General features: G+C 42.3%; 13 protein-coding genes and 1 long non-coding RNA gene across 38 annotated transcripts; 4 read left to right on the forward strand and 10 right to left on the reverse strand.

Annotated features, from left to right (window-relative positions):
* Positions 1-637: 637 nt before the first annotated feature.
* On the reverse strand, positions 638-4226 carry LOC4328034 (diphosphomevalonate decarboxylase 2). 2 transcript variants are annotated; one of them, XM_015771206.3, is made up of 11 exons: positions 4107-4226; positions 3791-4023; positions 3121-3319; positions 2869-2932; positions 2713-2776; positions 2535-2615; positions 2243-2329; positions 1929-2086; positions 1793-1841; positions 1106-1227; positions 638-1033 (listed from the first exon to the last, which is right to left on the reverse strand). In XM_015771206.3, exons 2-11 carry the CDS (start codon positions 4007-4009, stop codon positions 811-813), a joined length of 1266 nt encoding a protein of 421 aa, XP_015626692.1. In that variant the 5' UTR covers positions 4010-4023; positions 4107-4226; the 3' UTR covers positions 638-810. The 2 variants fall into 2 exon arrangements, with proteins under 2 accessions (XP_015626692.1, XP_025879028.1); XM_026023243.2 differs by having other exon boundaries at positions 3791-4026.
* Positions 4227-5549: 1323 nt separating this feature from the next.
* On the reverse strand, positions 5550-8021 carry LOC4328035 (protein ROH1A). The gene is made up of 2 exons (XM_015771207.3): positions 6629-8021; positions 5550-6278 (listed from the first exon to the last, which is right to left on the reverse strand). Exon 1 carries the CDS (start codon positions 7911-7913, stop codon positions 6660-6662), a length of 1254 nt encoding a protein of 417 aa, XP_015626693.1. The 5' UTR covers positions 7914-8021; the 3' UTR covers positions 5550-6278; positions 6629-6659.
* A 4663-nt stretch (positions 8022-12684) lies between these two features.
* Positions 12685-21141, reverse strand: LOC4328036 (lysine-specific demethylase JMJ27). The gene is made up of 15 exons (XM_015767632.3): positions 20958-21141; positions 20303-20353; positions 20070-20216; positions 19827-19963; positions 19577-19676; positions 19352-19484; positions 19211-19274; positions 18369-19125; positions 17627-17956; positions 14871-15593; positions 14718-14790; positions 14559-14644; positions 14295-14414; positions 14075-14145; positions 12685-13300 (listed from the first exon to the last, which is right to left on the reverse strand). The coding sequence occupies exons 1-15, from the start codon at positions 21021-21023 to the stop codon at positions 13252-13254; spliced, it is 2907 nt and encodes a 968-aa protein (XP_015623118.1). The 5' UTR covers positions 21024-21141; the 3' UTR covers positions 12685-13251.
* Positions 21142-38859: 17718 nt separating this feature from the next.
* Positions 38860-42134, reverse strand: LOC4328037 (protein KINESIN LIGHT CHAIN-RELATED 1). Its single transcript, XM_015771288.3, has 3 exons — positions 41378-42134; positions 40193-41101; positions 38860-39384 (listed from the first exon to the last, which is right to left on the reverse strand). Exons 1-3 carry the CDS (start codon positions 42031-42033, stop codon positions 39150-39152), a joined length of 1800 nt encoding a protein of 599 aa, XP_015626774.1. The 5' UTR covers positions 42034-42134; the 3' UTR covers positions 38860-39149.
* Positions 42135-43985: 1851 nt separating this feature from the next.
* LOC4328038 (uncharacterized) lies at positions 43986-52002 on the forward strand. Of its 6 annotated transcripts, none has more exons than XM_015767306.3 (11): positions 43986-44458; positions 45141-45350; positions 45432-45893; positions 45987-46097; positions 46184-46363; positions 46958-47242; positions 48456-48576; positions 48677-48803; positions 49160-49438; positions 51029-51216; positions 51296-52002. In XM_015767306.3, the coding sequence occupies exons 1-8, from the start codon at positions 44057-44059 to the stop codon at positions 48796-48798; spliced, it is 1893 nt and encodes a 630-aa protein (XP_015622792.1). In that variant the 5' UTR covers positions 43986-44056; the 3' UTR covers positions 48799-48803; positions 49160-49438; positions 51029-51216; positions 51296-52002. The 6 variants fall into 6 exon arrangements, with proteins under 6 accessions (XP_015622792.1, XP_066164091.1, XP_066164092.1 ...); XM_066307994.1 differs by having other exon boundaries at positions 49163-49438; XM_066307995.1 differs by having other exon boundaries at positions 46964-47242.
* Positions 49671-51883, reverse strand: LOC4328039 (GDSL esterase/lipase At5g45950). The gene is made up of 5 exons (XM_015767312.3): positions 51328-51883; positions 51040-51170; positions 50510-50740; positions 50189-50441; positions 49671-50098 (listed from the first exon to the last, which is right to left on the reverse strand). The coding sequence occupies exons 1-5, from the start codon at positions 51881-51883 to the stop codon at positions 49908-49910; spliced, it is 1362 nt and encodes a 453-aa protein (XP_015622798.1). The 3' UTR covers positions 49671-49907.
* A 1035-nt stretch (positions 52003-53037) lies between the features above and the next one.
* LOC107277121 (putative zinc finger protein CONSTANS-LIKE 11) lies at positions 53038-55540 on the reverse strand. Of its 2 annotated transcripts, none has more exons than XM_066307179.1 (4): positions 54911-55540; positions 54467-54619; positions 53836-54365; positions 53038-53641 (listed from the first exon to the last, which is right to left on the reverse strand). In XM_066307179.1, exons 1-4 carry the CDS (start codon positions 55439-55441, stop codon positions 53500-53502), a joined length of 1356 nt encoding a protein of 451 aa, XP_066163276.1. In that variant the 5' UTR covers positions 55442-55540; the 3' UTR covers positions 53038-53499. The 2 variants fall into 2 exon arrangements, with proteins under 2 accessions (XP_066163276.1, XP_066163275.1); XM_066307178.1 differs by having other exon boundaries at positions 54467-54609; positions 54892-55540.
* A 2838-nt stretch (positions 55541-58378) lies between these two features.
* Positions 58379-60128, forward strand: LOC4328040 (probable inactive linolenate hydroperoxide lyase). Its single transcript, XM_015770930.3, has one exon. The coding sequence runs from the start codon at positions 58510-58512 to the stop codon at positions 59971-59973; it is 1464 nt and encodes a 487-aa protein (XP_015626416.1). The 5' UTR covers positions 58379-58509; the 3' UTR covers positions 59974-60128.
* A 2669-nt stretch (positions 60129-62797) lies between these two features.
* On the forward strand, positions 62798-63981 carry LOC107277670 (mediator of RNA polymerase II transcription subunit 2). Its single transcript, XM_015770933.3, has 2 exons — positions 62798-63084; positions 63519-63981. The coding sequence occupies exons 1-2, from the start codon at positions 62939-62941 to the stop codon at positions 63838-63840; spliced, it is 468 nt and encodes a 155-aa protein (XP_015626419.1). The 5' UTR covers positions 62798-62938; the 3' UTR covers positions 63841-63981.
* A 1699-nt stretch (positions 63982-65680) lies between these two features.
* Positions 65681-68331, reverse strand: LOC4328041 (large ribosomal subunit protein mL102 (rPPR5)). Its single transcript, XM_015770929.3, has one exon. It carries the CDS (start codon positions 68279-68281, stop codon positions 66038-66040), a length of 2244 nt encoding a protein of 747 aa, XP_015626415.1. The 5' UTR covers positions 68282-68331; the 3' UTR covers positions 65681-66037.
* Positions 68332-68590: 259 nt separating this feature from the next.
* LOC4328042 (uncharacterized) lies at positions 68591-69888 on the reverse strand. The gene is made up of 3 exons (XM_066307961.1): positions 69537-69888; positions 69039-69259; positions 68591-68950 (listed from the first exon to the last, which is right to left on the reverse strand). Exons 1-3 carry the CDS (start codon positions 69789-69791, stop codon positions 68821-68823), a joined length of 606 nt encoding a protein of 201 aa, XP_066164058.1. The 5' UTR covers positions 69792-69888; the 3' UTR covers positions 68591-68820.
* Positions 69889-69960: 72 nt separating this feature from the next.
* Positions 69961-76264, reverse strand: LOC4328043 (receptor-like serine/threonine-protein kinase NCRK). 15 transcript variants are annotated; one of them, XM_066307955.1, is made up of 9 exons: positions 76224-76264; positions 73492-73557; positions 72772-72835; positions 72295-72367; positions 72048-72173; positions 71856-71975; positions 71498-71755; positions 71098-71339; positions 69961-71002 (listed from the first exon to the last, which is right to left on the reverse strand). In XM_066307955.1, the coding sequence occupies exons 4-9, from the start codon at positions 72362-72364 to the stop codon at positions 70076-70078; spliced, it is 1743 nt and encodes a 580-aa protein (XP_066164052.1). In that variant the 5' UTR covers positions 72365-72367; positions 72772-72835; positions 73492-73557; positions 76224-76264; the 3' UTR covers positions 69961-70075. The 15 variants fall into 15 exon arrangements, with proteins under 15 accessions (XP_066164052.1, XP_066164051.1, XP_066164057.1 ...); XM_066307954.1 differs by having other exon boundaries at positions 72295-72417; XM_066307960.1 differs by lacking the exon at positions 73492-73557 and having other exon boundaries at positions 71856-71972.
* A 949-nt stretch (positions 76265-77213) lies between these two features.
* On the reverse strand, positions 77214-94173 carry LOC4328044 (uncharacterized). Of its 3 annotated transcripts, XM_015769802.3 has the most exons (22): positions 93965-94173; positions 93135-93623; positions 92462-92670; positions 91996-92093; positions 91847-91904; positions 91603-91742; positions 89502-89674; positions 89270-89415; positions 88883-89164; positions 88105-88245; positions 86868-87122; positions 86594-86731; positions 86216-86518; positions 85905-86078; positions 84329-85298; positions 84119-84207; positions 83141-83245; positions 81928-83049; positions 80996-81121; positions 78872-80908; positions 78580-78775; positions 77214-78180 (listed from the first exon to the last, which is right to left on the reverse strand). In XM_015769802.3, exons 2-22 carry the CDS (start codon positions 93616-93618, stop codon positions 77513-77515), a joined length of 7914 nt encoding a protein of 2637 aa, XP_015625288.1. In that variant the 5' UTR covers positions 93619-93623; positions 93965-94173; the 3' UTR covers positions 77214-77512. The 3 variants fall into 3 exon arrangements, with proteins under 3 accessions (XP_015625288.1, XP_025878910.1, XP_025878909.1); XM_026023125.2 differs by having other exon boundaries at positions 78872-81121; positions 92462-92651; XM_026023124.2 differs by having other exon boundaries at positions 78872-81121.
* A 6295-nt stretch (positions 94174-100468) lies between these two features.
* Positions 100469-113089, forward strand: LOC107277795 (uncharacterized). 2 transcript variants are annotated; one of them, XR_010739726.1, is made up of 4 exons: positions 100469-100767; positions 100875-100951; positions 101034-101316; positions 112712-113089. It is a non-coding gene; the product is annotated as an uncharacterized lncRNA (long non-coding RNA). The 2 variants fall into 2 exon arrangements; XR_001542997.3 differs by lacking the exon at positions 112712-113089 and having other exon boundaries at positions 101034-101452.
* Positions 113090-114438: the final 1349 nt, after the last annotated feature.

The raw sequence follows: 114438 nt of genomic DNA on the forward strand, positions 1-114438 counted from the left end.
AGAGCACAGCCAGCAGCGCAGCGTCGTCGCTGTCTCCATGGATCGAACCCACTCTAGCATCCATGGATTTAATCCAAGTTGGACCCGAAATTTTATACCCAAAACCAAACCAACCCAAACCGTTCTCACATGCAGTCCAAACCGCCCCAGCCCATTAGTCTCGTCAAACCATTTCCATCCAACCAAAGCCAGCCCAAACTTGAAACCAATCCATTTTACCCACTTCAACCCAACCCATTAGCAGGCTTAGGTATAATTAAGGGGAGCTCCATGCTTTTCAGTGTTCTTTTCAAAAGAGTACATGTCCGAATGTGGTATAATTAAGGGGAGCTCCGTGCTTTTCAGAGTTTCAGACGAAACTGAACACCTAAAACTGCCCAATGTGACGGCAACAGCCAAAATATTCTGAGATTTAGAGGTAGCGACCACCGGCCACATCAACGAGGCTCTCGTCTCCATGGGCAACTTACTTTGTTAGTTCTTGCTTTGGAAAAAATATAAAATTAGCAAGTGGTATTTTGAGAAGAAATCGAAATGCTAATGGCACAGGTCAAGCTAGTACTTGCTGACAATAGTTGCAATACTTCTGTCGCTATACATAGCCACGGGCTCACATACTCGTATATAACAACAGGACTTGATCAATTTATTTCATCATTTTTTTATTACCAGTATTGTCCTTGGAGCAGCAATAACAGCCAGTGTCAACGGGAGAAAAATATTACATCATCAAAGCCGAGTTTATGACCCTACAAAAGTTGAATTCGCTTTGCGCTCTCAGTACAAACTCTCCGAATGACATAGTTTCAGCTACACTCCCTTGGGGAGCCCCGTGACCGAATCGATCAATGCTAGGCTTTCGTCAGTGACAACTTTTGGGCCAGCTCCAAGCCTGCTACAGATGAAGTAGCTCACATCTCCCTTGAATTTTTGGCTCGGCATCTTCGTCTCGGCAGGAGCTGGGAGGGCCTCCACATCTTCTATCGATTTCAGTCCAGCATCGCTTAGAATCGACTTGTCGCCAACCATATAGCTGCATCATTTTGTTTGTCAAATAGATTCTTGGATAGATTGGTATGTCATACTCATGACAATATTAACGCACCTGCTGAGATCATTATCTTGAGGAGGGAAATAATACAAGAGCTTCTGAAGGAGAATGGTTGCATTTTTGCGGTTTGGTGCGATTAGGACAGCATTGGGCCCAGCATCGAAGGTGTAAGCAACCTGCCATCAAAAAAAGCTCTTGTAGAATGAGAAGAGTTGATAGCACAACTGTCTACTAGTTCCATACTCGTATAGAAGAAAAATGCATACTAGAAAACATAAACAGTACAAATAAGTCCTAGACAAGGATTTTCAATGAAAGAACTTCCTTATCACGAAGCCATATTATGTACAGCCAGATTATCTTGTGCATTCCTTGGGCTTTTGTTTCCATCATAACAAAGTAATGAATTGGTATATATATCATATCCAATATATGTACTAATTAAATATGATCCTCCATAGCATTAACACCAATGGACTGATGACAATTAGAAAAGGGTGAAAAGGGTGTGGAAAATGAGCTTAGAGTCAAACATTTGCTATTTCTACAAAGATCATTGAGCAATGTGAGTCATACACGTTTTGGCTAGGGCAGTACAAATTGTTTGTGCCACCATATGAGCTTATGGTCCATTATACCCTTGTTATGAACTCAGCATGTAACCAACCCTATTTCATGGTATGGACATCCATAAACCGCAACAGTTTATTGAGAAAAAAAAAGGAGAAAAGAAGAGTATACCTGTGGGGTTCCTTCTGACTGGTTCCACTTCTCCACAAGGCTAATTATCCTGTGATTAATTCAGACAGCAATGTCAAAGCTGATGTGTCATTAGCAACAGAAGCCCAAAACAGAGCACTGATAAATAAAAGATCACCTGTGTGATGTATCGTTCATATAGAAGATGGGAGGGCTCGTGTCCAAACATACAGCATGAAATTGGTTGCTATCTGCACAAGTTAACCTGGCAAAGGACTCAAAATTACGAGACTTGATAGCCTCTTCCATTTTCAACACCCGTTCTGGAACTACAGTCTGCAATACAAGAACAAGCAATTCAAAGGACATAAGAAAAAAGAAGTAACAGCTAAATTGACAGAAAAGCTCAATTAATATTTTACTGCAGTATAAAACTGCCCAACTCTACTTCCTCTATGAATCATGAGAAATTTAAACGGTCAAAACAGTCACCTGGGCCCTATATTGCAAAAGGGGACTTGTTTCAACACTGTCTCGCATCCCACTAGTGCTACTTGTTTCCTTCTGCTTTGAACTGACCTATTTTACACAGGGAAGATTCAATTATTTTGAAGGTGTCAGACATGACATAATTAGTAAATGTTGTTAAAAAGCATGATAAAATACTAGAGTTACCATCCGATTCAAATTTACTGGTTGTGAAGCCACAACACCAGGAGACAGGAGTAGTAATGCTACAACAGATTATACGCAGTAAGAGGTATGTTAAATGCACATCACATACCACCGCTATGATAATAACAAGATCATTCCAGTGTGCCTCATCAGCAAGTTGTACAGCTATGCTGTCGCTTCCATCATTATTCTGTAAGTGTAGTATAAAACTTATCATTACTCGCTAGAAAGGATATGCGATAAATTTCACCAAGGCTGTTCCTCTTTCATAGCATCAGATAACTCACTTTTCCCATACACCATTTCACGAATCCCCCATATATACTGCGGCATGCACTTCCAGACCCTTGCCTGCATTTGAATTTGTCAGTTATACCAGAAGGAGAAAAGGAGCAGTTCCATAGCATATTGATCAGTACAGATGAGTACAAGCAACAAAATACCTTGCTATGGAAGAAAGTTCACCATGATCTTCTTTCACATTCATTAGCTTTCCAAGGGTGAAAACTACAAAAAGCAATCAGGTGATAAATATGTGCTTCCATTCACCCTATTTAGATTTTTTTAAAAATAAAAAAATCACCAATAAGATGATTGAACCATTGTCTGATTTTGGGTGGCATTATCAAATTTGAAAATATTTGAGACAAAATAAGTAGGGAAATATCATTGATATCAGAAGTAAGAGACTTTACCAAAACAAGCCAAGCCAGCAGCCGAAGAGGCCAAACCAGCAGCAGTGGGGAAGTTGTTGAACGATGCTATGTGTACATGTAGCTTCCCCCAGTCCTCTTTCTTGATCCTGATCCCCTTCTTCTCATCCTCGACATCTTGAGCACGCTTCCGGATCTCCCTCAGGCAGCTCTGAAACCTCCCTCCTGACAAGGAGATCTCCTGCACAGTTCAAAACGAAAAGCCAGCTTAAGACATAGTATACCATTAAAAAAAGTAAAGGATCATCCCTTAAGGTCTAGCGTGGTGATAGATCACAGACTTTTAAGTTTCACACAGTGTAAATCTAGGATTTGACAGTTTGTATTTAGATAGGATCAGTGACTGTAACAGAAACAAAGCTAGAAACACATACTAGATGCTAGTGCATATGAAATCAGGAATGTGATTCTTTTTTAAAATAATAAAAGAATGGAAATTAGAGCTCCACTGCCTGTAGAATTTGTAGATGGGAAGAACACTGAAACAGATTGCCATTATTCAGATCTAAGCAGCAGTTGTCATCAGTTTGATGAACAGAGTCCCATTATTCAGAGGGGACAACAAAGCATAAACATCAATGCGAAGCAACAACAAAAAAAAAAAGTAGGAAGCAGCAGAGCAGAGAGATGGAAGAGTAGAGAGGAGGAGGACCTTGCCGTTGAGCCACATGCGGTCGGAGGGGAAGGAAGGGCTGACGGCGACGGTGGTGGTGGCGGAGAGGTGGTCGGGGTCGAGGGTGACGCTGATGCTGTCGTTGACGGGGAGGATGAGCGCCTCGTCCCTCTTCCCCCAGTACTTGATGACGGCGATGTTGGTGGGAGATCGGCCGGTGGCCATGAGCACCCACTGCCCCTCCTCCGCCGCCGCCATGGAAGGAGACCGATCTGCTGCGGCCCAGAAGAGCGAGCAACGCGCGTCAGGGATTCGGACTAGCAACCTCAACTAGATACAGTCCCAGGCAGCTTACCGGAACGGAAGCAACGACGGGGAGCGGGAGCAGTCGCCGGCGGCGGCGGAGGCGGGAGGGCGGGAGATCGGAGACGGCGGGGCGGAGACACCGAGGAAGACGAGAGTGAGACCGAATCTTGATGCTAAATCCAACGGCTGCGATTTATCTATCCCCTCCTTAGTATATGTTTTTTCACAAAAACCCCTCACTCGGGTCGCTATCGCAGCCAGCATCTTTTGTTTTTCTTTCCTTTTTGCACAAAGACCCCTCTGAATAATAATAAATAATAATATGACGGCTCGGTTACTTCCTCCTCCAAGTTCAAGTCCAAGCTAGCGATCGCCGGCGATCAAGCCGGCGACCATGCTTCCCCGGCCACCGCGCCGCGCCGCCACCCCCGTCTATCATGATCATATCTTCTGTGAATGGCTTTTCATAAGCTGTTGATCCTTCCTGCAGCATCTACCAAGTGAAATCTGCATACACAATTTGAGATCAACATCGATAAGATGAGATGAGATGAGATGCACAAGTGAAATCTGAATGCACAAGTTGAGATCAACATCGATAAGATGAGATGAGATGAGATACACAAGTGAGATCTGCATGCACAAGTTGAGATGCAGGATTCCTATTGGATTTTGAAGAGAGACAGATAATTTACAGGGGGTGGATTGACTGATTCTCCTCATACTTCCTGGCTTGAAAACGGGAAAGCTTGGAGCTTTCGGCTCTGATTTGATCCGGTCAGTTCTACTGCTTGACAAACTGTGGAGAATCTATTCCTTCCAGCCATATACATCCAATTTCTTGACAATCTGGACCGGACGATCCATCAGAAAAAATTAATTCAGAATGCAATTTGGAGTGCAGCAGCTTTTTTGGCTGGCACATCGGTGTAGTGCATCTATATGTGACCTTGCAACTGTGCAAGGGTCAAACAGCACGGCCACAAGTACTTTTGTTGATGAATCAGTTATTACCACATGACTTCGTCAATGCTAGCCCAGCAAGTGATGGAAGGAAAGATGGATGAATGATAAGGCTCCAGGGCTCATAAATACCTGAGACTGAACATTGCTCATTACAGTCTTCAGATGTAAAGCAGTGTTGTTCTTCTTCTCTATTCTGCTCAAGGCAGCTGCATCCAGATCACTCTACTGATGAGGACCACGAGGATCATCTGCTGGAAGAAAACAAAGATTTGCACATTGACTATGCACTGCTGTAATTGTATCAATATCGAATTCTAAATGCTGAATGAACAGTTGCTGATATGATCCTGTCAGGAAGCAAAAACAAGATACTAATTGCCCTCAGAGACATATATAGTGGACGTGCACTAGTGTTTTCATACCACAAATCCTTTGGCCACTGGAGTCAACTTTTGATCATCTGGATAACATAAGTAAAGAAGATTCTATTTCCTACAAGAGCAGCAGCAGCTAAGCACACACATCCTTTTTTCCTTTCCAGAAAGGATATAATGATGGATTAGAATATTCAGACAGTAGTACAGCTTCAGGATTGCTGCAAGATTAGTCATAAAATAATACTAGTAGTAGTATCATCTTACTACCATCCATGGGGTTCAGGACAAATTAGTTGAACTAGGAGTACATACAGCTGATACAGTTGTGCAGTGAAGCGGTGACAATTGTCAATTGACAAAGTGCCAAGGTCTCACAGCTAATCCCCAGCTCAGCTGCCTGCTGCCCCCTTGATGGTCTGCACATCTCTGCCCATTGAAATCTTTGGTCAGCACCATCCTCTGGCTGTCAAGAGTTAGGTGCAGCCCGATTTGAGTCAACCCTTTGATTGCATCAAGCAAAGGTATACTAGTATCAATGCCCCTTTATCCAATTCTGCAAAGTTTCTTCCCCAACTTGCTGTGTCCTGAACAACTGGATTTCATTCGGTCATCAGCTTACACGGCTGGTTGAATGGTTGGTCAATTGCAAGCTGTTCATCTGAGAGACTGAAACAAAACCATTTGGATTTGCGGTTGCAGTCTTGCAGAGATCACAGAATGTTGATCTTTCAGGATTAGAAACAAAATGCAGCACAAATATGATATGAGTATATATTCTGATGACCAGAATCAGCACACACGGTTGGTTGAATGATTGGTCAATTGCAAGCTGATCATCTGGGAGACTGAAACAAACTGTTTAGATTGCAGTTGCAGTCCTGCAGAAATCAAAGCAAGTGCAGCACAGTATCAGGCTTCATATGACATGAATATATGATGACGATCAGAGATTCAGAATCGAAATCCTCGTCTGAAATTTACAATTTCTGCATTCCTTCACTAGTTTCAACAACATTTTTTTTTGCTTGCTCTTCAGCACAAAGATTGAACAGCAATACACACTAACCCAACAAAAAGTTAGTTTTTACAAGCAAATGTACACTTCACAGGATCACAAAGGCAGCAGCAGCAGCACATAAAAATCAAAGAATGGTAGAGTACAGAAAGGGGAAAAAGAGAGATTTTTTTTTATCATCCTCCTAATTAAATCAAATCAACAGCCAACTACCATCGTGGGTTTCCCTCCACGGAAGGAAACCTCAGAAGGAATGGTGGTGAGGCGGCGCGCCGGAGCCGGACGCCGCCGCCGCCGCGGCGCTGGCGGTGGCGCTGCTGTTGCTGCGCGTGCTGTGCTCCATGATGCGCACCACCTCGCCGCGGCTGGCCACCACGCGGTGGAACACGGCGCGCACCTGCCGCTCCAGCGGCGCGAGGCCCTCCTCCAGAGCCCGGCACGCGGCGGCGAGCGCCTCGGCGCGCTCGACCACGTCACGCGCGCGCTCATCGGTCGCGCCCATCACCAGCTGCTCTTCCTCCTCCTCCTCCGCGACTTCCTCGAGGAGACTGCTCAGCTCCCGCGCGGCGCGCTCCACAGCCTGCATCTCGGCGAGGAGCCCCGTCGCCGCCGCCGACCCCGACGACGACCCCTTCTTGTCCTTTTTCCTCCACTCGTCGGCGATCCGCTCCTGGAGAGCACACATCGGGGCCGCCCACTGCACCTGCTTCGGCGGCGCCACCGGGGGGTTGGTGGCCGCGGACGACCGGTCCTGGCACGGCACCGCCGCGACCAGCGCCCACATGGAGAAGACGAGCACCGAGCTCATGGTGTAGAGCGCCAGCCCCAGCCCGCAACCCGCGCCGGGGGAGGCGGACGTGGGCGACTGCGGCGGCGGCGCGAGGTGCGCCGCCATGGCGTGGACGTGGCGGCCGGAGGACCAGTTCCTGGAGACGCTGAAGGACAGCGCGCGCGCGGGGCCGGCCCTGCACGAGGGGGACGGCGCGGCGGCGAGCTTGGCGGCGTCGGGGAACAGCCTGGAGATGGCCCGGCGCGCGCGGCCGAAGTGGGCGCGGTGCAGCGGCGGGGCGAGGAGGCACGAGGCGGCGGTGAGCGCGGCGCGGTGCGAGCCCCGGAGCGAGGCGAGCGTGAGGGAGACGGCGTTGAGTATGTCGAGCGTCTTGACGGTGCGGTCGAGGAGGTCAGCGGCGAGGCGGTCGGCGGGCGGCCTGGAGAGCGCGGCGGCGACGGGGCCGATGCCGAGAACCTCGCGGAAGGCGTCGTCGGAGGAGAGCACCGCGTCGAGCAGCTTGGAGAGGAAGGCGAGGGAGAGGAGCGGCGGGTGATGGGAGAGGGCGGCGAGGCGGTCGGCGACGTGGGCCTGGAGGGCGTGGAGGACCTGCAGCTCGTCGTCCTGCGCGGGGTCAAAGGAGGCGACGGCGGTGGCGCTGCGGCGGAAGCTGAGGAGGCCGAGGAAGCCCATCCCGGTGGGCGGCGGCGGCGGGTCGGCGGCGGCCATCGTCGTCGGGGGGCTTCAGCTTCGGGGCTGTGCGTGTGCGTGGGCTTGGGCTTGGGCTTTGGGCCTGGGCCTTGGTGGTGGTCGTCGAGGGAAGCAATGGTGGTGGGTGGAGCGGGCGGTGGTGGCGCGCGCCCTCATATACGCACGCGCGCCGGCTCCGACCACGTCTCGCGCGCAAGAGCTACCTTTGACTGCAAGGTGGGGCCATGGGTGTATAGGGCCCATGTGTCAGTGGGGGTGGAGAGGAAGAGGAGGTGGTGCGCTGCGCGGAGAGGAATGGGAAAGGTGGACTGGTTCTTGGAGCTGACTTGGTTGCCTCCCACTAACTGTGTGGACCTGGTGTACAGCACCCAGTAATCCCTTTTTTTTTTTCATTCGCTCCCATTTTCTAAATACTATTTTGTTGCGTATTAGTTATTTTCACGTATATTCTGTGTGAGTTTTTTTCCCTGGCTAGCTGCCTGAGATTAAGGTGTTTTTTTTCAGAGATGTTTTCGCTTCTTATCAGCGCAGTACTACCTCCGTCACAAAATACTTATCGTTTAGAGTTTTTTTGTAACGTTTAATTATTTATCTTATTCAAAAGATTATGGAATTATTATTTATTTTGTTTGTGACTTGCTTTATTAACAGAAGTACGACTTATTTTTTTATATTTACGCAACTTTTGAAATAAGATAAATAATCAAACGTTTGCAACTGTATTAATAGAAATGTGTAATGTGTAGTACTAGTAGTATTTGTTGTTTTTATTTAGTTGCAGCTGGCAGCTTAGGACAAATTGTACCTTGAAGGCTTGATGGCTGGCAGGGAATGAAAAGTCATGAGGTCTTAAGTCCCTATCATATCGGATGTTTGAAAATTAATTATAAATATTAAATGTAGACTATTAATAAAACCCATCCATAATCTTGGACTAATTTGCGAGACGAATCTAATGAGCCTAATTAATCCATGATTAGCCTATGTGATGCTACCGTAAACATTCTCTAATTATAGATTAATTAGGCTTAAAAAATTTGTCTCGTGAATTAGCTTTTATTTATGTAATTAGTTTTGTAAGTAGTCTATATTTAATACTCTAAATTAGTGTCTAAAGACATGGACTAAAGTTAAGTCCCTGGATCTAAACACCACCTAAAGGCTTAAAGCATGACAGGGCAGGGCAGGCCAGATGGAGTTAAATTAAAGCCAAAACAGATACGGTTGTGATAGAATCATACTAGTAGAAATTAGAAGAGGACGCATGCAAAGCTTGTATCATGTGACAGTGAGAAGCCAAACGCATAGGACACACACCACCAACATAGCACAGGTATGTAAACACAACGACAAATGCTCCATTTTAGTAAGGCGAGCAGGATCTTAATTCATCTTACAAAGAAAAAAAAAGGAATAAGACAGTGTCATGCCACTACAAAACACTAGTACTAAAATAAAACATTAGCACCAATCATCTTCTCTCTCTTTTGATCTCTTCTCTGAAGTAGTACTAGTAGTACTTCCTCCGTCCTAAAATGAAGCTATTTTTGAGGTTGGCACGGATATTAAGAAAGTATGTGAGAATGATTGGAGGAAGTGTGTGATTGGTTGAAAAGAGAAAGTAGGTGAAGAAGAATAGTTGTGATTGGTTGAGAGGAGGAGGTAGGTGAAGAAATAGCTTTATTTTGGGACAAGACACTGTGCTAGAAATAGCTACATTTTGGAACGGAGGGAGTAGTAAATAACTAGTGTAGTTTGACCATGTCTATTTTGACGCGAGAACACATCTCCACCGTCGATCTCTCTGCCCACGTGTCGTCCCAGGATGATCTGCGCCGCTGAATAGTAAGTACTACGTCAGGACAGTGACCCTGCACTTATAATTCACTAAACGAAAAGGAAAATGAAAACCAATAATGATTACTGGAGGACTACTTAGTTTAGAAGATACGAGAAATACTCAAGCTAATTAACCTTGGACTGTTCTCAAAAAAAAAAATTAAGCTTGGACCACGTCAGATGAGAGCCGGCCGAGCGTCGCGTTATGTGCTGCATGCTTGCATAGACCAAGTCTCCTAGCTAGCTAATTCTTCATTTAACTTAAATTTGATGTAATTTTCACAATACATATGCAAACTAACTATCTACTACTAATAATTAAAACGAGCTTGATTGTTACTAGTATATATTCAATTTATAGTACATAGTAATTAGCTCGCGGTTGCACTTTCTGTAATTAAATTAACACTGGGCGATCGGCTTCAGCTAGCTAGCTAGACCAAGTCACCTGCAAGCTATTAGCTCGAGTACTTTCCAGTTTCAATTCAAGTCATGGATATAATTAACAACACATGTAACACGGATTAGAAATCAAGCAAGCTATCTACTCCAGGGAAGGCAGGCTGACTCAGATCATACCAGGTCAGCCAATCAACGGCCATGCATACATACATCAGAATAAATATTCATGTGATCGCCTAGCTTATGGTTTCAAATGACACAAAGAATTTAACTCACGTGTTCATCAAGAGAATGCAGTTTATACATTCCAACAAAATTCATCTTTCACTTCACTCGACGAGCCGGCCGGCTGCTGCTATTTAGATAGTGATGTTTCGAAACAGAGCAACCTCTCATGACTCATCAGATTCATGATATTTTCTTTTTCAATAATACAAGAAGAAGTAATTAAGCTGATGATAAAAAAAGATGAGCACTTACACGTGTCTATGCAGGTATGAACTCAGGTGACTGTCAATCGACCTCCTTGATTCCATCTTATACCATACATACATTAGCTATGATTGAACATATGATGATGAGTTCCATGAATCAATGGATCAATATATATCGATCGCTAACGCGAAAACAACAAGCTAATGACCAGGAGAAAATTAAATTAAATAAGCAAGTGAATAATTAATCGTGATATCCCTAAGTAGCTAGGTAGTAATTAATTGTAATCTTTGTCAATTGAGACAGATGCTGCTGCAGTAATAGACACGTCTTTTACCAAGAACAGCCTTGCGTGCATACACATCACAATACATCACCATCTCCTGGGATGATCGATGTATACGTACGCACTCACCACCACTAAGGGCCCCTTTTATTTGTAGAAAAAATATATGAATTTTAGAGGATTTCAATCCTATGGAAAAAAAAATCCTATGAAAGCCTTTGAAAGGATTGAATTATATCCAATCCTTTAAAATTTCTAAGAAATGGGTAATCCTATGCACATTTTGGAGAAAAGTTAGCCAGAGGTCTAACCACTTGGAACATTTCCTCTGAGCCTATCTCTCTCATCTGATTCTTGCGTTTTTCCTGTGGTCCAATCAAACGGCCATTCATGTGTTTTTCCTATGTTTTACAATCTTCTGTTTTAAAATTGTATTCCTATCCTGTGTTTTTTCTATTACTCTGTTTTTTCATTCCTACGATTCAAATGGACCTAATTTCAGATAGGTAAAGATGGAGTAGTACTTCCTATATATTTATTACTCACTCGGTTTCATATATAAGATGCTTTAATTTTCTCTAAGTTAATTTTTCTAAGTTTAATGAGTTTATAAAAATATAATAATTCTTACAACACCAAATTATATCTATTAAATATAACACTTAATATATTTGATAGTATCTTTGTTTGGTATAAAAATATTATTATGTTTTTATATAAATTTAATTGAATATAAAGAATTTTGACTTAAAAAAGATCAAATCAAAGTGTAGTACAACAAAGAGAGAGATAGAGTAGTATGATCTTATTATGGTTGATTCGCGTGTATGGACGGTCAGGATCGAGTTATATATATCCGGCCGGGTGGCTGCATTCTGGCCATATGGACGTCACAGTCACGGCCGTCGCCTCTGATCCGGGTCAAGCAGAATAATAAGAGGAGAAATGCAGCTGGTCAGCCCCAGATGCAAAACTATACTAGCTGGTTAATTATAATTAGTCAGTCTCCCATGTAACTGGTTAATCAACACGCGCTCTCGCCGTCCATAGTAATTACCGCAGTGATAACAACGGGACGATGGATTGCTACATGTTAGTAGTACTTACTGTACTAGCTAGCTATTAGAGTAAGTCCCAAAATAAGTTTATTTTACACCCATACCAGATATACCAATACAAAACCAAAGAAAACTATAATATCTTATTTTTATCAAATTTAACATTTTATCTTTTCTTAATACAACTATTCGTAAAAAATGAGGGCGAGGCCCGAGCATAGGCACGGCGACAGAGAGGAGACTACTCCCTCCGTCCCACAAAACGTGATTCCTAGAAGCCCGATGTAGCTTTAGCAGCAGTATTAAAAGATTAGCATGTCTTACAAAATACAACCACTAATTAACAGTAAAAAAAAAGACAAGCAAGATGGGTGTTTTGTAGAGAAAATCAACCGATCGACGGGACGGCAACACGACGATCGAGCAAGGAAAGGAATTGGAGGAAGGGTCCGGCCGCAGTCAAGTCGGCGCGCGGGATAAGATGGAGACATTATCTGGACGCTGGCTAATTTGGGATATCTTATCCGGACTCTCACTGAGGCTCAGAATTAAGGTTCATCTATCTATCAATCCCTAATTATATTATGTTATATGCCTAAGTATTATCGTTGTTAATCCCTTCGATTGTCCATGGGCATTTTACAAGAGGCACACGGAGCAAGCGGCAATCTAAGGCATCAAGCAGGAAATAGTCCCGGAACATCACGATGGTTTCAAGCTTTTATTCCTGGGCTTCCACCAAGTAATATACGCATGTAATCATCAGATGAGATGATAAAATATATCATTGTAGTACATTGCATTATCTAAAAAAATCATTGTAGTACATTAGATATTTGTTCTCTGCTAGACATAAGCTTTCTCATCACCATGTACAAATTTCCGAGACATACTTCAACGGCCATCTGACTGACTCCACAATACAATTGCTTTGAGCCCTTAACGACCATGAAATGCCCATTGTACACAAGGTAATACAAAGTTACAAACTACAGTAGCACAAATGATTGTTACTCGTCGGCTAGCAAGCAAAAAAAAGATCAAGGACGCACCCCCATCCATCTCTGCTATCAAATCAAGGGTAAACTCCATACAACTCAATGATGAAGTAACAAAATCAACCGTCCTGTAGTTAAAGCTATCGTCTCCGTATATGATGGTACAGAGCTAAAATGATAACCAGCTCCACAAACCTGCTGCAAAAAAATCACTAGCCATCACCCTATCACGAGAAGAACCGTTTCTAAACTACAAACATGCCTCCGCAGAAATCATGCATATTGGACTCCAGCACATGGCCTTGTGCAGGCTAATTTTGGTGATTTTCCTCTGCAGGTTAACTAACACTTGGGGCAGACGCCTCCTCTTCCCCTTCATCCTTTGTCCTGGTAGAATGCAAGATTATTGTCATTGCAACATCCAATCACATCAAGATAAATATATATCATTTTACCCAACCAAAGGTTTGAATAATCCTAGCCTGATTAATCATGGAAAGAGGGTGTCAGAACCAGGAAATAGTGTTTCGTTTACGTAAAAAATGGTGAATTTTGGAGAGCAAACTTGTCTAATATTTAAGCAGATCCTGCTTTTCAACAGCACCTAGAGGTACAGAACTTGTTCTTTCAGAAGAGCAATCTTATTTTACCAGAAATGTTTTGTGGGCAAACAGTTTTGGCCTGCAGAATGGGACGTTGCATTGAATTTCCCTTGAAACAGTTTTGATACATGGAACCGCAGTACACAGAAATACTAACACAGTACTAACTATATTCAGACAAAAGCAGCCTTGCAACAAAAATCTTGGGTAGCATTGCAGTAGGAAAGCAGAATAGAAAAACACCAGTGCAGCTTGCAGCGTTACTTTATGCCCTTAAGGAAGGTGTGCAAGTGGGCATGTAAAAGTTGGCAAGCTTTGGAAGCTTAAGCAGCACACATAAACCGAGTAAACTAAGAGATGACAGAAAAAAGTATGATACTTGAATACTTCACTCAGCATAATCAAACTGAATCAGTACCCATGGAAAATTGTTACAATCAACAGAAATATGTCTTTTTGGTTCTCTCTCTGTGTGTGCGTGTGGTTTGTGGGGGGTGATAGAAATATATTCTGTAACAAGACCTAAGTTGATACAATATGCAGAGCTGTCCCCACTAACCTTTCATTGCAACTTTTGCCTGTGATATCGTCAATGGCTTGATCAAGTGCATATAGAGCTATCTTCTTAACCTGGTGATGCATATTCACAGGGTTCAATTAGATATGAATGTCAAAAGGGGAGAAACTATAAAACATAGTGCTAGAGCTATCACAGTTGTCAAATTATTCAAATATGTGTGCAGAAGAGTATGGAACTGCGGATAAAAGGATTAGCTAACCTCTAGTTTATCTTCATTCACCCTATGACCCTTCGGAAGCAAGCGAAATTCTTCTGTCAGCCTGATGCACTCTTGCACATTTTCCGGAGAAACAAAGTCAAGTGCAACCTTTATACATGACTGTCCAATAAAAGGGAAAAAAAAAGCAGGTTGGTAAAAAGAATAATACCACAGATAAGATTGGTCCATTTTAATTCAACACATGGTATTAACAGCAATGGTAATGGACAGTTGGAAACTGCTTCCATGTCTGTCATAGCATACCTTCAAATTTCTGACTTGGTGGGGACATCCTGCTGGGATAAACACAGCCTCACCAAGTTTCTGTTCAAATGTCCAAGGCTCAATTCCTGCATATGAAATGAACAATATATATCAGTAAGTGAGAACAAATTACAAAAGACATCAGTATTTTTTACTGACCATGTTCTTCCTTGAGCTTTCTCTTGTGCTCATTTGTTAGATAAAAGCATTGATCGTGAATAGGATGAGAAACCTGACAACATAGGGCAGTTGTGTGAGATGAGAAACATGACAGATGGCATTCCATGGACAAGTGGTAGAATAACTAATTACCTGTTTGACTGTTTCATAATTATAATGTCTAAACTCTTCTGCATGCTTCATCAGATAATCATGCAATTTGCTGACATCTTCACGTCGGAAGATATCCCACAATGCACCACCCTCTGTCTGATTTCCCTCAACAAATGGGTGATCATCTTTGGGCTCAATAGATATGGTAAATTTGTTAGTCTCCATGCTGGTTTCGTTTATTTCCCCTGTTGCACTGGAAGAGCAAGCATCACGTCGCCTACTGCGTCTTTGACAATCAGAAGATTCAGATGATCCTACACCATGAGAAGATTTACATTTATCTTCCCTCCCAAAGCCATTGCCCATCTCCTCTCCCCCATTAATTGTGCAGATAGAATGGTCTGTTTCCCCCTTGGAGAAAGTAATATCCATATTATGTGCATCACTTTGATTGGGTGATTGCCCATTAGACAGACTCAAGTTTCCCTCAGCTTCATCAGCTACCATATCTGTATGAACACCTCCCTGGTCCATTACAGCAACATTTGGTGCTGGCTGCTTAATGCTTGAGCCATTTTCAAGTCCTCGAGATCTTGGCACTTCAGTTGATTCACTGAGAGCTATTGATGTATCATCGTCATGGTCTGGTCGCAGAACATGAAGATTCTTGCCATCTTTACGTAAGCTCTCTTTCTTTTTCTCTATTGCTGTAATCCTTTCAGCTTTGAGTTCTACCTCATCAGTATGCATGAGAATATTAACCTGTTTACGCAATAGGAAACATGTGATTATTACTTTATTAGTCAAAACTGAACAAAGTAAACAGGTGTATAACAAATGGAAAGGCCTGAAATCAGGAAAATAACACGATGATACAGCTTTTTATTAAAAAAAAAGGAAAATCACACGATGATACAGCTTTTTATTAAAAAAACACAATGATACAGCTGGATACTGTATGCATCAGATACATTTTCATAATTAAAATTAACGTTCCATTGGTTTTTTCCCATATAATTCATGACATGGTCAACCAACTATCCAGCATTGTCAGCCACCGTAGCAAGAATTAAACTAAGGAGTGCAGCTTTCAGCAGCAAGTAACAAGACAACACAAGCAAATATCACATAATTCTTTTTATAGATGATTCTATAAATTTATGCTGTGTTTAATAACTAGACTAGATGTTAGCATTGGTAATCAACTATAAAGAGAACTGAAAAATCAAAAATCTAAATAAGCAACTTCCAACATGCCAACAGAAGAATATTTGAAGCCAAAAACATGCAGGTAGAACCCAGTGCCCTGAGGTTGAGCAAGCTTTGTCCTGCTTGGTTCGGTACTAGTACAAAAATTGTCCCTTTATAACAGGGCTCACTCTTAAACTAGGAAGGAGCTAAATATAGTAGAATAACTTGCAGACTTGACATGACTACAATCTAAAGTTAAACTAGGAAATGGCTTCTATATATTCGATGCTCGTACTGTCACTGTAGTTGTCTTCCAGCCACTGTTCAACGGCACGAGCTAGGCTCATGGGGTGCTGAAGGTCTGTAAGATTTTACAACTCCACATCAGTAGGCAATGATTGGCCGAGGCCAGCAGTGAACAAGTTGACTTGCTGTTCTTTCAGAAGAGATGGTGAAACCTGGTACAAGAGAGCAAAGAATTTTTTTGGTACTCTGCCACTATCCTAGTATGGTGTAATAGAGATAATTGGTTCAAGGCATTGCTGTGCATTGGAGAGCCATAGTGCATGTTGACAAAGTCGCAGTTTTTTTTCCACAAGAAAACGCCTTCATATCATTTAAAACTGCATATAGCACTTCTGTGCCTCGCCCATCATGTGGTCTGACACAAGCCATTCCTTCCCTCTTCAAGAGATCACGGTCCTTGAAAAATTGCTCGCAACGATTAAACCATGGGAGTGGGTCTTCTTTGCCATCAAATGCTGAGAAGGTCAATTTGTGGTAGAATAGCGCACCACACGCATCTTCATCCTGCCCTAGCACTGATGCCAAGACATTGCTGCTGCGGCTAGTGCTGGTTGGAATGAGGCCATGAGGGCCAGGGTATCATGCTACAGCCCTTGCATCACTTGTGTTCATGGCATCCTGCCTAGAAATGAGGATATAAATCTTCTTGCCCAGGTCTGTACCCCAGCTGTTTGAAGAGCTCTTCCAGGGCTTTGGAGTTTTATATGGTGGATGGCAGGGATGGGTTGGTCAGAGGGCTAGGGCTGCTGGAGGAGGAGATTGCTATGATACGAAATAATGTAGTAAAGAGGAGGAAGAAGGTCAGGAATAGAAACACAGGCAGGTATGAACCAGCACTCTCAGGTCAAGCAGGGTTGTCCTGCTCAGCTAGATGCTCGGTTGGCAAGGATTTAGAGTTGGGTGAAGACCTTCAGCTTTATTGACTGATTGCTGCTAGTACAAAATTGGTCCCTTCATATAACAGGGATAACTCTTAAACTACGAAGAAGCGAGATATGGACATATGGTAGTACAACATACAAACTTGACCTGAATACTAGGAAATAGCTACTATATTTGATATATAAAGACTAGGAATGTATATCCTCCCAGACTACTGCAGGAGGCCCTGCTAATTTTGAGTTCCCAGCAGCCCCTTCCTTTCCATGTTTACGTCTCCGATACTTTCTATCCATAACATATAATAGCATCCAAGGATAGCAATATGTACAATCAATATGAATTAAAAGGAAACAAGATTTTAATCCATAAATCTACATATACAAATGCCAGAAATCACAAGAAATTCACTTATTTACCGCATCAGACATGTCGCAATGGATCTTCGTAACAGAATCACCTATTCCCAACTCTTGGGCGACACCATAAGCAATGTATGTCTTTGGACCAAGATCTGGCTTTTTAACATGTTTTGGAAGCTTCACTGCCAGATTAAGGGGACCAGATTTTGGATCTGTATACTCACGAAATGGTAGTGCAGACATGAACTCAGCACCATGCCGCGGCAGGCGCTCCTCAAAGGAACTATGTTGTGGCCAATCTTTAAGCTTAAGTAGCACAGGCAAATCCTCCGAACCAACAGCTCCACGGGAATACCCCTCAAAAAACATGTGAATATTTATATCAACCTGCATTATGGTTAAATGAAAGCAATGGTATTAGGAAGTTACCAGTTTGAAATATAAAGTAGTTTCAATGGTGCTGTTGAACCCCAGATATGAAACTGGCACCACCAACACATCCTGGTGGTACATAAACTAATATATTGATATGTGAAGTTCATAAGTTCTACCACTACCAGGCACATAAGCTGAGCTGACATTAGGTAGATATACAGTTCTTTTTCTTTTGTTGTGTGTACATTTTCATGGTATCAGGGATTCCACTGGCACATCTACACACCTCAAGAAATCACGATGATCAATGTTTCAACTCCACACGTTTATAATTGTACTCGTGTAGATTATGTGACTGACAATCCCTAGCATCAGCTCTACAAGAGGCAGCTTATTGCAATTTTATTAACATAATGTTACTTACCTCAAACCATGTCAGACAATCAAGAGCTATAACTGAGAGCCGTTCATGCTCTTTCTTGTCTCTCTTTTCCCGTAAGGCCCGCCACATAACCATTGGCTCCCAGCTCAGTCCAGAAGTTAGCTCAAGCACGTCACGAACAATGACTGGCTGACCATTCAACCAATGCTGCTGAAAATGATCTAAAGCTCCACTTTGAACTTCTCTAGCAGTTGGACAATATATGTAGTTATCATTGGAGTCCTCTCTGCAAGCTGATTTCCGTGATGTTTCATTGTTCACTTCACCGGATTCAGTGAAGCAGGAACATCTAGAGCCTCCCAACTCCTGCTCTGTTTCCTTATTGACCACTGAATTGACTTTATCCAGTAAATCAGAAATAAAGTTCTCCTTAAACAAACACCTAAGTTCGAGAAGACAATCCCCGCAACCACCTGCATTAGGTGGGCATGGTATGCTTCCGTTGCTTTTTGCCCTCCATATCAAACTAGGAGTGCAATCCTCTGAAGGAGCTGCACTACCTATCAACCTGTCATTCTGTTGATCAGAAGCCCCTTGACCTACAGCACTGCTATGACTACTTCCCTCTTGCAAACCTTCCTTGCCTTCTATTTCAGGTACATCAACAGCTGTGTCACAAGTGACAACAGTACCAGTAGTAAGACCTTGACGCAACTCCTGGCAGCAGCTGAGGCAGAGATCATAGTGACCACTTTTACAACTTCTGTGGAAGTCAACAATGGATGTTCTGCAGTTATCACTGTTTCAAATAAACCAAAAAATTAGATAGTTCACACTTGAAAGAACATATAGTCCACATGCTTTACAAATAAAGCAATACCAACCAGTAAATCCGCTCATCATTATTAAACTGAGCTTGAGGAACCTCCAAGTCAGTTACATCGATCCCTGTTGCAGAATTAGGATTAGGAACCAACAAAAGAAACTTAGTGCTAAAAGGGAACCGTGTTAAGCTATGATAATACCTTTAATTGTGGCCTCAACACTTTTCTCTAGCATCTGCTCTTGGTGAAGTTGTTTCAACCAAGGGAGCAAAAAGCGTGCAATACGCAGAGAGTATTTAATTTTGTTCTTACCATCGGCAAACTCCTTGTCACCCTGACAAACGCATAACAGAAAATATCAAACAAAATGAAGCAATGAGGCCAGGTAATAAAATAGAAACGGGACAACAAAAAAAAGAGGTGTACCTTATTTATTACATTTGTCCGCAGACAAGTCTTACAATTGCAGTTATTGTGACAAACTGGACAGCAGTTCTCAAAATCGTCCTCTGTTAGATGCGGGTACCTGCTTAGATCATGCCACAGAAACAAGCAACAGATCCATATTAGTAGCTAAGATATAAATGTAAATTTGTGCATGAACTAACATAATAAGAACTGAAAGGGTGACACAACTAAGGTGATCAACATTGAGTGCTTTTAGAAGGGCACAAACCAGCGTTTGATGCACTTGACACAATATCTGTGCCTCCTGTTTTTTTCAGCACCATTCCGGCACCTCACAACTCTTCCACTGTCCTTCCTTTGGCACTGATGGCACATGGTTGAAGTTCCATCCATCTTTTTTGTGTGCTGCAAATCAAGGAAATCATGATATAAGGACTTAGCAATGAATTACTGACATACAACTGCAAATACACCATAGAGAATATGCTGTATAAAAGATTGCAATTTCCACCTTATTCTCCTTGTAGTCTACCGCTGGAACGTTCCGCCTGTCCCTGAGCTTCCTGGGTGGAAGTTCAGTCGAAGAGGGATCAGCAACAGGACCCTTCCTGCGCTTTCTTGCGGTTCTCGAGGCCTGAGTCTGCCCTGCGCCATTCTCCTGGAACCAAAAAGAGATCCATCACACATTCGGAACATGGTAAATGTTTGCATTTCCAGTCCCCGGCAGGAAAAGAAAACACTAACCTCAGGAGAAGCCTGCGTTTCCTCCTCCTTGTTTGTCTTCTCACCGTTTTCCTGCAACCGCACCCAATAACTGGTCAAGCATTTCGTATGCAAAACTACATATTAAGCTCTTCTTAAAAAGAAGTGGAGGGAAAATTCAGCGCAATTGCAGAGGAACTCTTCAGTGCTGCACATTCCGTGAGCAACCCAGGCTTAGAAATCCAATAGATTGGTAGATATCCAATGAAATTTGACAACTCTGTAGCTTAGACAAGCAAAATCAGGGAAATGGTCGATTATCCAAATAACAGTACACTATGATTGAAGAAAAGGGAGCAAAATCCATTATCCATTGCAAGCGCGAAAAGGAATCCAAGGATATTGCCCACTTCACATCCCCGACCAGAATAACAAATACAGAAAGAAAGGGGAACAACTCAAAGCGGCAAAACTAACACACCGAAAGCAAACATGAAGCAGCCAGTGTTGCTCGGAGATACTAGCACGAATCCATCCGCTAGGGTTTAAACGTCCCAACATCCCCTCGACGACAACGGCGCGAAGAAGACGCAGCACATCATAGCAACTCCCCGGGTTTTCCGAGGCGTTGCCCGAAGGAACGAGAGAGAAAATAAAAAAAAACGAGACCTAATCGAAGCAGCTTCGCTTCGGTTACCTTGGCGGCGGCGTCCTCCGGGGCCTTGCGCGGCCTCCCGCCACCGCGCTTCCTCTTGGGCGGCATCCCCGGCTAGACCCCGCGGCGACCGGCGGCGAGGTCGGCGGCGGAGAAGGAGGAAATCAAATCAAATTGCGGCGCGGGTCGGGTCGGGTCGGGTCGATCTGTGGGCGGAAGGGGATTCGGAGTGGAATGGAAGAGGAAGGATACATATGACACGACGGAGCCCACGATGTGTGCGTTAGGGCCCACTGGTCAGTGACCGTGGAGGGCTCCGGTGGGCCAGGATGGTAAGCTTCTGGGCCCAGTTTCAGCGAGAGCTGGAGTAGGGGATGTATGGCCCACTCATCGGAGAATCGTGGCCGCGCACGTGTGCCGAGGAGTGTACTAGGAATGGTTTGTTTATGTTTTTGGTTTTCGCGGGCTGTGGTGCGACGTGTGAGTTTGAATCGAGCGGCGGTTGGTGAAAAGGAAAATTCGAGGTAAAAAAAAAAGGGACTGTCTATCTGTCTCAGTCGACAGAAAATTTGGTGTCTAATCTGTTGTTTTTTTATCATAAGATTTCGATCAAAGAGTCTCAGATTTTTCACAGAAATACTTTAAAAAATATATATATAATCTTATTCATGACCCATTGGATACAATAAAAGCCCAAAACAAAAAGAAGCCCAAAATTAAAACATGAGCCAAATCCAATATTACAACCACATCAAAACTGACAGAGAGAATTCACGTGACCACATTGCCTATTGAAGAAAACTTGAGAACCAAGAAGATGCTCTGCATAGGCACGTGATCTGATCATTAAAGCAAAAAAAGCAACTTTGCTTCCAAAGAGAAAAATCAGAGCAATAGATCGAACAAGGAAGAAGAAGATGGAGGTGGAGGAGAAGATTGCAAAAAAACGAAGGATTTAGAATCTGCAAACAAAATTCAAGATCTGAGGAATATGAAATCAACAGGTACTGAATCTTGTTCTGAACTTCCTAATTCTTGAAATCAACACTCTTCTAATTCTTGTTCTGAATCTTCTGAACTTCCTTCTTTGAATCTTGAAAAAAATAACTCACAAATGACTCAAGTTCATGGGATTCCTGTGAAGAGGCAAAAAATTGCATTAATCCATCAGTCCTCTATACTGGCGTATGTAAAAGAAGCATAAAATAGCACAACACTATATACACAGTACTTCATAACTCATTTGACAATTGATAGAATCTTCATATGAATCTACAATAGCACAACACTTTAGACTATTGACAAAATCTTCATATGAATCTACAATAGAACTATCAAATAATAGACAGAATTTCATCACTCATTTGACAATCAAATATGTTAGTTACAGGATTGCACTGTTGGTATTTTAACTAAATTCTTGTGGACTTAAGATCTCTATTCATATTGCATATCAATTTATTGGGAACAAATTCAGAAATTAATAGGAAAAGTCAATCATAGCAAATTTTAATTTAATTATAGTTCAACTACCATCAACCTCCTAACTCAAAGCTTTCAAACAAAGGAGCAAAGGTTCACATATAAAATGACTAGGAAAACACAACTACAAAATTCAAAAAAAAAATCGCATGGCCCCTGATACATATCAGCAAGCAACACACAATGACTATAAGAAAACAATCACATGGCCCTGATACATATCAGCAAGCAACATTCAAGGATTTACTGTCCAGACTGTAGACTTAAAAACTTAACATAATCAAAAATTTGAAAACTTATACTCTGCAAAATTCGAATTTACTTCAGACTATTAACATAATCTTCATATGAATCCACAACATAACTTTCACATAATATACAGTACTTCATAACTCATTTGAGAATCAACAGGTTAGATACAGTATTGCACTTTTTTGTTTTCAACTAACTTCTTGTGGACTTAAGATCTCTATTCATATTGCATATCAATTTATTGGAAACAAATTCAGAATTTCATAGGAAAAGAAAATCAGAACAAATTTTAATTATAGTTCAACTACCATCCATCCACTAACTCAAGCTCTCAAATAAATTATTCAGAGATACAATTGTCAATATATTTGTACTACAATAAGATAGACTGTATTTGATGGCCCTGATTCACATCACCAAGCAACACACAAAGACTACTGTATTTAAGGATTATTGTCCAGTTTGAAGACTTAAAACTTTACATAATCAAAAATTTGAAAACTCAAAACAGAAATCATTCAGAGAATTCAGAAAATAGACAATTTATTTCATATGAACTGATTAGAAGGAATTTCAGAATATCATATGAAAACTATATGAGATAAAAAATTACAATACAAGTCAAAATGAAATCATCAAGTGTACTCATCAAGTGTACTGATAATATGTTCTTTGTTTTGATTGCTAAATGTTTGATAATTAAGTGTACTGAAATATACTTATGCTTTGTTTTCACAGGTTTGACAGATGAGAATTTGAAAGGTTTTGTTGGAGGTAAGAACAGACTTATATGTTTATATAATTTAATGAGGTTATGCATACAACTGTTCATTAAAAAAAATTACTAATTTTTGAAAATTCTATGTATACAGAAACAGCGAAAAAACAACAGTTGATTGACTTGGATTTAAACAAAAAAATTTCACAATCAGGTGAAAAAACATAAATTTTTTATGTTGTTTATTTCAATATGAAATCAGAATTATAATCAGAAAATCTCATTCAAACAGGTTTACAATTAATTGAGCAAAATTACAATAGGACAAGATCATTTATAATAGATGCAAAGAAAAGTAGTACACGATCAAGTACTGCACAGTCAGGTAAGAACGGAAAAAAAACATTTGTCCATATAAATTTTTATTTCATTGATATGTTTAAATTAACTTAGAAAGAAAACATATGTTGTGCAGGTATTTTGAAGGATTTAAGAGAGAGAGACAAAAACATTGAGAAGAAGACAATATCAAAAGATGAAGGTAATTGAAAATAAAATTACATAATTTCTTTTGACTAATTGTATTCAGAGTTTGGTTTTAAATTTCATAAGAAACAAACATCAGATTAATTCAATTTTTTTAATAAATAAAGGACTTGGGTTACTGGAGCAAAATTATAATACGATGAGATCATATATGCTTGAAGATGGCAAAGGTGATACAAAAACTGGTAAGAAACATAAATTTAGAACCATTAAATAAATTAGAATTTAACAATAATCTGTCTATTCTATTATAATATGCAGGAAACACTCAAAGAGATTCAGAAATTGACAAGGGAAAGAGAATAGCTGTTATCGAGAATGTAAAAACAATGGAAAATGAAAGAATTCAATTTGAAGAAGATATGTTAGGTATATATATTTTTGACTACACAGAATTTGTTTTTTTGTACATATTTTAGATTGTTTTATTTTTTTTCAGGAGAACAGGATATGAACTATGCAGAAGAAATACATCAAACCAATGTTCTATCACTATTGGATCAAGATTTCATTGATGTAATTATACATTGTCAGATATCGTATATTTGTTTTATTTTGATTTGGTTTTAATTTAATTAATATATTTTAAGCAGGATAAATTTACTTCATACACTAGTCTAATGGAACATATTATATCTTCACAACCTACAAGATGCAATGATTTGGAGGTAATTTAACTTGTACTCTATTGAAAATTAGAATTTCTTCATTTTTTTTGAATTGTTTTTTAAAAACTATTTTTATTCTTTGCAGAATTCGATGTGAGAAAGCAGCAGCACAAATGTTGACTTCAATTATAATTTGGTGAATGAGGTATTAAAAAAATTTATTATTTGAATATATCATTTAGAAAACATTAAGATTAATAAAAAAGATCAAAAAATCATTATGTTGAATTTTACATGAGTGCAGGTTGAACAAAATGGAAATGATTCTATGCAGACTGTCATTGATGCAAAAAAATATGTCTGAGGTGATTCCAGAAATTAATTTTGAAGCTCAAGTTGATTCTGTACAACCTTGGTCTCTAGATTTGTTCAATCTACAAGAATCTATTGAGGTATGAATTTTTCATGAATATGTATGGTTCATATCAATTAAGATTGATATAAAGATAAATTTTCAATAATGTAAATTTATGGTCCAATGTTTAATTACAGCAACAGAGTTCAATTCAGTCTAGTGATAAAGGCGAAAGTACTACTGAAGTTGATCCTGATTTGAATGAAGAATTTCTAACAGAAGAAGATATTGAACAGTTTCTAGATGAAGAACAACAGGAAGCATCAAAAGGAAACAATGCAAGCATAGACAGAAAATATATTCCAGAGTTGAATCAGAAATTCAAATCAATAGATGAGGCACAGAACTACTTCAATTTTTATGCATACATGGCTGGATTTTCTATTGTCAATGCTCACAGTGCTAGAACATTAAGTAAAAAAAGAAATGGAGAAGTTATTAGAGAAACATTCAAATACAACAAGTATGTGAAGTCGGATTGCAATAAGAAGGAAGAAACAATTACTTCTGAAAGGAAAACAAATGAAGTCATAGGGACTGAATGCAAATGTGTTCTTGTAATCAGTGAGAGGAATTCGATTTGGGTTATATCGAGGATAGATTTAGATCACAATCATGAGCTCAGTCCTCCAGATGAGGCTAGATTTCTAAGATCTCACAAATACATGTCGACAGAAGAAAAGATTCTAATCAGGACTTTGAAAGAATGCCATATTCCAACAAGAAATATGATTGTAATATTATCTGTTCTAAGAGGTGGTCTAACTTCTTTGCCTTACACTAAAAAGGATATAAGCAATGTCAGAACATCAATAAACAGAGAAACAAGCAGTAATGATTTGATGCAATGTTTGAATTTTTTGAAGAAAAAGCAGGAAGAAGATCCCAATTTCTTCTATGAGTTTGATCTTGATGAGAATAGAAAAGTGAAGAATTTTTTTTGGACTGATGGAAGATCTAGGGAGTGGTACTACAAATTTGGCGATTGTATAAGTTTTGACACAACTTTTTTGACAAACAGATATAATCTGCCTTTTGCACCATTTGTTAGAGTATCTGGACATGGGAACACAATACTATTTGGTTGTGCTTTTATACATGATGAAACAACTGAAACTTTTGAGTGGCTCTTCAGAGCTTTTTTGAAAGCAATGAATGGAAAGCAACCAAAGACAATAATTACTGATCAGGATGGTGCTATAAGGGCAGCAATCAAAAATATATTCACAGAAGCCAAACATCGAAATTGTTTCTTCCATATAGTCTCAAAAGCTCTGAAGAGATCTGGTTCTCTATTCAAGAAGAGACAAGGTCTTTATGACATATACAATGATATCATACACAACTCATTGACTGAAGAAGAATTTGAGTTTCTTTGGGAGGATATGATTCAAGTTTTTAATTTGCAAGACATCAATTTTCTGAGAAACATGTGGGAAATCAGAAAAAGATTTATTCCAGTGTATTTCAAAACAAATTTCTACCCTTTCATTCAATCAACAGCACTAAGTGAGGGTACACACTTAGTGCTGTTGGCAATTACACAAATCAAAAACTGTAATTACAGAGATAAAAAACTGTAACTGATAGTAGTCTATATACTAATGTAATTAAATATAGATTTGCAAAGTCTAGTCATTCATATCATACAAAACATAAAGTAGAACATCTCAATCATACCATATTACTGCACAATATTTTCATCTGAACAGTCAGGTTAAAAAGCACAAAAACGGTATAATTATCCTTCACTCAACAGCACAAACTGTACTTTACTATACTTATTTCAGTACTCTTCACTATACAACTGACAAATAAAATATTAAACTGTTTGAAAAAAACAGTAACATGCAGTTTCAAACATATACAATATAAACAATAGCTAATTAAAATGAGGAGAAACAATATCAAACCAAAAAAAAAGATTTGAAAAGAAAATTGGTAAGCAAAAATAAAGACATATAATCAAACCTATTATTCTGTTTTGGCACAGGAGGATAAATCACTGAGAATCTGTTGAAATCAATAGAGTGATCTTGAACATAAAGGTTCCAGGCAAGACTAAAATTTGAAATCTACAAAAAAAATATTAATAGAAGTTAAATTTTGTAGATGAATAAAAAAGCTGTTATGAAATATTTACAAATTCATAAATGTATATAAAACTAAGTATACCAGTTTAGGTCTTAATTCAGCATGATAGAAGCTCTCCTCATCATACAATGAATCCAGAAAAACAAATCTTTCAGATTTCAAATCAATGACAAATACGAACCAGTGACGACTCTTGACAATTGGGAAAAAGAGCTGAATGAAAACAAAAAAATACATGAAAAAGAATTTAAGTTATATAATGCAAAATTTAGAGAAAAAAAGTAAGAAAATAAACCAGGTCACATGTGTGAACATGTCTTGCTAGTGAAGCTCCATCAAAACACTTCTTTACAGCCGAGATATTTGTCATAGAACGGTCCTTAAGGAGATCATCCTAACATTAACAAAAGAAAAAAAATGAGACTGATATTATTTGTTAATGTCAATTATTTATAAAGATCAATATAGAAAACAACTACACAACTACAGTTTCTGTCATATTAACTTGCACTACAATGGTATTATTTCATAAGAAAAAAATTAATACTAAATAAAATAAATTACAGTCAATTTCTATTGCAATTACAGAAAACAAAAACTGTAATTACAGAGATAAAAAAATGTAACTGATAGCAGTATATGTACTAATGTAATTAAATATGGATTTGCAAAAGTCTAGTCATTGAGATCATACAAATCATAAAGTAGAAAAACTCAATTGTACCATATAACAGCAAAAAAATATTTTCCTCTGAACAGTCAGGTTAAAAATCATAAAAACAATTTAATTATCCTTCACTAAACAGTACAAAAACTGTACTATACTATACTTATTTTAGTACTCTTTACAATACATCTGACAAATAAAATATGAAAAAAAACAAGAGACAAGCAGACCCTGCATAATCCTAGTAAAATCATACATAACCAGCGAGCAAACAACCAGTAAATCAGAACAAACAGCAAAACAGAAAAGTCATCTCACCAAAAAAAAAATCATAACTTAAAAAAGAAAAAATAATCATAAATTCAAAAAGGATGCCATCAGATATTAAAGAAACACGTCAAAGCTCTGCAACATCATCAGACAAGAATTTTAATTATTCTTTTTAATTAGTATAATTAATATTCTTGCCTGATGACGTGCTGAACTTAGATTTGCTTAATGTAGAAGATATTTATCATCATCTGGCGAAAAGAAAATTAAAATAATGAACCAAAAAAAATACAAAAATTATCTACACTGTAGTACAAAAAGACATTAGAAAAATCAATTGACTATCAATCACCACTAATGTTGTAACAAGAGTGCAGAAAAGGGGTTCAAATGGAAGTTTTTCATTGTGTGATTAGTAAGTAAAAGTCTAAACATCTAATATGATAAGCAATAAAAATTGTAATTCTTGGTTGATGAAGCAGAAGAAGAAGATGGAGAGAAACACATCATATATAATAAATTACAGTCAATTTATATGGAAATTACATAAAGCAAAAACCGTAATTACAGTAATACATTTCGGTAACTGGGAATTAACTATAGATTAATGTATAAAAATGAACTGTTAACAAAATTTGAATATTGATTTGCAATGTCTACTAAATCAGATCATACAACTCAACCAATATAACTACTAAAACAAACATAGAAAATAAGAAGTTATTTTACTTAGAAGGGCATGTTTCCTTGCTTCAAGTTAAGAAATTCTTTCTTTTTGATTTCCATGAGACCAGCAGGGATGTGAGCAGACCTGAATCCCTCACGGAAAATAGTCCAAGTGATTGGCTCGTCAGGAGGAATGAGAGTTTTGTATGTCTCCCACCAAGCAGCTGCTGCACCTTGCAGGTAGTAAGCAGCAAAGGTAGCCTTCTCTACAGGATCACACCGGCAAAGGTTCAGCTTGATTTCAATATCACGAAGCCAATCATCTGCTGCGAGTGGATCAGCCGCAAAGGAGAAATGAGGTGGATGTGTTCGTTGAACATCTGCTAGCTTGGAGGGTGCTTGATTGGCCTGCTGTGCCATGGCAGCCCCCATGTTTTCAGAGTTCGCTACCATCCTTTCAAAAAGTCGGTTTTGATTAGCCAGGAGTTGAGCAAGAGATGGTTCATCATCATGCTGTTCTGCAGTGGCAGCACGGCGACTACCCCCGGCACGTCCAGAAGAATGTAGGCCAGTGCGAGGCTGACTCGCTCCCTCACCATTGGCATCATCAGTAAGAGCAGCCATAGAGCGAGTATGTGTCATCCTGCACTCAAAGTACAAAAGTACATGAGCTGCTTGAGCATAGAATTGGCATATACATTACCCTAAATAGGTAGCATACAGGAATGATTTCTTATAGCCGAATTTACAAGTCATCCATCATATATTTGCATGAAACAAATTTCTGGACAGCAAGCAATCCATTCCAAAAGGAGCATAAGTTCATTCCAGTACATTAGTTTTAAAGGATCTAAGTGATCACAGATACATAGGAGTGGATAATGGTCATAAGAAACCAAGTTCATGCCTTGGTGTTACAAAATTTTGACCGTTAAAAAGATTACATATTAGGGTGTCATCTCATACATCTTAAAGAAAAGAAATGAAAGTTACACCCCATACATATTCTTTTTCCAGTACACCATTCTATGGAACTTCGGAGAATCCGATGGGAGGTTGAGGCACTGTGGTTGACGGAGTGGCCATAGTCAAACGGTATTGTCTCCCATTCCGCTCGAACTCATAGAATGGCCCCAGCAGCACCGGATATTATCAATTAATAATCAAATAGACAAATATTAGATTAAAAAAAGAAACTACACTATTTTTAGATACTTACTCTTGAAAATTACTCTTGCTGATCTTGCAAACAACATTATAAACTTGTCTATCATATTGTGTCACTGGAAAAGAATGTCTCTCAGGGCTGTATGGATCTGTATAGTATCTAGCTGGTTGTAAAATTCTTCTGAGATCATGTTTTGGTTTTTGACTTGTGCTGCACTGTCCAACAGATTTATCAACATTGCACAACAGAATCCTCTCAGGACTGCCTGTAGACATCTTCAACTTCTTGTCTAGTTTAACTACAAATGTGTTGATCTTATTGTACAAAACATTAGTCTTCGAAGTTATGTCAAAACAATTGTCTGGACATTGTTTTTCTCCAAGAAATATGACATCAGGTGAATCCTAAATAAAAATAGAAGAAAAAATGAGAAAAAAATGTATTTATTAATTTTAAACATTGTTCTTGAACCAAAACATAATCCACTACATTTCATTTCAAGGTAAAAACAGAATTACATAGCTTCAAATGGCAGAAACAAAATTTTCAGGAAAGCACTTTTGACAGCACAAATCAAACAGAAAAAAAATTTCAGGAACACACTTTTGACAGGCACAAATCAAGCAAAAAAACAATCTTCAAGAGCGCACATTTGACAGGCACAAATCAAGCAGAAACATAATCTTCAAGAATGCACATTTGACAAAAAAAGATAAATTCATAATATATTAGTAAAACAAAAAAAAATAAAAATAAGAAAACATACCTTTTTCTGTAGTTGTTCAATGTTCAAGTTTTCCTCTTCATTATGTTGAGTCAAGATTTCAGTATCGGTATCCTCCAAAGTTATCATTACTAACTTGTCCTGTGAAATATTAAAAAATAAATTTTAAAAAAGTATTATAAATGTAAAGCTTTGTACAATTTAGAAAGTTACCTCATTAGTTGAATCGTTCAATTGGCTTTGTGAATCATCATCGAAATCTTGTGACAGGTCCTTTGGAATGATCTGGATTAACATAAAAAAAATTTTGAGATGAAAAAAACAGATAAAAAAACATATAAAAACATACAAACAGGACAAAAAAGAATAAGGAACCATTACATTTGAATTGTCTTGATGTTTGGGTGTTACTTGAGTCCTGAAATGTTTTTCTTCATTTGGAAAATCATCATCTGAATCCCAGATTTTAAAGCTAGGCTTCTCATGACCCAAGAATATTGATTTTCTTTCATTGAAACCAACAATGCTTGATATTGCTTTCTTTGGAGAAGTATTACTGAGTCCTGTTTCCAAATTTAGAAGTAATATAACTGAGATTGATAATTTGGGAAAAAAATAATCATCAAGAAATTTAAATTTAAAAACAAAATATATAAAATAGAAAATTGAAGAGAAACTAAAATTTACCTGGCTTGGAAAGCTTTTTCATAATTCCATCAACAACAGCTATTTTATCCTAAAAAAACAAAAAATAAGGCATATTTAATCAATATGCTGACATAAAGAAAATCTAAGGCAGCAACGTATTGAAGTTTATATTATGTTTTGCTTTTCACAAAAATTTAAATAAAGATTATAACTAAATTGGAATGTTCATATCAACTAATTAGGGGCAAAGCTAGAAGTTCATAGGAAAAATTAAATTATATATTCTTAAAGAATTACAATCTAAAATATGTACTAAAAGCATTTTTAAAAGAATCTACAAAATTTCAAAAATCATATTACTTCAACGAGACTAAACTAGCAAACCCATCAAAAGTAGATATTGTACGGTTAGAATTCAGAAATATTGAAAGCAAAATATTATACAGTTAGAATTACCTTTGGAGAAGATGATATTTTCATAGGAGTTTGCTCATTTCCAATTGCATTATCATTACAGGTATTCTGGTCTTTTACCATTGAACTATCATCATTGAATTTACTCTTGTCATCTTCATTCAGATTAACATCTACATAATTTAAAAGACAAATGTATATATTTATGAGTTGTAAGTTAGACAAAATTGAAACTAAAAGTTCTGTTGTTGCTGGTACTAAAAGTAAAAATGCAGCGATTAAGAAGAAAGAATATATAATGATAAATAAATATTGAACAGTAAACAAAATCATATTCAAAATTTAAAAACTTACTAGTGTTTTCAGGAACAATTGGCTTGCTATTAGATAAAAGAACAAAGACATCTACAAGAAGATTCTTTGCTCTTTCATCAATGCAGTTCTCATCAGGACCAAAATGTTGAATAAGCAATTCATTGATCTTGTTTTTCATATCTTGAGTTAAATCAGCACCAACTGAAGAATCAAGCATATCTAGAAAGCTTCTCTCAATAGGTTTAACAGGAACATTTTCTTTTACATCATCACTTCCAATCTAAAAAAAAGAGAGATAACATAAAATTTAAAACATGAAACAATTATATTTTTTAAAAAATAAGAAATAGATTTATAAGTTTACCATTTTGTAACAGCACTCAGAAAAATCTTTAACTGGTCTTTTGCCATAGACACCTTTGCTGATTTTATCAAACTTTGAAATTTTTTTGATCATTGACCCTTTCCATACTTTTATTCTTGGAACATGTTTCAGTACTAATCGCATACCAAAATTCAGAAAATCCAAATAATTCACCTATTACAATAAAAATTAAAATGAATAAGTAACTGGCAGAAAAAATAGTTTTAACAAATAATTGAAAAAAGAGAGAGAAATAATACTAACCACCAGACAATAGAAGCAACCTCCAAAAGTTTTTGACTTGTCAAGCTTGCTCAGATGTTTCATTAACCAATCAAAGACAAGACTGCTCCAATCCAAATTGTCAATACAACTAAGATCTTCAAAAACACTCAGATATTTCGTGCTAGGTTGAAGAGAAGAATTTGGGCACAGGAAGCAATTCAAGGATACAATCATGAAACACATTAAGATTTGTTCATCAGACATTGTTTCATTTTTGATAAGCTTCTCTCCAAAATATTTGACAGAGGGCAAAGAAGAGAGGCCGAAAGAGTCAAGAAGGATCTGTTTGCCAACTTCAAAATCTGAACTAATCGGTAAACCTCCAACATGCAAACCCAAAACAATATGAACTGATTCTTTGGAAAGTGGAATGACTTTATCTCTAACGATGATATCACAAGAGGTGACATCAACTCTTTGTGCCACCCATAAAGCAAATTTATATGGCACGGGACATTTTTCAAAGAGTAAGAGAGTTTTGAAACAGGTTTTGGAAATAATCTCTCTCTAATGTTCAGACAATGAAGCTAGCACATGAGAAAAGTATTTCACAGAAAACCTTGTCAGTTTAGTATCTAAAGTTGCAGCACTCTTCATTGGATTTTTCTGCAAAAGAAAAGATATTTTCATTAAAAAGTTTTTACATAAATTTTGAAAATAATAAAGACAACTAATAACATCAAACTAATTTACCTTGCTTTTATGAGAATAGAGTTTCCTTTTCATTCCATTTAGAACATTATCTCTATATATCTCAAGCAAGGCTGAATCCAACTTATTTTTGAAATCAACATCTACTGTTTCGGTTTATTTTCTCTATCAAAAATAAGAGAATGCAAAATTAATTTTTTAAAAAAGGAGCAAGACAATAAAAGGGGTAATAAAGAAGAGAGAAATACAAAAAAAGTATGAGAAATGCACAAGATCTAATATGATTAAGATTCTACATTATTGGAATTGTTGTATAGAAAATGACATGTTTCAAAGTTCATCAGCAGATATCAAATTCAAAAACTAAAAATAAAATGCTTCTACCTTTAGACAAGCAGATAATGTATCCCAATTAAAACTCTACAAACCACATTTATGTGGAGTGCCCTTTTTACATTATTTTCTCAAAAATCAACAGCAAGACAAGTACTAGAAAAACTGAATGTGAGCACATATTGACAATTAATGACATAATTGCAGCAATGCTCTAAGAATGTAGAATTGATATTGCAAATTTCAAGTATTGAAAAGAATAAGAAAAAAAGTTAAAGGTATAGCTAAGGGATATAAAACAGAAAGCAAAAGCCAAATTACAGTCAATTACAGTGAATTTATATGGCAATTACATAAATCAAAAACTGTAATTACAGAAAAAAAATTATGTAATAGAGAGAAGTCTAAAATTTAATGTATAAAAAAGCAATGATAGGAAATTATAATAGAACATATAACTTAAACTAAACATAGTGTTGTAAACAAAAAATGCAATAATATTTTGTTACCTTGGAAGTGCCTTCATCAGTATTTTTCTTCTTACTCAACTTTCTTTTCAAAGAGTTCAAAAGTTCATCCTTAGAAATTCCAACATAACTAGATTCGGAGTCCTACAAAGAAAATTAATGAAATCTAAGAATATTCTTACAAACAATGTTAAAAAATTATTTCATAAAAACAAACCTCATTGTCACAAAATTCATCATCATTTGGAGAACTTTCATATTCAGAAGAAATAGAATCACCAAAAAGATCTTTAATATCATTAGGATTACCCATCTATTAAAAAACAAAAAAATTGAATTAAAATAAGATAGAGAAATACACAAAGCATGCATATCAGAAATCATATATACAGTCACAGGTTCACATCACAGTTTCACAACTCAAGGTTAAAAAAATGTACAGATTTTAACAGTAACATGCAGTTGCAAATATATCTAATTTGCAAAGTCTAGTCAGAAGCACAACATAAGAGCTAAATCAAAGCCTATATTGCATATAAACTAAAAAAGAGGGTGATTCGTCAACATTCGCACAAAAAATACAGACTACAACACTACAAGACCTTCGCAATCTTGAGCTCAAATCACAATAATGGCACCTCCAATTCGACCACATCCACTTAGTGAATCACCAAAACCACCCCCACGACAAACACCACAAAACGACAGTCACTAGAGGCCAGGATAAATCACTAATGAATCATTGCTGAATAAATCATTCAAATAAATAACTACTGAATCGCTTGCAAGAGCTCAAGAGGGTTATTGAGTGGATTAGTGAGTTAACACAAGAAACAGTATCCATTAACAGATTCAAGCAAAATGCTGCATTTGTTAATTCATAAACAAAATAACATTAGGAACTAGTAGTTTTTGGTCATGAATGCAAATGCAAGTATCTCTGGAAAATATGTATGAAAAACAGATAAACATGCGCTGCAGTTCTTAATGAACATCATAACAAATAGGCTAAAATTCTAAATTAACGGCAGAACAAACAGATTCTGCACAACATATGAGAACACACTAAGAAAAAATCTGGATGACTTGTGAATGACAGGAAGGAATTGGATACTCAAACAAAAAAGGGGAATAATGCCATTGACAAAATGACTTGTAAATGACAGTAGACTAGATCTTATTTTGTATGAACAATTAGATCTACACCTAACAACCTAAAAATATCATTAACATCTAAGCCATAAGTGCAAAATTAGCTTCTGAATATTGGATCAAATGAACCATGTCACTGATTTGGATTAAAAAGTACTTCTCTACCTTAAAACAGAAATAAAACAAACAACAACAATTGTAACTCAATGTCTCATAACACATTCAGTAACTGGATCAATAAACTACATGATTCACAAAATAACAGATCCACTGAATCCAAACACTCAAAACTCACCTAAGATACCAGCTTCAAATCTAAGCCTCAGCCAAAAGTAACCTACAATCCAAAACAAAATAGAGATTAAACCTAAAAACACCACAGAAAAAACAAAAACACAGGGGAAAAACCTAAAACGTTGTAGAGCTGACCAGATCTGAGACTCGAAACAAAAATAAAACGAAATCCTCACGAGACAATCACGAGTTCATCACGAGTTCATCACCTACTGCACATGCTACGACTACACAACTCATGGAGTTCATCACGTACTGCACAAGCTACGCATGTTCCAAACCCTAACCCGTGTTGTCCGATCAAACAACAACAGTGAAATCCTAAAAAACAAAAATAAAACGAACAAATCAAACTAAATCCTCACGAAACAATCACGAGTTCGTCACGAGTTCGTCACCTACTGCAAATGCTACGACTACACAGCTCATGGAGTTCATCACGTACTGCACAACAACAGCAAAAACACGAGAAGGATGGGGAAGGAGACGGTGAAGAGCAAGAGAGAAGAAAGGAAAAACTCACGAATCAAATAGAGGTCAACGAGCAGCTCTACATCAGCAGAAAAAGGACGACGAACTCTCCGGCGAAAATCCTCAACACCGGCTAGATCTACGCCGGCGAAATCGCCGTGGCGGCGAAATCGTCTCATCACAACGGCGACCTTGCCGAAGCCTCTCTGTCTCTGTGTGTCTCTCTCTCCCCCAGCGAGTGAGTGATTAGGGGAGAAATATCAGGACAAAAGTGGGACCCACAAAAATCACGGAGAAAGAAATGCAGGCGCGGAGATCAAAATTTGAAAAGTACAGGTGGGACCCACAAAGACTGAAAATGTTAGGTGCGTCTCTGGAAAAATCAAGTGGGACCCACAACAGCCCAAAAAAAACAGGCCCAACAACCCAGTCAACCCAGACCACGAACGCAAAAAAAAGCCCATATGAAGTAAAGAAGTCCATCTCTCAGCACGAATCTTGAACAGATCAATGGCCCAAAAAACGACAGATTCAGCCCAAAGAAAACTGTCGACAGAGGAATAGCAGTTCCGAATAAAAAAGGGCGAAAATTTACAGCAGCCGACGACGGGGCCTCTCGAAAACAAAGAGAAAAATGTCTCAAATTTGGGTGGAATACGGTCTTGAAAAATATCTCAGATTCACTGTGCTACTACTTACTCCTACAGGAAATTGGATTATTATTGTGATGAAAAGAAGCGAGAAACCTAATTCGCGCGTACGCGTTGCCGCCGCGCACGCCGGCCCACTAAGGCCCATGCACGTAAGCGCTTGTGCTTCTTTCTTTATTTCTCTTTTTTTTACACCGCCGTTTCTTCCTTTTTCTTTATTTTTTCGCTGATTGTTATTCCTACCGTACAGATAGATTAGTCTCCTATTTTTACTAGCGATTAGTTTACTAGTAATTTTTAAATCTTAACTTTAAAATTTTTAAATTTGGATATGAAAGTTTTCAAATCTCGAGTTGAAAGTTTTCAAATCTCAAGTTGAAAGTTTTCAAGATTTTCAAATCTAGACTTGAAAGTTTTTTAATCGAGTTGAAAGTTTTCAAATCTTGAGTTGAAAATTTTTAAATCTTAAGTTGAAATTTTTCAAAATTTTCAAATCTGGACCTGAAAGTTTTCAAATCTCGAGTTGAAAGTTTTCAAATATCAAGTTGAAAGTTTTCAAAACTTTCGAATCTGGACTTGAAAGTTTTCAAATCCGAGTGAAAAGTTTTCAAAATTTGACTTTAAAATTTAAATCTTAAAACAAAAGTTTTCAAATCTAACTTAAAATTTTTTAATCTATTAGTAAAAAAATCTCCGAATTTTTTTTTGAGAATCTTCCCTAATTACTCGTCATTAATGTTAAGTGTATGTTAACTAATACTATAGAGTAGTTAGGAAGGTAATACAGAGTAGTTAGGGAGGTGCTCGCTGCTGGCGCGCACGCGCCAGCTAGCAGCCGCAGAAGATGCAGATTTGGATCGAGCCTGAGAACATATACCACATGGGCCGCAAGATTCCGTGGCCCGTGGGCCTCTGATGATAGCCTACTACTGTAGTACTGTATATTGCCCAATCAAGACAGTAGTGTCGGAATTTTTTTCATTTTTAAATTTTTTTCTTTTAATATTTACAGAAATAATCTATCGGCGCAAAAAATTACAGAAATAGGCCCTGCCGCCCTAGTGGAGGGCGACAAGCTGACGTGGCAGACGGCGGCTCGACAACGCCGTCTGCCGCCGTCTGCGAAAATTGCATTTAGCCTAGGGCGGCAAGGGGCTAAATGCATTTTTCGCAGCCCTAAAGAGCATTTGGCTCATACTTTTTTGCATCTGGGTCCCTTGCCGCCCTAGATGCAAAAAGTACCAGCCAAAAAGTACTAGGCCTAGGCTGGCGGCAAGGGTTTTCGTGCAAAAAAAAACCTCCCTCTCCCGTCTGTCGTCACCGCCCGTCTCTCCCCCGTTTGCCACGTCAGCTTGCCGCCCTAGTGGAGCGCGGCAGGGTCTATTTTTATAATTTTTTGCGCCGATGGATTATTTCTGTAAATATTAAAAGAAAAAAATTTAAAAATGAAAAAAATTCGTAGTGTCGTCGTGCAAAGCCTGTAAGATTTGTCGGTTTGGAAGTTGCAACAACTTTTGCAGTGAGCTGCCAAACAACCTGTCTCAAAACAACATATGCATCCTTCATCCAGTTGCACCACCTATCTCCCAGTTGCCTATACTACTACTGTACTGTATATTCTACTATGACTCTGGTATCTGCTATTCTGTTACACATCGCTAATGCTCAGCACGTATCTACTCTATCGATCTGACAATTATAAAAAAAAAAGATAGGCAGGAAAAAAACCATCGTATCATATAAACAAACAAAAAAAACTCAATCATATCGGTCGAGAAAAGGCAAGAACCCTACCTTTTCACACCGTCACACGAGTACTCATCCCTTAGGCCTAATCGGTTTAGAAGGGATTGAGAGAAAATAATTCCACACCTCAATAGGTGTGGAACAAATCCCATCATATCCCTGCCTAATAATATCGGTCTGTCAACTATCATTGGATAACTGGACCAAAACCGGCCACCGAACAACGTCGATGCGAGACAGATAGCACAGTACTCCTACTATATACATAAACTCCTCTGAAACTGATCAATGGAGCAATAAGGTCATCAGACAGTCATCACCTCACCTCACCCACCCACCCCCACCAGCTGATGAAAGCCACAGCACAAGCAAAATCACAAAGCTGGTATACAGCACAGCAGCTCAGACATACCCTGAATATTCATTGATCATTATTCACTCATGTACCAGAAACATTTCTTACACGACAAGGGAACATGAGAGAGCATATGAACACCAGGGATCAATAAATGAATGAATCTAGTGACAAACAAATCACATCACAGGTGGTAACAGTAGTAGTATTAATTCATCATCAACCACCAGCACAAATCAATACATTATCCAAATACAACACTAAGAACCAGTTAAAACTGTGGGGGAGAAAAAAAAATACTCGAGATAATAGCGAGCTGTAATTCACAACAATGGCATTTTAGAATCTCAAACGGCAAACACAATCATCATCATATTCTTCCTAGTCTACAACACCTTTACACATGTGGTTTTTTCTTCTTCTTCCCTTTATGTTACAAAGGCCACCCTCCATCACCAGGTGAGGTGAGGGTGTGTTCCTCAACTCCTGAAGCCAAAGTTGGACCACCTCCTCCCAGCATCTTTCTTAACACGCTGCGAGTTGGTCACGAAAAGGTTTTCCAGCGATTTCTGCTTCCTGTTCCGGGACCGCCCTGCCTCCTTCAGAAGCTCCGCAAGCCTTAGCTTCTCGTCCTCGACATCCGGGTTTGCTGTGCCGAGCTTCTCTTCCCTCACCTTAAGTACGTGTTCCAGTATTTCAATGGCGTCCTCAACCCTGAAGGCAAAAGGGAAATGCACTTACTCATGTATCAAGTTAAAATATTGGAAATCTAAAAGAACAAATTCTATCTGTTTTCTTTTTGCACAGGGAAAAACAAGTTGTGGCAATTCCTAAATTTATAGATGCAACCTCACAGGTATATAAGCAATCAATACACCCACTCAAAAAAAAGGGGGGAAAACAGCACGCCTGTAAGTTTGGAAATCGACTGAGTTGATGCAAATCACCGCAGGTTAATAGCATTTCAATGAATAGTTTATATCAGGCAACTTTATAAATAATTGGACAGTTGTAATCATACACTGGCATGCAGCAACATGTGGGCAATTTGATGGTGGTCCACTAAACTAAATGATGCCTTCATTTATTTGTTGATTGATTGCAATCTCTTTGTTAATGCCATCGAAATTATGCAACCTTACATAGGATGATAATCTAATTGATCAACCAATCTTGCCTATCCATCCAAATAATACTACACATGAACTAACCGCCTATCCATCCAAATAATACTACACATGAACTAACCAACATTCAACATTTCACGGATTATTAGAGGAGGAAACCCATAAGCTGACACCTTCAGATAGCAAAACAAATTCAGGGGATTACTTCTACAGCTGTGAATGATAAGGGTAGATGCCAACATAACTCAATAAGCATATTCAGGTGCTTGTCAATGGCATTTCTTGGATTTTCCCCATAACCATCAAGGGATTGCTACCAAGATATGATTTGATCCTAATTCTATATGAAACAGCTGTTGGTTGAGGAAAAAAAAGTTTCTGGTATGAACACATACCTGCCCATAGCATCGTAGATTGCAGCCAAATTACTGTAGACGCCGAGAGTATCTGGATGAGAGGCACCACACTCCTGTTCTAGAACTGCCCTTGCCTCTTCAAACAACTGTGCAGCCTCATCAATCTTGAATAGCTGCACACAAGCTAGCCCCATCTGGTTCAACAGAACTCCAAAAAATGCCGACTTCCTCTCCCCGCTAGCTCTCAATTTGGCAACCGCATTTTCAAATGAGTTCCTTGAATCGGCATACCTCCCTACCATGTAGTACAACACACCCATTTGTGCCTCGATGCCAGCAACAGTGCTCCACTGTCCTGGTGAGTCCTCAAGCAACTTTAGTGCCCTTTGCAAAAGCTTCAGTGCCTCATCAAGGTCTCCAAGCGCCTCATAGATGGCAGCAATCTCCATTAGGCCTCCAGCAACCTCATCAGGGGCAGCGCCAGGCGCGGGCTTTGCATAGACACGGAGTGCATTCTCACAGTAGGATTTGGACTCGCGGAGCCTCCCTGTTCGGTGGTAAAGGTCTGCGAGGCGGACAAAGACAGATGCAACCGAAGGGTGGTCATCACCACGGGCAGACTTGAGTACTGTCAACGCCTTCTGGTAGGAGAAGACAGCCTCGTCGAAGCGGGCGAGGGCAAGGTAGGTGTTGCCTATCGCGACATCGATCGTCGCGACCTCAATGTCACGTCCATTGGCGACCATGGTCATGGAGGCAAGCACAAGGTGCTCCAGGGCACCATCATAGTCACCCTTGGCGTCAAGGATGAGTGCCATCAGGCGGCGGTCGGAGGCCTCCTCGAGCGAAGCGGGAGCGCTGTGCTCCCGGTGGATCTCGAGGGCTTTGCGGCACAACTTCTCTGCTTCATCGAACTGCAGGGCTTGCACATGCGCTTCCGCCAAATACCTGCTCATAGTGCAAAATAAATGTTGTGTTGGTCAAGTGCTAGCTCTTGCAGATTATTGTTACTTCTATCTCTACTTTTTTTTTTTTTGCATAATAATGCGATGGACTTGATGAAATTTATGGCGAGATCGGCGGAAATCACAAAATAGCAGAGGGAAATTAAAAAAGATGTCGCTTTTGAAGAGGTAGATTGGAGTTGAAAAGCAAAATGGCGTTTCTAACTTTTAAGAGAGGAGATCTAGATCGAGAAACGGGCGAGAAGGAAGGGTTTTTGACCTGCAGGTCTCGGCGACGCGGGGATCACGCTCGCCGAGCGCGGCCATCTGGATCTCGAGGCCCTTGCCGTAGCAGGCGATGGACTCGTCCATGCGGCCGAGCATGGCGTGGGTGTCGCCGAGCTGCATCCAGCCGGAGAAGGCGGCGAGGGCCCACTCCTCCCCCTTCTGCTGGTCCTCGGGCGGCTGCTCCTCCGCCGAGCTCTCACCCTCAGGCGGCGGCGGAGGCGGAGGCGGCGTGACGACGGCGACGGCGCGCTCGAGGACAGGGATGGCGTCGGCGTGCCTGCCGAGGCCGCAGTGGATGGCGGCGGCGACGTGGAGGCTCATGGCGAGCTCGAGCTCGGCCCCCTCGCCGCGGCGCTCGAGCGCGCGGGCGGCCCTCTCGGCGAACTCGAGCGCGCGCGCGGCGCCCCCGCCCTCCCCCGAGACCATGGCGTCGCGGGCCTGCTTGAGCAGGAAGGGCCCCAGATCCGGGTTGTCGAGCGCCGCCTCGTCCGTCTCCGGCTGCGCCGCCACCTTCCTGGGCTTGGCCCGCGACGAGGTGGAAGGCGACGGCGACGGCGGCGCCCGGCTCCTGGGCAGCGGCGACGACAGCCGCCTCGGCGGCGGGGCCGCCACCGGTGGCGAGTTGTCGGCCGCGGCGAGGCCCGGCATGGTCGGGTGAGGCGAGCGCGAGGTGGGGAGTCAGAGAGGGACACAGCTGCTTGGCCTTGGCCTTGGCCTTGCTTGCAATGGAAGAGAAGAAGAAGAGCGGCGCGGCGCGGGGGTTTGGGTGGCGTCATAATGAGGAGAGCGGCACGAGTAATTAGGCAGCGGTTGATGGCCAAGTTTAGTCATTAATCAATTAATTAAGGTCCTCGAGGTAGGCAATTAAGGTGGCTGGTTCATCTCTCTCTCTCTGTCGCCCAAGTCTTCTCGTGTACCTAGTTGATTCGTGTACTACGGCCTAAGGCTACAATGTACTGTGGCTGTGTGCCTGTGTGATGCGATGGTGAATGGGAATGGGCTTGATTAGGGTTGATTGTGTTGACCTGTCTCAGAATGACAGGTGGGCCATGCGTGGTTAGCTTGTGATTAAGGTGACAAATTGTTGGGGGTCTTCATCCATCTTGATCGCTGACAAATCTGCCTGGTGTTGCAGGCATACAGAGCATAACTGAGAAAAATTATTGTTACAGATTACTGCTCCCTCCGTTTAATGTTTGGACTTTAGAGAAGGCGTCATTTATTGAGAGTATATATTTTGACAAATAAATTTAAATAAGTGGCCTAGATAATACACTAGGAAAATTATATTTTTTTAAGTGTGGAGCAAATATTTCGTTTAAATGGTTCAGTAAATAATCTGAAAATAAATGCTTGACTTAGCTACTCACTTGTCTATTGTAAGTGTATTTTCCGAACCACTAAACGATGTATTTATAAATATTTTTTACATAAATATTTCTTTATAAGTATCAAATATTTTGTTCACGTTTATAATAATTAGTATTTAATTGATTACATGTTAATGTTAATGATTTTCTCGTTTCAAGTATCGTCTTGACAAGCACAGGGCACTACTACCCCCAGCTCAAAGCTCTGAAAGTTCGCTTGGTCGGTATCGACACTGATCCTATGATATCTGCTTCTACGTTCGTATACATTAGCATGTAGTTTAATTAATTATATAGTACGTACAGTACAGTGTATGAGAAACATTATAATTAAGTAGAGTAGGAGGAAGGATTAAGGAAGGAGTGCATTACATTACGCATGCATGCCTACTTGCAAGTTGCAACCACCATCGGAAGAAGAGATACAACGAAAATGATGAAATGGATCATGGAGGATCATCAGAGCTGTAATGCTTCCCTGGCATGCACACCCTGTCATGAACTAATTAGCTCGATCATCACACTGTATATGTTTGTATGTCCTAATCATTGTTTTCGGATCCATCCAAATTATCCTGACAGATCTTAAAACACAGCCCATCACAACGCTGGTTTCGTACATGGATATGTTCTTTTCAGACACCAATTGCTGACAGTACATTAGTGTACTCCATAGGTTCATCTTGCTGCTGCCATTACTTGAGTGTAGACAAAGAAAGGAGAATTATTGCTCGTGCATGCCTCGGTTGGTCCGACATTTTCATTGCCATTCGAGCACCCTATGGATTACAGACTGACAGTTAAATTGGTTCGCTAAGTGTGATCAGTGTTCAGTAACATTTTGCTCTGTTCTTATCTCCAAGTTCCCAACCCATCTCCCTCGTTTTCCGCGCGCACGCTTTTCAAACTGCTAAACGGTGCGTTTTTTGCAAAAAATTTATATATGAAAGTTGCTTAAAAAAAATCAAATTAATCCATTTTTGAAAAAAAAATTAGCAAATACTTAATTAATCATGCGCTAATGGAGCACTCCGTTTTCCGTGCGGGGAGTTTAGTTCCCAACTCCCCCTATCCGAACACAGTACTCCTCCGTGAAACCTGTCGGTGTAAAATCCGAAGAGAAGTTGTCTAACATGTTGGTGGGCCTTGGGCCTCGTCGTGGGCTTTAGATTTAGGTTGAGGCCCACTTATCAACAACAAATAGTACAAAGGCCACAACAAGGGGATGACGAACTGCCGCTGCTACTCGCCGTCGCCGTCGCCGTCGACTCCTCGTCGCCGGCGTCCCCAAACCAAGCAAAATGCCATCTCCGTCTCTCCTCCTCCACCACCACCACCACCGCCTCTCCCCTCGCTTCGCCCCCTCCCGCTCCCCCTCCCCCCGAACCCTATCGCTGCATCCTGCTCCTCGCCTCCGCCTCCGCCTCCGGCTTCGCGCCAGCGCCCGCGGCGGCGGGGGCAGCACACGGGACCACGATGACGGCGCGCGGTCCATCCCGATAGCGCGGTGCTACGAGGCAGCCCTCGCGCGCCTCGACCTCTCGGGAACCGCGCGGCGGGAGCAGGCGGTCGCGGCGGCGGCGGCGGCCGATGGAGGCGCGGCTGCCGAGGCTCACCTCGCCGCTGTCGCCGACGCCATGGTCATGGAGGCCTTCCTCCCTGGACCCGACGGCGCCCGGCGCAGCGCCATGTCCACACGGCTGGTGAGCGTTTCGGGGTTCCACTCCCACCTGTCCCTGTATCTTCCCTTTGCTGATTTGCTCCACACAACCGATTGATGATGAGACCAATGTATTTATTTGTTCCCTTACTTGTTTACTGCTTCTGCCTAGTGTGATGCTCGAAGTTGCGTCCTAAATTCCACCCGGACTCAGCATCCCATCAGAATTAGTGTAACGCACCTATATCTATTTACTCTAAGCTTTGATGCTTTATTTTGCGCTAAATTCGGAGTATTGGTTGCTCTGGATTTCGTCATTTCATACATATTACGTGAAATGTTTGTTGGCATGTACACAGCCTATTCACCACACGGTAGTACATATGATTTTTAAGAACCTGTACAGGGTGAAACAACTAACTGTACATGCTAAGTTCACCATGTAAAATTAATCTCTTGGAACTATTGGTTGGTACTAGGAGTCCAAGTGCATTAGTGACTCAGTGTCTCAGCGCAAGTGGCCGGCTGGGAATTTTATGATACAATAGAGGTGCTTGTACTTGTAGCTTAACAACAAATCAGTATCTGTGCTTTTCTATCATGTTGTGTCTAGGAAGAGAACTTATTGCCAGTTTTGTATATATCGAACATGGTTAGATGCTTTAATTTCGATCGGAATGTCTGTCCTTGTTGGATCATGAGGAAGTTCTGGCATTTCATTGTAGATTTTGCAAGCAAATGAAGTTACAGAGAAGGCCAGTAAGCTAAAGAAAGACCTTGGCACTGAATTTTTCTCTGAAAACGAACCTGATGCAGAGAGTGTTTTGGCAATGGCCTTTAAGCAAGTTGTAATGGATCAGCTCACAAACTTTCGGCTTGAAGTGTTCTCCCCAGGTTCAGAGATAGATCTCCAAGATTTGAGCAAACCCCGAAAGGTGTTCCTCTGTAAAGTTTGGGACTTGTATATTATTTTGTTTCGTTTGTTTGCTTGTTGCTAATTTGTGGATGCACACCAGGTGCCTGCGGATTTTAGTATCAGATCATCAGATGAAAAACTTCTAGCTGCTCTTGCGGAAGCCATTTTCTCCTGTGTCATTGAGGATGCCAGAAATAATTACCTAGGGGGCACTGGTGGTTTGTTTCATAAGTGGAAGTCAAACTGCTCATTGGATTCCTCTGTTTGCATAGACATAATTTCTGAGTCAGAAGTAGTGAACAGTGCTAGGAGGCGCTTAGATAGTTTTGATCTTGTACAGTCTTCTCATGTAGCGGGTAAAGCAAAGAATGGATGGTGGCCAGCTCCAAAGTCTGAAAGGTTAGTGAAGATTGGTGGCCCTGATTTTATGCTTTGGGCCAGTGAGTTTGTGTACACATATAAACTACAAATTGATGCCAAAGCATTCAAGAATACAAAGCTTGGGGGTCATCATGTGTTAGCAAATAATAAGGGGGAAGTTCTCTTATCCCACGCCCAAATGGTACATTATTATTCTCTCCTTGTCCTTGATGTATACATTACTTGTTGCCATTCTTATTTATTGTATGCTATTCTCCATCTCCCAAACCTGTAGGTGGAGTTAGCAAATATTCTGGACATGTATTTTGAAGATCAGTTCACATTACCTGGAAAAACCTTCTATTCCAACTGGAATTCAGAACCATCAAAGATTAAAAAGAACAATGTATGCTGCTATTTTTTATTTCAGAGCTTACTTGTGTTAAATATTTTTTTTTTATTTATGTTCATCAAGCATTTTTTTTGGTGCAGGGTTATTTGAACAACCTTTTTGCTTTGTTGGCTGGTAGCTCTATTGTTTTTCTTGTCGGCGCCATTGCTCAGTTATGCTGGCCTCAGTCTCTTAAAGATAAAAGATTGGCCACTGTTAGTTCATGTGTCTCATCATCACAGAGCTATTGTTCTGATATCCACTCTCTAGATAGTAGTGAGGTATGCTTTCTAGTTCTTGAAATGTTGTTGCTTGCCCAGGGAGAATCCTGTTTGTTTTTAAGTGTGGAAACACTTTGGTATTTTATACTATTTTCTGGATTTTTTTTTACTTGATAACCCATTCACAAGACATTGATCGTCATTGTGTTGTAATTTAGAAATAACTACTCAACTAATTGGAAGTGTCCCAAACCTTTTGATAGTGCAATATTGTTCTCTACGTCCAAATCAAAGAAAAGGAAACAAGCTACCTCGATTTTTAGTTGCTCTGGGATATTTTGATTGTCTGCATTATCCTATGCAACATAGCATGTAAGAGCCGCTGCTTTAAAAATAAAGGATCTCTAAGAAATGGTCTGAAACTCTGCATGATTCATGTAGAAGTCATTTCATCAACTTGTTATGGCTTCATGATGTGTGTTCCCATTAGGAACATCATGTAGCATGTCTCCTTTTTGAACTATTACCCTTTTGCCAGCAAACCTAGTTGCTGTTTAAATTTAATTAAGGGCATATCTGGTGACAAATCTATCATAACTACTTTGTTGATTATCTAACATATCTGTTGTATGCAACCTATTTACCCCTGGGCAGTTGCAGGCTTACTGTGTATCTGTTGTTGAGAAAATTAAAGACTCATTTGGTTGTACTGGTGATCTAATGGTTGATGCAAATATTGGTGCTTGGGTTGGAGAACTGCCTGAATTCTTCAAGGGCATCAACTGTGACAGTCATGATGATTATGTCGATATTCAGAGTACTGGTGCTATTAGCCAAGGAGAGCAACCCTCATTGGTGTCAAGTCCTATTAAGATGTCTTCTCATCTGGAACAAAATGATGACACTCAAGAAACTCTGCAGAATATTGCTAGTTTTCAGGTATGCTCATTTCCTGCATAAAAAATCTCTTTGTATCAGATGAAGAACTTGGTATTTTTGGTAAAATGATGTGCCTACCAACTCAAATGTGTATTTGCCATTAACATAGTTCATGAAGAGGGTTAATCACCATAAAAGAGATTGATGACGATGGTTTGGAAGTAGAACTGAACCTAAGGGGTAGAGGGTTGGCAGGCTGAGGAACTTGGCTAGGGAGGATAGACTGGAACATATGGCTGAGATGGACTTGGTGCTAACTTATATGGTTTCGCTTTTATAGGGACGACATCTAACAATCCATTCAAACCTTTCCTTTAAATATAATAATTCTACCCCATCTGATAAGATCATATCCTATCTCCAATTAAACCTAAGTTGCTAGCTAAGCAATGTGTTGCAGATAAATATTGTAACTGCCATCTCACACCAGCCCTGATGGGCCCGTGACCTACCTTATGGCCATATGCAGTTATGCACATAACAATATCACTGTGTGAGGTTTTTAGTCTGTCTATTTTATATTGCAAATTTCCCCAAAATATTCATGCTAACAGGTTTACCACACATCTGTTTATGATGCACTGTCACTACACATTTTCAGTACTTTTAAGTTACCATGTCATTTCTTTATTTGGTTCCTGTTTTTATTGTTCAATTTCCTTTCATGCTTGGTAGCAAAATGCACTTGTTTTGCCATCTTTATTATTCTAAAACAATTGATTGATTTAAGTTTTGCTGTTCTTTACATTAATTTCCTGGTTTTCTTATTTTCAGCAGCATATATCCAAGATCTAAAGTGGATGTTCTATAAACTATAATACCCTGTTTGGCATATATTCATTTGTTCTTTGGACATAACTCATCAGTCATGACTCAAAAGAAAGAGACTACACTTTCTCTTTTCTATTTCGTTTAATACTATGACCACAATGAAATTAATCGTTTACCTTGAGTGTTACAAGATAGCACAATAAGACTGCAAAATAATAATGTTTTCGTTCTTTTGAATAAGTTGTTTGCAGCATCTGTTAACTTTTCCTGCAAGTTGGGTTGCACGAATCACCCAATGCCATTGTCTTATACTTTTGAAACTATATGATGGTAGAAGATTACACTTGACTTTATGATGGAAACTATTGTTCTATTGTTCATTTCCTTGAGTTAAATAGTTCAGACTTACACTATATCACCCTTTTTTGATACAAACTTGCAGGTGGTCATGTCAGAAAGAGGTAAAGTAGTTGGATTTCAGCCAACAAACCGCCTAGCTGTGAATCATTGGGCAACAAATCCATTAACGAAGCTCCTGTACGAGGGGCGAAAGATCTCTCCAGGTACCATGATTGAAGTATCAAACCATGGAATTTTATTGTTAATACCTGTGCTAAAGCTGTATTTTGTCTTTGCTTAATACTATGGTATGGATATTGTCAGCCTTTCTGGAGCCTAGGCTTAGAATTTCTCGCCCAGCTAAGGTTGTCCCAGTTGAGTTGCTGATGTCGGTGAATCCAGAATCCTTTTTTGCTTTGGTGAGGCCTGTTCAAGATCCATGCTAATGGAGGTACTTTTCATTTCTCCTCCAGTTGTTCTCCATCTACTACCCTCACCCTCTCTTCTCTCTCATGTAATTCTATAATCGCCAGTACTTTATTTACCCAGAGTTCTGTAGTTGCTGTCCTAGTTAAAGCTAATGTCATTTGTTGTCACCCAATCTATGCTTATCTTACCCTTAAAACAGGATTTTACATGCTTTGTCATTACATGGTGCTGTACAGATTCATGAACTTTTTAAACATAGTAGACTGGGCAGTTTTCTTGTTGGTTAGTGGATGCATTTTATAGTAAAGGATATGGAATTATAAACTCTCTAAATAGTAGCTTTACTCTTTGTCTTGCATGCGCTTGCGAATCAAATAGAAGAACTGCAAGTAGGTGTTGCAAGCTATGGACCATGAATCATTGCAGCACAGGCTCTCACGTTGGGGTTCTCTATGTGGTTAAAGCATGGTTGAATCGATCCACATGTAGAAGTTATCAGTTATTACTTCTTAATGACTCCAATCCAGATGACACAATGGAGTCCCTTTGTGGAATATCAGCACCATGCCAGATTGCAATACAGCTATTCGTGACGATATGCTGTCTGTTCTGCTCATGTTGGAGTTTATCATCGGTTTTCTGTTTCTGAAGTCTCAGGTAATTAACCTCGAACCTTCTGGGTAAATTCTTTTTATCAGTAGTAACAATGGTAGCTCTTCATCATCGGTATCAGGATGCTCATTTTGAGTTTTTTTTTTGGGGAAGAATTTGCCTCAAGCCCATTTTCCAGTTTCTACAGAAGGCTGGAAGCAATTTCATTTTGCGTAATCAAGATATCACCTGCTAGACAACTTTGCAAACTAACATACACCCTGTAAGAGTTGTCAAGTGTACAATTATAGATCACAGTGAAAGTAGAATGAATGGTAACCACTTCAGTTGACATCATAGGTCTTGGGCGTCTATGATGTAACACTCTCTTTCGCACACAGCATATTTTGTATGAAAAATATTATATAATCGATCTCTTCTACTGAACTATTGTTCTATGTGCTCGTATGCACCACAGTAAATTAGGATGCTAAATTGATTTGTCGGGCTGCAAATCTGAATTCACAATCGTGAGCTAGGCATAAATTTCTCCAATTGAGTTCATTATCACTTCCTCTGTGATAATTTGGTTCATTCTCTCCGTGTGGTGGGCAGCATCCCAGTATATGTACTTGCTGGGATGTGTGCATGCTCTTCGGCCTCTGCATGTTTGCCCAACTTCAATAACTCCTGTTCCACAACAACCTCTTGAGGTTTCTGTCAGGCCTGTAGTTCAGAAGAAAATATTTTTTTGAGGTTATAATACCAATAAGTGCACACTTTAATAAGGATGCTCTGAAATATAGGACAACTTACCATAGTTATTGGGGCTTATTGTTGCCATGCCGATGGTTGTATAAGTATCAACAAATGTAGCCCTGATATTTGGTTGATTCTTTAGAAGACGCACCACTTCAACTAGCCTCTCATTAAATGAGGTTGCCAGCAAGTTCATGTTTTCATGGCATCTGGTTGTACCTGTGCCTAGCAATGTTCTAGCAATAGGTAAACACCCAATTGGGGGCACTCCAACAAAGACAAATCTCCTTCCTCCAAGTGCTGCCATCACCTGAGTAACATGGCAATGATTAGGTCTTGAGCAAAAGTTGATATAACTCTTTTCTGACAAGTGCTTACCTGGGTGTAGTTAGCAACGCGTGATATCAGCTGGTTTTCGTACTGTGGGCCGCTCTCTGCTGCTGACTGGTTTGAGGCAAGATAGTGAAAAAGCAGATCTGTTGTTCCAGCACTTACGACGAATGTAGCCCTCCTGACTAGTTCTTCTGCTCTTCTTCGTCCAACTAACCTCTGCAGGTTCCTTTTGTAACGCCAAAGGTCCTCTATTTGGTTGGGAAATGACAGTGCATTCTATCATGAAAAAGGAAAGAAAACCTGTCATGACAGTTCATTCTACCATGAAAAAGAAAGAAAACCTGTCTAGTCACTACCCAATGCTGGCCCTCAATAATCAAATTAACTTGGACTACTAAGTAGTCATGATTCACATATCAAACTAGGTTGATCATGCATTATCTGCTTGGTTATCCAATTTTGACTACTAAAAAATATTTGGTAGTAGCTTCTAATTCTGTCCCTGGCAGATTGATTTAATAGCTTTTCCTTACTTTCTGACGGTGAAATATTTGTGCTTTGCAGGTTATGCTTACCGAACTTCTGGCAGTGGCCTCGTCATACCCGGAACCTGCTGATGCAAAACTCACACCCCTCCTGAGCTGTCCTGACCTCAACCTTGGGTCGCGGAATCCTGGAATACTCCTCGCTATACCTAGTTTTTCCGCTGCATAACCACAAAGCTTATCCTCAAATATCCCTACTGAACAATGGTGAACACCACTACTAACTCAGGTCACCTTCTAAATCAAAGCACATCTGCTCAACTCTGAAATACTTGTGTAAATGGAGATGCAAGGCAATGGGTGTATTTGTGTCTGTACCGAGTATGTCCGTGATGAGCCGGCCGTTGCTGAACCGGCCGGTGGGCCTGCCGCCGAGGAAGTCGGCGCCGTACGGCAAGAAGTTGGCCTTCATCGCCGTCTGCAGCCGGTTGTTGTTGCCGGGATCCACCGTCGAGTCACCGAACACCAGCATGGTGGTACACCCGGTGGTGGTGTAGTTGATCACCCTCGCCGGCGGTGGCGGCACTGAAGACCAGCCCGGCTCCTGCGGCGGCACCACCGTCCGCGGCGGCGCCGGCTCCCTCCTTGGTGGCAATGGAGACTGCCACGGCTGCTGCTGCTGCTGGGGCGGCGTTGGTGGTGCTGGCTCCGGCGTGTCAGGCTCCTGTGATGGCGGGGAATCCGGCAGCGGCGGCTCCGGCGAATCGGAATACCCCGGCGACGGTGGTGACACCGGGAGCCCAGGCATGGGCGGGTCGTCGTATTGGTCGTCCGGTGGCTGTGGCGGTGACAGCTGCGCCGCTGCCATTGTTATCAGGGAGAAGTGCCATGCGACGAGGAGCAGCGCCGCCGCAGCCACCGCCAGCCTCCTCATGGACTTGCTGCGTTGCTTTGCTCAGTTCAGTTATGTGCTAGCTTGTCAAGGTCCAAAGACAAGAGTGCATGCATGTATAAATAAATGCTCAGCTAAGTAAAACTGCCGTTGCCTGTCAAGGTGGCTTGGTGCCATGTAGGTAAGGGAGCGACTAAGGGTGTGTTTGAGGATTGGGGAGATTGGGGAGATTGGGGAGATTGGGAAGATACGCAAAACGAGGTGAGCCATTAGCACATGATTAATTGAGTATTAACTATTTTAAACTTCAAAAATGGATTAATATGATTTTTTAAAGCAACTTTCCTATAGAAATTTTTTGCAAAAAACGCACCGTTTAGTAGTTTGAAAAGCGTGCGCGCGGAAAACGAGGGACAATCTCCCCAAACACTCACAAACGAACGGTGCCTAAATTTGCTTAAGAGTTCGAGCTTGCTTTGTGTGACATGACTAAATTTAGAAGACATTTTCAGTGAAATCACCCACTTGTTAGTGGCCAGTGGGAGATTAATCGGGAGAGATTCTTGTAAAAAAAAAAGGAGATCGGAATAACCAAAGAGGCACATACTGCAAAATTGCAAAGAAGAGCAGGTGGTGGTTGGTTCAGTGGTTTGTGTGATCTTTGCGTCTGCCATGCAAATTCGCTCTTCTAGAACAATCTTCTTTTTTTCTTTTTTTTCCAGCGAAAAAGGTACTGTGATTTTGTATTTCCTCCTTCTATAGTCAACAACAGATGTCAAAATATGCATATTCTTCCTCCGGTAAAAGAAATACAGCGTTTCAACATTTTTCAGTTCGATCTTTTAAAATTTTGATCATCAATAATTTTTGAAATGCTTATTTTGAAAATATAAAAATGGTCAATGTAGATTTGTTATGAAAAAAAATACTTTCGTAATCTCATAAAAATGATACATGTGTAGATTTTATAAGTACCTAGCCATGAAATTGATTTTCTTCCTTCACAAGGTAGAACCGAAGGTAAATACTGAAAATAATAGCAGGAGAGTTTTCTTTTAATAACAATTCTCACCATCATGGCATCGTCTGCTTCAAAACTAGTACTCGCAAATCCATATTCCTCTAGAAACAAGTAAACAAATAGACATGTCACACCAATACACCCAATTGTTTACTCATAAGGGATTACTCGCAAATTACTCGCAAGAAAATTCCATTTATTATGCCAAAGGACATGAGTGTCAAAATTTTGACATTAATTAAACAAAAAATGCAAACATTTATTATGCCAAAGGACATGAGTGACAAAATTTTGACATAAATGCAAGAGCCTCAGCTAGACAAAATTGTCATTTACAAAAGAGAGTCCTACATTTATTCTACGACAAAATTCAAAGGAAAAAAAAACTCTTCTAAATGTCTATCCTATCCTAACCTTGGAAATGACTGAAAAACAAAAAACCCAACTTCTTCACGTTGGAATCCGGTCTGCCCACCTATAGGCCTGTAGGGATATAAACCTTCAAAAAATAATTGAATTCTTCATACCTCTAAATTCTAATATGATAATTTTTGTATACTGTATGATCTTTTGGTATCATGTCATGCACTCTAAAACCTAAGAAAGATGATCTAAATAAATAAATAAATAATGAGGATCAATTTCCCTCATGCTTCGGCTGCTTATTGTCATTAGAGCTGGTGCCCTGCTCCAATGAGGCCTTCACAAATCTGCCTCTGACACGCCTTCGCGTGTCTGCTGTTGCCTTGCGGGAGGCGTACATTATCTGCTTGACAAACCTGAAAAATTCAAAAGTGTACCAGCAACTTGTAATTGCAATCTTGTTTCAAAAAGCTCGTACTGAACAAAATATTATTCCTAGGCAACTAAATAATATTTCAGATGCACATTTGAGAATTTTAACTGTTCTTTCTGAAGACTAATCTGCAATGTAAGCTACAAAGTGAGACGAAAAATGCGTATTGATACGTACCTCCTGTTGCTCTTTTTCTCCTTGTATCTCTGCACAGCTCGCTGTCTCTTCTCCGGATCAGGGCAAGATTTCTCGGGCAGCACGATATGCGAGGTCTGTTGATCTTGGCCGTCAAACATGTTTGAGCTCCCACCCAGCAGCGAGCCCGTGTTGGAGCTCTGAAAATTCACACAGGGAAACTCTGAACCTGTGTTGTTGTTGCTACTGTTTGTGTCTATCACCGGTAACTGATCATATGCCGTTTCGTCGTTTATGTTCAGTGGTTGCAGAAGACTATGATCTGAAGATTGCGGTATGAGCTGTGCGAGTTCTGAAGATGAAGTTGCTGCTCCTATCTCGTTGTTGATGTTCGCGTCCATCATCGGTAACTGAACATAAGGTGCGTTGCTCATGTTCAGAGGCTGCAGAAAGCTAGTATCTGATAACAGTGCGATGTCTGAACACGATGAGGATGCCATTTGCTGATGATCAGGGTCCAGATAGGATCCCAAATCGAAATAAGAAGGATCCAAATCCAGATAAGAAGGTTCCTGCGATCAATTGAAGAAAACAAGTTTGTGAGGCGGCATCAAACTGTACGATAATTTTGATGAATTTGAAAGGGGGTGAAATAAGCAGAACCATCGTTTACTTGCAATGCTCCTGGTTCCATTAGTGCGACTGAATCAAACGAGTTTGTCCAGGCTTGAAAGTAATCTTGCTGATTTGCATTGTCAACAAGTAAATCTTCTCCACCTATTGTCGCCATCTCTTTACTAATGTCAGGATTCGCATCTTCAAACATCTCAAATGAGACATGTGTGTATATATATATTAGTATGCTTATGTTAATTGAATGATGGTAATAAGATGATATGTTAGTCATATAATGGAATGCTATATATTAATGGGATTGATCAAGGGATGAATTAGGTAAGGAAAAGAAATGCAACTCACTTTTGTTTAAGAAGGCAGATCACTTAGAGATTTAAGAGTTTACCATTGGCTTCTTTTAATACCAGATCACTTATTTTTAATACCAGATCACTTAGAGATTTAAGGAAAGAATGAGTTTACCATTGGCTTCTTTTAATACCTCGGGATAATAACAATAATTTGTATAGCTCATACTATTGTCGTATGGGACGAATGGGAGTGTGTCGGTGATCCACGGCTCATCCGTCGCCGCCGCCGCCGGCGGCGGCGGCGGTGCCGGCACGTCGATAGAGAAGATGCGGGCCATCTCGGCGGGGCCGGGGATACCGGTGTAGGCGGCGGCGGGGCGGTGGCAGTGGCGCGAGGCGTCGCGCGCGCACGAGGCGCAGAACGCCTCGGCGTGGTGGTCGGAGCGCGCCACGGCGGGCGCGGCGTGGCACGCGTCGCAGAGCGGGGCGCGCCGGTGCGCGCGCGCGGCCGCGGCGTGGTGGGCGGCGAGGTCGCAGACCAGGCAGAGGCGCGCGCCGCCGTGCTGGGCGCAGTGCACGACGGCGCGCTCGCCGCGGCACGAGTCGCATGACGGGACGACGGCGACACCACCACCACCACCATCATCGCCGGCGTCCATCACGACGTGTATCGTGACGACGACGACGACGATGACGACGTACGTTGTCAGTAGCACACGCATCTAGGCGGCGGCGGCCGGTGCGCGCCGCGGTGGCGGCCACCGGCGGCGATCGAGGTGAGCGTAACGTGGCGGACGAGGGTGGCCGCAGGGATCGTTGGATGGGGGATCGATGGACCTATTTATAGCCCTCGATGGATTTAGTGTGTTAAATATAGTACGGAGTAGTTAGCAACAGAACTAACAGACCGACGTACGGATCGGTTCATCATATCCACCGACTCAAACACGTCACAGTGGACGCCGATACTTCGTTTCGTGGTACGTACGTTTAGACACGATCAGTTTCGTTCCCAATTATAGGAAAGGTTTTCCTTTAAAAAAAAATTAGTATAGGAGAGCACGTACCATGCCGTCTTTTAAGGTTCAGTTTTATTTTATTTTTCTGATAAATAATCCCTCTATACAATTATCAATAAAATCAGGTCATATCTTTGTTCGTTGAAAAGATATCTCCTGACTTTGTGTAGTTTACAGTTATACCACGGACCCCACTTTACTATAGTCCACATGTTACGCGCTGGAAAGCGATCTCCTGATTTTGTGTAGTTTACAGTTATACCACCAACCTCACCTACATGTTACTGCAAGTCGGCCGGTCTCTTCATTCGTCTCCGTTCGGTTTTTGGTTTTGTCGCCGTTTTTCTTTTCAATCCTTTTTTTTTTTTGCACGTGGAAGGGTTTTTATGGGTGGACCCGCTTTACTCCCGTTTTTTTTACCATCCGGTAGTTCTTTCGTCGCTGGTTTTTCCTTCGATCTCCAGCCGCCGTGGAGCCGAACCTTACTGCAACTTCGATTTGCCTCTCGATGTTTCTTCCTCCAATTAATTAAAAAATCGATTATCCACTCATTTCTCATTATTTTCTCCATGATTTTGTCTTTCAATTCGACTTAAATTTGGAAAATTATATCCCTATTTAACCGTTAGTGGCCGTCTTTTTCCCGAGTTTTTTCAATTCGGCTTTAAATCTTCCCTGATTTCCCCTTTTAATTCGGGAAATTCAATTCCTATCTAGAGCAAGTACAATAGCAGGTTACAAGTCAACTATAAGCACATATATGAAGTAGAAGAGAGGAGAGTCACGGCTTTAATTCGGGGAATTCAATTCCTATTTAGAGCAAGTACAATAGCAGAATACAAGTCAACAAGTAAACTATAACACCATATGAAAGAGAGAGGAGAGAGAAAGCGTGCTACAGATTGGTAGCGAGCTACTACACGGATTCCAAAAGTTATATGTGTATAAGAGGTGAGACTATATATTAATAATATAGTAAGCAACTATTGTATGAGTTGACTATTAAATTGGTTATAAATGATTTGGATTTAGTAGTTAGCTATACTATTAAACTTTTGCTCTTATAAGTAACTATTTGATAGAATGAGCTATTAGATTGACTATAGATGATTTGGAGCCAGTGGTTGGCTATACTATTAAACTTCCTCTCAACCATTTGGAGCCGGTGGTTAGCTATACTATTAAAACTTGGGAGAATTTGAACCATGCCACACAAAATTTTGTAAAATTTGTGATATGCCACCCTGACCCACATGTCATTGACTCATGTGGGTCCTACATGTCATTGAGATACGGGTGGCATATCTCAAATTTTGCAAATATAGGTTGGCATGGTTCCAACAAACCCAATCCGTGGTAGATGATGTCCGGCAAGCGAGCTTCCTGGCCATCTTTATTCCCGAGTTTTACATATTTTGATTTTGGAAAAAAAAAGGGAAAGAGATGATTGAGTGGATCAAAAGCCCTAAACCAATTTTAAATTTTAATAAATAAAGAAAGATCAGAGGTGATTGAGTGGATAAAAACCCTCAACCAATTTAAAAAGATCAAGAATGATCCAATTTTAAAACATCTTTGCCGAATTTGATGGGAATGATGGCATCGGCATCGGCATCTTATGGACAGTATGTGCGAGCTGAGCCGGCTTCTCTCGTGGACTGGCCGTAAAGAGACTGAAAATCGTGGACTGGGCCGTAAAGAGACTGAAAAGGAAGAAAAGATTGGGCTTTAGTCCAAACCGGGACTGAAAATGAAGAATTTATTAGCTTTCAGTAAAAAAAATATTTTTCAATTTATTTCTCACCTCCCAACAACTATATATTCTATTTCTGAAAAAATATCTTTACTTATTACAACGACTGACATTTTTCATAGCATTAGAGAAAAAAAACCATGCATGATTATGTGTTGCAAATGCTCCTTACTCCCGTAGCACGGATGAATGATTTACGGGATTCAGTTTTATCTAATTTTTCTCATTTTATCTGATTTTTGTATCGAGTTCTTGTTTATCGTAAGAGGATTTAGTATGAATAATTTCACATTATAATAGGTGTGAAATAAATTCTCTAAATCACCCTGAGATTAACTGAACAAAATCACCCCTGGTGTGAAATTACCCTCAATTATTTTTTGTGTGAGAGATTAACCGAGCAAAATCACCCCAATCCTTTTGTGTGAGAGATTAACCGAACTAAAATCACCCCTCGTGTGATAGATTAACCGAACAATGCAAAATAGAAAAATATCCCCAACCATATATACTCCCTCTATTTCAAAATGTTTGACACCGTTGACTTTTTAACACATGATCGTTCGTCTTATTAAAAAAATTTGTGAAATATGTAAAACTATATGTATACATCAAAGTATATTTAACAATAAATCAAATGATATAAAAAGAATAAATAATTACTTAAATTTTTTGAATAAGACGAATGGTCAAATATGTACTTAAAAAATCAACGGTGTCAAACATTTTGAAATGGAAATGGAGGGAGTATGGATTAAGAAAGACACGTTAAGGATACAAGGAACCCTAACAAACATTGTGTCTCAAAACGGCAGCAACCAATCGTAGACGCGATGATGGCCCACGTAATCTGATTTGGTTATACAAACGTGTTGCCACACTGTGGCAGCCTCCTCCTCCGTGTACTTGTGAACGCTCCAGCTAATTTTGTCATACACGCCTAGCACACTAGAGTCAGTGTCATAACGCAAGCTACCACACGTAGCTGATAAGTCCGATCGTCGCCGCGCGCCGCGCCATGGTGCCGTCGTTCCCGCAGCCGGCCAGTGCGGCGGCGGCGACGCGGCCAATACCGGGGAGCTACGGCCCGCCGCTGCTCGGCCCGCTCCGCGACCGCCTCGACTACTTCTGGTTCCAGGGCCCCGACGACTTCTTCCGCCGCCGCGCCGCCGACCACAAGAGCACCGTGTTCCGCGCCAACATCCCGCCCACCTTCCCCTTCTTCCTCGGCGTCGACCCGCGCGTCGTCGCCGTCGTTGATGCCGCCGCCTTCACCGCGCTCTTCGACCCGGCCCTCGTCGACAAGCGCGACGTCCTCATCGGCCCCTACGTCCCCAGCCTCGCCTTCACCCGCGGCACCCGCGTCGGCGTCTACCTCGACACCCAGGACCCCGACCACGCCCGCACCAAGGCCTTCTCCATCGACCTCCTCCGCCGCGCCGCCCGCAACTGGGCCGCCGAGCTCCGCGCCGCCGTCGACGACATGCTCGCCGCCGTCGAGGAAGACCTCAACAGGGCCCCTGACCCCGCCGCCGCCTCCGCCAGCTACCTCATCCCGCTCCAGAAGTGCATCTTCCGCTTCCTCTGCAAGGCGCTCGTCGGCGCCGACCCGGCGGCGGACGGCCTCGTCGACCGCTTCGGCGTGTACATCCTCGACGTGTGGCTGGCGTTGCAGCTGGTGCCGACGCAGAAGGTGGGCGTCATCCCGCAGCCGCTGGAGGAGCTCCTGCTCCACTCCTTCCCGCTGCCGTCGTTCGTCGTCAAGCCCGGGTACGACCTCCTCTACCGCTTCGTGGAGAAGCACGGCGCCGCCGCCGTGTCCATCGCTGAGAAGGAGCACGGCATCAGCAAGGAGGAGGCCATCAACAACATCCTCTTCGTGCTCGGCTTCAACGCGTTCGGCGGCTTCTCGGTGTTCCTGCCGTTCCTGGTCATGGAGGTCGGCAAGCCCGGCCGGGACGACCTGCGGCGGCGGCTGCGGGAGGAGGTGCGCCGCGTGCTGGGCGGCGGCGACGGCGGCGAGGCCGGGTTCGCGGCGGTGAGGGAGATGGCGCTGGTGCGGTCGACGGTGTACGAGGTGCTCCGGATGCAGCCGCCGGTGCCGCTGCAGTTCGGGCGGGCGCGGCGAGACTTCGTGCTGCGGTCGCACGGCGGCGCGGCGTACGAGGTGGGCAAGGGCGAGCTGCTGTGCGGGTACCAGCCGCTGGCCATGCGCGACCCGGCGGTGTTCGACCGGCCGGAGGAGTTCGTGCCGGAGAGGTTCCTCGGCGACGACGGCGAGGCGCTGCTGCAGTACGTGTACTGGTCCAACGGGCCGGAGACCGGCGAGCCGTCGCCGGGGAACAAACAGTGTGCCGCCAAGGAGGTGGTCGTCGCCACCGCGTGCATGCTCGTCGCCGAGCTTTTCCGGCGGTACGACGACTTCGAATGCGACGGCACCTCCTTCACCAAGCTCGACAAGCGGGAGCTCACTCCCAGCTAAGCTTTGCTGCCGCCATTCTCTCACTCGATCTCCATGCACATATGCATGAAGAAATTAATTAAATTCAAGTTGCTAGCTCCATTTTTTCTCTTTGAGCTGCTGATAAAAAAAACATCTCTATTCTTCTGTGCAATAAGCCAATAATTAAGCATTAATCAGAGCGTACAAGTAAAAATTGTTTTCACTGTTTTATGTGGATATATATATGTACAGGGATCCACCAAAATTAATTTGATACTACGTAGTACGACATTTGTTTAGGGATCAACGATTCACGTTTCACTTTTTTTTACAGCGTCAACATATATAAACACATAGATATGAGAGTATTTAATATACTTATTACTGACATACTCGCTTCGTCCCATAAAAAAAAACCAAATCCTATGTATGAATGGAGTATTCTAGTAGTACAGTAGTGTAAAAAACCGCCAATAGATTGATCCTGAATTTCAGGTCAAGGAGACAAAGCAACTACTCCATAGAATCATAGTATTAGGATATGTTTCATCCAGTAAAAAAATATATTTGAAGATGGGGAGTAAGAAACACGAAACGGAAAAACGAGTGAAGAAGAGAAGACATTTCAGGGTCTGCTTGTTTCTGATGCCAAAAGCATTTTTTTAGATAATGCCAAATGCGTGGACAGAATGCTTGTTCTAATACCAAATGCATGGACAGAATGGTTGATAGGTATCTGCTTGTATCTTGCTCGATGGAAACCGCATGGACAGCGACGCATTTCTTCTCCTTTTGCATGTTACTACTGAACGGTTGACACAGGATATATTACTGGCGAAAAAGTACATGTTAACATGGGTTCAAACAGTAACACGCATTTCAATCAAGTGTGCAAGTGCAAACACAAAATGATCGTCTGTAACCGTAGCGCGTAAACAACAAGACGTACAGTTATACTACCTCCATTCCAAAATTTTGACGCCGTTGACTTTTTTAAAAATGTTTGTCCGTTCGTCTTATTCAAAAAATTTAAGTAATTGTTAATTCTTTTTCTATCATTTGATTTATTGTTAAATATACTTTTATGTATACGTATAGTTTTACACATTTTACAAATTTTTTTAAATAAGACGAACGGTTAAATATATTTAAAAAAAGTTAACGGCGTCAAACATTTAGGGAAGGAGGGAGTATATGCCAAACATATCCCTGTATGGCTATATTGATTGGCAACAAATACAGTACTATTGATCCCGTGTTGTGCCAACCACAACAGCGACAAGTATCCTGTCAATTTGTGGTGCTAACAACTTGCCATTGATAAGTCCAGATTAACTAGAATAGACGCACCAAGGCACATACATGTAAATGCTAGCTCCTGGATAGGCAAAATTGATCCAAAGACCAGCTAAACTGCCAAATCGTTGGGAAAGTTTACATAAATGTGTCTCCCTTGCAGGTAAACAAAAACATATAGTGAGCTGAAGAAGGCTAGTTCTTCGTGCAAGAGATCAGCTGTGCAATCCTCATAAAAGGGATCGGCTGATCATAGCTGATGAAGAAAATGAATTTGTTGATTTCATGAATAACAGTGGCACTAAAAGGCATTCTGAATATAAATGAAAAATACAGTGTTAGAAAGACACCAAAAACAAACAAACAAAGACTTGCAAGGAAAACAGTACAAGACAAACAGTCACCATAGTTCTACTTCTTTCACATGTGAAACATGGCTAGGAAAGGAAAATGAAAACCTAGACATGTAGGAATTGAGTATACGAGAATTGCCATGGTTTGTAATTTGTACTCTGTAGTTTGTACCATAGGCATTGCATTTATTCATTTACTATGGCAAGAGAAGAACAGAGAACCAAGAGCAGTTCAAGAATAGATAGCAGTCTGTTAGAGGAGCGAGTTCAATGCAGAAGAGAAGTTATAATCAATTGGTATGGAAACAATGGATGTATCAAATGGCATCGGAAAATGTCGTTGCTGCACTCACATATCTAGCTACAAAAAGGACAGATGGCTTGAAGGAGGAGCTAGCTACGTACATCATGATGGTATTATTCCAAATACAATCTGAAACAGGTTTGTAGCCTGAGTTTAAATGATAAAAAAAGGAGTAACTGAATATAATTTTAAATGGTTGGTTTGCCAAGTCAGTAAGCTATACAAGCACAGCAATGTACAAGGTTATGAATATATTACCAACAATAATCTGTCTCAATGCAGAAAACATGTCGAAATAACAAAGCACGAATGAACAGAGCAACGTCTGTCATACAAAAAACTAAAATTTCTTGTGTGGTCTTAGCAGAGCCACTTATAGCCAACCCAAGTACAGCGAAACGTAGTCATGGCAGCTTAATTTCTCAATGAAATTCATAACAAGCACATGTTCATTGATTATTAATTAAACATGTTTTCTTTTGCTAAGGCAGGTAAATGTACCTGCCCATGTTTGCCTCTATATTGGAATTAATTTGTTTGTTTTCTTTCCATATAAAAAAGTGCTGGGAAGCTTCTATTGCATTTGTATACACTTCTTATATATTCTGTAAATTAGTTAACTTATTATTATTATTATTATCTCTTACTTATGGAAGAAAAGTAATTAACCAATGTTGCGTGTCCTCACAAGGATGTGTTTGTTCTAGTTCTCGTAAAAAGAAAAGAAAAGAAAAGGAAAGGAAAGAGAGGAGGTGGGTTTGGCCCAACTAGAAAGGCATCTCGTACGTAAGCCCACTTAGCCCAACTAGAGAACGTTGTAGGGGTTGCGGGAATCAACAGCCGCCGGGAGAGGTTAATTAGGGTTCCAAACTTGCATGGAGCGAGAGATCGAGATGAGCGAGATGGAGACGGGTAAGGCGATCGAGTTGGTGTTGAAGCGGTTGGATGAGGTGCGTACGCGCATGGATGGGGTGGAGAAGCTGTTGCGTATACTCATCTGCAGGGAGGAGAAGCGAGCGAAGGTTGGGAGGAGGAGGAGGAGGTCGACAAGATGCAGATGGTGACGGCGGCGGCAGGTGGCGGTAGCAGCAGCAGGAGGAGGAAAGCCATCAAGAGAAACTTTAAGGCTAAAGAAGCAGACCGCAAGGAGACGGAAGAGGAGGGCAATCAGGTGAAGAAGATCACCAGCCAGCAGCTGTAAGTGTATTTAAGTACTCCCTCCATATTTTAATGTAGGATGCCGTTGACTTTTTAACACCACTCGTCTTATTTAAAAATTATATGTAAATATAAAAATACTTATGTCAAAAATTTTATGCAAATATAAAAATACTTATGTCATGCTTAAAGAATATTTGATGATAAATTAAGTCGCAATAAAATAAATTATAATTACATAATTTTTTTAATAAGACGAAAGGTTAAACGTTTGTAAAAAAATCAACAGCGTCATACATTAAAATACGGATACGGATAGAGTTTTATCTGTACCGATGGATGATCCGATCCAGCTATTATCCATCATCCATTCTGAGTTTATTGGTAATGATGATACTACTGATATGGTCAATTTAACCCTAACTAGTTAGTATACCAATGTTACTATGTGATATATCTGGGCCTCCCAAAAGGAAGAGGAAGAGGAAGAAGGAAGAAGACGCCAGCGAGAAGAAGAAGAAGAAGAAGCGGCAGACGGAGGAAGCAGAAGCGGAGAAGAAGATTGAGGCGAGGAAAGCCAAAAAAGAGGCGTACGAGCGGTACCTGGCGAATTTCTTTGATTTTGAGCCCTTCCCACGCACACCCGACCACATCCTCAACGAGATGCCCGAGGAAGAGCGTGCCGGAGAAAATCAACTTGCTGCCTTCGCTGATAGTATTATGGAACGTCGCAGGCTCCTATACCAGAGATGCATCAAGGACTACATGGACAAGGACAAGGACGATCACGAATAGCAAGTGTCTTCGTCTGTCTGTGATCAAAGCTACTACTACTGGAGTATCCTATTCTGAGTTGGACTGTATCGTATCGTCTCACTTCATTATATAATAATGACTATGTCATGATCGATGTAATCGGCACTGAGATATATTAATATTAACTACTCCCTCCGTTTCAAAATGTTTGACACCGTTGACTTTTTAGCACATGTTTGGCCGTTCGTCTTATTCAAAAAATTTAAGTAATTATTAATTCTTTTCCTATCATTTGATTCATTATTAAATATATTTTTATGTAGGCATATAATTTTACATATTTAACAAAAGCTTTTGAATAAGACGAACGGTCAAACATGTGCCTAAAAAGTCACGGTGTCAAATATTTCGAAACAGAGGAGTATATATTAGTACTAATATCAGATTCTTCTACTGCTGACTTCCTGAATGAGACGAACATTCGATGCAAAATTAGAGAATGGTTGGTAGTACGACTGAGATAGTCAGATAGATGATCACGTTGGGTGTGTGTGTTTGTCTTGGAGGGCTGAAAACGACAGTTAAGCTTAGACCTGCTGGCCGCCAGCTAGACTCCATTGTTTCGCTTATTTGCAAACAGAAAATAATTTGCAAATAAAACTTTTATATATGTGTTCTTAGTGATAAAATGCAAAGGCTGAAAAAACTACGATTAAAAAAAACCTCAAAATCAACTTAAGGTTGTTCAATTTTGGTTTATAAGCATACGCATAAGTCAAAAGATGAGGCTGTTAGTGTTAATTTCCCAGTGGCCAACAAACTGTTTTTGATCAGTGAAGAAATTAATTCAAATGAATGAATGACGGAGTATTGGAGCTTGCACACTTAAGTATCTTAGTTACATAAATGTACGAGCATCTCCCTCACAGCTAAACAAAAACAACGCAAGGCTAGTCCTTCAGTTCTCATGCAGGAAATCAGCTACGTAATCCTCGTAGAAAGGATCGAGTTTGAACCAACGTAATCCTTATAACCAACGTAATCATAACTAAGAACAGTGGCACTAAATGACCACACTCTGAATATAAATGAAAAAAAAAAGCACCAAAAAAGATCAAGAAGAAGAAGCTGCTGCTTTCAAGGAAAACAATACACGACAAATAGTCACCATAGTTCTTTCACATGTTAGGAAAAAAGAAAATGAAAACCCAAACATGTAGGAATTGAGTATACGGATTGCCATGGTTTGTAATTTGTATTATGTACCATAGACATTACATTTACTATAGCCAGAGAACAGAGAAGCAAGAGCAGTTAAGGAATAGAGAAACTATCAATGGGTAATTCCTACATGTTTTTATATTAGAGGAGCGAGTTCTATGCAGAAGAGAAACTATCAATGGGTAATTCGGTATTGGAAACAAACATGTATAAATTGACATCGAAAAAGCTACAAAGAGGACAGATGGCTTTAAGAAGGAGCTACAAGATGCATTCCAGCCAAACTTGAAACAAGTTTATCACCTGAGTTTAAATGACAAAAAAGCAGTAACTGTTCCTCGAGTTGAATGTTCACACCAAAAGTTGGTTGACTGGATCACGGCAAATGATGGATATGAAAAAAAAAAAAAAGGGTGCAGAAATACCATCAAAATGACTTATCTTTACCATGGAACCTGGAGGCAGGTCGAGCTAAAAAACATACATATCTAACAAAAATAGTACAACAGATACACATCATGTAACTGAATAAAATTTTAAATGGTCAGTTTGCCAAGTCAGTAAGCTATACAGGCACAGCAAAGTACAAGGTTGTGAATATATTACCATCAACAATCTGTCTCAATTCAGAGAACATGTCGAAATAACAAAGCACGAATGAACAGAGCAACATTTGTCATACAAAAACTGAAATTTCTTGTGTGGTCTTAGCAGAGCCACTTATAACCAACCCAAGTACAGGAAATTGTAGTCATGGCAGCTCAATTTCTCAATGAAATTCATAGCAAGTACATCTTCATTGATTATTAAACATGTTTTCTTTTGCTAAGGCATGGTACATAACTAAATGTGGGGTTTCTAAAAAAAGAAAAGGTAAATGTACCTGCCCATGTTGTCTCCCAGGCTAAAAAAGACCACTTGGCCAATAGCTCAGCAAGCAAAAACAAAAGAAATAAAACACTGCTCTTCAATTCAAAAGGAAGATAGTACTATCTTCTCATGAATGGATAAACCGCTACGCACCCATGGCAACCCGTTTGCCCCTCTTGGATGTTGATGATGCATTCTCTGCCAATATCCTAGACAAAATGTCTGCTTGCTTTGAGTACCCTCCAGCTTTTAAGCTGTCCATCAGGGCATCGCAACCCTTTTGATCCACGACACCTCCTTTGTTCTTGATCTTGCAAAGCATGGAGTATGCAGGCAATGTCTTCTCCTCAGTGTACAGGGCCTCCAAGACTCTGTCATAGGTTGAGAAGCTGACATCAAAGTCCCTGTCCAATGCAAAATCAGCCAACTTATGTGCCTCCATCACTTTGTCATTCTCGCAGAGGGCAATCAGCAACTTATCTAGATCAGGCAAGCATCCATTTTCCACCATCAGATTGACACGGCCGATTGCTTCCTCCACATGGCCCCTCATGAAGAGAGCTTCCAGAATCTTATGAGCCATGTCCATGTTCTCTGTAACCCCCTTCTCAATCATACTCTTCATAACCCTGCTAGCAGTCTGAACCCGGCCACTGTTGAAAAGCGCTACCATGACAGACATGAACAGGGATGGGCTCGGTACATGCCCTTGTTCCATCATACTGTCAAGTGCCGTCTTTGCATCAGCTGGCTCATTCTTCTTCAGGAAGCTATCAACAAGCAGTGCATGCGATTCAGGGTCAGTACGGACACCACGGCGTGTCATAATGGCAAGAATCTCCTGTGCTGCTTCTGGCACACCTTCCTTTGCATGCCCACGGATAAGACTGTTAAAAGCAGCCTTGTCATCAACGCCTTTCTTCATCAGCTGCCTGAAGAAAGTCTCAGCCTTGCTGGTGTTCCCATTGCTGCACAAATACTCAATCACTGGATTATAAGCTGGCCCTTCAAGCACAGGGCTCTTTGGGCTCAACAGTGTCCCCTTCTCAAGAAGCTCATCCATCACCTCAACAGCACCATCACACTTTCCACCCGCGCACAAGCTCTCCATCAGCACCCCATACTGTCTTGGATCCACAAGAACATGCTTGAACTGCCCACTCTTCTGGTGCACATCCAACGCACCATCCAAGTCACCCGCTCGGCATAGCGTCGTCACAAGCCTCAAAAACACTGACTTGTCCTTTGGAGTGAGCCGCCGCTCCGCCATGTCATCCATTGCCTTCCGGGCCTCCACAACCCTTCCCTCATCATCACAGAGCCCTGGCATCAGAGCAGCAAACGTCTTCTCGCTCAACCTCAACCCCTTCTCCCCCATTTCCGAGAACAGCCCCACTGCCTCCTCCACCTTACCTGCTTCAACATATCCCTTGATCATGACATTGTACGACACCGAGTTTTGTGCAAAACCAGCTCCTGGCATTTCGTCAAACACTTTGCGGGCACTCTCCAGATCACCCGCCCGAACCCAAGCATTGAGAAGAGTGTTGTACGTCGTCACATCCGGTGTCACCCCGTGATCCTTCATGTCCCCGAACACCCTCAAGGCTGCCTCCATCTTCTTGCACAGGCCGAACCCCCAGATCAATGTGTTGTAGGTGGACAGGTCAGGGGTGACGGCGTCGGCGATCATGGCGTTGTAGATCCGCCTGGCCATGGCCTCTCGGCCGCGGCAGAGGATGGCCTTGAGGACGGCGTTGTAGGAGAGCGCGGTGCGGGCGATGCCGAGGTCGGGCATCAAGCGGAAGAGCTTAACGGATTCCTGCGGGATGTTGGCCTTGCCGTAGGCGGCGATGAGGGCGGCGACGGTGGCCTCCTCGGGGGCGATGGAGAAGGAGGGCATGGTGTCGAGGAGGATGCAGCGGGCGTGGTTGAGCATGCGGTGGGAGGCGAGGATCGGGATGAGGAGGGAGAAGGTGGCTGGCTCGGGGCTGAAGCCGGCGCGACGGTAGGCGAAGCGGAAGAACTGGAGGGCGAGGTCGGCGCGGCCGGCGGCGGCGGCCCCGGAGATGACGCCGTGGACGAGCGGCGCGGCGAGCGTCGGGGAGAGCAGGCGGATGGAGTTCTCGAGGCGGGTGGTCCACGGGCGGCGGCGGATCATGTAGAGGATGGTCTCGTGGAGGGGCTCCTCGCGGCGGGGCGGGTTGGGGGTCGCCGCCGCCGCCTCCGCCGGCGTCACCTCCGGCACAGCCTCGGCCTCGGCCTCGGTCTCCGGGGGAGGTGGTTCCGGCGTGTCGAGGGTGGAGAAGGCATGGCGGAAGAGAGGCGCGGAGGGGTTGTTGCGGGAGAGGAGGCGGAGGGGGAGGTGGAGGTGGTGGCGGCGCGACATGGCTGCGGCGGCGTGGAGGAGTGGAGCTCGGGGAGAAGAGTCGAGGGTTTAGGAGGAGGAGGAAGAGGCTCGACACCACCCACGCTAAAGAGCGTGATGGGCCCATATTTAATTGGGCCATTAAGTGACTTGTGGTTCTGGGCCTTTTAGAACCCAGCCCAACACGGCAGTGTAGAAACAAGGGATTCATACGGGCCGGGCTCAACAGTCAATACGCATGCAAAAGATCGTGATGGGCCTATTTTTCATTGGGCCGCGCGTCATGATAATTTGCTTTGTTGTTCTATTATTGAAAAAGTACACCCAAGGTCTCTCAATTTGTCATCGAATTATAAAATCATCCCTCAACTGTAAAACCGGATACAACGCATCCGGTTTGGGTCTCCGCTCGGTCGGCTACGTTGCTATCATCACATTCTTGTAGCCAAGCTGGAATCAGCATCACATTATGTAACTAGTATACAGCTAAACAGTTTAAACTGGTAAAAGAAAAATCTAGGCCTCTTTTGAAAGACAGGATTGCACCTAGGAGAAGATGCCTAAGTTTCTAGTGTGCGATCGATTCGACCAACGGTGTACTTGTAGAATGCCACCAACTCCACGGCAGCAAATGTAGAGAGCACACATAGCAAGAAGATATTGAGTTTTCTTGCATAGTAATACTTGCACCTGCAGGTCAAATCAAATCGGATACATCAAATAATAATTAATTAGAGATTGTGTAAGTTAATTCGTGAAGAGTTAACTAATTAATTACCAGAGGAGGTCATCTGGGTTGGGCTTGACGTGGCCGATGAGTTTGCAGAGGAGCTCTGCATCAATCTGTGCCTCCTTGCTACGTTTCTTGTATTGCCAATTCAACGTAGCAAGCTTGTAGAACAGCTCTTCCTTCTTCTGCTTGACCTCCAGCTTAAGGGCCTCCACCTCAGCTGTCTCAAGAGCATTCGGAGGAGGCTCTACATGACACCGCCATGAATGCTGTCGTTGCACACACAAATTAATTAGTAATTAGTAGTACTTGAATGAAATTAAGCTTGTTTATGAGCATGGAATTACCTATCCACTTGTTTCTTGTGGGCACAGATGTGCTTGTCTTGATGCAAATGATTATGCACCAAATAATAAGATTGAAATTGACAGAACAACTAAAGTCTGTAATAATTTAGACGAGGAGGGTATTTGAATGTAATAATTTTCAGATGAGAAAATTAAGTAGGGGAAGCATGCAATCGAGGGGGATTTGGACGATGCGAACCTTTGGTGTTGATGGTGGGTGATCGGCAGCAGCATCGGAGCTCATCAACCGCCGAAAAGTAGTTCCATACGAGGACGACGACGACGACACAGGCGAGCCGCCGCCGCCGCCGCCGTAGATAAGGCCTTGCAACAGCCGCCGCCGCTGCCCCTCCGCCTCAGCAGCCACCACCGGTGAGCCGCCTCCAATATTCATCGAAGCGCGGCGTCCACCACCGCCGGCGATCTTCCTCGCCGCAAGCCGAAGCGCCGCCATCGCCGCCGCCAGCTTAGCTAGCTCTCCCTACGTACGTATATGGTATAAAGACTTCTCCTTATAAATATACCAGTAGGTATCGGTATCGTATTAGTCACCGCTTACTCAAATTTTAGATTCCAAAGCTATATATACTCCAAATAAATATGAATTTGGTAAAATTCGTCAATTTGGATTCTCAATAGCGTTTAGTATGGATTTGATTTTTTTCGTTAATTTGTCTGTCTGTACAGCAGCAGCAGCATTACATTACATGCATGCAACTAATTTGGTAGCCTATCTAGCTAATTGAAGAAGATGGCCGGCTCCAGCCGTGGCTCCGTCAAGTCCACCACCGTCTCCTCCTCCATCTCCGGCGATCGCCAACTCTCTCCGACGCTGCACTTCACGGCTAACCTAGTGCTGTGCATCGTGTCGCCGGCGCTGCTGCTTCTCCCGATGCGGGTGACCAAGGTGGCGGCGGCGGCGTGCTTGCGGGAGGAAGGAGCGATGGTGGCGAGGATCTGGACGACCTCGCTCATGGTGGGACGCGACTCGGGCTCCCACTGCAGGCACTCCCGCGCCAGGTGCGCCATGATCTGCATCTCCTCCTGCGGGAACCGCCCCTGCAGCGCCGGGTCCGGCAGCTCCGCCACCACCAGCCGGCTGTCGCGCAGCCGCGGCGCCGCCCACAGGACCAGGCTCTCCCCCGCCGCCGCCGGCGGGCGGTGGTGGTGGATCGGCTGCCGCCCCGTGATGAGCTCCAGGATGACCACGCCGAAGCTGAACACGTCCGACTTGAGCGACGCCTTCCCCACGATGGCGTACTCCGGCGCGAAGTACCCGAACGTGCCCAGCATCCGCGCCGGCGAGCTCGAGCAGCTCGTCACGCCGTCGTTCATCAGGCACTTGGCCATGCCAAGGTCGGTGATCTTCGCCCTGAACTTGTCGTCGAGCAGGATGTTGGTGGACTTGATGTCGCGGTGGAGGATCCGCGGCGCCGCCGCCTCGTGCAGGTACTCCACCCCCCTCGCCGCGCCGAGCGCCACGCCGACGCGCGTCGCCCAGTCCATGGCCTTCCTCCCCTGCTTGAGGTCGAGGCAGTCGCGCAGGTTGCCATTGCCCATGCACTCGAACACCAGCAGCCGCTCCAGCTGCCGGCCCTGGCTCTCCATGCAGTAACCCAGCAATGGCACGACATGGCAGTGGTTCAGCCGAGACAGCAGCTCAACCTGTTCGACCAAATGCAAATCGAACTTCAGATTGCCGCCACTGCAAATGCAAGCAAATTGGATGTTCTTGGGATTTGTCAATGAGATGGTACTACCTCGGATAGGAACTCGAAGTCTTCGTCTGCGCCTCCGAGGGGCCTGAGCTTCTTCACGGCAATGACCTTGGCGTCGCTAAGCTGTCCACGGTACACCTTGCTTGTTCCTCCAACTCCGATCAGATGTTCATCTGAAAATTTCCCGGTTGCTTGCTCCAATTCCGAGTAGGAGAACCTGACGATGACACCGGGAAGCGGACCACCTTCATTGCCACATATTGGATTGCAGCTGCACAGAAACTCTGCGACAGAGAATTGAAAAACAAGCAAGGATCAGTGTGCTGCTCTGAGTCTGAATACACTGTCCTGAATCAAACAGGCTCTGAATATTGGAGCAGATTCAGACAGGCACAACATCTAAGAAAGAAAATTCAGAGATACATGCTTTGCCTTGACTTACCTTTAAGTACACTGATCCTTGGTTTTGGCTTTGGTTGGGGAAGAGGAGAAGATCGATGACTGACGAGGTTTGATCTGCTGCTCCAGCTGGTGTACTTATCAAAGGAGTATGCATGCGAATGTGGAGAGAGCGCATCCTTGCGACGCAGGTAGTACGCCGTGGTGCCAAGGAATGCAATAGTGGTGAGGATCACACATACTAGCAGTGTAACTATCACTGTTTTGTTAGAGACGTGCTTCTTTCCTTCCTGAGAAATTCCTGGACAGCATATGCACATAAACATTCAGACATTCAGTAAGCACAGAGTTCATCTGAACACTCAGTCCACAATATAATTTATGTATCTGAATTGTAATACCGGATGTGCAGTTACAGGAAGTGAAGCAGCCCCTATCATGTACTGCAGTGTGTTCTTTTTTAAGGGCTTTGTCAGAAGCACATGTGCAGTTCCATGATCCTGTGCCACCATCATCATCTGCTGCAGAGATATCCGACTAAGGCGCAATGCAATTGTGGACTGTTCATAGAGTACATGATCAATTGTTCATACCTTGTAGACAATGGCAGGAAGAAGAACAATTCGACGACAAGCTGCTATTTGAGTTTGGTTCACCTAGTGGATGAGCTGTGCATACACATGTCCAGCTTGTTGTTCCAACTCCCTCTGCAGTGCCATCTGTGCAATAACAAGTGTACACATCTTATATCTCATAACTACCCCTTCCAGTTCATAAGCATCAGCATGCAACAAATTAAAAAGATAAATAAATTTTGTTCCATGAGAAAGTGGTGCTTACCACTCGATGCTACTTGGATCAGAAGTACACAGCTGAGGGAGGCCAGGAGAAGTTTCTTGTGTACATCCATCAGCTGGAGAATGGGGAAAAACCATCAGATTGAACCCATCTGATTGCTATGCTCTGAAAAATGACAAAGGCATGTTTGAATACATCATTTGTTTGACTGAAATCGAAGACAAAATTGCCTCGATACATGCAAAGCACTAAGAACAATTCCAGATGCATATTAATATTGTTAGATGGTACATGGTTGACTGGCTATTACTATCAAATTATACCACTACACATCCAGAGGAACATATAAAACACAAAAGAATTAATATGAACAAAAATAAGGTTTACTTCTTATAAAGTAATGCATTACTAGACAGAGGTGCAAACCATTATTACCAATTAAAAATACCTATTAAATGCCAAGCTATGATTAACAAGTAGCAACTTGAAGGAAAATGGAGGCCTCAGAGGTTTACTTACAACTGACTTGACTTGTTAACGCTAATCAAATCCAGACGAAGCGTACGACACAGACATGATCTCTCTAAAGGTTCACAAGAAAGGCTGTGTTTAGTTTACACCAAAATTGGAAGTTTGGTTGAAATTGGAATGATGTGACGGAAAAGTTAGAAGTTTGTGTGTGTAGATAAGTTTTGATGTGACGGAAAATTTGGAAGTTTGAAGAAAAACTTTGGAACTAAACACGGCCAAAGAAACCAGCCAAATGTACAAGAAAGGACTAATTTGAGTTTCTTCAAACTGTGTCCTGGTCCAGGAGTAGAACACGAGAGAGCAAACAGGGAAGGCAGGGAGAGAGCGAGAGATGAAGTTCTAACTTGAGAGTTCAGACTAAAGTCTGGACTAACAAAGAAGGCTGCTTATATGCAGGCAAGGCATTCCAAGAAAGAGACAGAATCTATCAACAATAGTTTTTCAAATGTGTGCTTCCAAAAAAATGGAATTTTTCAATCATAGCATTATTATAACACATTCACTGCAGCACCTTCCAAGACAGGAGACATCTCAACCTACAGCACCACTATGCACAGTAGGAAAAAGAAGTAACAGGCCTGGAACGAGCAAAACAGCAGCCATCTTTTTCCATGCTACAAAGACTCGAGATTGCCTGAACTTAGGTGTGGTGTTTGAATAGAGAGATTCATTTCAAACTATGGATTAAAACTTGAAATGACATCTGACCTAAGATCTCGAATGTGATGGAGGGCAAGTCTGGCGGTGATCGGTGATCAGGAGCCTGAAAGCCACCTGGGCAAAGAAGATTGTTGGGCATTCAGCACAAAAAACACAAAGCCATAGGTTTCTGTCGGCCAAGGACAACGTGGAGACTTCTTGAAGAGATTAATTGTTCATTCAAAGTGTTTCTTAATCTGATGGTTACATCTTAACTCTACCTGCACTCTTATGGATGTGTCTTCTGCAACTACCACTAGAGTCTGATGCTTAAAATATGTTTTCATCTTGGAAGTGCGTAGGAGCTAGCTTCCATTTCCTAGTTCTCTTGGTTGCGTGATTCATCCAAATAATCATTAGAAGGCTAAATTGGTTGCAAGATACACATCGATAGCATTATACCTAGGCATATAATAATATCTATCATGGACAAAATAAAATTATTCGGTTGGTAACTTGACTAACTACCAATAGTGGCAAGAATAGGATTAAATACTACAAGGAAAGAATTGGGAAGTAATAATATAATATGCTCATTTTTTCCCTTTTGAGAGACATTTTTTCAAGCAGCATGAAGACCTGTTCTTCAGATGCCACAAACCAGTTACTTTTTTCTTGACACCGACACTAAATTAACAAACTTAAATTTGCTTCTAATTGATTACATTTTCTCTTAATTGCAGCAGTGACAGTTAAGCTCGGTAGGCAAAGATCCAACAATATGGTAAGTACTAATTAATCCGTAACACCATTGTGTTTAAGGTCATTGACCAAATCAACATGGTTAGCTACTAGCCTACCACGTATCCTTTAACCGGACACAGCTCCTTAGAGGGGCGTGGGTCCCTGACAGGTGGGAGCCAGGGCCACCATCATGGGCCCACAGGTCAGTGGCGCACGTCCCTCTGACGTAGCCTCACCCCCAACCTTTCAGAATTAGTATATCCATAACACATGCAGGTCGCTTGCTAGTATCTCTTTCCTAAGATCGCATCAAATCCTGTGTTAAATTGGAGGAAAACATCATCTTGCTTTCATTGGAGTAACTGCTGGTATAGTAGTACTCCATTAGAGCAGGTACAATAGCAGTTATAAACATATTTTAATGAGATAAAAGATAAGAGAGAAGAGCGGACTACATATCTGTAGCCAGCTGCAGCACGGACTACAAGACGCAGTATGACAGGTAAACAACTATTATATGAATTGACTATTAGATTGGCTATAGATAAATTGAAGCTAGTAGTGGGCTATACTATTAAACTTGCTCTTAGAGTATACTGGTATTAGCTAGAGCTAGCTTGGTCATGGCAGAATTGCATCGCAGAGTGAGAATTCTTCGATCCAGAACCACTGAATTCATCCTAAAATACAGTAAAAAAACTAGTACTACTGCTATCTTGGATGGGGTAAAAAACATGTATTCACCTGAGAGTCTGTGAGACTGTGACCACATTGGAGACCTAAGGGCAAGTTTTATAGTAGATGTGACTACCACATCCAATTTCATGCATTACATAGATAATTAAATTAAGAGGTGATATGTATAATAGGTTACCTCTACCACACAATCCCCAATATCTCTAGTACTCTCACATGTTTATTGAAGTTTGTGTAGGGGCTGCCCCTTGCATGAGAGGTGACTATTTCTCTCTCATCCTTCTTCTCTCCTCCACCTCACTATTTAGTCCTATGTGACATCTTGGAGCTTATACTTGGATGTCCATAGTACTTACCCTAAATTACCCTTCTGTATTCTAACTAATCTTCTTCCTTTTCTTTATATGCTGGCACAGTGCCATTTCCACTAAAGAATGGATCACAGTTCAACACTTCAACTCTCTAGGTGAAAAAAAAAAGTTACCGCCTTTCCTCGAAGAAATTAAACTACTTCACCCTTCAGGACGAATGATTCTTCGACGAGGAAGAGGCGAAGGTAGATCGGCAGCAGGCAGTGGACGGCATCATTCTGTCAGGGAGGAACAGAAGAAACAAAAAGGGAGAGAGAGAGAGAGAGAGAGAGAGAGAGAGTGAGGGAAAAGGCATCCCAATGTTGGTTAGTCTTAATCCAACCCTCGGTTGAGCAGATAAGGAGTCATCTGATCCGTCCATTTTTAGGAATCTGTAAGCGAAGGTTGAACCTTGAAACACAGCATGATTGGAGAAGACGGGCGGTTTGGAATTTCTCAAAGTGAAATTCGAACTCTTCTTTTTAAAAAAGATGTGACATATCGAACTCGAAGCAAAATACTGTGCAATTTCCTCGATGATGAGGCAAGGTCAGCGGAGTGGGTTCTAGAATTGGCGGCTACCAGATGGATCAGGGTTGAGAAGTAGAAGAAGAAGGGAAGAGAGCGGTATGCAGCTTGCCTTGTCTGAAGAACAAATTCAAGGACACAACTCACTAGAACTGTTGTATTGATTTGCTGCAAGAACCTGCATGTTTTGAGTTTCTGCAGGGAATTCTGGAGGTTCAATTCCTACAATGCTGAAACTCCTCAAGATTCAGTTCAAATCCAAAGTGGGGAAGAAGCAAAGCGATTCAAGAAGAGCCGCAATGTGGGTGTTAAATAAACACCAAGATGAGAAAAAAATTTGAAGAACAGAAGCAGAAACCGAAATTCAGGCCAAAAATCATCATCAACACAGTGGGAACTCTTTCCGGCAAGAGAAAGATTTATGCGCATTGACTAATACTAGAGATTAACAGGGAAGGGGGGAGACGATGGTAGGGACCTAACCTCAGACGCTGCTGGTTCCATGGTGATGGAGCTCCATCTCCAAAAAGGTCCAAAGTGGAGAGCCTCTCTCTGTTAAATTGGGAGTTTGGAGTGAGCAGAGCAGAGGCAAGGCAAAGCAGGTGCAGCCTTGAATGCACTGTGGACTCACTCTGCCTGCTGGGAGGGGAGGACAAGTTAATGTGACATGCCTTACATTAAGAGAGAATTATTACTAGTGTGGGAGAGAGTATGAGGCAATGGGGGAAACAAAGTCAGCCGCTCCTCCGCCCTTAATTTTGTCTGAATTCCAGTTCACTCCATTTGCATTTGCAGCGCACTACGTACAACGCCTCGCCTCACGGCTCACGCACGACACCGCCTCCGAATCAAACCTCAATCCATCCATGGCGCCGCATGTGCCTCACCAGTCACCACCTCATCATCCACGTACCCGTCACTCGCATCGCACGTCTCATCCAAACGAAACCGCGCCCAGTCCAAGTGAAGAAGAGAAACACGAACTGCCAAGTCCTATAGACTTGTACTACTACTACTCTCTCTTTGAAACAGTCAGGCAGCCATGGTGTGTCTCTCTTTTCTGTGTTTAGCAGTGGCAAGCCATCTCGTTCAGGGCTTCTTGTGATCATAGGGCAAATCCCCTTGCCTTCCTTCAAGAAAAAGAGGACATTCCTCCTTTCAGTCTCAACAACTCAACAAGGTGGGGGAAAAAAGAAAGAATGAAAAAAAATGAAAGCACTAGCAGAGGCCTCAGTTTCCAAGTTCCAACATCCACAAGTCTTCAAAAATCAAAATAAACGTCGTAACATGCACCAGCATGTGCCACTAAGATTAAGCAATATACAAAATGCACCCACATTTCCAACTAAAAAAACACTCACATTTCTGTAACAACAGGGTTGACAGACTGGATCCAATGCTACAACAGGTCAACTCATTGACAGTAAAGCCCCTTACTGTCAATGAGATAGCAGAGACAATACCCACATGTCAGAACAAAAAAAATATCAGCAGCCCATCATATTATCTTCAGCAGGAAAAGGGGTAACCTCAACATTTCCAGACCCGTATCAACAAGGTTTGATATTTGCAGGAAAGGTAGACTGATTATACAAGATGGATATTCAAATTGATGTTAGCACCCGTCATCCCCCAAAAAAGAAACCCCGACCCACTGTACTTCTATTGATGTCCGTCTCTTGCTATCAGAATACTAAAGGGGTTAGATCGACTATAACTCAAATCAGTTAACTATTGCACTAGTAACCTACAATTTGACTGAACCTTCCTCACTACGATTCATCGTCAGAAAGGCACACAACCTCTGTGCTGGAGACCGTCCCTCTGGCCTCACTAGTCAGCGCAAGCCTAGCTGTTAGCCATGTATTCAGTGATGCTGATGCAGAAGAACCTGAGGGATTGACACCTGAAATTTGAGATCCAGCGTGCTGGCTTCCAGCACCTGCATTCAGTGGACCTGAGGTCCTGTGAACAACCGTGTTCAATGACAGGGGTGCCGTGAGGCTAGGATTTGAACTAGATGGGAGCACAAATGGCAGTAGGGATGCTAGGATAGATGGTCGTTGGTGCTGATTTCCATGACTCGTGGCATAAGGTGACGGCATCCTAAGCTGCTGGAGATGAGGAGAGGGAGCATGCGGTTGTGCCCCAGCAGCTCTGTAGGTGCCATGTGGCATAGGCATTGGTGTACTACTAAAAGGTGATGATGACATTGCTCTATACATATTGCCAGGTAAGATTGACTGCGGTTGGGTAGCCTGTGATGATGGTTGAACCACCAGTGAAGGTTGCACATATGGTCCTGATGAATGAAGCACCTGTGGTCGAACTGCTGATGACAAGGTAACTGGTGATGCTGTGACTTGCTCTGCTACAATCCTTGCAGATGGTTCCTGAGAAGACTGAACCAGCTGCCCAATTGTGGGTCTCGTGGATCCCCCTGCAATAATCAAGGAAGAAATGAAGTGTTACAAGCATGGTCAGAGGATTGCAGAATAAATATCTGAGCCAGCAACATATCCTTAATTAAATTGCCTCAGCTTGCAGATCGATGTAATGCTACCAGCTAAGGCAGAAGGCACATAGCGGTGTTCCAGAACAAGAAGCCACATGTATCAGCAATTGACATTCAAAACAACGAAGTATACAGCATGCAAGGTACATGAACGAGGTAAGAAGAACATGCCCAATACTTTTGGATAAAGTGGAACACAGATACTATGATAAAAAACTATCAAACCATAAACTTGATCTTAGGGTTTCAAGCTGAAAGACTAGTTATGACCAGGACAATATTATGGAATACAATGGGATATAATGGTAATATATTGTTGGATACCTTGAGCTGCAGATAATGGTAGGAATTTCCTTCGAAAATTCTCAGCCAGTGATTGGTTTATAAAGACTTTCCTGTAGATAGTATCAAGTTCTGCCTCCTTCTGAGCGTAAAAAGAATCTTCCTTTTGAAGTAATGAGTCATATTTCTGTTTTAGCTTCTCCATTTCTTGGTTATACTCCACTAGGAGTTGTTTTCTCTATACATAAGAAGATGTGTGGCAGATAAGAAAATTCACACAAATAACACAAATAATTTAAAGAAAAACAGAGGGTGTAGATAAAAAGGTGCAAACCTTTTGTTCATGAACTTTACTAAGAACATTGCTGGTATGTTTTAATCTTTCCAGCTCATTTTTGAGAGGTTCGTCACTAAATCTTTGATAATTAAACACTAATGGTGCCACTGGAAGAGGCTGGGTGGGCTGTTCAGAACTTAGTGCAGAGTTGGACTGAACACCTATCTGATTCATGTCTTCAGAGCGTATTCCTTCAAGTTGGACAGTCTGTATTGTGGATGATAGATCCAGTTGGGGCTGCAAATCACAAGTTTCTGTCGTGCAAGATCGCTGCACTAAGTTTGCTCTTGTTTCTGCAGATCGCTCTTGCATTGAACCTGATGGTAGTTCAGACTGCCTTTCATGTGTTGTTTCCATGCACAAAGCACCCGTTGGTTCTACTCCTGTCTGCAGATCCCATGAAGGCACTACACTTTGATGGGCAGTAGTAATACTTCGTGGCACAGGAATACCAGACAGATCAGTCCTTTCAAATGGAGCATCCTGTGTTGAGGTTAATCTCTGTGTCTCACATTGCAAATTCTGAGCTGCTGCAGCACTCAACATACCTTCTTGATTTGCCTCTGCAAGTTGATTTGGCACTGGGGTTGATGATTGCATTAAAGGCTGCAAATCTTCAGCTGCAGCAATGCACAATACTGCTCCTGGATACTGACCCTGCACTGAGTTTGGAGGTTGCATTTCTGGCTGTAAATCCTGAATTGCTGAGCTCGACATACCTTCTTGTTCCAGCTCTTCAGATTGATCCTGACCTGAGGTTGATGGCTGCATTTCAGGCTGAAATTCCTGAGTTGCCTCTAAACCTACAGGACTTGCAATTGAATGTCGTGAAGTTTCTGGACTTTGTTGGGCAGGGTGGCTTGTATTTTGTTGTATAGGTATATTTGATTGACAAGTCTGAGTTTCAACTTCTGTCGAAACTACCAAGGCAGCTGTTTCGTGAATGATGTAAGTTGGAGATTCTGAGTGTGAAGGCTCTTCGGCAACAATGTCATCAACTACAACTCCGGTATCAAGTAAATGTTGTTGAGTTGTTGCACCTTCCTGCAAGAAAACAACTGCTCGATCTGATTGACAATCTGTTTGACTTATGTTGTTACTTTCAAGTGAAGCATCAAACAATGAGGTTGATGGTTGCAATTCAGGTTGGAAATTCTGAGCTGGCTGTGTGGTAAGCAAACCTGTTCGTTCTGCTTCTGCAGGTGGAAGTGGTGAAGGTGCTAGATTTTGTTGGGCAGACAGATCTGTGCTCTGTTGGGAAGACATATTTGATATATTTCCCTGACTTCCAACCTCACTCAAACCTTGACATATAACCAGGCTTTGTGGAGTAGCAAAGATTGGAGATTCCAAATGGGCTCGAACATCACAAACAGTGTTACTATCATTAGCATCAACTATCTCTCGAGCATCTCCTAAATGGCCACAGGTTTCACCTCTCTGTGACAGAACTGTTTCCAGCTGATGTTTTGTTTGACTGTCGTCATCAGGGTGCATCCTTTGGAGTGAAGTCTCCAGCACTGAGGCTGATTGTTGCCTTTCAGGCTGCACATCTCGGGCTGTCTCCCTGCTCAGGGTACTTGCTGGTTCTGCTTCTGCAGGTGGATTTTGTGAAGATAGTGAACTTTGTACGAGTGGTACACTTATACTCTGCCGTTCAAGCATACTTGATTGATCAGTCTGGGTTTCAACTTCCGTAGACACCAGCAAGGCAGCTGGTTTGTGTGCAGCAGTATAAGATTGTGTCTCTGAGTCAAGTGGATCTGCAGCAGCAGTGTCATCAACTTTTGCTGTAACTCCAGCAGTAGCATCAACTGAGGTTAAATGACAGGAAGTAGAACCTTCCTGCAATGGGCTAGTTGATGTATCTGGTTGATGAACTGTTTGATTATTATTATCTGGGCACATCCTTGCAGATGGAGAATCCAATGTTGAGGTCGTTGTTTGCATTTCAGGTTGCACATCCCAAGCTGTTACTCCCAAATTTTCAGTCAGTTTTGCTTCTGCAGGTGGCTGCTGTGAAGTCTCAACAGTCTGTGAGCCAGGCAAGGTTGATAAATTAGATTGAGTAGCCACTTCCTTAGAAGCTGGGAAAATCGTGAGGTTTTGTGTAGAAGCAACCATTGTTGACTCCAAGTTGGCATAAATTCCAATGGCAGGAGAAGTTGCAACTCCCGGCAATGTACTAGGATTGGCATTGTCCCTCTCAACATTCTCAGTACTTGTATATTCACTGGCCGAAGATTCCTGAGACATTTAAGGGTGATCATTATCATATGTCTAACATTAGTAAAGAACATACAACTACAATGAACACCATAATAAGTCCAGTACCCAATGGTACACGAAACAACAGAGCAAAGCATGAAGCACTGATGAAGCATGGGCAACTAAAAAATGGCCAATATGTTACCAAGTGTTGAAAGCTGCAATGAATTATACAAGCTGCATCAACTGGTACAAGATGGATGTGCTTTCAACAAACAAACAGTCAGTCTATCCTGCATAGACAGCAAATAAGCCCCACTCTTAATGCCTCGTGCACCATGCAGGACAGGTAGGAAGCATGGTGATTGTTAACATGTAACATCAATATGAACTGAATGAGCAAAATAGGTGTATAATCATTTAGTCAAGTGTCATATTAGCTATAGGAGATTAGGAGATAACCAAAACTGAGCAATCTTGCTGCAGCACCCAGCTCAAGCAAGTCATCTGAGTTGTGGCAGCCCCAGTTCAGTACTTCCACAAGGAAGACCAAAACAGTTGCATGTTCCCAAGTGTGAGGTAGAACTGTAGCATATTTGAAAACAGGGGCATATGGGGCATTAAATTAGTAACCATAAAGACTATGGCTCCTAACTATAGGATTTATTGCACTGCAGTTAAATTGTTAATATTACAGAATCATCACTACCAATGATAAGATATGCACACCACATACCACACAAATGTCACATTTGATAGTTCCAGAATCAGAAAACGTTCCAGAGACAGCAAGAATATAAGAAACAAAATCTTGATGTATAAATTGGAAATGACCAATGCAATACCTGATTAATTGAATCATCATTTGAAGGCCTAATACTCGGTGATTTAGCTTTTTGTAAGCCAATGCCATCAGGACTATAGCAGGTGTTGTTTTCTGGAAAATCAACTACTTCTGGTGCTGGTTGGCCAGCGACCATGACCACTTCAACAGAACCATTTCTCACTGTCTGTGCAGAAATGGGTTCTGATGGAACTACATTCCTTACCAGTGTATTTACCATTTTCAATCTATCATGACAAAGCTGCTGACAATCTGAAACAGCGCTTCCACTGACATGGGAATTGCTACTTTGTTCCTTCAAATGGATGAATTCTTGCATAACAAAGTTTGAATCTGGTAGAGCAATCTGCTGATCAAAGGTGTGATCTAATTGGCCTGATTTTGCTTCCAAACAAAGTTTTTCCTTCAGCTGTCGCTCTTCAGCCCATGTATTAGATTGCAGTGACTCAAGTTTGCTGTGCTGGAGTCTCATGTGCTCCAGAAATGCATACATCAGCATAGTGAACCACTGAACAGTTTGTTTTATTGTGTCATTTCGGGTCTCTACATCAGCATGACTTCTACAAATATGTTCCAGAACTAAATTGCACACTGTTTTCAGTCTGGCAGTTTTATTTTGTGTGTATTTCTCTAACTCTGAAATCTGAGACTGTTGTTTATCAAAGATACGGTATTCTCTTACAGAGAAAACATTGTCAATTAAGTTGATTCTTTTCTCCACAATGTCAGGAAGTTCATCAGTTGAAAAATGGCATTCCATGTGAGTTCCTGGAACAGCTATCAGTTCCTGCTCTTCTGAAACCATTTGTGCAGCAACAAATGAGCCTTCTTGAAGTGCACCATTCATGAAATTATCATGAAGATCCATTCTCTGCTTAGGGAAAATGTGGTCATTTCTCAAGATATTAGAGGTCTCCTGCTGTGAAGGTTTGGTCTTTTCTACTGATGTTGATTGACAATTGCTGCCAGTTGCACCTGCTTTCTTTGGAAATTTTCTCTTTAGGCTGTCATAGACCAACCTTGCCAGCTCCTCATTGCACTCGTATTTTAACCTTTTTTCAGCAAGGGCAAGTGACTCTTTATGATCCACCTTAAAGTTATGAATAGAGGCAACTCGCCAACACTGAAGGAAAGTATTTACGAGCATTAGCATTTTTGGTCAATATGAATCTGAAAATTAAAAGAACGACGATATTGGGGGTGGTTATTCGTACCAAAGCTATGTTCAACGCATGAAATATGTACTTTGGCTCCTGAACAACTACATGATTATTCAAAAGATATTCAAAGAACTGCTCAACCAGCAACGTAACATTGTCCTGCAATAGTAATTAATGCGAAAGCATTAGGTGGTGATGACAAGCCAAAGCAACAGAAAAATTACAAATAATGAGATCAGCGTTAACAAAGGTAAGAGTTATATGATAAAACCAAAAAAAAGACTTAACAAGAATTATTTTTTCCCATTAAGAGCAAGTGTGACTGAACTGCGGACAGCTGGAGTGTCAGACACAGCCAGCTTTTCTACTTCAGGTTTTTTCCCCTAATGTCTCATGATTCAAGGTGTTAATAGTTAGAGCTCCTTTACAGTGGACTTTTGCCTCCGTAATCTCTTGACTGAGTTTTGAGGGCTTTTTGTTCACTTATAGCATAAGTGAGCTAAGTCCATGAATAACTGCACCTCTACAAATTTTTCATGGTTGAATATCTTAAGGATTTAGTTGTGGAGAATCGCTGCTTTTAATCTAGGTTGATAGCGCTACTCTTTATATGATTGATGCTACTCTTAAGCTTGGATGAGTGTACCGTCACCATCATGAACTTCAAATTTTTAGTAAAGATCAAAGAAAGATTCCACAACTCATTATTTTCCCACCTTTGGGGAAAATGATAGTTTAGTAGGAAACAACAACATCCACTCACTACTTCAATGAGAACTTGTCCTGCTATTTTCGCTCCATTAAACTGTATTGTATTCTTCAAATATATTTGATATAGTCATTACACCATGTAATAGGATAATGTATGTTATTTTCTGTTTATTTGAAACCCGTAGGCCATAGCAATGCATAAGCACCTAACTAGTACACATCATGCTTGCAAAAGATATGATAGGATAGATATGACTTCAGCGCATGATGCTAAAGTGTATCATAAGGAAAAAAAATTGACAGAGCTTAGGATATCCGTACCGGTAGTTGTAACACCTTAATTAATTTCGACAACTCTTGCTTCATTTGGGCATGAAGATTCTTGGGTGTACTCATCAGGCTTTCCGACCCTTCAGATTGAACTGTGTTAGAAAAGTGCAATGTGCAGCCGCAAAAGAAAAGGAAACAAAAAATGCTATAGGCATATTCACAGCACATGAAAATATTATTATTATTATTAAATAGTGATACCTGATTTTTGCTGCGTGACATCAACTGGTTGAAGAGCAGGGCCAGATGTAGTACAAATATCAGGCAATGCATCATCGTTACTTTTGTCAGATACAACTTTTGAAGATGAACCCATAATCTCACCAACCTTTCTATGCTTCTTTCTGGCTTCATTGATTTCTTCAGCCGGAGCATTGACCTCATCCATGGTCTGGGACTTTGTAACTCTTGATTGCAGTGGCTCAGATATACAGCTCACATGAGGGGATCTTCCATCCAATAAATTTAACCAGAACTCAGCTGGATTATCCTCAAGCACAGAGATTCCCTCCTTTTCACCCATCAGAGTAATATTTCTTGAATATAGTTCCCCACTCATATTAGCTTTGCTTATGGACTTCCTGTGTACTTCAGTGCTGTCTTCAACAGTTGTGGATAACTTTGTTAAGAACTCAACGATTACTTCATCAATAAAGTGTCTCTCCATTTCAGAACTTTTACTTGCATGGTCATCTTGCTGGACCTCATCAAGTCTACTGAAGAGAAATGCAGCACCCCATCTGAGTAAGGAATGTTTTAAACTAGTCCTTAGATCTTGTATGTTGTTATCAATAACAATGCCCTGCCTCGCAAGAACAAGACTCTTCTCCTCAACTGTAAAAGGAGTGTACAAGCGAAAAATGCTCACACGCTCAAATTGTGACTCTATCTTGATCTTTTGAAGAGCCTTCAAGTCGTTTAGTGGGTTGTTGTCAGAACCATATATGATGATGGCATCAATAGATGAAAGCTTAATGCTTGGGAGGCACGCACGATTTTCAATCAGAAAGACAAATCTACCATTAGTCTTGTTGTTGAACTTATCAATTGCTGCCTGTTTCCTTGACAATACTGCACGATATTCAACACGTTCATATGATTCTGGGCCAAATCTGTGATGCATAAGATCTTCCAAAATATTTCCCATTTTGTTTCCACCTGCTCTATCAGACTGCCATAGTGCAAAAAAAGAAGGTTCAAGATATGCTGAAGTAAGAAAATAGGAAATGCTATCAAAGTCACAGGCTCCAAAGAAAATCAAGGGAAAATTGGAAAAGTATAAGAGAAGGGGACACTAACTGACACTTGAGGAAACAAGTTTGAACCAAGATGAAATTATCACATATTGTTCCTTTTTTGCTAGTACTTGTTATGTGAAAAACAATTCAGCATGCCATAGCAACACCATATGCTGCCATGACTTGTTGACTCTGTAGATACTACTTATATAGCCAAGAGCCCAAGACCTGATGGATACACCGTAAGTCCATAGCTAATGAGTATGCAGAGAGGTTCACTACAAGGGACTATTTATGGTGTTCATAGTTCAAAAGCTAATTTCAACAACCCAACTTCTAACTGGTAAGAAGTGTTGTTAAATATCATCAGTTCATCTAACAGATAACTAGACATCTTCTTCGATGATAAATCATTCATAACATAGATTAACTAAGGAGTAGAATACTAAATTGTTTTTGCAAAGCTAATTTCTAGCTAGTAAAACTTATCATTGCATAAGGCAGAAGTAAAAAAAAGGGGGAAGGACATCAGTATTGACCTGGAAAAGAAGAATGACCCTTAAACTCTTCTTCTTGATCTCGTTAAGCATTTTGTCGAGAACCAGTAGCTTGCCACTTGCATGCACCACCGTATCTATATTTTCAGTTACATTGCTATTGTTGCTAAGTGAGCTTCGCAGAAATTCATTAACGATGTAAGGGTGATCGCAGCACTATTAAATGATGACAAGGATCAAAGTCAGAAAACAATGTCGACAACTTTTCAGGAAAAAAAGGTAAATATACATGCAGATTGTATGTAGATTGACTACTTATTATCATGTGGCCATATTTTTTTTTTAAAGTAGACCTTTTTGAGAGACAGATAAATATCATGAAGAGCTCCAACGCTATCAGTTTCCATCTCTGACCGGAGGACGGATGACTTTGAAAGCAATATGGAACAGTACATCTCTAACTGCGGTTGTGAAATGCAAGATGGAACCCAGTACTCCAAAAATTTTGAAGAATCTGTTTTACGCTCATATGCAATATGATGTGTGAATCTTGCTTTTGACATCACAAGCGCATCATCAGCATTGACATAGTCACTATAACCTTTATCTTCTGAATTAAGAAAAGCTAGCAGGTTCATGTACTCAGGAACATTATCCTGCAAAATAGCAAAGAGATTACATGGCTTATTCGTGGTATACAAGCAATCTTACAGGCCAGAGTTGATAAGAACCTTGATTGGGGAGCCCAAAAGCACCATTCTAAAATCAGTAGAAATTTTCTTGAGTTGTTCAAAATATTTGAATGCAGAGTTTTCATAATAATCAACTATAACAGCTTCCCAGCGAATGCGCTCTATAGTTTCAATATCCTGTGTCATGGAAGAGAGATCATGATTAGATGGAAAAAAGGAACATCATTGTGATACAGAGGTGGTTGTTATGCACTCTTGATAGGCAAGCAGCATTTTCTTGTCATGACCAGCAGAAAACCTTGTTAACAATTACCTCTAGGATAGCATCAGGATGGGATAAGAGAACTTGTAACATCATGCAGCGTCTGTTGTCATAGAACTCCAGGTCTTGAATTAATTTGAGAGTATCTTTCTGCCCATCATACACAACAACATTGATAAATGGTGCCAAGTGATTGAACTGAATCTCCCATGCAGAAAGAGAAGCAGGAGTCGTGACGATCAGTAAAGGTTGGCAGACATCAGGTAATACAGTCAACGTGAACAAGATGGTTTTTGTTACGTATTCCTGCATGACACACGAGTTAAATGATATTTCTTTTATGTAGAAAGAAGCATTGAGTTCAAAATATATCAGGCAATCACTAGATAATTTTCCTATACGTAGAAACTACTCTCTCTAGTGAAAAAAATAAAGTAGTGGCAGGATTCTGTGCAGTCAAACTTTTTTAACTTTGGTTATTATCTTCCTATTGACAATCGATTAGAGGTGTGAAAATGGGTATGTACAGGTTTGTCTTGAAAAATACTTTCATAACATTGTAATTTCACTAGGTTCTATAAATGGGTGAGTATTTTGCTGAAACCAAATTAGGTTTAACCTCCATGGGTATCAGGTGTAGAAATGTACAGAAAAATCTCAAAAGTTGTAGATGTAGGGAAGGCGGTATTCTCTGTTGAGTAAATATACTTGGCAAGAAGTGGGATTTATTACTACTTGCATATTAAGCAGCCATGTTGAACAAGTTTGGTGAGTGGGTGCACAAGAACTTTCGAACTGAGCACTCTACAGGATCATGTGAGGCTGCTGTAATTGCTGAGGGTTTGGGATTGCAAATTTCTGCAATGGTGGATCATGCACACCCCATGTGCCCCCTCACCCAGGTGGACACTCACTCGTCAAGGTATGGAAAAAAAACACCCAGATTACTCTTCTATATTTCTATAGAAATGCAAAATCCCAACATAAACTGAAACACATTTCTAAGATATGAAAAAAGAACAGATGAATTTTAACTGGTTTGCACAGAATTTATACTCCATTAAGGTTCAGGAAAATACAGTAGAAATCAGCAATCCTCATTCCTCAATTGAGTTTTGGGGACAGTGGCAATGCCCACATTGCTTGTTTTGTTGGATGGAGAAACAAACCAGAATATGTGGGGTGAAAATAGAACAAGAAGCTGCTTTTCAGCCCAAAATATTAAATATATCACTTTAGGTATAGTAGTGTAATGCTGGTAATAACTTGCATAATTCCTAGCTCCTACCTTATCATCAACAAGGACAGCACCATGAGATTTGCACCAGAACTCAAGAAGTTGATTGATAGAAAACAAATGATCGTTGTCAAAACCAGGAGGCCACTCGTCTGGTAATCTCTGGAGTTTCTGAAATGTCTTATGCTTAACCTGCAAGGGTGATCACTATTACAGTCTGTGTTTGCAAAGAGAAGGTTCATAAAAATATACCCGTGTTTATAAAGAACAGGTATAACCTAGATAGTATTACTAAAATGAAACAAAGAAAAACGAGGTCATAAATGCCCAGTGTTGGATAGGTGAACAGTAAGCAAAAGCAAGCAATGAATGGTGCATGATGCATCAAATCTATATGAAAAATATTTCATTCGAGAAATACCAGGAATAGAACAGGGGGCTGGGGTTCACCAAATAGTTTTTTTTTTACCTAAAAAATAAGAGTGTGGGTGGAACAATTCATATGTGAACGTAACAGTGATCCCAATTTTAAGTTTTCAATGTTTTGATAGCTTAGCATCAAGAATCCAAGATTGATCATCTCAAATAGAACAGGAATCTAAATATCACATGACATAACCTAGGTAATATATAACTTAGAGAACGTACAATACATTTTTGTGATGTTTGTCGTATTCATACAGTGGACTATAAGACTAAAATGTATATGGCACGAATATCAAAACGGTTATGCTATATTGCATTTATTTAAGATGTTATCAACAATTATATTTACTCTAGACAATACTAAGAGTACAACATATAAAACTAAAATTAGTTTCAGCCACACCTTTGTTTCTACGGGAATAGATGATTGCTTAGCAGCTTTACGGCGGTTCTCATACTTCCTTTTAAGTTCATCAGCCTGAGGAGTACGCAAAAAGCATGCAGTTTCCAGTTCCCATGTTGCATGTTCATAGCCAAGATCCCTCCATTTCACTAACCATTCAACATTACAATGCTCAATGTTAGCACGACTTGAACAAAAAAAATCATCAGCTTCTTTTGGGGGCATAAGTGGCCTTTTCCTCAACAGGTGGTGTGGCTCAGTCCATTCCTTCTTCCAATTTGTCTGTGGAATTATGTAATTGAACATAAGCATAGATCTTTTGGCCAAAAAAAAAGTGTCATTCCTTAAAAAATATAAAGAAATCATATTCAACACACTAGTAGCCACCTTTTCTTTATGATCCCTCTTATTAAACAAGGACAGAAGATCACAACCTCCAGGGGTGTCATTGATAACACCTTCCGGAACCCAGCGATTATGGACATGTGCCAGATTCTTATACTTCACAAGGTACTGCTTGCCATTCTGCATTCCTACAAATATGGCAGAAATAGTAGTAAAGTTAGGATATAAATCACTATAAAAGATTATCTTTAATGCCATTGTTTTTTCTTCTTACCCTCCTTGACATTCCACAGAGACTCAATTCCATCAGCAACAGAGTGTATTCCAAACAGCAACCTCTTTTCCGTACAGACAGTACAGAACCACATACCAGGAGACAAATATTCCAGCCAATGATCCAGACAAGAAACATGGTAGCTTCTTTTGCAGCCTTCTCCATCACAGGACCTATAATCAATTGATGGTATGCATTATCATGTATGGTGATATTGTGTATCAGAAACCAAAAGTATATCTGGAAGACCAAAATCATATTCCCTCTGTCACAGAGTAGCCTCTAGCATTTGCCCCAAACTAAGTTCATTTCTGTCCCCTTAACTACCTTACCTACCCACCCACCAATACTACTTTTCTATTAATAAGGGACACTTTGATCTTTTTCCCACCATACTAATTTGAACCCCAATTGCTAGAAATGAACTTATTTTGGGACAGAGGGAGTAGTGCACAGGAGGAGATTTAAAACTTTAACAAACAGTGTTCCTTTTAGTGAAGGGTATTTCTTGTATTCCCACTTTAATACAAGGTTTTGTGGGTATCTCATGTGTGATGTATATATAGCCCCTTGAGGCTTAGCAATACAACAAGATAGCAGAGCCAATGGTTTAGTTCCTGCCGTCATCTTCCACTACGGAGGAGTGAACTCCACTAACCTGAATCACAAACCCGACTAAAGGACAAATACCATAAACAACTAACAGTTTTATCATGCTACACAAGTAGACAGTATAGAAGAAAGGAGATATACATGTACACTTGAGATGTCACGAAGAAAACAAGATGCCTATCAGACTATTGTAAATGTCTATGAACAAGCAAACATTTCATAGATATTCATGAATTTATGATTGCACAATTTTTATAAAATCTCAAATAAATGGGGAACTTGGATACTGGTTGAAGCCACCAGATTTAGGAATCAGCGTGAGAAGAACTTTGGCGATTTGTATTAATACGATGTCATGCCAAACAGCATTGTTCACTCTCTTGTACATATATATATGACGCATAATAAGTTATAACTAACTCTATATTCTTTCAGTTCAGAAATAAAATAGCACACTAAATTAAAACTTATCAGCACCACATTTTAGCATCTCAATGAAATTATCAGATAATTTAAAAGGCAAATTCTTCAAGATGAAAAATTAGTAGATTTAGTAATGTAGTTGCCAAAACAGAATATGGTACTCTCTCCGGTCATAAAATTTTGACGTTTGGACAAAATTTGGTCGAACATTTGAAAACTTTGACCATTAATAATTTTTCAAATGCTTAGTTTAAAAAAAATGTCGTGTATATTTGCCTTAAAAATTACTATCATTGTACCATATACTTATTAAAATTTATAAGTTATTCTAATATAAAATTGTTAGTTAAAGAAGTTCAACCGAATCTTGACTTAAATGTCAAATATTTATGACCGGACAGAGTATTAGGATGAGAAATTTACAACAGGAATACAGAGTATTAGGATGTGAAATTTACAGCAGGAAATGCAACCTCGAGCATAGTACAGAAACATATTCCTATCAGCAAATTATAGATGAACACAGGCACACATAACATGTACAGCCAGATTGCATAGTCGAATGTCAGAAACAGAAATAGATTGACCCACACCTAGAAGTCTAGAACCCATGGGGAACTGTAAGAAAGGGAATGAACATTGTATCTTCCATTTCAAGGGAGAAAAGGAAGCAACATTTCTACTTATTGTTTTGGGCATCAACATGGTCTCCAGTTCATGTGTTTTGCAGCTTTTGCTATTTTACTTATTTCATGCTCCGAAAAGGTACTACAAATACAGTGATATCCAAATACTTAGGAACCTATTAAGATCAGTTTTACGTGACAAATGACAAATCCATATAGTTTTGAATATATCAGTACTCAAAGTTCTAAAACAGTGAACATGCATGCTCTAGGGTTCTAGGATATTAAACAGATGTAGTAACATAAAAGCAGTTTGAATGTTTTATTTTAAAATTCGCAGTTCTGCTTTCTATCCTAAAGGCATAAGTCCATTTTCCCAAACTGATTGTCGTACAGAAGAGTAATAACAACTGATGTAAATCAAGTGTGAATCAACTTACTTAAGATCTCCTGGGGTACCACAAGCAACGCATATGTTGGAATTGCCCTCCATTTCATCAGATGCGGTCACCTTGAACTGACTTGAAGCTACTTCTTTTTGAATGCTAAGGGGTTCACCATCTCCATGTCCACTCTCGGGCTAGCACAACACCAAAATATTATAAGAGAACAATGTATAACCCTAATTCCACTGATTTGTAAAAATGCGAAAGCACATATATTCCAGCTATAGCTTGAGAGTACCTCCTCGTAATGAATAGGAGGGATTGGGGCACTTTGCAATGACGATATAGAATTTTGCCTGCAAAATGGAAATATTATAGCAGGACCAACATTAATTTGAAGTGCATGCCCAGTATAAAAGAAGTATCCATGACTAAGAAATAAAGCACCTTGAATGCCCAGTAGGCCGATCTCTACCTTCAACTTCAAGTCTACTCTCAGCAACTTTGTTTTGTGGGCATGTTTCGATAGATATATGTTGATGTACCTGCCATATTGATTGACGAGAAAAGGTTAGCCCTTTCCAAAGTGGATGGGAACTTCATCCATGGGTCCATCCACATGGTTGGAATGTGATATTGGGACATCCAAGAGAACCATAAGTGGATAAGTTGTCCAGCTAAGATGATTAAAGAAAAGTAATAGATGATAAAAATGAACTATTGCATTGGGTAATTAGAGTATCCAGCTTAAGTGGGTAGCTTGTCCAGCTACGATGATCACAGAAAATTACAAATGGCTTTATCAAATTCTAGACAGAACATACAAATATCATCAGAAAACTCCCATTCAGCAGACAGTCAAAAAATTAGCATCAATATTGATTGCGGTGAACTAGGAAAGCGAAAGGCAAACCTCCGAAAGCGGTCCGGCAGATTTGCCAACTCTTGGTTGAGAAGTTTCATGTAAACCAGAAATAGAACTTCTGGAAACTTTAGTATCGTTTGAGTGCTTCTTGTCTTTTCCAATCAATCCGCCAAATTCACATAACATACCAGTGTTGCTCTCTGCCACATTCCCATTGGAAGTATTTTCCTTGCCCGCTCTGTCAGAAGCAACAACAACTACATCGGAAAAGTTGGAAAATAGCTCAGATATGCGTGTTTGGGTGAAACAAATGCAGGTTAAATGGCCAATAGCATATCCAACGGAATGTCTAATAAACTAGTAGAATACAACTGTATGTTTCACTGGAACTTGATAGGAAACTTGCATGTTGATTTCATGCTAGATAAAGTGGTTTGGTGTGATTGTACGATGGTTTGCTTTAGAAATTCCACCTGATAGGCTTACTTTAAGAACCTAAAACGTCAACTGGTTTGTAGGTTGTAGCATAAAGTTTTGGTAAAATATCCCATCCATCTTGCAACGTAAGAAGCACCATGCAAAAAATTACACTTGCATTGCGTGTCGACCCGTTAATTTGTTCACGTTAAAACCTTCAGCTATTCCTAACCATCTGCTGCCACTTGGCGAAAAAAATACCGAACTCTGAATAATCAGATAAAGCATGAGCTGCAAGAAGTACCTGTGGAGCTTGCTTTTTTGGATCGCTTGAAAAGTGATCTGTAGGATTTTGCGGTCATTCTTTTCCGCTTCTTTGATAAACTGCTAGTGCTTCCAACCCCGCTGCTATGCTCTTCTGCAACATCCTTAGAACTAGCGGTGGTGGTGCTAGAAGATCTGGTGGGAGCTCTTGATGTTGAAGAATTTGAAGCATTGTTACTAGCCCTTTTTAACATTCCGACGCGTGCTACCTCGGCTACTTCGTCTTGTTGTGTGCCGGAAAGCCTTGGGGAACATCTCCTGGAGGTCGGCATGTCTGGCCCTCCACGCAGAGGAGAGCGGAGAGAGGCCATAGCCCTCTGGTTCGCGCCGTTTGTGGGTGCAGAGAATTGTGGATTTCCAGAAGTACGCGAACGGGTTGGGTACCCGGTGCCTGCGTTTGCCCTGGCCGTACTGCCTCCACCCCTTCCATCTCTGGATGTTCCTCCGGGCTGAGTCTTCCACATGTCACCTGTTTAGCACCATTCGTTGAACCAACTCTTGGTCAATCACAGTTTGCACAGCCCCGCAAAGTCAAAACCCGACGACGAACTGACGAACAAGCCAAAGGAAGAAGGAGAAGAAAAACAAAAATTGGTATAAAAAAAACAAGCGGTGGCGCCGATAAATGCAAGCACGGAGGAGACGCGCGCACCCAAAATCCGGCGCGGAGGGGTCCCCCGCGATCCAGGCCAAAAAGCACAAACCCTAACTCCTCATCAGCATTCCATTTCAGGAAAAGTGCAAGGCGGGCGGGAGAAAGACAAGGGGGGGATGGAGGGGTCGGGAAGGGGGGGCGGGAGAAAGCTGTACCTCTGGGGAGCGGGCGGGCGGCGACCGCGACCGGATTGCGGCGGCGGGGGACGGTGCGGGCAGGGGTTTGCGCGATCGAAGTCGAAGGTAGCCGTGGGCCGTGGGTTTTTTTTGGTTTTGGAGCTCCCCCAACCTCCCAAGTCTCAACTCCCGCAACTTCCTCCCAAAGGAGAAGAAGAAGAAGAAGACGCCTGCGGGCCCTCCTTTCCACTCTCGGCAATCCCCTCCGTCTGCGGCTATACTACCGCGCCAGTTGGGATAAACACGGAGTAGCTTCTTCTGTAAGCAGCGTCTCTCCCCCTATATACTACTCTACCTCATACTCCTTATAAAGGCGAAAATTTAATACTCATTTAAATCGCAGGATTAAAAAATATATAAATAAAAAACATAAGATTTTTGATAGGAATGTTCCTTTTGAATTGAAGGAAAAAACATAAAAATTCTAGGATTTTATTCTATAGAAAATAATCCTACAGAGTCCTTTGAAATAAAGGATTGTTTCCTATCAACTTCTTTGAAATTTCTATGGAATGAACCTTCCTAGAGCAATTTTGGAAGAAAATAGGCATGAGGTCTCACCTCATGTTTTCCTCTTTATATTTTTTCCTGTGTACTAATCAAACGATGGAGACTTTCATGTGTTTCAAAATTCCATAGGAATCCAATAAGTGCAGCATTCTATTCCTACGTTTTTCCTATTCCTCTGTTTTCTCAATTCTACGATTCAAAGAGGCTAAGTGTAAAATAGAGGATTACAAGATGTTGGAAAAACACAGGAATGATCATTTTATTGAACCGCAGGAATTGGATGAGAGAGATAGACTTAGGGCCCCTTTGAATTGCAAGATTGAAAAAAACGTAGGAATAGGAAAAACATAGGATTTTGATATGAATGTAAGTGTAAAATAGAGGATTGCAAAACGCAAGAAAAACACAGGAATGACAGTTTGATTGAACCGCGGGAATTGGATAAGAGAGATAGACTCAAAGGAAGGTTACCAAGAGGTTGAAGCTCTTGCTAAATTTCCTCTAAAATCTCTATAGGATTGTACATTTCATAGGAATTTCAAAGAATTGGATATGATTCAATCCTTTGTTTCAAATGGCTTCATAGGAAATTTTCTTATAGAATTGAAATTCTCCAAAATTCCTATATTTTTTCTCCAATTTAAAGGGGCCCTAAAGGAAAGTTACCAAGAGGTTGAAGTTCTTGGTAAATTTTCTCCAAAATCTCTATAGGATTGTCCATTCCATAGGAATTGTCTATCCAATCATTTGTTTTAAAGGGCTTCATAGGAAATTTTCTTATAGGATTGAAATCCTCCAAAATTCCTATATATTTCCTCCAAATCAAAGGGGCCCTTACAATGTGAGAACTGCAAAATATCTGAAATCCAAAGTAAAGATCTTCATGCTCCACCTTGGCTGGGGTGTTTGAGAGGAGAGGAAAAAAGAAGATTGAGAAGATACGCAAAACGAGGTGATCCATTAACGCATGATTAATTGAGTATTAACTATTTTAAATTTAAAAATGGATTAATATGATTTTTAAGCACCTTTCGTATAGAACTTTTTTGCAAAAAAACACACCGTTTAGTAGTTTGGAAAACATGCGCGCGGAAAACGAGAGAAATCTCTCTCTTTCACCTTTTTTTGACGCAAAAGGTATACAGGCTCTACCTTATAGGGCAAGGCCAATGCTTATGATTCCATCAGCCATATATGTGGGACCCGCTTTAGTAAGCATTAGCTATGTCCATATCCACAATGGACGTGCCTATGGGAGAAAATAAGCTGGGTCCCAATGGGTCCCACCGAAGAAAAAAAATATCACTTCTTATCCTCCTGTGAAACTCTTTGCACAATGAAAATTCCCCAAAAGTACTAGTATGAACAACACATCACAAAAGTATTATATTCTATAGTCTTGTTGCCGCACCATAAGGCTAATGCTCACTTTTGATGTCAGATTTTTATGGTCCACTTTCACAATGATTAAGGTGATGTACTGTGGAATTATTTATTGCTTAAGGTCAATTTTAGCACACATTGTGGTTGCCCTAACCATTGTATTAATGGTGAGTCAAAATGGAACAATGTCAAGAAACACACGTTGTTGTGTATGAAAGAAAAATTACAATACGTACAAATACACTTAGGGGTTGTTTAGATTGATGTCATTTCAACCATATTATTTTTTTTAAGTTATCAAAGATGTGCATAGATTTAGTTTTTTACCGAACTTTGGTAAATATATAAGGAATTTGGCAACTACATGATAGTGGCACAATAGTGGCTATCATGCCAAAACTTGGCAATATTGTCAACTACCAAAATTTGGCATTGTCAAATTTGGTAATGTTTATTTTGGCTATAATCTGAACAACCCCTTAGGCTACGTTTTGGAGGTGGAGTTTGTCCATTGGTGCACAATTAGTTAAGTATTATTGGAGCAGAAACTACCAGCATCGAGTCTGGACAAGAAGATTGAGAGTTGGTGTCTACCGCCGGAAGGAGTTGCTAAACTAAGGGTGCGCTCTTTTCAGCTTATAGGATTAGATTCTCCTCATTTTCCATTAGCACGTTTTTCAAACTGCTAAACGATATATTTCGTGCGAAAACTTTCTATAGAGAAGTTGTTTAAAAAAATCCAACAAATTTATTCATAAAAAAATATATTAATACTTAATTAATTATATGCTAATCTTATTTCTCGTTTTACGTGCGGCTAATCAGCCCACCGCACCTGCTGAAACAAGCGCACCCTAAATGTTGACGCTGGAAGAAACAGGGGAAGCCAGCGCCGGTTTATTTTCAGAGACTGCAGGGGTTTGGTGCTACTGGCCAGCCACAAAACCTTGCACTGTTGTGGGTCTGCTGCTCAAGCTGAAGCATTAGCATGTTTAGAGGGTCTCCAGGCAGCGGTTGAATGGATCCACATGCCAATTCTGATGGAGATGGATGATGTAGAAATTGTCATAGATTTACAACAATCCGGGCCATTAAAATCGTCTTGGTCGATGACGATAGCTGAGATTAAAGGTGTGATGCAGTGTCTTCAGAATGTGCAAGTGCACAAAATAAAGAGATAAGCAAATAGGATAGCGCATATACTAGCCTAAATGGCAATGAGTACTGTATCTTTTGCAGAGTGGAGGCTTAGAGCATCACCAACAGTCTATCTATTCCATCCCCAATCCTGATTTTTTAGGATTTTGGTTAAAAAAAATTGGTCCAACAGATTTCCAAAAGAGCTCCGGACGTTTTAGAGTTCCCATCTCCAGTTTTCTCGGTATGTGTATTTGAGGGTGAGAGACCGACTCCAAATCCTCTTTCCCGCGCGTTTCTCCTCTCCTTACCCCGCTCCTTCTGCGCACGGGAAATAAAAAAACTAGAATTTCTGTTGGTAGTTTAACAGAAGGGCCCACTTTTAGTTTTTGGGGAATTGAATTTAGGCTATCTCTTGGAGGGAGAGGTTTTTTCACCACCTATTTTCAGTTTAGGAAACCCAAAAATCAAATTTTGGGGATAGATTATTGGTGGACTGTTGGTGATGCTCTTAGATTTATTAGACCAGGAATGTAATCCCTTGTTCTGACAATAATAAAGTTTCTCTCTTTAGACTCAAAGAAAAACTTGAAAAATCGATTAATATGATTTTTTTAAAGAAAAATATGTTAGAATTTTTTTGAAAAAAAAAATTACCATTTAGTAGTTTGAAAAGCATGCGAGAGGGATAAGTTAGGAAAGTGAACAAAAGAACTCAGCCTTATAAGATACTCTCTTCATTCTATAATATTATATGTTATAAGATATGTTTAGATGGCATCCACACTTCGTCACACTTTACAAACTGTACCACAATGGATAATGTTTGGCTATGAAATGGATTTATGATATGGTTAATATGTGGGGTAAAAGTGTAGCATGAACCAAAATGCTTACTTAAAAACTGTGGCGTGACTAACGTTTGGCATTATAGAGTGCGGCACTAAACCAAATAGACCCTTAGCCTTTTTCACGGATATTATGGCCTGGTTTAGTTCCCAAATTTTTTTTCTAAAAACATCATATCGAATCTTTGGACACATGTATGGAGCATTAAATATAGATTAAAAAACTAATTGCACAGTTAGAGGGGGAATCGTGAGACGAATCTTTTGAGTCTAATTAGTCCATGATTAGCCATAAGTGCTACAGTAACCCACATGTGCTAATGACAGATTAATTAGGCTCAAAAGATTCGTCTTGCGGTTTCCAGGCGAGTTATGAAATTAGTTTTTTTATCCATGTCCAAAAACCCTTTCCGACATCTAGTCAAATATCCGATGTGACACCAGAAAATTCTCTTTTAGCGAACTAAACAGGCCCTATGAAGAAAAGGGAAAAAAGACTAGGCTGCCTACTCGGGATAGGTGAAGGGTTCGCTAGACTTGTTGGGTGCTATAATAAAGCTCATGGGTAGTTTCAAAAGTTAATCTAAACTTTATAAGTTGTGATTATATTTTGAGATGGAGAAAGTAAAGGTTATGGTTGAAAAAAATGAGTTGGAGGGTTGATAATTGAATATATCGGTGAGATAGAAACTCCAAAAATAAAATAGTGTTTAGGTCCTTCCTCCAAAATTTCAATAGGTTTTATAAGAGACTCCATCCCTGAAAAACAACTTGAATGACAGATATTCCAGTTTATTTGCTCCCTCAGCTTAATTACCTTTATTTTTTCCATGTTCAAAGCATATGTGTGTGTAGTACTCCTAGTAGTTTTCTTAACCAGTGACAAATAATCTGACCTCAAAGCTCAATTAACGGGTAGTTTTCTTAAGGAAAAAATACGAATTACCCCCCGAACTATCGCGGTCGTCCGAATTACCCCCCGAACCATAAAACAGGACATTCTTCACCCCCAACTATGAATACTGGACGAATTACCCCCCTCGACCCAATCCGCGGTGGTTTTTGGTCTACATGGCGTACACGTGGCAATCCAGTCAGCATTTTATTTATAAAAAATTGTGGGACCCACCTGTCATATACTACTCTCTTCTCTCTCTCACACACTCTCTCTCTCTCACTCTTCCTCTCTCTCTCTCACCATTTCACAGGGTCAGCGGCGGCGGGGCACACGGAGCGGGCAGCGGCCGCGGCGCGTGACGCAGAGGCGGCAGCGGCTTCCCCCTCCCTCTCGTCGGCGGCGGCGATGGCAGGGGACATGGAGCGGCGGCGTGTGACGTGGAGGCAGCGGCGACGGGGGATGAGGAGCTCGACGCGGCTTCCCCCCTCCCTCTCGGTGGCGTGCGCGCAGGCAGGACGAGGACGCGAGACGAGAAGGCGGTGGAGGAGGCGAGGCGAGGTAGCAGCGGCGGCGACGGCGGATGAGGCGAGCGGTGGCGGGAGCTCGCGCTGCTCGAGGCGGGGCGAGGCGGCGGCGGAGGAGGAGGCGAGCGGCGGCGGGGTGTGGTGGAGGAGGCGAGCGCGGTGGCAGAGGAGGCGAGCGCGGCGGCGGAGGAAGTGAGGCAGCGGCGGCGGCGAGGCGGTTGGCGGGGCGACGACGGCAGAGGAGGCGAGCGCGGTTGACGGCAGAGGCGACGTGGCGAGCGCGGCGGCGGAGGAAGCGAGGAGGCAGCGGCGGCGAGGCGGTTGGCGGGGGGACCACGTTGGCGGTGGGTGGGGCTTCGGCAACCTATGAGACGCGCTCCACGGCGGCCGCTGCCTCCTCGTCGTGGCCTCCGTCCGTCCGTCCCGCAATGCTGCCGCCTCCACGTCCGGCTGTCCCATGCGTCACCCGCCGCCGCCGCCTCCGTGTCCCCGCCACCGCCGCTTCCTCGTTCGGTCGCCGCCGCGTCACCCGTCGCCGCCACCTCCGCGTCCCTCGCCACCGCCACCTCCTCGTCCGGTTGTCCCGCGGTGCTGACCACCGTCGTTTACAGTGAGGGAGAGAGAGGGAGAGAGAGGAAGAGTAAGAGAGAGAAGTGAGAGAGAAAGAGAGTGAGAGAGAGAAGAGAGAGTAGTGTATGACAGGTGGGTCCCACATTTTTTTAAAAATAGAATGCTGACTTGACTGTCACGTGTACGCCACGTAGACCAAAACCACTACGGATTAGGTCAAGGGGGATTCATAGTTGGGGGTGAAGAATGTCCGGTTTTATGGTTCGGGGGGTAATTCGTACTTTTTCCTTTTCTTAACCAACACTGACTTCTAGTAGAAATAAAAAATAAAATAAAAAACTTCTTTTTTCCTCGGAGGTAGAAATATATATATTTAAAAAAAATCTCCTCTTAGTAGAGAAGAAAAGATACAATTATTCTAATTTACCCTTATCATATTAAATCTTTAGTTTTTGTGACCCACTACCAACAGTGAATCGACGATTCTCAGCCCAGAAAGCCTGCTACAGTACTACAGGACCTCACCCTTCATGCACCGTCCGGGACGATGTCCACGGGTTCATCGATCCATCCGTCTACGCCTCATAGCCGCATCACCCCGATCCCCTCCGTCATCGCTCCTAACCAATCAGCGCACCCATCGTCCCAAAATCCCCAAATCTTCATCGCCTCCTCGTGAGGTTCGTCGGCGCCGACACCGCCTTCTTGCGGAGCCTGCGGCCAGCGTCGCCGCTTTCTTGTCGAGCCAGCGAGGGAAATCGCGGCGCCATCTTCGCCGCCCTCGCCGGACCAGCGTCGCCACGGAGCTAGCCGGCGGCATCTGCCTGCTCACGGAGCCATCGGGCAAGCGCCGCAGCCGACCGCCGCCCTCGTCTCTTCGGCGATCCAGCAGCTGCCGCCGCCTTTCGTCTGGTACGCACTCCTTCTCCTCACGGACAGGGAATGCATGCAGGTTACTGCTGTCTCCAAATCCACATACTCTACTTAATTTTCTTACTGAACCGGCCAATTTCACTCAGCTAGCTGCTAACGGTTGTCCAACTAGCTCGATCCCTGTCCGTGCTGCTCCGTATCCTCTTTCATTCGTCAGTTTCAGGTATATATCCATATCACTTGTCACGCTCAGAAATTCACGGACTAGAATTTCTAAGCTGAATGTGCATTAAACCCCTGTCCAGGACCAGCCAGGGTACACAAACGACAATTGTTGACATACAGATCCACGTCTTACAAAAATATAAAAGATTACAAATGCGGCGGAAAAAGATAAAAGCGAGCTAAGCCTGAAGACTTGACTCCTGCAGCGAGCGACTCCATTCCACAGGCATCCTTGACGGCAGCGACGAAACCAACCTCTTCGAGACATCTTCAACTGAGAAGGACTTCAACTCTGGTGTGGGGGAAAAGAGAGCAAGACTGAGTACTACCCACTGTACTCAGCAAGTCATACCGGAAGAGGAGGTATGATGCAAGATATATCCAAGGGAGGATAAAGGTTCTTTTGCATAAAGCCGGCATTTCAAAGCAGTAGTTGAAAACAGTAAAACAGTTGTAGTAATTAATCCATATTAACCAATCACTGTCCAACGTTACACCACGTTGCAACAGGCCCAAACCACCACCTGAACTAATCAGTTCCAAAAGCTAACTAGGGTGAAACTAATCACGGTGAATCTGGTCGACCGCCCATAACCGCGGGCACGGCTATTCGAATAGTTTTACTCTGATCAGAGGTGTACAACTGTACCCACAAGACACAGCCCCACGACACGTTCCTGTGCGCCGACATGCCACCACGACATACCGGAAAGAGGCCGTGACAGGACCCTTCGCATAACCCCCTCTAACCGATCGCACCACACCTTAGGGTTCGCCCCCGTCCCCAGCAGGCAACGGGCAGCCCCCCTTTCGTGCCGCGGTGAATCCGGAAGCCGATCAACCGGACACCCCGGCCGACCCAACTCCATCACGCCCACCCTCGCCTAGGTACGTCGGCTAGAGAAAAGCTACACTACAAGCCCAGCCGTTGCCCACGCTGGCTTGTGGTAAGTACGATAAATTCTTTCAGGGCATCCCGCGAACCGGTCCTTAAATGCCATGGGTGCGACTAGCAAGACCATGCACCCACAGCCCACCATGACGTGTATTTTAATTAACCAACACCATTACGGTGGCACTAAATCAAAGCTATGCCAATAATCAAGTCTATGCTTTAATGTGATCCCCCTTTGTGCACTAGTTGAACTAAGCATGGCTAAGCATCTCCTAAACCAACATCTAGTCATTTTAATACCCACGTTATCAATGGCATAAGGTAAACAATATATGGCTGAGTAATAGGACCCATCCCACATGATATTGTAAAACAATGCAATATTTAATAGAAATGCGGGATATTTGTAAATTGGGTACAATATGATCAATTGTATTGCATGACTTGCCTTGCTCTCGCACTGATGAGACCACAGCAACGTCTTCGAGAAACCACGGATTGACGAACCGACCGAAATCTACGCGACAAACAAAGCACACAAGCAAAACATGCTATAAGACTACTGAAACAGAGAACAAAGCCATTTTTAATGGATTCTACACATTTTTATGAATTTACTGAGACTTGAATGGATTTAATCGGAGCTCGGATGAATTAGATATGATTTTTAGAAGATTCTCTGTGTTTTTACTATTAAAGAAAAGCCTTAATCAATTTATTGCGCAATAGTGCCCCAGGGCTGACGTCAGCAAGGGGTGGGGCGGCGCCGACATGCGGGCCTCACTGGACAGAGGCACAAGAGAGAGGGAGAGGGGGCGGCTGGCAGGCGGGACCCACCGGGCAGCGTCACAAGGGGGGGGAAGCGGCGAGGCGCCCGGTCGGTCCGGCTCGGCTTCAAGCCGGCCGGCCGGTTATGGCGAGGGCGGCGGCGGCAAGCGGCCACCGACGGCGGCGGCCGGCGATGCAGGCGACGGCACTTCACGGCGAAGCGCATGCGGGGAGCGGCAGCGCGCGCGAGAGGAAGAGAAGGGGAGGGAGTTCTCACCGGGGTTCGGCCGGCGTGGGAGGGTACGACGGCAAACGGTGACGGTGAGCGACCGGAGGGCGACGGTGAACGGCGGCCGAGCTCCAGGACACCCTAAGAGAGGAAGTGAGAGAGGTTAGATGGAGAGAAGGTGTCCACGGCGAGTGAGAGCTATGGCCGACGGCGGCAGCTATGGTGGAAGCTCACCGGAGTGCGAGGAGATGCGAGCTCCGGCGATGGAATTGGACGGGAGAACGGCGGACGAGGTGGACCTCGGGATGGCGGACGCGGCGGCGCCGATGGCGGGGTGCGGCGGCGACCCTAGCGGCTGCTAGAGGCGGCCGGAGCGGTGGAGATGGCGGCGGCGGGTGGGTGCACGGTGCTAGGGCGATAGGGAGCTCGGGGGCGGACGGCGAAAGAGGGAAAAAGGTGGAGAGAGGCGCGGTGGTCGGTTATATAGAGGTGGGGAGGCCGGACGTGGCCGGGAGCGGCGGTTCCGCGGCGACGACGTGGAGAGGTGGAGGAGGAGAGAGAGGGGGAGAGGATTCAAATCGAATCCCGTCCGTGCGGACGCGCGCGCGGACGGGAGAGGGCAGGGCGTGGGGCGGCGACGTGGGGACGTGTGGGCGCGGAGTAGGGCGCGGATGCGGAGGAAGCGGCGGCGTGGGCGGCGGTTTCGGCGGCGGATGGTGGCGGCTGCCGGAGGTTAGGGACGACCGACAGGTGGGCCCCACCTGTCGGCACCCGGGAGGAGAGGGGAGGTGGGATGGACTTCGGGGAGGGGAGGTGAAGCGGGCCGGCGCTGGAGGGAATGGGCCGGGCCCAAAAAAAAGGAAAAAGGAGGGAAAAGAAAAGATAAAAAGGAAAAAGGATTTTCCCAGGGATTTATATGTTGCACATGCTCATTTTTAATTGGTTAAAATTATTTCCAATGCTCTGAAAATTCCGCTAAAAATCCTGTTAGCGTATTTTGACATGTAGAATCCAAGAAAAATTCCACATGCCGATTCCGATTATTATTTGCATTTATTAATTAGGGATTCATCTCTAGGTTAAATTAAACAATTTCTTCGGACGATTTATTTTATGAATTTAGAGCAAGGGAGGGGAACTTCAGGGCGAGACAAACCTACCCCCCTTAAACGGAATCTCGACCCCGAGATTCGGAAGAGTTGGCAAAGAGGTGCGGATGAGCGGCTCTTTCCCAGGTGGCCTCTTCTTCCGAGTGGTGGCTCCACTGAACTTTGCAAAACCTGATCACCTTGTTTCTGGTCCTTCTCTCACTGGTCTCGAGGATACGAATCGGCTTCTCCACATAAGTCAGATCTTCCTGGATGTCAATGTGCTCTGAGCTAGCTTGTTCCTTAGGTACCCTCAAACACTTCTTCAATTGAGATACATGAAACACATCGTGGATACCAACCATATTAGATGGAAGCTCTAGCTGGTAAGCGACTTCACCTCTGCGTTCCAAAATCCTGTATGGTCCCACAAAGCGTGGTGCCAATTTGCCTTTCGTCTGGAACCGGTGTACTCCCCGGAGCGGAGTGACACGAAGGTACACATAATCCCCTGCTTCGAAAGTAAGCTCTCTTCGGCGGTTATCAGCATAACTCTTCTGCCGAGACTGGGCGATTCGCAGTCTTTCCCTGACGGTCCTGACTTTCTCCTCTGCTTCGGTTAACACTTCTGTCCCAAACAGTTGGCGCTCACCTGTTTGATCCCAGAAAAGTGGTGTGCAGCACTTTCGTCCGTACAATGCTTCAAACGGTGCCATTTGCAAACTGGACTGATAGCTGTTGTTGTAAGAGAATTCCGCATACGGTAGACTTTTATCCCAGGCTCCACCAAAGTCAAGTGCACAAGCTCTCAACATATCTTCCAAGATTTGATTTACTCGCTCGGTCTGACCATCTGTTTGCGGATGATAAGCCGTGCTGAAATTCAAACGAGTCCCCAATTCTTCTTGCAGTTTCTGCCAGAACTTTGAAGTGAATTGACTTCCTCGATCAGATACAATCTTCTTAGGTACCCCATGCAAACACATGATTCTTGAAAGATAAAGCTCTGCCAACCTTTTTCCAGTATAGGTAGTGTGTACTGGAATGAAATGAGCAACTTTGGTGAGTCGATCCACGACCACCCAGATTGAATCGTGCCCCGACGATGTCCTGGGCAAACCTGTTATGAAATCCATTCCGATTTCTTCCCATTTCCATTCCGGGATCTGAAGGGGTTGTAGCAGTCCTGCGGGCCTCTGATGTTCTGCTTTGACTCGCTGACAAACATCGCAAAGTGCGACGAATTCGGCTATCTCTCTTCTCATGCTGACCCACCAGAATTTCTCTTTGAGGTCCTGGTACATTTTAGTACTGCCGGGATGAATTGAATACTGAGTTTGATGAGCTTCTGTGAGTATGAGATCCTTCAGTTCTTTGTCGTCAGGCACACACAATCTTTCTCCCAACCAGATTGTGCCATGCTCATCCTCATGGAAATCTCGAGCTTTTCCAACCCTCATATTCTTTTTCAGCTCAGCTATTTCAGGATCATTTACTTGAGCTGCTCTGACTTGATCCACGAGCGTAGGCCGTGCCTCTAGGGCAGCTACGTACCCGTGTTCCACGATGCCCAAATTTAGGTGCTCAAGATCTTGCTGCAATTTGCCACACATGTCTTCAGTGCATAAGGCATTGCAATAGCTTTTCCTGCTCAAAGCATCTGCTACCACATTTGCTTTGCCTGGATGATAATGTATCCCCATGTCATAATCTTTAATTAACTCCAGCCATCTTCGCTGTCGGAGATTCAAGTCAGGCTGAGTGAAGATGTACTTCAGACTCTTGTGATCAGTGTATACTTCACAGCGGTTGCCAATAAGATAGTGCCGCCAGATTTTCAGAGCATGAACCACTGCTGCCAACTCAAGGTCATGAGTGGGGTAATTGGTCTCTTGTGGACGCAACTGTCGCGAAGCGTATGCGACCACTCTGCCTTCTTGCATCAACACACATCCCAACCCTTGGCGAGATGCATCACAGTAGACTTGGAAGTCTTTTGTCTGATCTGGCAAAATTAGAACTGGTGCAGAGACTAACCTCTTCTTGAGTTCTTCAAAACTTTGGTTGCACTCAGCTGACCACTTGAATTTTTCATCTTTCTTTAGCAACTGTGTCATGGGCCTGGCAATCTTGGAGAAATTTTCGATGAACCGACGGTAATAGCCCGCAAGTCCAAGAAAACTCCGGATTTGAGAAACTGTCTTTGGTGGGGTCCACTTTGTAACTGATTCCACATTTGATGGATCCACTGCCACGCCTTGAGCAGAAATGACGTGACCCAGAAATTTGACCTCCGATAACCAGAAGTCACACTTGCTAAACTTGGCATATAACTGGTGCTCCTTCAATTTCTCGAGTACCAGACGAAGATGATGCTCATGTTCCTCTTCTGATTTTGAATACACAAGTATGTCGTCAATGAATACCACGACAAACTTGTCAAGAAACTCCATAAACACTTTGTTCATCAAGTTCATGAAGAAAGCCGGTGCATTGGTGAGTCCAAATGACATAACCGTGCACTCAAACAACCCATACCGAGTGATGAAGGCTGTCTTGGGAATATCCTCTTCCCGAATTCTCAACTGATGATAGCCTAATCGCAGGTCTATCTTGGAAAACACCTTAGCTCCTTTTAGCTGATCAAACAGGTCATCAATTCTTGGCAACGGATATTTGTTCTTGATTGTGACCTCATTAAGGGCCCGATAATCAACGCACATCCTCTTAGTCTTGTCTTTCTTCTCCACAAAGATAACCGGAGCACCCCAAGGTGAAGTACTCGGTCGAATGTACCCTTTCTGCAGCTGTTCATCAACTTGCTTTTTGACCTCTGCTAGCTCATTAGCTGCCATTCTGTACGGCCTCTTGTAAATTGGAGCAGTTCCGGGTGCCAGATCAATTCGGAACTCGATTTCTCTCTTCGGTGGCATTGTAGTGAGGTCTTCAGGAAATACCTCAGGATATTCTTGTACTATAGGAATATCCTCCAACTTCCTGGGACTTTTCTCCACTGTTTCTGTCTGACCCTCAATAGCAGCCTGATTCAGACTCGCTACGGACTTCTGTGACACTGGAGAACGGAAGGTGATCTTCTCCCCTTTGTCGTTGGTTAGGGTGATGGTGCGGCCTGCGCAGTCAATCACCCCCTTGTGTCTGGTCAACCAATCCATTCCGAGAATGACATCCAGGTCTTTGGATTCGAGAAGGATGAGGTTGGATAGAAATTGTGACCTCTTGATCTCTATAGTCACTGAGGGGCAATAGTGTGATGTCTTCATGTCATTTCCAGAGGTATGAACCTGCATCGGTATTTTAAGTTCCATTACCGATAATCCATGTGTCCCAGCAAATCTCTTGGAAATGAAAGAATGCGAGGCACCCGAATCAAAAAGAACTGTTGCTGGATATGAGTTCACTGGAAACGTGCCCAGCACGACATCTGATGCTGCCTGTGCTTCCTCTGCAGACACATGATTGGCGCGGGCCTGGATGAACCTGGGTCTAGTGCGATTCAGCTTCGAACACTTGCTAGCAAAGTGGCCGTGCTTGCCACAGTTGAAGCAGGGTCCTGGCTTTCCTACAGCCCCCTTCTTGGGTTGTTCTGACTGAGCTGACACAGCTGGCGGATCTGACTGAGCTGGTGCCATTAGTGGGGGTGGAGTCGAGTTGTGGTTGTGCTGCTTACTGTTGTTGTGACTGCCACCGTTGTAATCGTTGTTGAAGTTACTCGGGTGATAGGGACGGTGCTGACAGACGATCAGGGTGGAAGGCCCACCTAGCTGTCCCGTCATGAAGCGAGGCTTCTGATTGTTCCCCTGAGGAAAGCTGATCTGAGCTGCCTTTCTTTTTCGGTCCATTTTGTTGCGTTGCTCTTCCTGGTGGATAGCCTTGTCCACAAGCTTCTCAAAGTCCTCATAGACTCCGGAGATTAGCTGGTTGGTCAATTCATCGTCGAGCCCAAACAAAAACTTCTCCTGCTTCTCAGCATCGGTGCGCACGTCCTCAGGAGCGTAGTGCGCGAGGCGGTTGAACTCGTGCAGGTACTCTGTAACCGTTCTGGTTCCTTGTTGCAATGCACGGAACTCCCTCTTCTGTTGTGCCATAATCCCTTCAGGAATCTGTGCCTTCCTAAAGTTTTGACAAAACTCTACCCAAGTAACCTTCGTTGCATCTGGACGGGTCACCACGTAGTTATCCCACCAGGCAGAAGCAGGACCTTGCAATTGATGTGTAGCAAAAGCAACCTTCTCTCGGTCGTTGCATTGCAAAAGGTTCAGCTTCTTCTCAACAACACGGAGCCAGTCGTTGGCCTCCATTGGGTTGGTGGTGCTTGAGAAAGTGGGTGGCTGGATACGAAGAAAGTCTAACAGTTTGGACAGGTGTGATGGTGGAGGAGCAAACCGCTGGTTCTGCTGCACCTGTTGCAACACCTGATGGTGATGTTGCTGCATCTGTTGCATCATCATTGTCATCATTTGAGTGACCGTTGGGTTCCCGAGCGGTGGAGATGAACTGCTGTCAGATGCACCACTGACATGAGCTCCATCGGTCTGCTCTTCGCTGCCCCTGGCGTCGCTGGAGTCACGGGGATCATTCCTTGTCTTCACCATCTGGACGAGGATAGGTAGAAATAAGAGAAAGGAAGAAAACAGATGGCTCGGAAGCTAATCTTTGTTATAAGTTTAAGGGCAATTATCTTAATCTTGATTAAAACACTGAAAAAGAGGCACGCAACTCCTAATAAAGGCAGCCATACCACTGACACATGATATCGACTGCTGACTAACCCACAAGCAACAAACCTAAGCACGGAAACTAGCAAGCAAACAAAACTAAGAAGACGATAAAGCTAAGGGCGGCGACTCTGAAGCTTGGAGCAGCGCTTGCGATCGGAGAATAGGTCTGACATCTAAAGAGTACAGAGGGATAGGAACCAACACATGCTCAAAACCAAATTAAATAAAGCAACAAATGACTCAAGTAACTCGCCGAGCATGATGATTTTTATGCATAGAACATTTTTCATGAACCCGGATAAAGACACTAATGCGACTGACTAAACCATAGCTTAATGCATAAACTAGTTGCATGGAAAATGATGCGCATAAAATTGCCCCATCGAACATAGACACGACCTAATGCATATCACCCGATAAATTCCCAACTGACTGTCAAATAAACTCCAAATAAAATTTTTCTAAAACCCTAGACCGAGCTAATTTTAAGGATCCGATCCGAACGAACGACCAAGATTTTTCCCACAAACCAAAGAGGCAAAACCCCAAATTTTTCCCGAAACAAATCCAAGTGCAAAAAGCATATGCAGATGAAAAGGTTTAAGAGAGCTCTTAGGGTTTCCATTTGGCTTGTCCTACGGTCAAGGTCGGCTCTGATACCAACTTGTCACGCCCAGAAATTCACGGACCAGAATTTCTAAGCTGAATGTGCATTAAACCCCTGTCCAGGACCAGCCAGGGTACACAAACGACAATTGTTGACATACAGATCCACGTCTTACAAAAATATAAAAGATTACAAATGCGGCGGAAAAAGATAAAAGCGAGCTAAGCCTGAAGACTTGACTCCTGCAGTGGGCGACTCCATTCCACAGGCATCCTTGACGGCAGCGACGAAACCAACCTCTTCGAGACATCTTCAACTGAGAAGGACTTCAACTCTGGTGTGGGGGAAAAGAGAGCAAGACTGAGTACTACCCACTGTACTCAGCAAGTCATACCGGAAGAGGAGGTATGATGCAAGATATATCCAAGGGAGGATAAAGGTTCTTTTGCATAAAGTCGGCATTTCAAAGCAGTAGTTGAAAACAGTAAAACAGTTGTAGTAATTAATCCATATTAACCAATCACTGTCCAACGTTACACCACGTTGCAACAGGCCCAAACCACCACCTGAACTAATCAGTTCCAAAAGCTAACTAGGGTGAAACTAATCACGGTGAATCTGGTCGACCGCCCATAACCGCGGGCACGGCTATTCGAATAGTTTTACTCTGATCAGAGGTGTACAACTGTACCCACAAGACACAGCCCCACGACACGTTCCCGTGCGCCGACATGCCACCACGACATACCGGAAAGAGGTCGTGACAGGACCCTTCGCATAACCCCCTCTAACCGATCGCACCACACCTTAGGGTTCGCCCCCGTCCCCAGCAGGCAACGGGCAGCCCCCCTTTCATGCCGCGGTGAATCCGGAAGCCGATCAACCGGACACCCCGGCCGACCCAACTCCATCACGCCCACCCTCGCCTGGGTACGTCGGCTAGAGAAAAGCTACACTACAAGCCCAGCCGTTGCCCACGCTGGCTTGTGGTAAGTACGATAAATTCTTCCAGGGCATCCCGCGAACCGGTCCTTAAATGCCATGGGTGCGACTAGCAAGACCATGCACCCACAGCCCACCATGACGTGTATTTTAATTAACCAACACCATTACGGTGGCACTAAATCAAAGCTATGCCAATAATCAAGTCTATGCTTTAATGTGATCCCCCTTTGTGCACTAGTTGAACTAAGCATGGCTAAGCATCTCCTAAACCAACATCTAGTCATTTTAATACTCACGTTATCAATGGCATAAGGTAAACAATATATGGCTGAGTAATAGGACCCATCCCACATGATATTGTAAAACAATGCAATATTTAATAGAAATGCGGGATATTTGTAAATTGGGTACAATATGATCAATTGTATTGCATGACTTGCCTTGCTCTCGCACTGATGAGACCACAGCAACGTCTTCGAGAAACCACGGATCGACGAACCGACCGAAATCTACGCGACAAACAAAGCACACAAGCAAAACATGCTATAAGACTACTGAAACAGAGAACAAAGCCATTTTTAATGGATTCTACACATTTTTATGAATTTACTGAGACTTGAATGGATTTAATCGGAGCTCGGATGAATTAGATATGATTTTTAGAAGATTCTCTATGTTTTTACTATTAAAGAAAAGCCTTAATCAATTTATTGCGCAATATTGCCCCAGGGCTGACGTCAGCAAGGGGTGGGGCGGCGCCGACATGCGGGCCCCACTGGACAGAGGCACAAGAGAGAGGGAGAGGGGGCGGCTGGCAGGCGGGACCCACCGGGCAGCGTCACAAGGGGGGGGGAAAGCGGCGAGGCGCCCGGTCGGTCCGGCTCGGCTTCAAGCCGGCCGGCCGGTTATGGTGAGGGCGGCGGCGGCAAGCGGCCACCGACGGCGGCGGCCGGCGATGCAGGCGACGGCGCTTCACGGCGAAGCGCATGCGGGGAGCGGCGGCGCGCGCGAGAGGAAGAGAAGGGGAGGGAGTTCTCACCGGGGTTCGGCCGGCGCGGGAGGATACGACGGCAAACGGCGACGGTGAGCGACCGGAGGGCGACGGTGAACGGCGGCCGAGCTCCGGGACACCCTAAGAGAGGAAGTGAGAGAGGTTAGATGGAGAGAAGGTGTCCACGGCGAGCGAGAGCCATGGCCGACGGCGGCAGCTATGGTGGAAGCTCACCGGAGTGCGAGGAGATGCGAGCTCCGGCGATGGAATTGGACGGGAGAACGGCGGACGAGGTGGACCTCGGGATGGCGGACGCGGCGGCGCCGATGGCGGGGTGCGGCGGCGACCCTAGCGGCTGCTAGAGGCGGCCGGAGCGGTGGAGATGGCGGCGGCGGGTGGGTGCACGGTGCTAGGGCGATAGGGAGCTCGGGGGCGGACGGCGAAAGAGGGAAAAAGGTGGAGAGAGGCGCGGTGGTCGGTTATATAGAGGTGGGGAGGCCGGACGTGGCCGGGAGCGGCGGTTCCGCGGCGACGACGTGGAGAGGTGGAGGAGGAGAGAGAGGGGGAGAGGATTCAAATCGAATCCCGTCCGTGCGGACGCGCGCGCGGACGGGAGAGGGCAGGGCGTGGGGCGGCGACGTGGGGACGTGTGGGCGCGGAGTGGGGCGCGGATGCGGAGGAAGCGGCGGCGTGGGCGGCGGTTTCGGCGGCGGATGGTGGCGGCTGCCGGAGGTTAGGGACGACCGACAGGTGGGCCCCACCTGTCGGCGCCCGGGAGGAGAGGGGAGGTGGGATGGACTTCGGGGAGGGGAGGTGAAGCGGGCCGGCGCTGGAGGGAATGGGCCGGGCCAAAAAAAAGGAAAAAGGAGGGAAAAGAAAAGATAAAAAGGAAAAAGGATTTTCCCAGGGATTTATATGTTGCACATGCTCATTTTTAATTGGTTAAAATTATTTCCAATGCTCTGAAAATTCCGCTAAAAATCCTGTTAGCGTATTTTGACATGTAGAATCCAAGAAAAATTCCACATGCCGATTCCGATTATTATTTGCATTTATTAATTAGGGATTCATCTCTAGGTTAAATTAAACAATTTCTTCGGACGATTTATTTTATGAATTTAGAGCAAGGGAGGGGAACTTCAGGGCGAGATATCCATATCACTCCTTGCATTTTTAACAAAAAAGTAATCTTGACGAAAGATAATCTCATAAAGAGAAATTGGAGGGAAAATAATCAATGTTGTTTTTTAATACACAAGAGACCATCCAACATCTTTTCTTTGACTGTCATGTTGCACGTTTTGCTTGGCGATGTGTCTTTTTGCCTTCAACATTCCCCCTTCCCACAATATAAAAGATATTTTTGTTACTGGCTAAGGGGAGTGCTTAGACAAAAAAAAATGATTTTGTTTGGAGCTAGTGCTTTATGTTGGTCAATTTGGTGTTGCCGTAATGATATAGTTTTTAACCATAAAAAAATGCCTAACATCATGCAGGTTATCTTCATATGTTTCAATTGGCTCCACTCTTGGTGTATGATGCTTTCACAAGAACAACAGGATACTATGCGCAATGGTGCTACACGCTTGGAATTAGCAGTCAAGTAACTTTTATTCCAGTTTGGATGGCGTAGTACCTATAGAATTTCGTGATAAAATCTACGTGATTTTGAAAAAAATATTATTTTAGTAGATCATATCATCGGCAGAAGTTGGGGGTTTGTCCCATCTCGCTTTTTTTAACTTTTCTGTGCACGTCTGAATTTTTTGGCTGTGTGCCTACGGGCAGAGGCCGGAGATGTAACCCATTTCCATTATCTAAAAAATTGTTACTTTCATTAATCATTTACTAGGCAGTGCCGATTGTTTGGATGATATGATGCTTTGGGTTTATTATTGCTCTTATTATATTTACCACTATCTACAGTTAAACAAAAAAAGGTGCTCTATTTTAGTTTGCCACTCTACAGGCTCTATGTTTCTTACATATTGATTTTCTGCTCTCCTTTTTTTTTAAAAAAAAAGAATTATTCAGTGTGGTAGTTTTATCTGTCATTTTACACAAAGAAGTGATAAATTCTACCTGTTATTTCAGTCTTCTATGAAATGTTGTGCTGAAGATATTTCTGTTTACCCAAAACACCAATCTCTCTAGGAACACGAAGGTGTTTGCCTTTTGCTAATGTCTTATTACCTCCGTTTTTTAAATAGATGACGCCGTTGACTTTTTCTCACATGTTTGACTATTCGTCTTATTAAAAAAAATTATGTAATTATAATTTATTTTATTATGAGTTGTTTTATTATTTATAGTACTTTAAGTGTGATTTATATGTATACAGTGTGATTTATATCTTATACATTTGTATAAAATTTTTGAATAAGACAAATAGTCAAACATGTAAGAAAAAGTCAACGGCATCATCTATTAAAAAACATAGAGAGTATTACAGTGCGTAGTGACAGTCAATATTACCTATGTTTACATGACCTCTAACTGCTGCCCTGTTTTTAACCTTTTACCCCTATCATGCTGCAATTCCAGGAGTTGTGCCGGTGTTAGCTATGCTTTCTCTATTATATACATCAGGCTAATTTATCATGTCATTCTACTCAGAAGAATGTACATAACAAATAGCAAATAGACTCGAAAATAATATATCATGAAAAGAATGGTCATGTTTGTGTGCATTGCAAAAGGACCAAGGCAAAATAATAGTGTACTGTACTCAGTTTCTTCCAGTTATATAATAATCCTGACCGTGTTACATTTTGAATTTTTACCCAACTTTCAATTATCATATAAGCTTCAGTGTCTACCGTCACTGTTTGAGTATAGAACAAAATGACTGACATCTAAAACCACCATACCATGTTCATCTGTGTCACAACTTTGGTTTGTTTTTCGGGAATCAGCTACTTCACCTTTGAATCTTGCAAACTTACGTACCAAGTCCTTTAATTTGTACACCATGAACAAAAGTTCCAGATCATATAAATTCGACTAACACAGTGGCACTTCATCCGCGGCAACGCGCGGGGTCCTAGCTAGTTCTTTTGGGGTTTTAAGGTAGAGAGGACAAAAGATATGATGTCTTCTAATTTTATTTTTTCTATGTGAATTGACATGTGGGTCCGACACGCAGACGCTATCGTGGCATGCCATGTTAGTGCACGGAGCGGGTTAGAGCCCGTTTGGATCTGTATGACATCCAAACAGGTTC

Source organism: Oryza sativa, chromosome 2 (assembly GCF_034140825.1).
Source record: "Oryza sativa Japonica Group chromosome 2, ASM3414082v1".
NCBI classification, from domain to species: domain Eukaryota; kingdom Viridiplantae; phylum Streptophyta; class Magnoliopsida; order Poales; family Poaceae; genus Oryza; species Oryza sativa.

Coding starts and splice junctions, on each gene's coding strand:
- LOC4328042 (XM_066307961.1), bottom strand. CDS start 69,791: ATGGCGGCGCTTCGGCTTGCGGCGAGGAAGATCGCCGGCGGTGGTGGA. Junction 69,260..69,536: donor ACCCACCATCAACACCAAAG/GTTCGCATCGTC, acceptor GTGCAACGACAG/CATTCATGGCGGTGTCATGT. Junction 68,951..69,038: donor AACCCAGATGACCTCCTCTG/GTAATTAATTAG, acceptor TTTGACCTGCAG/GTGCAAGTATTACTATGCAA.
- LOC4328035 (XM_015771207.3), bottom strand. CDS start 7,913: ATGGCCGCCGCCGACCCGCCGCCGCCGCCCACCGGGATGGGCTTCCTC.
- LOC4328040 (XM_015770930.3), top strand. CDS start 58,510: ATGGTGCCGTCGTTCCCGCAGCCGGCCAGTGCGGCGGCGGCGACGCGG.
- LOC4328044 (XM_026023124.2), bottom strand. CDS start 93,618: ATGTGGAAGACTCAGCCCGGAGGAACATCCAGAGATGGAAGGGGTGGA. Junction 89,165..89,269: donor AGAGGGATCATAAAGAAAAG/GTGGCTACTAGT, acceptor ATAATTCCACAG/ACAAATTGGAAGAAGGAATG. Junction 78,776..78,871: donor GTAAAGTTCATGAACAAAAG/GTTTGCACCTTT, acceptor TCTTATGTATAG/AGAAAACAACTCCTAGTGGA.
- LOC107277121 (XM_066307178.1), bottom strand. CDS start 55,441: ATGCGTGTGCTACTGACAACGTACGTCGTCATCGTCGTCGTCGTCGTC. Junction 54,366..54,466: donor TGGAACCAGGAGCATTGCAA/GTAAACGATGGT, acceptor AATTGATCGCAG/GAACCTTCTTATCTGGATTT. Junction 53,642..53,835: donor GAGAAAAAGAGCAACAGGAG/GTACGTATCAAT, acceptor TGAATTTTTCAG/GTTTGTCAAGCAGATAATGT.
- LOC4328039 (XM_015767312.3), bottom strand. CDS start 51,883: ATGAGGAGGCTGGCGGTGGCTGCGGCGGCGCTGCTCCTCGTCGCATGG. Junction 50,741..51,039: donor AGGCCACTGCCAGAAGTTCG/GTAAGCATAACC, acceptor TTTTCATGATAG/AATGCACTGTCATTTCCCAA. Junction 50,442..50,509: donor GCGTTGCTAACTACACCCAG/GTAAGCACTTGT, acceptor CATGTTACTCAG/GTGATGGCAGCACTTGGAGG.
- LOC4328038 (XM_015767305.3), top strand. CDS start 44,057: ATGCCATCTCCGTCTCTCCTCCTCCACCACCACCACCACCGCCTCTCC. Junction 45,351..45,431: donor ATTTGAGCAAACCCCGAAAG/GTGTTCCTCTGT, acceptor GATGCACACCAG/GTGCCTGCGGATTTTAGTAT. Junction 46,098..46,183: donor CAAAGATTAAAAAGAACAAT/GTATGCTGCTAT, acceptor TTTTTGGTGCAG/GGTTATTTGAACAACCTTTT.
- LOC4328034 (XM_015771206.3), bottom strand. CDS start 4,009: ATGGCGGCGGCGGAGGAGGGGCAGTGGGTGCTCATGGCCACCGGCCGA. Junction 3,320..3,790: donor GCATGTGGCTCAACGGCAAG/GTCCTCCTCCTC, acceptor TGAACTGTGCAG/GAGATCTCCTTGTCAGGAGG. Junction 2,777..2,868: donor GAACTTTCTTCCATAGCAAG/GTATTTTGTTGC, acceptor ATTCAAATGCAG/GCAAGGGTCTGGAAGTGCAT.
- LOC4328036 (XM_015767632.3), bottom strand. CDS start 21,023: ATGCCGCCCAAGAGGAAGCGCGGTGGCGGGAGGCCGCGCAAGGCCCCG. Junction 19,677..19,826: donor GTCAAGTGCATCAAACGCTG/GTTTGTGCCCTT, acceptor TGATCTAAGCAG/GTACCCGCATCTAACAGAGG. Junction 15,594..17,626: donor ATTGCGACATGTCTGATGCG/GTAAATAAGTGA, acceptor TTGCGTAAACAG/GTTAATATTCTCATGCATAC.
- LOC4328041 (XM_015770929.3), bottom strand. CDS start 68,281: ATGTCGCGCCGCCACCACCTCCACCTCCCCCTCCGCCTCCTCTCCCGC.
- LOC107277670 (XM_015770933.3), top strand. CDS start 62,939: ATGCAGATGGTGACGGCGGCGGCAGGTGGCGGTAGCAGCAGCAGGAGG. Junction 63,085..63,518: donor AAGATCACCAGCCAGCAGCT/GTAAGTGTATTT, acceptor GCCTCCCAAAAG/GAAGAGGAAGAGGAAGAAGG.
- LOC4328043 (XM_015769805.3), bottom strand. CDS start 76,244: ATGGAACCAGCAGCGTCTGAG. Junction 71,340..71,497: donor AAGGATCAGTGTACTTAAAG/GTAAGTCAAGGC, acceptor TCTCTGTCGCAG/AGTTTCTGTGCAGCTGCAAT. Junction 71,003..71,097: donor ACTTCGAGTTCCTATCCGAG/GTAGTACCATCT, acceptor TTGGTCGAACAG/GTTGAGCTGCTGTCTCGGCT.
- LOC4328037 (XM_015771288.3), bottom strand. CDS start 42,033: ATGCCGGGCCTCGCCGCGGCCGACAACTCGCCACCGGTGGCGGCCCCG. Junction 41,102..41,377: donor CGCGTCGCCGAGACCTGCAG/GTCAAAAACCCT, acceptor CACTATGAGCAG/GTATTTGGCGGAAGCGCATG. Junction 39,385..40,192: donor ATCTACGATGCTATGGGCAG/GTATGTGTTCAT, acceptor TTTTGCCTTCAG/GGTTGAGGACGCCATTGAAA.